The sequence below is a fragment of the Mercenaria mercenaria genome, chromosome 6 (genome assembly GCF_021730395.1).
Source record: "Mercenaria mercenaria strain notata chromosome 6, MADL_Memer_1, whole genome shotgun sequence".
In the NCBI taxonomy this organism is placed as follows: Eukaryota; Metazoa; Mollusca; class Bivalvia; order Venerida; family Veneridae; genus Mercenaria; species Mercenaria mercenaria.
This window is the reverse complement of record NC_069366.1, coordinates 51,423,053-51,567,231: the sequence shown is the minus strand read 5'-3', so window position 1 is coordinate 51,567,231 and position 144,179 is coordinate 51,423,053. Positions and strand designations below refer to the sequence as shown.

Sequence of the window (144,179 nt, the reverse complement as noted above, 5' to 3'; positions counted from 1 at the left end):
TCTACTGTCCCTTGCCCCCTAAGCGCAGCATTTTAACACAGGATTTCTTTTGGGGTTTACTTTCCAGAATTTCACTCATTTGTAGAACTTTATTGAGCAAGATCTATATACCCCTTTCAGAAAAATAAAACTGACGGTAAATCAATTTACCATGCAGAGAAACGCAAGACAAATTTTATTCAATGAAGCATATACTATTTTTATAGTTGAAACGGTGATCTGCATAGTGTCTGTCGCTCTACTTCGTGTGCTTTAAGCTTGTGAGTTACAATAAGAGAGGTATATCGCTTTGGAATCGGTGCAGTGGTAAGAACAGGATGATGTTCTCAATTTAGACAGAAATTAAAATTTGACATTGCAAACTCATCCTATACGGCTCATCGCAAGAGAAAACTGGTTACGGTATTAAAAGCCTTAGTAATTTGAGTAATTGTTTCTATATTGCAGTGAAAATATATGTGTGCATTAAGATTATTATTTGCACTCGAAAAAAAAAAACACAAATCCGACAGGGGTCTTTAACGGGTGTACAATGTATGGAGATTTTTGGAACTTCGTCAAATAGTTCATAGGGCCCTTTTTGACGTTGTCTAAAAATGCCAGTTTATGCCTCGGATGTCAGATATTTTCGTATTTGAGAGCTGCATACCTAGGCATTTCAGAAATATTTTCAAAATTAATTTCGTGTTATAAATGTTGATTCTACGGAAGCGTGAAAGGGCGACCAGGGGCTAATACGTTTCAGTACGTTAATGCTATGGAAAGGATATGCTATGAAAATGTGAATGTAAACATGTTGTAAATGGAAATGGTAGAGCTTATGTTCAGTCACAATGTTCAGCGTAGACATGTATTTTGCAAGTTACTTGCTTAGATATTCAAGCATCTTTCAATATGACAAAAGATTCTTGCACATCTGTCCAACTGACATTTGATTCGTTTTTTATCAAATTTTGTTGCCGTTTTACTACCGCTTATCTGTATTCAAATGGCAAATGCAATATACTAGTCGGAAGGTCGTGACTTTAGGTTTACAATGACACTCCGATCATAAATCTGGTTTGTTTGTAGAAGTCGTAGGGGCTTGTTGTCATGACACGGTTATGTAGAAATCGTAGGGGCTTGTTGTCATGACACGGTTATGGAGCCCAGTTAACAGATTTTTTCGACTTACCTTGCAGATATTGATATTTACTATAGAACAGAACATTCCACGTGCGGTCATACTGTTATTCAACATTATTGGTAATGAACAAATTACTAAATCTTGCATGCAACGATACAATGACTTAATTATACGGGTAATATACCACTAAGATATGCTGCTCTTTATGTATAAAGAGGCAGGGGCCAGTTACGCATTTGGCCCGGGTATGTTTTTTAAATAAAATAGATAGATGTACTTTAAAGGTATATATATTCAACTGGTTATTTATGATGTTTATAAAACTAAGGATTCCTGCGTACGAGTAATTATTGTGTAAAATAAATATGTGCTTGGATCGATTTTCATAGCTCCGTGGATACGGCCGGATCTAAAATCTTACCTGAGGTAACGGAAGACAGACGAAACGGAAACGGTCATCCATCCATCCAGCTTCAGCTCAAATATGCTGAAAAAGTAAACGATTATGAGACAATTTTCTTCCCACCATTATTTTCATCTGGTCAGATGCTTAATAAATATACATGTGTTTTAGGTCAGTCATTTGCAGATAATACGGTACAGGTCGCGCAAGGTGTACATTTTAAGCAACTTTTACCTCAAAATTTAGTTTCCTGTAACCTGAGTTTTAGTCGTTTTTATCACAGAAACAACAGAATCGACAGGCTTAAAATGTTACACAATTAAGTGCTAAGTATATGCAATACATCCACTGAAAATTTGCCTGGAATTTCTCAAAATTGGATTTTTTATTATTTTTTTTCGCACTGGTATCAGCGCAGATTTCTGGATTTTTCAAATCTACTGTCCCTTGCCCCCTAAGCGCAGCATTTTAACACAGGATTTTTTTTTGGGTTTACTTACCAGAATTTCACTTATTTGTAGATCTTTATTGTGCAAGATCTATATACCCCTTTCAGAAAAATAAAACTGACGGTAAATCAATTTACCATGCAGAGAAACGCAAGACAAACTTTATTCAGTGAAGCATATACAATTTTTGTAGTTGGAACTGCAATCAGCACAGCTTTTGTCGTTCTACTTCGTGTGTTTTTAGCTTGTGAATTACAATAAGTGATGTATCGCTTTGGAATAGGTACAGTGGTAAGGACAGGATGATGTTCTCAATTTAGACAGAAATTAAAATTTGACATTGCAAAAGTTAACGCAAATGACCTATTAAACACATTTGGTGCATGCTGCATTATTTCTTTGCGTCACAAAACTCATCCTTATACGGCTAATCGCAAGAGGGAACTGGGTACGGTATTATAAACCTTACTAATTTTAGTATTTGATTCTATATTGCAGTGAAAATATATGTGTGTATTAAGATTATTATTTGCACTCGGAAAAAACACAAATCCCACAGGGTTCTTTAACGGGTGTACAATATATGGAGATTTTTAGAACTTCGTCAAATCGTTCATAGGGCCCTTTTTGACGTTGTCTAAAAATGCCAGTTTATGCCTCGGATGTCAGATATTTTCGTATTTGAGAGCTGCAGACCTAGGCATTTCAGAAATATTTTCAAAATTAATTTCGTGTTATAAATGTTGATTCTACGGAAGCGTGAAAGGGCGACCAAGGGCTAATACGTTTCAGTACGTTTATGCTATTGAAAGGATATGCTATGAAAATGTGAATGTAAACATGTTGTAACTGGAAATGGTGGAGCTTATGTTCAGTCACAATGTTTAGCGTAGAAATGTATTTTGCAAGTAACTTGCTTAGATATTCAAGCATCTTTCAGTATGACAAAAGATTTTTCCACATCTGTCAAACTGACATTTGATTCGTTTTTTTTTTCAATTTTGTTGCCGTCTCACTACCGCTAATCTGTATTCAAATGCCAAATGTAATATACTGGTGGAAAGGTCGTCACTTTAGGTTTACAATGACACCCTGATCATAAACTGGTTTGTTTGTAGAAGTCGTAGGGGTTTGTTGTCATGACACTGTTCAGGACCCCTGTTAACAGATTTTTTCGACTTACCTTGCATACATTGATATTTACTATAGAACAGAACATTCCACGTGCTCTCATACTGTTAGTCAACATTATTGGTAATGCACAAATTACTAAGTCTTACATGTAACGATACAATGACTTGATTATACGGGTACTATACCACTAAGATATGCTGCTCTTTATGTATAAAGTGGCAGGGGCCAGTTACGCATTTGGCCTTGGTACGTTTTTTTAAATGTTTGAATCGATTTTCCTAGCTCCGTGTAGACGGCCGGGTCTAAAATCTTACCTGAGGTAACGGAAGTCAGACGAAATGGAAACGGTCATCCATCCGTCCAGCTTCAGCTCAAATTTGCGGAAAAAGTAAACGGTTATGAGACAATTTTCTTCCAACCATTATTTTCATCTGGCCAGATGCTTAAAAATATACACGTGTTTTAGGTCAGTCATTTGCAGAGAATACGGTATAGGTCGCGCAAGGTGTGCATTTTGGGTCATTTTTACCTCAAAATTTAGTGTCTTGAAATGAAACCTGAGTTTTGGTCGTTTTTATCATAGAAACAACAGAATCGGCAGGCTTAAATTGTTACCTAATGAAGTGCTAAGTATATGCAATACATCCACTCAAAACTTGCCTGGAATTTCTCAAAATTGGATTTTTATAATATTTTTTGCACTGGTATCAGCGCAGATTTGTGGAATTTTCAAATCTACTGTCCCTTGCCCCCTGAGCGTAGCATTTTAATGCAGGAATTTTTGGTGTACTTTCCAGAATTTCACTCATTTGTAGAACTTTATTGCGCAAGATCTATATACCCATTTCAGAAAAATAAAACTGATAAGCCTTAGTAATTTTAGTATTTGTTTCTATATTGCAAGAAATTATATGTTTACTTTAGTTTAGTTTGGTGGACGGATAGCTCAGTGGTTTGCACACTGGCCTTCCAATCCTGAGGTCGGGGGTTCTATCCCCGGCAGCTACTCGGGAATTTTCAGAAACGTTTTTCAGTGTTTCCCACCCAACTAGAGGTGTACTGGTCAGGAACCCAGCAATCCTTGCGTGTATCAGTGCTATACACTGGGCACGGTGAAGAACCAGGCTGTCTATTCGCAACGAGCTAGACTAACTTAGCCGGACAAGCCTGTATTTGATTTCTGATCTCTCTGTCGTGGGGGCTTTGTCTCACTCTGTCCCTCTGGTCAGATCACTCTGTGTCTGTACTAGTAGAGGATGAATTATGCGCCCTGTGCGGCTGCATTTGAACTATGTAAAGCGCCTTTGAACGTGAAATTGATCATGAAAAGGGCGCTATATAAATCTGGTATAATAATAATAATAATGATAATAATAATGTGTGTATATTAACGTAGAATGCGCGTAGACTGCGCCTATTTTGACGTTCTTGGGTTTGGTTTCGACATTTTGTTTAATATAAAATTCCTCATATAATACGTATTTTACATTTTTGATATTTCTGTATTTTTTTCTCTACATACCTCGAAACACGACCATTGACGTCCATTTTTGATGAACCATGATTTCACGTCCGTCAGACTGTTTTCGTTAATCGTTTTATTCAGTCAACAAGTATCGATTTGCCTGTTTCTCATCATATTTTCATTTAAAAATGTCTTTGAAATGGTGTATAATTTGTGGGGATCATTATAACGTTAAAGTCAATATTTACGTTAAATGGACGTCTGAGCAAAATATATGACGTTTAGTTTTGAATAAAAATTTTGCGTTAATCTTGTCTCATGTAAAACCCAACGAAAGAATTTGACAAAAAACTGCCATGATGATGAAAACTTTATTTTCCGTCGATTGAAGGTATAAAATATGGGGTCACCGAATTCATTTTCGCGTAAAATTACATTACGCTACCCCTACTAAAAATCACAACATAGCTTAGTTTGGGTGTTTTTTTCTGATATATCTCTTTTCAAATCTTAGCATTTTACATTCTCGTTCATCAGTTGTTCACTACAGGCGTGAAACGAATCATGGAACGTGAGAAAGAGGGTTTTCTTTTCAAAAGAGGTCTTTATAACTGTAAAATCGGCGACTTTATTGCGAAATGGTTTTAATGCAGAATGTGTAACATACGATAATACGACAACTTTGTTTAAAATACTGATCATGTTATTTTTGAAAATCGCTTTAAATATATTTTCTATATGATAAAGCTTATTTTTTCATATTTTTCTTATTCAAAGTACCAATAAACATGTTTTCCGTTGTAAAACACTGCTAACATGAAGAATATTTGCATATGCAATTGTGTATATTGTTTGGAGTTTTCACACTTGAAACACAAACAGAAAGCATCATTATTGTACAACATCATTGATCAATATTATACAGCAGGTTCAAATATTCTAAAGTTTGTGATTTCAAGGGTTTCACCCTTGACTCAACCGCCCCTCCAAGGAAGTAAAGGTTGTTTGCATCTTGTTTTTCTTAATATTATCCCTAACCCTCCCTAAGTACACACACACGCACGCACGCACGCACATCCCAAGGTCTTACATTCTTACTACTTCGTTTCTTAGGTAGCAGATGGCGGTTTTTTTCTAGTACTTCGGACTTCCGAGCGATGTGGCCAAGTCAGACGGCTTCCGATATTTTACGAGATGCAGACCTGAAAATAAAAAGATACGGTTTTACATCTTACTTGAAGAAGAAATAAAATACATAGTAAACTTCATACAAAGCATAGATTTTTAAATCCACAAGCCACCTGAAAGATAATTTCAGCCCGCGAAAATACATGACATTTCAGCCCAAATTAGCCATATCTCCAACTGGCCTTAAAATGTTAGGGGAAATGATAGAGCCAAATGACCACTTGCATTCTGTACTCAGTTTCAAGTATTACTTGCAGAGCTGGACAAAAATACCTGTCAACCGATTACTTTTTTCACTATTTTCAACTGTGTGAGGCCTATATGACATTTGACAGTTCACGAGACGCTCAATGCTGATAGTGGCATATATGCATTTCAAGCAGTTATATGAAAATGATGCCATCAAGCTTACATTCGCATCTGCCAGAATTTCTGCAACATACCATTCTTAAACTTGTTAATCACAAACTCACATCAACAAATATTTCAAACATCAAAACTGCCTTCACTTCAAGGTCTTATCTCTAATGACAGATTTTGACCCTGGCCAATTCGAATCTGTGGCTGGAAACTACCAACTGCTACCTTAAGGTAGCAGATGGCGGTTTTTTCTAGTACTTCGGACTTCCGAGCGATGTGGCCAAGTCAGACGGCTTCCGATATCTTACGAGATGCAGACCTGAAAATAAAAAGATACCGGTTTACATCTTACTTGAAGAAGAAATAAAATACATAGTAAACTTCATACAAAGCATACATTTTTAAATCTACAAGCCACCTGAAAGATAATTTCAGCCCGCGAAAATACATGACATTTCAGCCCAAATTAGCCATATCTCCAACTGGCCTTAAAATGTTAGGGGAATGGATAGAGACAAATGGCCACTTGCATTCTGTACTCAGTTTCAAGTATTACTTGCAGAGCTGGACAAAAATACCTGTCAACCGATTACTTTTTTCACTATTTTCAACTGTGTGAGGCCTATATGACATTTGACAGTTCACGAGACGCTCAATGCTGATAGTGGCATATATGCATTTCAAGCAGTTATATGAAAATGATGCCATCAAGCTTACATTCGCATCTGCCAGAATTTCTGCAACATTCCATTCTTAAACTTGTTAATCACAAACTCACATCAACAAACATTTCAAACATCAAAACAGCCTTCACTTCAAGGTTTTATCTCTAATGACAGATTTTGACCTGGCCAATTCGAATCTGTGGCTGGAAACTACCAACTGCTACCTTACTTCACCAACATAGTAACATCTGACCATAAGATAAATCGCCATGGGCTTGCCCGGTTAATTGCCCGCTCCACACAAATGTTCACATAATTTGACGGCGGAATTATTTTTACAGGTCAGAGTTAATTCTTCATTATTTTGAAATTTTATACCACAGGCGCTATTTGAAATAAATCATAACTTCTACAAGTTCAGTATTCATGATATAAGAGAGGTTTCGTTGCGTTACAGCGAGTGTCAAACACAACCGCTGTTTTCTTTCTTTCTTTTACCTCATCCGCTTAGCTCAGTAGAAGGAGCGCAGATATGTGAATCGCGAGTTCTGTCCCTGTGTAGGGCGTGACGATTTGATAGAAGGCACTCCTCCACCTCTAATTTATGTGGTGAAGATGGAAGTTATTTGTTGAGAATATAGAATCCAGGAACACTGGTTAGGTTAACTGCCCGCAGTAAAAACATTCTTTCTTTTTTATGTCATTGAATGTTTAGGAGAGTCTTTACTCGCATTTCTGATGTTTCTAATATTAGGAAACAATATCATGTATGGAATATGTTTCTATAATGTATCTATGAATACAAGGATAACATTTTACACACATCTCCGGAGAGATAAAACCTCTTTGCAAAGGACGGTGTTTCTATCTAGCCAAGTTGCCAAATAAATTAACATTTTCAGAGCAACAGCCTCCGTACAAATAATATGTGTTGAAGAAAAGTAATGATTCATTGAAATGAGGCACTATCTATCCAACATACTAAATAATTGCATATTAAATCAGCATGACTATGCAAACAATATGGAATGGCAATTTTGTTACAAACTGTTTTTATCTGTAATTTTGTCACAAGAAAGTTAGAAAACATATGTCCAGTAATACAAATTACACCTAACTAGCATTGAATGTTATGAACATGACAATATATTAATTAATATACAATAAAATAGTATGCCACATTTTCAAAGTAATAACCGTACAAGATCAAACATTAATATATATCCGCATAGTAACATATTTGTTGAGTGTGTTACATGGGAATATGCTAACATCATGGGCAAATATATTTAAGAAAGGTAAGATTTCTCTGAGATTTGTTGCCCACTGTAGATAGGGTGATCAACACACGTGACTTTTGGATACCGAGCACACGGAAAAAAAAGTCCCGATATAGGTGACATTTTGCCGACATCTCCTTACTCTTTGACGGAACATATGATAAAGAGCGTCCAAGACAGCGAAATAGGTGCTTTCCTCCACACGTTCACCTCATGTAATCAGTTCTCAGTATTTTTCTCCAACTGCGAAAGTGTGTACGTTATCTACACAGTTTTTTCACGAAAAGCAGTTGTGCGAAGTGTTTGAGAAAAGAACGAAGAACTGATGACTGACGCTTTGTGCAGGTGAAAACACTCATTTTGCTGTTTTCGACGCACTATCGACTTTCGACTGAACATCTTGTAAATATAAGAATTGTTGGGTATTGGTAAAATTAATGACAAACATAACAAAGTATGATATACTCAAGTACATTACCTGAGACCTTTTTTTACAGGTTTTATCAAGTGGCATCGGAAACCTAAGTACTGGTAACCGCCTCGGTAGCCTAGTGGTACAGCGTCCGCTTCGAGTGCGGGAGGTCGTGGGTTCGATCCCCGGTCGCGTCATATCAAAGACGTAAAAAATGGTACTAGTAGCTTCCTCGCTTGGCGCTCAGCATTAAGAGGGTAGTGCTAGGACTGGTTAGCCCGGTGTCAGCATAATGTGATTGGGTGGGGTATCATGTCACGTGTCTACGGCGTGATATTCCAGAGAGGCAGCACTATAAAGTTGGGCATTGTGCTCACTGCTACAAGTAGACACCGTCGTTTATATGACTGAAAAAATGTTGAAAAAGACGTTAAACCCGAACACACACACACACACACACACACTAAGTACTGGTATTTACACTAATTAGATGACTGAATAAAACGTAATAGCCGTGGCAATTTGGCATCCGCCAGTATAGTCTGTCTATATTCTTCATCAATGGAATGGACATTTTGCTGATATCAAAAATGTGTAAACCAGTGAACATCCTTGTATGCCTTGCTGGCAGCATTTAGTGTTTAGAGTTATGGCTCGGATAAGTAAATTATATATAGGCAGATAATTCTAAACGCGAGCTAGACAAATTTATAGTTCTTTTACAATACACTTCCTTTTAATGTCATAGGTCATTGTGTGAAGATTCCATCTGATACTAATATAGTTTAACAATGGGAAAACAAGTTACATGTAAGTTTAATAAAAGGAGATACATCATCAGTGTAATAGGTATGTGGTTGTTGTACAAAGCACTTAAATTTCATTACTAATACACTCTGTCTTTGTATGAAACATTTTTCTTAAATGTATGAATCTGGAATAGATTCATGTCATCACTTTTAGATACTTATCACTGACCTTGTCACAAAGCAAATAAATGAAGTGCATAAACTCCATAGTTCATCTAAATATTTTCATACTAGATTTGATATACAATTTTTTTCTGAAAAGATATTGGTGCATGATCAGTGAAATATAGAATACATAGAAAAAACAGCAAATCAGATTTTTAGCTTGACGTTTTGCGCCACTATTATACACATTATTCTTATTTTTTGGAGGCGGGAAGGTTAAAACTTCAAAACAGATATTATTTCCGGGCATAGACATTCCGGACGTCTTGGACTATTTCTAGCGGAATTATATTGCCTAATAATGGGTACGTACATTTCTGTGCATACCCAAAATCAAGTTCATGTTCAAGTTTATTCATTTAGTCATGGCATATTACATGCATGAGACTATAACAGTATAACATAACAAATATAACATCAGTGTGGAATGCATATAGTTGGTTGTTATAAAGTTCATAATTGGAATAAGTAAGTTTTACAATAGATGCAAATACTTATATTTACCTTAATGACTAGAAAGGTAACATTTGACAGTAAGTAGAATATACATATTGATACTACTTACAATACTCTGAATGACTAGAGAAAAAGACTATATATAATTGTACAAACAACTGACAGGGATTTAGTCATAATAAGCGTTAACAAGTCTAAAATTATGAGGATATGCCAAAATATGTTTTACACGGAGAATGAGTTGTATAAAATAAGGTTTAACAAAGTGTAACATCTACCTAGCTAAAACACGACATAATGAATTTACAAAACACAGCAAGTTTAATAAGTGAAGGTTTGTCATTGCTATTCATAAGCTTCTCGAATTTGTAGGTGTTTGGATTATTCAAATAATGCTGTTCCAAATATTTAGTTCTGACATTTACAAATAACTGACATTCCATAACGTAATGATATTCGTCACCGAGACAGTTATTCGAACAAAAACTACACAGTCGCTGTTCTCTTTCAATACCTAAGAACCTGCCTTTTTCAATAGGTAATCTATGATTTGTAGTACGAAACTTACAAAGTGATAAGGCTAAATTTGTAGGTAATATATCAAGATACTCTTCAAAGCAATGTTTCTGCTTAAAAATACGGTACACCAAGCATTTTGAAGAGTCATTAACAGTGCTATTCCAGGACTGCAAGAACTGATCATATAACCTTGTTTTTACTAGAGCTTTGAAATGAGATACATTGTCAGCTTTTAGATTTATAAAATATTCAGACAATCCTAGTTCGTTCAAACAATTTCTAACATATACAATCCATGGAGAACTAAAAGTACCTGTATTATGTAAAGTTAACATTGTTCTATACAGGATTCCACAAATCTTGTCATTCTTTGCATTCAATATCTTACTCCAGTAACATAATAATCTTGCTTTAATAAGCAAAGTTATGGGTTTAATACCCAGTTCACCATATAACTAATTCTTTAGATTGCTTGTAAACTATGTATTGATTTTGAACTATATATTGATTCAGAAAAACAGAAGAGGATATTCAGTAATCTTTCATTTAAAATACCCGACTTCTGCGTCTGTCTCCAAATTATATTCTTGTACTTATAACATGTGTAAATGTTGAGTTCTGCTCAACCTGGGACTAGCGGACGTGGACGGTTGGTTGCGCTACCGTCCATAAACAAGCTCAATCAAACCAAACCGGGAACATTTTCGTTTATGTCGTGTTAAGCGATCTGTACTTTTCTGCTTTTTCTATTTTACAGAGATGTTTAGTCTAATTTGATCTTTAAGTAGCACGACACAGATTTTGTAGTTACATTCTAAATATTCAAATTAAGTTCCTTTCGACGTACATTGTTATACCAGCATGCAGTCTGTATTGAGGGGAAGTATTGTCTATGTCTGCATTGCCATGGGCAAAGGCATTGGTACCAGACCAGAAAGAAAATGCCTCTGTATATGTTATACCCTACCCCTAGGTATCATATAAGAACCATGGTCGTGAACGGGAAAATATACTTACCTATTTCATACCTAAAAGACGCAGTTCAGTAAATGTGTACTATTGATATTAAACAAGCGATAATTTATCTTCATTCGTGCACCTGTCACATTGTCTCAATATTCCATATTGCAGAGATGCTGCACATTTTTATGCTTTAGTCAACGTTACAGAAAAAAAAACTTGCGTGAACTCCCCTAATGAACATCCGGTCTAGAGGTGCACATGTTAAGCGAAATGTAAACAAACAAAAACAGAATGCAATATATTCACAGTTTTACGATAAGACTCGAAATGATGAATGAAAGTCATCTTGTATATGATTTTGAACTTGAAATCATACATTGGTATACATCTATTCTGTTTATTTAATTCATTTTGCACATTTATGCTGCATATAAATATTTAAGCGTACACGTGTAGTAAAATGACGACGGACATACATTTTCACATCAGCCAATCAGAGTGTGTCTGTAATCTAGACCGGAACTTCACCAGGGAAGTTCAAGCAAGTTTTTTGTGTACCGTTGAAAAAACTATAAACTACACGTTGTTTTTCTAAGATATTAAGTATTGAAGAAATGTGACAGGTACACAACGAAAGATAAATTACCACTTGTTTAATATCCATAGTACACATTTACTGAACTGCGTCTTTTAGGTATGAAATACGCGATTGAAATGGGTTAGTATATTTTCCCGTTCACGACCATGGTTCTTATATGATACCTAAGGGTAGGGTATAACATATACAGATGCATTTTCTTTCTGGTCTGGTGCCAGTGGGCAAAGGCAGCCTTTTTCTTGCATACCAGACGGGGATTTCTGGTATTTTTACCGGTGCTGGAAAAATCCATCTTGACTCTCGTGCTTTAAATGACGTATTACGAACTAAACATGTTTGAAAGATTGATGTAGTAATTCATATTTTACGGAATAAAAATCCAATACCTTGACAGTTCCTCTTTGTTCCTGATGGTATATTTCTCGATTCAAAACACGTCATTTTATCAAAAAATCATAACGTCACGCTGCAACTTATAAAACAAAACCGGAACTAAACATTGTTTTTTGTCTTTGAAACGTCATGACGTCTTTCCTGTTTTAAGAAATAGTTCTAAAATGAAAGCCGTTCAATTGACTTTATTTTTATCATTATTTCTTGATATCGGTATGCAAGAAAAAGATTCTGTCACTGGTTATTTGTGCATATAGGAATATCCGGCTCTCGGGTAACTGTAGGAACCTCGTTACCGTCTAAACAGTTACCCTTGAGACCGGAAATTCCCATCTGCACCTACAAACAGTGAAAGAATCTTATATTATTCTCACTTTGTGTATTTTTACAGCATCGCGTTAGTGCGACATGAATTAACCATTATGACTGGCTTACCACATAACATGCTTTAAAGGTACATGAAAGTTTACAAAGTATAAATAAAGAAAAGATGTAGCGTGAAGTTTTTTTTACGGTAGTATTTAATTTTATGCGTTGATGTAAGAATAGTTGTAGATAAATGAAAGCTGTTAAGGCGATTTTGATATGATGTTTTTGATTTGGGGTTTATGGCGCACCGAAAAAGTATGTTATATTGCGCCAAACACACTAAAGATTTTGGTTTTAAATGTAGGTATGTAGTCAAAACTTTTATACCTACCGGAATCACACAGATACAGCAAAACCAAGTGTTCAGACTTAAAGTTTATGATTCGCATCTTACAGTCAAGCAACGGTAAGAGAGTGGTTCAAATTTTTGCATACACAAATTGTTCCCGAACCACATGGGACGTGAGTAATCATATCAAAAGCCTTCTTTTGCCAATAGCAATTGTTCAATATATAACAACAGTTTTTTTTTCAAATAATCATCTTTCCTATACATATAAGGTTCCAGCAGATCGCAATAAACATCAATTAGCATATTTTCAGATGTAATAGGAATATTCTAGGCCTTTTCGAACAATAAAAGACTGATTTATGCTGACAAAATGTCGATGTAAAGTATATAAATAATAGTAATTTCCTGTTTTAGCTAGGGTTATATTTTATTCCACATAATTATTTCAGACAATTTCAAAAGCGCTAACGTGTCCTGTAACTATACCATGTATAACGTTTTTAAATAAATTCTAAACGTTTGGGTTCGTCTTAAAATAACTTGTTAGGAGTTTTTAATTATTTAATTACCGAAAATTAAAATTTTAATTGTGTGGTGCTACCTATGAGTCAAACCTAAACATCTGTAATGTATTTTTGGTAAGAATTTTCAGTACTGGAAAACTATCTTCTTTAAAATCAGTATACGATCTAAATAATAGTTGTGTTAGACATGCAAAGAGATGATATTATTCCATTTAGAAACTCTTTAAAAATTTAAAAATTATTTCTTAGTTCTCTAAATTGATCAGATTATGATGTCTTCAGTCATGCATGTTTGCTAAGCCTTTTGCTATTGCTTTACACGCTGAACTTCAAAATTGTTATTATGCACAGCTACTACAGATCAATGTAATTACACCTTTACTAATCCTACCTGTCCTACCTGTTATGTGTAACAACACATTTTGCTTAAAGTAATAATGTAGGATATTTTTTCTGCAAATAGGTTGAAAGAAACTTCTTATACAGTGATGCAATGGTAAATTAACACAGGCGAATACATCCTAATTATTATAGTGAAAATTATTATATTGTTTGTTAACCTGTTAACCATGAGCATGCTAAATTTCTATAATGAACTTGTCCATCATATAATTTGAGCAATACCATTTATTATTCCAAGGGGTGTCCACTGACAATTTACTGACTGAATAGCGAACAGTGCAGACCATGATCAGCCTGCACGGATCTTCGTCTGCACTGGTCGCAAAGGCAGAATCACTTGCCACCAGCTGGCTAAAGGTTAAAGGACGTTAATGATTTGGAGAACTACAAGATACATGAATCTATAAACAGAGCGCTATTGACTACTAGTAACTAAATACAGATATGTTACTTGAATCATATTTTCATTTAAATTATTTCGAAAAATAAAATGGGTGTTAGATTAATTGAAAATTATATTTACAACATCTGAAATAAACCAAAAAACAAGTTTAGAAAAAAGAGATATATTTTGAACAGTTTCATTTTATGAACATTTAAAAGAATGTGAGTATACTGAAAAAGAAAAGGTTAGACCTGTTTACCGGCTTTAGAAAACGCAGCAAGACTTCTAGAACGCAACAAGACTTTTAGAAAACGCAACAAGACTTTGAGAAAACGCAGCAAGACTTTTAGAAAACGCAACAAGACTTTTAGAAAACGCAGCAAGACTTTTAGAAAACGCAGCAAGACTTTTAAAAAACGCAACAAGACTTTTAGAAAACACAACAAGACTTTTAGAAAACACAACAAGACTTGTGAATATAGATGTGAAGAAGTCTGTCACTGACCCAGTCAGAGCTTCTTTAACGAAGGTGCTCTTCACTGGATTGTAAGAGGATTTAGACAATCATACATCCGAATGCGAGACCAAATGAATAAAAAATTCGGTGGTGGTATCTAACCACACGGTCGAGTCGATCAACCTACTCCACTATAATCGTAGTAAAGTGTAAGAAGATATTAACAAAATAACTTCTTTATTACTGTATCAGTATTCTGAACGTTTCTCTGTTTGTAAAAAAGAAATTTAATATATGAGGTTATTTTCTGCTGAATTTGTGTCATTTTATAATGTGGTATGAATTTACAATTATACTCGTATTATAGAATTTTTGAAACTAAAGTAAACAAAAATAAAACACGTGTTTATAATTTACATATATTATACACGAGTTCAAATTGGAAAATATGTTTTTGTCATTTGATTATTGCATAGAAGTTACATATTTATCTTCGCACGTCTATTGGCAACAGACACACATATTCCCATAAACTTAAATCAGCATCTACTGTATCAATTATTAAGTCTACTATCACGCCTACGTAGTAAAACTATATAAAAAAACTTACTTCTGGTATATGAATACTCCAGTCCTTTGTCAAACTCTGGAATAGTCACACCATGGTGGAAAATATAATAGGATGCTCGATCTGGGATGCTGTATTCGGCTCGAGTGGATTTTGCAAGATCGGATCTCACGAGGCGCGCAATTAAGCGCCGAGTGTGATCAGTCTTTGCTAAATCCACGACAGCCGAATACAAAATCCCAGATCGAGCTATTTTTATTATATGCGTCCACCTTTTTGTTTGTTGTTTTGTTATCAAACGAAATTAAATGTTTGTCGATGTTAAAACAGAAAAGTGAAGTGTTGTGTGCGCCTTTTATAGAAGTGTGTCAGGTTACGCATATTAAATAAAAGTAGTCCGGCAACATACAATAACAAGAGGGTCATGATGACCCTGGATCGCTCACCAGAGTAATATGAGCTACATGTTTCAAATGTCAAACTGATGATTTTTAGAATTTTTTTTGAAGATTTTCTGATATACAATCAAGTAACCCCTGGGGCAGGGCCAAGTTTACCCCGGGGGTCATGAATGGAACAAAGTTTGTAGAAGTCTACTAGGCAATGTAACATATCAAATATCTAAGATCTAGGCCTTCTGGTTTATTTTTAGCAAATTTATGAAGATTTCCCTATATACAATCAAGTAACACCTGGGGCTGGGTAAATTTGACCCTGGAGGGTCCAGATTTGAATTTTTTTGTAGAAGTCTACTAGGTAATGTTATACGTCAAATATCTAAGATCTAGGCCTTCTGGTTTATTTTTAGAATTTTTTTGAAGATTTTCCTATGTAAAATCAAGTGACCCCATGGGGCGGGGTCAATTTGACCCCGGGGGTCATGATTTGAATTTTTTTTGTAGAAGTCTACTAGGCAATGCTACACGTCAAATATCTAAGATCTAGGCCTTCTGGTTTATTTTTAGAAAAATTTTGAAGATTTTCCTATGTAAAATCAAGAGACCCCTGGGACGGGGTCAATTTTGACCCCGGGGGTCATGATTTGAACAGATTTTGTAGAAGTCTACTAGGAAATGCTACACGTGAAATATCTAAGCTGTAGGCCTTCTGGTTTATTTTTAGAAATTTTTTGAAGATTTTCCTATGTAAAATCAAGTGACCCGTGGGCCGGGGTCAATTTTGACCCGGGGGGTTATGATTTGAACAAATTTTGTAGAGGTCCACTAGGCAATGCTACATGTCAAATATTTCAGCTGTAGGCCTTCTGGTTTATTTTTAGAATTTTTTTTGAAGATTTTTCTATGTACACTCAAGTAACCCCATTGGGCGGGGTCAATTTGATCCCGGAGGTCATGATTTGGACAAATTTTGTAGAAGTCTACTAGGCAATGCTACGCGTTAAATATCTAAGATCTAGGCATTCTGGTTTATTTTTAGAAATTTTTTGAAGATTTTCCTATGTAAAATCAAGTGACCTCTGGGGCGGGGTCAGTTTTGACCCCGGGGGTCATGATTTGAACAAATTTTGTAGAGGTCCACTAGGCAATGCTACACGTGAAATATCTAAGCTCTAGGCTTTCTGTTTATTTTTAGATTTTTTTTGAAGATTTTCCTATGTAAAATCAAGTGACCCCTGGGGCGGGGTCAATTTTGACCCCGGGGTCATGATTTGAACAACTTTAGTAGAGGTCCTCTAGGCAATGCTACATGTCAAATATCTTAGCTATAGGGCTTCTGGTTTTTAAGAAGAAGAGTTTTTTAAGATTTTCCTATGTAAAATAAAGTGACCCCTAGGGCGGGGTCAATTTTGACCCCGGGGTCATGATTTGAACAAATTTGGTAGAGGTCCACTAGGCAATGCTTCACACCAAATATCTAAGCTCTACAGTTTCTGGTTTTTGAGAAGAAGATTTTTAAAGTTTTTCCTTTCTGTTGCCATGGCAACCAGAGTTCTGCATGGAATTCAATTCTTTGAACAATTTTTAAAGAAGACCATCCAAGGAACATCCCTCTGAAGTTTCATCAAAATTGGCCTGTTGGTTCAGGAGGAGATGTTGTTTAAAGGAAAGTGTGGACGGACGGACGGACGACGGACGGACGACGGACCGACGCCGGACGGTGAGCGATCACAATAGCTCACCCCGAACACTTTGTGCTCTGGTGAGCTAAAAAGGTACAATACGAAACGCCTCTTCATATTGACTTGTGACACGAGCCGTTTTTTTGACAGAGTTTATATAGGTATATAATAAAGGGAAATATTGATGTTATATAACAAACTGTGAAAAATATAGCGTGAAGTTTGACTTTTTTAAGTGCGACTTTTGTTGCTGATATCAGTATTAGTTTTAAACTTTTCATAAGTTGAACTATAATCATATTTTTAATTGTGTATGTAAAAGTTTAGAAATCATTATTGGCGTGAAAACATTTTGATCCCTGTTGCCATTTGTTAGATATGAACCAGTATGAATCACTAGCTTAAATTCCAATTTATATATTTCCCAGACGGTTAATTCTGCCTTACAATTGAAACAATTTTTTATTTCAGTATCTATTACAAACCAACATGCATGTTGATCAATTTAGATTAATGTACTAGGAAATTATGTGAAGTGTCAATGTTGAGCTTTAAGGTAGCTCTGCACGTTAGGATCGAAATTTTTTCTACAATGTAGAATTTGATTAAACCCTGATTTTTCAAAACTTCCAAATATACTAAGGAAATTCAGCAAATAAAAAAGATAGGGTCGTGTGCTTAATTTTTTGCTAGACTGATTTGAAAAATTTCGACCTCACTAAAATTTTCATAATGGGAGTCTATGGGAAAAACGCAATTTTCCTAACATTTTTTTGCGAATAGAAATTTTTCAACAATGTAGATTTTAATGAAACTTCTCACAGTCGTGAATAAACATATGGCCTATAATATGGTGAAATAAAATGTATAGGTCCGTGTGCTTATTTTTGAGATATCTGGCTATGATTGAAGTGAACCGCCTATTTCAAGCTAATTTTAAGACATTATTTTGAATTATTTAACGTGTAAGATGTTTTAATATCATATTTTAACTTTAGAAAGATAGTAACAGTGCCATTTTGATATATTTACTCACGGGTTGCCCTTAACTTATAAACTGATTTTCGTTTCCGTACGCCGAATCCAGGAATTATTCTACGTTTTCCGGATAAATGACGTTACGCCATCACTTCCGGTTTATCAAACGTGCAGAACTACCTTAACAACGTATGAAATAACTTTTAAAATGATATCGTATACAGGGATATAGCTATAGCTGTATAAACTTTTAGAGCTACAAACGCGGAAATGTCAAATACACTATGAATGTCAAAAACGGGTTCCATAATATTACATGTACAACTTTGTAAAATGTAATATAATATAAGCCGTGCCATGGGAGAACCAACATAGTGGCTTTGCGACCCGCATGTATCCAGTCCAGCCTGCGCATCTGTGCAGTCTGGTCAGGATCCATGCTGTTCGCTAACGGTTACTCTAATTGCTATAGGCTTTGAAAGCGAACAGCATGGATCCTGACCAGACTGCGCGAATGCGCAGGCTAGTCTGGATCCATGCTGGTCGCAAAGGCACTATGTTGGTTTTCTCATAGCGCGGCTCATATATAGATTGTGATTAAGATGATAACCAGTATATGTACTATGACAAATTTACGTGTCAGGTAAAATATCAAATTACTTAGACCAGTAACATATCAGCTCGACGTATTTCACACTAGCAGATCGGTTTTATTTTTATCAGGCACTAAATGGCTATAATTGGTATTTGACATTTAAAACCCATCAAAATATAATCTAGATTGCGTCCACACTAGGCAAAGAAATGTGGTTTAAATGTATACATGCAATGTTGGAAGGTAACAAATATTTTGCAATAAGCAATAAAGGTTACAAAGAAGGAGGCTGTCAGAAACAAGAAGGAGTCATCGATGTTTAAACTTCTTTGTTCATCTAAGAATTTCTGTTCATTCCATTTATAGTCCATTTTGAGCATCAGCATGACTCCATATCGCAATTTAATGCTTTTGTTTCATCAACACTCCACTTACTTTTGCCAGCCATAGCATCAGTTGTTTGATACAAAAGAGAAACACATGGTATTCTTCTGCCAAAAGGTAAGATCTGTGGATTTGGGATTGTAAAACCAGTTATAACTCACATTTGCGTTCACACTTGTAAAAAAATGTAGTATTACTTTTTAATACAGTATTAAAACCACCTCACGATGTAGTTTTAATGCTATATTACAGAACCCACTTGACCTTTACATTATTCACGTTTTACACCACATATAGTGTGGACGAAAACGAGTTTAAAAAACAGGTCAAATGGTTTATCGCGGCCAGAAATTTGTACAAACCGGACAGAAGTTGCGAAATTGTCATTTGTGCAGGAAAGAAGCGTTTACCATAATGTCCAGTACTGGACAGGTATAGTGACCATGCACGGACACAGACAATTTTCTCAGAGGGGGTTCGCTCCCCTGCCCCCACCCTCGAAATTTTGAAATTTAGCACTTCATTTTTTTTGCATTCTGGGACAGTTTTATGGACTAACCTGTTAAATTTGGGAAAATGATAAAATCAAGCTTTCTTGAAGGTAAAATTCTTAGTTTCTATGAATTATGTCGGGGTCGTATGTAGCAGCAGCCGCATATACTTTACATGCAGTCCTAATGTTGCCTTTTTCGAAAAACATTTTCTTTCCTTCTTGTCTTCTTTCCTTTTTCAAAGATTTTCCAGAGGGGGTCCGCCCCCCCCCCCCCCTCTGGATCCGCGCATGGTGACATATCATGCTTTCTGTTTATGCAGGTAAACTTGTGTTTGGTTAAATTTCAACAGAGCACAATTGTCTGAACAGTGTACAAACTCATTACTGTTTTTTCAGGCAAGGGTTGAAAAAAAGTGGTAGACAATGAAAGCAGTAACATTTTTATTAAAAAAAAATAAACAATGAGACAAACATTTCCAACATCTTTGGACGGTTCAAAAATCCCATGTTAAACATACGATAAAGCCCGAAACGCGAGAAAATGTTCCGAATGTAAATCGGGTGAAGTAGGCGCTCTATGTATAGAGTTAGATTATGCGTCTAGATACTGTACCAGAGGGGTCGGTCAATTGTGGGTTATTGATTAAACTGGACGAGTCTACTTACTTATTACTTGAGGATGAAAAAAAAAACGTGTTTTTTAAATGTTGCTCTTAAACAAGGGTGGCGGTTGAACTACTAAAAGTACAACAACAGTTATTTCACAACAAATCGTACGGTATGTTTTATAATCAGTAGAAACTAGTCGTATTTACGCTTATGAGACCTGTTTCACCCATAAGTAAAGAATTCACAGGTCCATCATGAAATATTTTCCCCAGCGCGCATATACTTTACCTACTCAATATGATCGCGGCCTACCCGGCCACGATCAATAAACCCAAGTTAATATAGGATTAAAAAACGTAGTCTGAACACGGTATTAAAGAAGAAAAATTCACTTAAAATTTAAACCTCAGCTTCATTTTTATAAACCTGAATTATCATATTAACGTTTGTGACTAATTTAGTTTAGTGTCGATCAACATTGATTTTTTTTTTTAAACAGCAGTTTTGAAATTGACAATTTGATGGTTTGCGATGGCGTAACATAGAAAACTGTTTAAAGGAAACTACTGTAGATTTATATGGAAAGGTTCAAAAGATCAGAACATGTTTGGTTAACACAGTTTGTTTCACAATTTGCCTGTCGTTTTGCTTCGATTAAAATTAATTTCATTAGCAGATATTTTTCATCTACTCTAATATAACCAGTGATTGTGCAGTTGTAGTTGGTACCGAATTAAAAAAAATACCAAGTACAGGCAGATTTATCCAGTAAGGCTGTATATTCTTGCTTCTACACAGAAGAAACATTGATCGTCAGAGTAGTAAAAATGGTATTGACATTCTCTAATTGTACAGCAAAGAGCTGGGATGTCTGTTGATATTAAAGCCTCTGAGGAATACATTTCAGTTAATGAATTGACAAACCGCTTGCTGCAACATAAATATAATTCTCGAAATACGATTTAAATTGAAAGAGACACTTCCCTTTGGCAATTTTAGAATTACCAATGACAAATTATCTAGGAACATGTTGGCCATAAAACTTGTAACTGAAACTTGCCTGTCTGCAATTTTCTCGTTATATACATATACGATTTTTTGCAATAGTGACGTTAAAGCTGAGACGTTTTAAATACTCGTTCATCTGTCTAATTACTGTAACTGACACAGTTTTCTACTTATGACTATGGCGCTGTGAAGGGCAATTTGTCAGATAGTCAACATTCGATTATTCACTAGTAATGTCACCAATATGTAAATTTATGTTCTCTTATGAAATAAATTGTTTTTTTGGTGGGTATCGTCTTGTCTAGCATAACGCCTCACTGCTAATCCGCACCTGTATTTGTATTTATAGTCGTATCAGTTCAAATACTTGTCTGACAAGTTTTAATCCCACGGGATTTTCATGGGCAAATTTAGTGCAGTGACAAGTACATTCTTTATCGGAAATCCGTAGAGGACAGATCGTTTCAGGGTCACACTGGTGAATCATACTGCTGAACCCTGCCACAAAATGTACTGCTGCACCAATCATGTCACGCCGCTTCTGTAATCTATGGTATATTAGAGAACAAACTCTTTACAGTGTGTGTGTATAAACTCAATTTTGCTAGTATGCTTCTGTTGGTACATTTAATCATCATGGAATACGGTTGAATGAAACCGGCTTGATTTTTAACTGCATGTATTCATTTATAAACATTCCGAATGTTACTATCTTTTTGTTTTTGGTACTTAGTTTGTTGTTTTTTGTTAAATTTGGTTTGAATTTAAGCACGAAGATATCATGAATTAGTGCGGGTTTACTACACAAAGCGATAGCATGCAGGTTCGCCAAATTCTGGCATTGTATTTGCAGAAATATGAGGAGATGGTCTAAATGTCATTTATTCTGTAAAAAAAACAAACAAACAAAATTGAAATATTTTTGTAAGACATCGTTTTGTACATCGATTTATAATTCGATGACAGCTCATGAACATTACCCAGTTTTTCGTGTTGTTTTTGTTCTGTTTGGCACATTTATTTTATCTACTAGAAACATTGATGATAGTAAATACTCGGAAAGCAGGGGGTGGAGAGAGCCTTTTCGCTGGTCAGAGCCTCGGATTCTCCCTACCTCCCCCCTCTTATATAAAAATATCATAAAAAATAGAAAAGAGTTAGGGTTGGGGCAGCCGGCTCGCAGCATACGATTAACCTGTCTTTCTGCGTAGTTTTTAGATGAAATTAAAACAAAAAATAATAATTATGATAATAATAATGCGTAAAGATTAAGATAACATGACAAGTATTTGTCATATTACATATAAATTGTCCATTCTGTATTCTGTTTTACTGCATATGTTCATAAATAGTCCGGTATATTTTATGTTTCTTTCGGCATATTGATTGCTTAAGTACATGCATATTTGGAAAGAATTATGATATTTCTGTCTATATATATTTCGAAGGCGTTCTATTGATGCATTGTATTATTGGGATATTGATTGTTATATGAACAGTAGTTAACCACCATCTTTGAAACCAGTTTAAATTGTTTGTTTGGTATTAGTTATATAGTAAAGGAAAGAAATAAGGCGTGTATGCGTATATAAACTTGATTTTATTAGTAAACATACATTATTTGCATTGATCTGATTTCATCAATTTAGAATTATTTTATTGTCGTGACTTAAATGGCGCTTACAAATTGTAATCTTTATTCGGGGTACAGTAAAGAAAGTCTTCTTTATTAAAATGTTTGGCTCAAGTCAATTCTAATTTCATTTTAATTTTTGTCCGTGTTGTGAGCAATATTTAGTGATCCACAAAATATTTTATTCTTGTATACTACGGCAGTATCAAAATAAAAGCTCACTTGTCTAGGTTGACCTTCTCGTAACTGCAACCTCGCGCTCGGTTGGTCATCTCTTATTATTGGTGTTATTGGGCGGGCGCTCTTTAATCGTTAGAGAGGGCCTTGTACCATGTGGTCGGCCATCCACCTGGTCCATGGATTGACTGTGTCTTATATAAACAGGGTTGTTCAACTTATCGGCCATACGATTATTAGTGATCAGTCGAAAGTTGCATTTGTTATATGTACGTGTAGGTCCGTACATATTTTTATAATTTGTGGATCACTTTGCTACAAACCTTTAACACATGGGTTATGTTGAAACAGACATGTAAATCCCCCCTGTTTTCTTACGTTTCCAGTCTGCTGGTTAGCTCAGTCAATCGCTTAGATGGATTATATTATTATTGTAGCAAAGTTTGCTATAACCATTCCCTCGCACCGGTCCGTTTGTTCATATATTACATTGAAACAATTTTTTCAATATTTTAATATTTTTGTGCGTGTTTGCTGAAGACTTTCTTGACTTACATCAGATTTTATTTTGATCTTGGTGTTATGTTTCATTTCGCATTTACTTAATCTAGGAAGAATATTTTTGTTGATATATCATCTCATGTCATAGAGATCTCTGAGAGCATCTTTGCCTCGTTTCTCATTAGTGCGAAGTACTAGAAACTACAATTTCCTATTAGGTCTGGTATGTTCTGCGCTTATTTTCATAGTTTTCTGCACTTTCGCGCTGCTATGTTGCTTCCAGGCATTTTAGCTGGAGCTTTGTCTTTCATATTTTCTCATCATTTTCATATATACCATGCTTATATTTACAATATGCCATAATTTTCATTTGAAAATTTACAATCAAGTCACGGCCTTATCCCACATAATTTTGTTTTGTTTTTGCTATATTACTTGGTACATTCACCTTTGTCTTAGAACCGACGAAATCCCTTATGCAGTCAGACCCGTACTGTAGACAGCCTCCAAAAATATAACCTACTTACTATGGTCACACGTCACCTGTCTTGAGAAAATATATGTTTTCACAAATACCGGCATTTTTCAGTCCCCAAGGGAGGATCTGCAGCCGGGTTTGACTGTATATATATATAAATACCCTAGCACCCACCAATAAATTAAATACTCAACTAATAAGACACAATTATACATATTGCAACTGCAAATTTTCTGGGCCGTCTCGACGGGTCGATATTATGATAGGATTTTTGTTTCAAAGCAACGGAAAAGACCGAAGCCATCGAATCAAGTTTTTACCTTGCTTTCTGTTCGAGCAGTTGCAATTGCATTTGCAAGCTGAGCACTTGTATCGTTTAAGCTGACGAAAGGAATTTCATTTTTGCGACTTTCGAATCCTTCGTCGTTGAATTGTTACTAGTTAAGATTTTTTTCAGTCTGTCGACTTGACTTTTTTATTTTCTGATGAAGACATCATGAATTTTGTACAGAATTTTAAACAATATTTTTTAAAAGTATTTGAAATCATCCAATATGTTTCCGAAAATCCTCTCAGGTTTCTACATGATTTCAGTTAACTATAAAGACAGAATGTAATTTGAACGAAACATTTTCGGCATTTAAAGACCTAAATTTCGTTTGACTTGATTTGATCAAAGCAAAAATACAGAATGATCAAATCTGATTAGATGAAACTGGAATTACAGCAAGAACCTATCAATATTTAATGCATTAAAATTAAGTTTTAACTTAAATAAAACCATTGGTCATTCACAGGAGGCGTAAGAAAACGAGACCTATTATGTATTATGTACTTCACAGATCTTTCAGTCTAAGCAGACTAGCTTTTACAAAAAGCTATCCTTGTTAATTTTATTATATGAGCCGTGCCATGGGAAAACCAACATAGTGGCTTTGCGACCAGCATGGATTATTAGAGAAACCATTAGCGAACAGCATGGATCCTGACCAGACTGCGCGGATGCGCAGGCTGGTCTGGATCCATGCTGGTCGCACACCCACTATGTTGGTTTTCCCATGGCACGGCTCATATGAAAATAATACCAGCAAAATATTGCGAAATAAAGGCGTAACAGTACTGAAGGAAAAAGCGCTAAAACCGCAGATTATTGAGCACTAAATTTTCACCCGTGCTGGTCGCACAGGTATATACTAAGAATTGTCTTTGTTGAAATTTGATAGTGAGTGTATTTTTGACATTTGTTCGATAAATGAGGTGAGATTAAACAGGCCGCAGCAATGAAATTTTATGTGATTTTGCAGTAAACGAACCTGACAGAAAAAATATTTTAGATTTTTATGATCCCTACTTTTCTCTTCATTGTATTTCAGCTTTAAGATAATTTTTCAAAATGAGGTATGAATTTGTACTCTGAAATGGGTGACAGCTCTATAAATTTGTCAATTTTATATAGAATACAGGTATGGATATAAATGGGCTATTTTGATCAAAACTTCATAGACAATGAACATATAATTCCAATTCTGGTGCTAGAAAATGGTAACAAATTAAATCCCCTTAAAATCACATTTCACTGTTATATGTGTCCCCCCCCCCCTTTTTAGTTCCGTTGCAAATTAAAGTAAGGAGAAAAGGAGTTTTACTTTTATACGGGTCAAAAATGGATGTGACAGCTCTGTGCAAAAATGTAGGTATACACGCTTTTGTCGATTTCACTTTAATAAACTCAGTAACGTATCTGCTTACAAGGACAAGGAATTCCACCAGGAATAATTTTATATAAACGACAATCCTCACGTTTTCATATGAACGTCCCTTTCACATTAAATACCAAAGATACTGGTTTGCTACATTCCGGGCATATACATAAGAGACGAGAAGTGCATGAGTTGTAGGAGTACACATATATGCATGTGTGGCGTTCTTGCAACATGTTATATTATATATTTCGAATGAAATCGTAGTAAAAATCTATTTTGACTTGTTTAATGAATGGTCTGTCGCTGTACTAAATTTGGATTTTCTGGATATGATCGGTGTTGTTTCATTGTTATGTTTAAAATCAAATGCATGGCCCTTCTGCACATTTTTCTCAGCAAACGCAAGATGAAACAACCGAACATCCTCATTTATTATCATCACTGCATATGCACATTAAATGAAATAACAGATACAAGAAGCAGACTCTAAAAACGTATACATATATTACGTGTATCAATATTCGGTGAAAAAAGAAACGAAATGTTATTGATTCTGGTACTCAGCTTTCGGTGTTGCAACAGAATAGTATTGCGAAAATGGCAATAATCTTGTCTGTATTGACTGTAGTAGTTCTCTCTTTAATTAAAAATGCTCTTTCTGGAGAATACGTTACCCTTCGTAATGTAATTTGGTCAGTATCTTTCATTAAGTAAATATTACATTGTTTTTCTTGATAGCTGTCTAGGACGGAATCCCGTGATAAATCCTAAAATGTTTATACCGATGTCTTTGAATAAACCATCAACATCAATAGTACTGTTATTTATTGCTACATTGTTTATTAAGTATAAATGGCAACCATAAAACACGAACAGAAGTATTCAATATCAGTATTGTTGAAAATTGCTTTTGAGATGTTAAACTGTTCAGTCTGATGCATTGAATTTATTGTATTGAAAAAGGAAGCTTTACTTGGGAAATATATCGTATGAATTTTAAAAATCACAACTGATTACATCCTCTAGAAAATTAGCGGAACATTGATTGAATTGTTTAGTGGTTTTTTTTGTATGACAATGATATATTAAAGGCTCTGAAAAAGTAATTCCAAATTTGTTTCATGAATGAAGATAGATTATGTACTGTAACAGTTTTCTAGTAGTATAAATGTTTACAGCGGAGAATGTAACTTAATAATAAATCAATATTTTTTGTCGGTTCGGTTTTAACTGAAAGCAGACACGCAAGAAGACTTCAATTCCTATACAATTTTACAATGTATATGACATTGTCACACCGTCATTATTTCGGAATCGTGCATGATAAGCATTATACACATGTGTAATCAATTTGATGGTGGATGTCAAATTTCAAGAGAAATAACCAAATTAGAACTTTTAACTGCTTTTTTAATATAGATGTGAAGTAGAACGATGTTTTGCGTTCGTATTTTTCTTGATGTGATAAGAGACTATTTAGACTTTTGATTATCCTAAAAGTAAGTTTTTACTCAGTCTTTATAATATGACATTAACTCTTAGCCTGCTAAATTTATAAAATGGACTGGTCCATCATTCAATTTGGGCAATACCATTTATTATTCGAAGGGGTGTTCACTAAAAATTTACTGACTGAATAGCGAACAGTGTAGACCATGATCTTGGTCTGCACTGGTCGCAAAGCAGAATCACTTGCCGCCAGCAGGCTAAAGGTTAAAAAATAAACAAAGAAAACCACAGCAAAACAACAAAATGAATATCTTTGCGAAAATCAAGTCCAATGTAGTGTGTCATCCATAAGTACATGTGTTATAATTTCAAGAACTTCATTCGATTTTAAAACTTGATATTAAATTTATCTTTGGGTTTCCATGTTCTATAGTGTGAATGAAAGTACTTTTACTAGCAAAAAACAAAAAAAAAAAACAACACAACAATTACAAGGACAAAAATAACAGGTACAGCAACATTAAAAGAACGAAGAAGGTCATACGATGCTCCAAACGTGCATATGCACAAATAAATTTGAATGAAACAAGGCAGTCTGAAAGACAGCTAAATCCCCCGCCACGGCTATGGATAGTGAAAGGGTAAAATCTTTGATTTTAGCTGTGACCTTGACCTTGAACTGACATGGCTGACTCATGAATTCTGCACAACGTCTTGATGAGGTGATCATTTGACCAAAGTTTCATGAAAATCCTTCAAGGGGTTTAGGAGATACAGAGCTGAAAACTTTGACCTTCAGTTGTTACCTTGACCTTGAGTTGACATGGCTCATGAGTTCTTGATGAGGTGATCATTTGACCCAAGTTTGATGAAAATCCTTCATGGGGTTAAGGAGATACAGAGTGGACACCAAATGGAAGGCTCAAACCTTCGACCCTTAGTTGTGACCTTGACCTTGAGCTGGCATGGTTGACTCATAATTTCTGCAAATCGTTCTGATGAGGTAATCATTTGACCCAAGTTTTATAAAATCCCTTCAAGGGGTTTAGGAGATATAGAGCGGACACGAAATGGAAGGCTCAAACCTTTGACTTTCAGTTGTGACCTTGACCTTGAGCTGACATGGCTGACTTATAAGTTCTGCAAATCGCCTTGATGAGGTGATCGTTTGATCCAAGTTTGATGAACAAAAAATGGAAGGTTCAAACCTTTGACCCTAAGATGTGACCTTGACCTTGAGCCGGTATGACTGACTCATGGGTTCTGCACATCGTCTTCATGAGGTGATCATTTGACCGAAGTTTTATAAAATTCCTTCAAGGGGTTTAAGAGATATAGAGCGGACACAAAATGGAAGGCTCAAACATTTTACCTTAAGTTGTGACCTTGATCTTGAGCCGGCATGGCTGACTCATGGGTTCGGCACATCGTCTTGATGAGGTGATCATTTGACCGAAGTTTTATAAAATTCCTTCAAGGGGTTTAGGAGATATAGAGCGGACACAAAATGGCAGGCTCAAACCTTTGACCTTGAGTTGTGACCTTGACCTTGAACCGACAAGGCTGACTCATGGGTTTTGCACATCGTCTTGATGAGGTGATCATTTGACCCAAGTTTCATGAAAATCCTTCAAGGGGTTTAGGAGATATGGACCGGACACGATTTTGTTGCAGACGGAAGGACGGACGGAAAGACGGACGGAAAGACGGACGGACGGACGGACGGACGGACGGACGCAGACCATTCCGATAATCCCTCCGTCACGGCGGGGGATTAAAAAGTGGCATTGAAATTAATTTTAAATACAAAACTCCGGCCAAATGAATATGTCAGTGAAATTCAAAGTGGTATGTCAAGAAAATTTCAAGGTATTTTCTCTATTTTATATTTCAGTTCTCGTTGGGCTTCCGTGGCCTATGGTGGCTGAGAGTTGAGGTAGACGACTGAAAATCACATACCATCACCACTGTGCGTTCGAAACCTCGCTTTAGATGTAGAATTCGCAATGAGAATATACAAAATGAAAATACGCATTGAATTACCATGCGTCTTTTAATCGCACATGTCGCGGTACACAGGACGTTCGACATGGATATACGAAAACGAATAATCGTACCTTTAGCTGAAATGACAATGCAAGATTTTAAATTTAAAATGTAATATTGTAACAAGGAATGTTGGATGGCTTAAATTTAATAAACACTGACATCTCACGATAAATTATGAATGCTGGACATGCGTGTTTCGAAAACAATACGAATATGTCGCTCGTTTAGAAGTAATCAAATTTTAATATAACCGTCAGATTTCATTTAAGGTATCCGATCCATAAATAAGCAAGTTCTATACAACAGTGCTTTTAATATATCACATATTGATTCTTGGTAAGCTCATAAAATTTTGGTATCACTTGAAAGTGTATTGTCTACTAAAAAAGAAAATATAAATTACATGACAAAATATATTATAGATTTTTTTACTTTATAGTCTTCAATGATACTTCAACAGAATCTAGTTATTACGGTATAAGATTTATCATTTCGCAGTCAAAAGACATGATTTTAATGATTTTTGCATATTATTTATAGTAATCTTATTTACTAATTCTTGTTAAGCAGACAAAACTCTTTCAAATGATATAAAAAACAACAACAACAACAACAAAAAAAAAAAAGAAAAAAAAAAAAAAAAAAAGAAACAACAACAAAAAAGACATAGGGTCGCCGGCATCAAAATTTACCTATTTGTGGATAGGATACCTTAATTTCAGAACATACTGACAATTACTACACGATCATTCCTGTCTAGAAAAACTTGACTTCAGCTTACCAACTACTTAAGAAGATTTATTTATCAATGGACGTTCACAAAACTAAGAAATATATTTTAGATTCCGAATTGAGAACAAGAAGGTGATAAAAAGAAAGCTTTACGACGTCTTAATCTTTCTAGTCATACAAATACTATAAGGTCGTAACCTGGCATAACTCACTACGTAAGATAAAAATATCCAAATATTTGATATATTAGAGGAAGAATTAGACTATGATAGGCAAACTTTCAACACGCACTGATTATTTGTATCAGAAAAACTAAATTATTTGATTTAATACGCATGTTTTTTCTTTGCAATATATGATGTGAATGCCTTCTTAACACACGTAGCTTAGGTAAATTGCTTTAGAATAAAATCTGCCAGTTCTATTGGCAATTTATTTCCAATTTTCAATGCCAACCAATAAAGAACCTTATATTCTAAACTTAACATATTATTCACAAATTGTCGAGATAACACGAGATTTTAATTTTGCATGTTTAAGAAATAATATATATCATTTAGTGATTTGTCATTATAAAACCACTGTTTGGAGTTTAGATGCGAAAGAATGGTATCACGAGCGTGCATCTAAACGACAAACGATGATTTCATTCCAGAACAAATCTTTGACTGCGATATTTTATTTCAATCCTAGCACGTTATTAAGGAATTTAATCTATATTTTTGAAGATATTCACCATATAATTACTTTTGTGTTTTTCTTTTCCAGCGGGCCGCTATGACGTTTGACCTTATGAAGTAATAATTGTGACGTACAGAATGTGTGTGAGTTGCGTATTAAAACACAGTTTCAGTCTTTTTTGTTTAATAGGGAAATAAATCCGGTTCTGATATCACACCTGGGTGATAGCTGTTTAGAGCAAGGTTACAACAAAATTGATCTTATATACTATCAGTGTATTTGATGCAAAACAATACCTGAAATGAGAGACAATATTCCAAGCACATGGCCTAACATCACTGACTTAACATCTTTGTCAAGATTTCCGAGTTTTAAGTAAACAAAATTGTTTAAGCTTTCATGTGCATTCATCTAAGGAAAAGTAAAAAAAAATCCTCATTCAAATAATTGTACTCATTCTGTTTTCATCAGTTTAATGTAATTGTTGAATTCGGGATCAGTCTAAATGTATCTTTAACTTGAATTGTTACTCCTGTCAGGTTCACATCAACTAACAATATGCGCAGGCAAATCGCTTTGTTACTTAGTTGATTTTGTATCATATGAATGGTATACAATATCATCTGAAACAATAACAACACAGAGCCTCTTAAAACGTAATCAATCTTGCATATATAGACTAATTTTGGATAAGTTAGATATATCTTTATAAGTCAGAATTAAAAAAAAATACTGTTAACGTTTGCGACTAAATTGGTTTATTGTTGATAAACATGTCATGTCAATTTAATGTTTTGCGATGACGTCATAAACGTAAGTACAAAAAAGTTACACTTAAGACATCTGACTATTGTTTTGGTTGAAAACTAAAATCCATTTGAACATAGGTGCATAGAATGCAACCAAGCGAAATAATTGCAGGCTTAGTTTGACTTAGTCTGTTAAAATGTAATTTCAGTCCATGTGAATTTCCAATAATAAGCAACATAAAATGAAACTACAGGTCCAGTTTTTATAAAGTCACACATGTGCTTTTCACAGCTATTCATCGACATTCGACTGTACCATATTTGTATCTCTGTATAAGTTTATCAAACATAGAGCTGTATACCTATGTGTAATATCATTTGATGTATCTTGTAAACTATTTTAATTAACTATAACAACTGTGATACTACCTAGATACCCTCGTAATTGGGTCAAAAGGAAATCCAGTGCTGTCATTTTCACAAATACCTAGTTAGTCTAAACATTCTTGCTTTTGCATTTTACATTTACACAGAAAAAAACATTCACCGACAGAGTAGTAAATGATATTGACATTCTGTAATTGTACAGCAAAAAGCTGGGAATGTCTGTTGATATAAAAGTCTCTGAGGAAATACATTAGTTAACTGAATGACAAACCGCTTGCTGCAACATAATTCTCTAATTACAATTTAAATTGAACTAGACACTTCCCTTTCTCTTTTGTTTCGCAAAGCTATAAACCGGCACTGCCATTTTTAGAATTATTGATGAGAAATAATTTAGGAGCATTTTGTGTATAAAATTTGTAACTTTATTGGCAAACTGCTTCTTAATGGTGCGTTCTTCATGATTCCCCAAAAATTCAGTAAGAATCCGGTTTCTTATTTCGTAACTTTTAACTCACAGGTTTAATTGGGAAGGTCATGATAAGACCACAATCAGGTGATAACGGCAATTTGTTTATCAGATTCATTTATTGTGGTGTACTATACAGGAATGCAGTGACATACTGATATTATGAAGTGTGAAAATATTTAATTAAACATTTAATTCTTTGCTCAACATAATCCTTTGAAACAAAATGAAAACGGTCCACCATTTTGCCAGACATTCACATCTGTTTTGGCTCCAAATTACAGACAAAATAAATGACGTAATTCACACTCAGCTAATACTTCTGAAGACACAAATTTGTTTGACAACAGCAATTTCATGGTTAATTAGGAAGGTCAGATTTCTTCACCCCCACATATTTGCCAATAAGTAGGTAAGAGGTTCTGATAACCTGGCTTGCCTGTGTGCAATTTGAAAATTATGCTGAAAATGATGCGAGAACGAAATTGCTCGAAGTGATTGGAAAAGGCATTTTTATGACAAAAGATATAGATTTTCATAAAATTATATCAATGTCACCCTTCTAACTTTCTTCTCAGAATTTAAAGATTTATTCACAATATGTTTTAGGTCCTGCAGCAGATAAAACAGCAAACAATATTATGAAACTACATAACTGAGCTGCACCATGAGAAAAGAAACATAGTGCATTTGCGACCAACATGGATCCAGACCAGCCTGCTCTATTTGCAATAGGCTTTGAAAGCGAACAGCATGGATCCTGACCAGACTGCGCGGATGCGCAGGCTGGTCTGGATCCATGCTGGTCGCAAATGCACTTTGTTGGTTTTGTCATAGTGCGTTTCATATATACTTAATAAAATTGTTTAATATTTTACTTAAATTGTCACACATATTTGCGTTTTAGGCAAAAGTGACGTTAAAACTGAGGCATCAGTCGAGACGCGAGTTCTTAATATTCAATATTCGTTTATCTATCTCATAATTGTAACTGACACATATTACTATTTGATATGACAAGGCCACTTTGTCAGATAGACTACATCCCACTTTTCACGTATATCCCCAAATGACACAGAACGCAACTTATAAAAACACAATTATGATTATGATGCAGACATAACTTTATTTTGTAAATAATATACCGGCAAAATATTTCGAAAAAAAGGTATACTTTAATACTGAAGGAACCAGCGCGTGAGCAACGTGGTCTAGTCGCGTCTATCACTACTGGATGCACATACCATTTAACATGGTTTAAAACCCTGTAAAATATCCATTAAAATAGGAAAAACAGTTAATTAACCCATTAATTCTTGCATCACTTTATTAAACAGATTTCAAAATATTAATTGGTTACATGTTAAAATACCATTAAAACACCCATTTTTAACCATGAATCATGCCATTAAAAATCTAGTTTGGTAGCTAAAATAGTTAATGGCTTTGAAAAAATAGTGAAATTCTGTATTTTTTGAATTTAACAGGATTATTCATGGCCCTTAAATTTGATTTAATACCCATTAAATGTTCAGGTTTTGTACAATTACATTTAAGAGTAATCTTAATGGCTCTTAACAGCAATGTAATGCCCATTAAATCCTATATTCTGTAAAATGTGATTCATATATACTTTCTTTTTGGTTTTTGGCTTGCTCTCCTATTGAATGCTTATAATTCCAGTCTCATATTGTTCTAAAATGGACTTTAATCACAATAGATACATACTACGCACACATCGTCTATAATATATCATGATGTTATATTTAGTTGTATTGAAGTTATTTCCCCTTGATGCAGTTACGCCATTCTTTTTCAAATGTTTGGCAAATTGTGTTCCTACAAAAATCGGATTTATTTCAATGAAAGTCGGATGGAAACGTATTAATTTATTTGATAACATCAATCTACAATATTTTGGTAAGGGTAATTACGTATTGATGCATGCCACTTTTTCTGTTCTTTGTTTTTCTTGTCCAAATAATCAGCATTTGTATAAGAAAATGGGTGGGGTAAGGAATTTACATTATAAAATGTGTTTAGACTAGTTTAGATTTTCAAATTCTTGAGTATAAACGAAGGTTTATAGAGAAGTGAACAGTACACATAATTGTGAAGATTTAGAGTCTGATTTAAATTCATTTGGGGCATGGGCAGATCAATCGCTTCTTTGTTTCAATGAATCAAAGAGTGTGGTATGCTTAATTGGAGATTGGAGAAGCTACTTGTGATGCAATCCCTCAAACATTTGCTCTTAGCTGTACAGTGCATGCATGTGAGCACAAAATACTGAAGTAGAGCTAAATTGTGATTGCCCATTGTTCGCTGACATTGTCATCAACAGTTGCTTTTTGAATGCACCTGATGCCTAATGTCTGTACCAATAAAAACTTGGTCAAAATGTTTGTCAATACTATAATGTTGAATAGTTAAAACTACCCACATGGTCATTTGATCTATTAAACCGGTACATGTAAACCCTTCTCAGTACAATTCAATACAATACAATATCCATTTATTTTCTCATTTCATATGAACATATGACAGAATAAGGATACAGTATAACAAATGTTTATACGAGGCTGTTACATGTGTTTACATTACAAAATAATAAGAAGAAACAAATATTATTCTAGCATTTTACAAAATAGTACATATGTATAGATACTATTACATGTCTAGTAATACGTAGTTTAAATCAATACGGCAAATATTAATATGAAGTTGATTATCTTAAGATGTCTAATTCTGAAGGCAAATTTTCATGGCCCTTAATTTGATATACAATTAAAATATTATAAACCCATTAAAATTCAATCTGACATATTTAATGAGACCATTAATAAATTTTTTAATAATTAACGGCCATTAAAAATATTATTTAAAAAATTATTGGCCCCATTAGTTCTTACTAATAAATGGGGAATTAAGGGGTATTTTTTTAATGGCACATTAATTTCATGCCAATTAAAAATTTTCATGGAGTTTTAAGGAGTCTGTTAACTTATTTTAATGGTTTATTTTAAGCAGCTTTTCATGGCCATCAAAGTCATTTTTAATGTATGGCATTAAAAATATGGTCAAGAAAATCCCATTAAATAGTAAGAAGTAATAAGTGAATTTTAATGGTGACCTGTTAAAACTCTGTTAGAAATCTTTGAAAAAATTAAGGCCAATTTCATGACCCGTTTAATGGCATGTGCATCCAGTAGTGTATGAACACTAATTTTTCACTCGGGCTGGTTACACAGGTATACATTAAAATAGGTTTTGTTTGAATTTGATTGTTGATGTATGTCAGGATACTGGTTATATGACCCAGGGAAGTGCCTACGCCTTTAGTATCTTGAACAAAGGTTTGGGTCCAACCGCTAAGATGACTATGTCTTAGACTAGCTGACAAACGATGTAGAATGTCCTTTGTTAAAACGTAAAGCTGGCGAGACCAAATATCTCAGATATAGAATTTTCCTCTGGCTATCTTGCCTAAATGATTCGTGTACCAATGATTCGTAAATGATTTTAATTATGAGCTAGTCAGTTTCAGGGATCAGGCAAATCAATAAATATTTCAAACTAACAATTTCCATTTAGCTCAAACTCCTATAGGCTGGAGACTTTATACTTGACTGGTCTTCTTGTTGAAGTTCCTGTCAAACAATGTCTTTGAATCAACAACATACGAGTCCTATCGCATAGATGCTCGGCCTCTGTCCTCTCAAACTCTATAAGATTGCCCTAACTCCTGGACGCTCAGCGCCTATATATGCTATCATATGTAGCATTCAACTACCATATAGGTATATCCCCAAAGCCTTGGCTGTACTTCGCCTGTAATGCTGAACCGTCTATAAGCTGGAACTCTCTTACTATCTCAGTAGATTACCAAACTCTGGGTCTTTGTCTCAGCTTCCCGATGCTCAGCCTATATATGCTATTGTATATAGCATTCAACTACCCTTAAGGTAAAACTCCTATGCGCTGGCCCTATAGCTCAAAACCTTATTGAAATTCTGCAACTCTTCTTTAGTCTAAGAACTTCCAAAGTCTTCTTTTTAATAATTTATCCGCCCTGACAGGGTAACTGCAATAGTCTCCTTCTCAAGGTACTGGGATAAATTATTAGTTGAATCCTCGATGTGTCTTCTTCAACCGCTGGATACCGAATGAGCTCTCTGTCATCCATCTACCTATTTATACCCCAGCAGACGTGCTATTTTTAGAACTTGTTTCTGATTGGTCAAAATTTAAACATAACGTTTTACAACGAGTACTTGCTCTATCAAATATCTGGTTCCCTTTAACTTTTGTATATGGCATAATGTGCGAAGATGGGACCCAGCTATCCATATAATGAACCCAAATCAAGCATAAATGACCCAAATTCTATTATTAACAGCAATTCAACAATAATTATAGCAATGATAGCATGGAAAGGGAGTCAAGCACTATCTGTGTTTAATGTGTTACGTTATCAATACATTAAACATACAAATTATTCTGGCAATGTATTTGTGACATTTTGGTAGGGAAATAATAGGCAATGTTGTGTTTGGTGAGATAAAAGTCCATATTAGTAGGAGTAGTAATACGAGGTCACAACAATGTAATTTTATGTGATTTTGCAGTAAACGAATGTGACATAACATTTATATAACCCCTACTTTTCATTATATTTTAGTTTCAAGATAATCTCTTAAAATGAGATAACAATTGGTACTCAAAAATGGGTGACAGCTTTATGAACATTGTAAACAGGAAATAATATTCAGGTCTGTTGACACTTATAGGAAACATGAGCAAAAATTGAGACTTGTCCAGTATGGGTATAAATCTTCAAAGATAATGTACATATCATTGTAATTCTACTGCAAAAATACAACAAAAATCACATTTCACTGTTGTGTATTTTATCCCTTTTAGTTGCAACGGAGGTGTGATGGGGTACATTAAATATTATGTGTATAATTTGCTTGCGAATCAAAGTAAATAGGTAAGGATTTTTTTAGACGAGTTAGACATGGAAGTGACGGCTGTGTAAAAATTGTCCATTTATATAGAATAGAAAATATAGGGAATAATATTTAGGTATGCACATCTTTGTCACTTTCACTTAGCCTGGGAATCCAGTCTGACAATTTCTAACTTTTTTTCTACCTGCAAATTGACAATATCAGAAACTCGATGAATGCCAATTAACACTAATTAGCGCAAATTAAGTCGGATCAATGCATAGATATTATGTATTATTTCTTCTGACAAAGCACAAATATTATCAACGGCTTCCCTGGCTAACTTTCACTTAAATAAAGTCAGTAACGTATCTGCTTACTAATAACGTGTGTATTGAATTTAAATTTACAAAGGTGTGCAATTTCGGAGTAATATTTAAATAGTTGTTGGTTCCTCTTGTATAGTGTCCAGTGTTATAGCAGAACCGTGGGTAGTCTTACTAGCTAGCATTTGCTGTGTATATATATTAAGATCTGACAGTCATTAAAATTAATATCATGTCTTTTCGTTAATAAAAAGGTTTCGACTTTCTGTAAAAATGATTGCTCTAACTTCGAATAAAAAGCTCAAAAAACACAGTGTTTTTGTCATCGACCGTTTTCTATCTCTCCAGAGATGCATAATGTCAGACGCCAATAATATTTTGACAAGGAATTCCACCAGGAATGATTTTATATAAACAATAATTCTCATGTCTCTAATGAACGCCCTTTTCACATTAAATTCCAAAGATACTGTTAGCCTGTTGATTGATTGCAACATTTCAGGGCATATACATGAGAGACGAAAAGTGTATGAGTTGTAAGAGTATATATAAATATGTGTGTAGAGCGTTTTTGCAACATTTTCTACTTCTAATGAAATCATAACTGATAATCTACAAGTATCTATTTACATGTTTCATGATCCTAAGTTTGTTTTATGGCATATGTTGGTTTCATCGTTATTTTGAAAACTAAATGCAAGACCCTACTCTTTTTCTCAACCGTTGACCGACAGCCAGCTCAAGATAAACCAACGGAACACCCTCATTTATCATCATCACCACATATGGAATCAGAGAAAGCACCTAAATGAAATGACTGATTCAAGAAGTAGACTCAAAAACGTAAACATATATTACATTTATCAATATTTGGCGAAAACATGTACAAAATGGAATTGTTTGTGGTGCTTAGCTTTCGGTTTGGCTAAAATATTTTATTGTGAGAATGACAATGATGTTGTCTTGTATAATAAGGTAATTTTATTCTAAAAGCCGTCGTAATTTTGTAAGTATATTTCATTAAATAAATATTACATGGTTTTCCATAGCTGTTATATTATATATGTCTATGCCGGTGTCTTATAGACATAAGAACATAAAACACGACAATGAGTTTTTAGTATCAGTAGCGATGATGTATCAGATAGTTCAGTTTGATCCATAAAATTCATTGTACAAAAAAAAAGTTTCACTTCGGCAAAATGTCTTTTAAAAATGAAAGATCACGACTTAATACATCATCTAGAAATCCTGCGGAACATTAATTCAATTGCTTAGTGTTTTTTGTTGTGGCAATGACGTATAAAATGCTCCGAAAAAGTAATTCCAAATTTGTTTTAGGAGTCAAGATTGATTGCATACAATTTTCTAGATTTTTTACAGTTTACAGCGGAAATGTAATTTAATAATAAATCAACTGCTTGTATCGGTTCGGTTTAAATTGAAGGCAAACACGCGAGAAGACTTCAATTCCTATACAATTAAACAATGTATATGCCATTGTCACACCGTCATTATTTCGAAATTGTGCTTGATTCGCATTCTACCCATGTGTCATCAGTTTGGTGTTGGGTGTCGAATTTCAGAACAAAATATCAAATAGGATATCAAAAAGAATCTCCAACGCTACTGATAATGAATACTTCTTGTCGTGTTTTATGATTTTCCTTCATATTTTATAGGTAGAATAGCAATTTATAATAATATTATGGATGTAACGGCATAGAAATATATAATATAACAGCTATGGAAGAACAAAATATCCAAATAAGAACTTTTTACTTCTGTTTTACTATGGATTGAAGTATAACCATTTTGTGCTTCCATGTTTCCTATTGATCTAGATTATCTAGAAAATCAGTTCTAGATTTTGTTTAGTTTTTTAATATCAAATTCAGTTAAAAAAAGGAAGCAAAAATTAACACTAAAAAACCTGACAAAAATGACAAGAAAAGCCACTTTCAAAGAACGCGGCAAACTATACTATGCTCCACCCGGAAATGTAAACACGTGCAAGTGCACACGGACTGTTCGCCTTTGCACAAATAAAAGATATTTGTAATATGTGGCACTAGAATTGATTATACATTTGTAAATACAAAAGGTCCGGTAAAATGAATATGTAAGCCAAAAAGCAAGTGACAAGTACATGTGGTATAATTTCAAGAATTTACATTATCTGGGCGCTTTCTTGATCAATGGTGGCTTAAGGCCGCCTACTTCAAATCATTTATCCACCACAACTGTGCGTCCGAAACCTAGATTGAGATGTAAAATTCGCAATGAAAATATTCAAAATGAAAATACGGATTGTATTGCCATACGGGTTTTTGCAGCCTTTTGTGAACACAAACAGTTCGACATGAATATATAACAATGAAGTATCATACCTTAAAGCTGATATGACAATATCAGATTTTATTTTTAAAAGGTCATATTGTAACAAGGACTTTCGGATGAAATGAATTTAATATACATTGCATATCTAACATTAACTTACAAATGTTGGACATGTGTGTTTCGGAAACAATACAAATATATCGCCCGTTTTGTTGTAACTGAATTTAGATATAACTGAGACCATGGATTCAGGTGCATTTTAGAGAAACATGCTGATGATAATTATTACACGATCAATTGTGTCTAGAATAACATGACCCCAGCTTACTGAATACTTGCTTGTTTTTACTTTAGAAGATTGATTTATCAAAGAACGTTCACAAAACTAAGAAATATTGTTTAGTTGCGGAAGATAAGAAGGCAGCAATGAAAAGGTGATAAAAAAAGCTTTACGACATCCTAATCTATTTCTGGTCAGATAAAACACTATGAGGTCATGTCCTGGCATAACTCACAACCTACCATAAAAATATCCATACATATAATATATTAATGCATGAATAAGTTTATCATAGGCAAACATTATTTTTTTTACATTTTGATTACTTTGATTAAAAAAACTGTTATTTGATTTATACGCATATTTCTTTACATTATATGATGTGAATCCCTTCTTGACATATGTTGCTTAGGTCGGTTGCTTTAGAATAAAATCTGCCAGTTCTCTTGGTGATAAATTTCAATGCCAACTAATAACGAAACTTATTTTCTAAACTTTTCATTTTTTCACAAATATGAATATATCTCGTTTAGCGATTTGTCTTTAACCCCTACCCTGCTAAGTTCTGTAATGAAATTGTCCATCTTTCAATTTAGACAGTACCATTAACTGTTACAAAAGGGTGCATACTAAAAAGATACTAACTGAATGGAATGACGAACAGTGCAGATCATGATCAGACTGCACGAATGTGCAGGCTGATCAGGATCTACACAGGCCGCAAAGGCAGAATCAATCGTGCCCAGCAGTCTAAAAGTTGAATAAAATAATTGTTTAAAGTTTAGATGCGAAGGAAAAATATGACGTTTGACGCAATAAGTGTGACGTACAAACTCTGTGCGTGTTACGTAATAACAAACAGTTTCAGTCTTTTTTGTTTGATAGGAAAATAAACCAGGTCGTATTTGAATGTCTGATATCAATCGTTGGATAATAGCTTATTATGGTATGGTTATATTCAATAAACCAAACAAAATGGTTCGAATATACTATTAGTGTATTTGATACACCCCCCCTCCCCGCTCCCCCTTGAAATGAGACATAAGGCTTAAAATTAGTAATTTAGTCTGACATCTGTGAAAGCTTTCCGACTTTTAAGTAATCAAAATTGTTTCACTTAGTAACCCCATTTCTTCGTTTAAAGTTTGTGCTCATTCAGTTTCTCACTATAATGCAATAACGTTCCTTGATTAATTAAATAAACGAACTCATTCTATTAGAATATTGAAACAGACTCCTCGTTTTATCTAGTTAACCTTTAGCCTGCTGGCGGCAAGAGATTCTGCCTTTGCGACCAGTGCAGACCAAGATCAGCCTCATGGTCTGCACTGTTCGCTATTCAGTCACTCAGTAAATTTCAAGTGAACAGACCTTTGAATAATAAATGGTACTGCCCAAATTGAATGATGGTCCAGTCCATTTTAGAAATGAAGCAGGCTAAAGGTTAAACATTACTTCTGACAATAGGTATTTAACTTCCTTTTTAATTAGATTTGTATTGTTCGCTCGCACATATATGTCTGTAGTTGTTAAATTCGGAATCAGTATAGTTGTATGTTGAATTTGTAATCAGAATCAGTCTAATTGTATATTGAATTTGGAATCAGTCTAAATGTATTCCAAAAAGCTTTAATTTCTTTACCTTGAATCGTTATTTCCGTCAGGGTCTCATGAAACAACGATATACTTATATTAGGTCAATCGCTTTGTTATTAAGTTAATATCGTGTCATGTAAATGCATTATGATATCATCTGAACCACAGAGGCTCTTCAAACAGTTTGCAAATACTCATAATCGATATTGTCCCGATCAAGGGATTTAGAATATCTACATAAATAACTTGACATTTATACAAAAAAGGCAAAAATTCTATCCACTGTACTTATTGCACTGTTATTTTCACACGACTCTCTGATAGAAACTGATCACACATCCTGCCAGCGGTAAATAAAATGTTAGTCTGTCATTATAAGTCATTTATATAAAGCACAGATAGAATCCTTTGATATAGAACTATCATTTTGCAACTTAGTTAATTAATTTGTTGTATCTTTCAAATGCAGCCTTAAAAAGTGCATGATAAAGACAAATCAAGAAACTGTCTTATATTTAATTAACATGAAGTTATAATATTGTTCTCTTGGGAAGGACAGGATAACATGGTATTTACTCGCTGAAAATTTCCTAGTTATCGATGTATTATGGTGTGTACTCTTTTAGTCCTTTTGAAGCTCAAAAGTCCTTGAAGCAAAAACTGATATTTTATTTTCTATTGCTAATTAGTTATCTTATCCTGTCAATGGTTTTATTGACTAAAAGAGCTACAGACACTTACAACACTATGATTAATTCCAGATATAGGATAATATCACTACAATGCGATAACATGAACGCCTACTACATTGTAAGATTCAATTTCATATACATATGTATAATGTTTGCTGCTGTGTGTTGCATTCACTATATGAGCCATGCCATGAGAAAACCAACATAGTGGGTTTGCGACCAGCATGGATCCAGACCAGCCTGCGCATTCGCGCAGTCTGGTCAGGATGCATGCTGTTCGCTTTCGAAGCCTATTGCTATTAGAGAAACTGTTAGCGAACGGCATGGATCCTGACCAGACTGCGCGGATGCGCAGGCTGGTCTGGATCCATGCTGGTCGCAAAGCCACTATGTTGGTTTTCCCATGGCATTGCTCATATATCTGAGGAGTCGTGTGCATGTCAGTTGTACTTAACAGTTAACTTACAGGTAACATGATCATGTACACGTTCTAATTTCTGCTTAGCAAATTTTTTTTTTTTTTAATATTTATTTTGTAGAAGGATTATAAAATTGAAGTTACTTCTACAGATTGCATTAAAATTTTACTAACTGAAGTAACCTTTGATAATAAACATTTACACAAGCATATAATTTTACGTGATTTCCTATATTACTTTAAGAACAGTAGATAATGTGAAACTTAATTTTCGTCAGCGATGTGTTTCATTCTTTTACAGCATGCCAGATGTTTTTGACTGTCCACAAATTAACATAAATGCGTTATCCCTCCGTTAAATGAAATATCAAATATTGTCAATAAATAATAGAAGTGTAGTAAATCGTGTTCGAACTAAAATGTATCTATTTTAAATAAACGACGGATGTCCTAAGCGTGACATAACTTAAGGTATCCGATGCACAAATAGATAACATTTCGCTGCTTGGTGATCCCATGTTTTTGCATGCATCATTTCAAAGAGTTGTGTCTGCTGAACAATAATTAGTAAATAAAATGACCATATATAATATGCACGAATCACTACAGTCATGTTTTTTTACTGCGAAATGATAAATCGTATACAACATGTACTGTAATAACTGGATTTCTGTTGAAGTATCACTGAAAACCATAAAGTAAAAAAATAGAAATTCTATAACTTATTTTTTGTAGTGTAATCTATGTTTTCTTTTTCAGTAGACAATGTACTTTCAAATGATATATAATTTATATGAGCTTACCAGGCATCAATATTTGATATATTTTAATAGCACTGTAAAACTTGCTTATTTGTAGACCGGATACCTTAATATGAAAATATAAGAATGATGATTTTGATTCTTTCTTGCAAGTCCTAAAGTGATATGATTTTTTCTCTCTTAATTTTCAAAAGTATTAACTCCAAGGAGGTTTAGTACTTTTCCAAGGTCTATGAAGTAGAAACGCATAATACAGTCCTGTAGAACGACGAAAAGCTGAAATGATCTTGCCATTACCGAATCAAGCTTACAAAAGAGGAGCTAAAGTACAAATACCTCTAAACCAAAAACGTGAAGAGAATATACTCTCTTTTAGTTTCTTATGATTACGATGTTATGTCCGTATTCTACCGCTTACTAAGTGATCAATGCTCTCATTTCTGTCAGATCAGAAAACGTTCGACCTCAAAACAAAGAAATGGGAAATTCTTACCAAGATATTGAGTAATCGTAGTTTAGAATTTGATGAAAATGTAATAATTTATTTATCTTTATTTAGACAACTCATCTTTTTATAACATATCCGTTTAGACATCGCGCATAAATTCAACACGGAATGACACCACATTTTTTATTTTAAAAAGCGGTTCAGAGCGCAAATAGTATTATCTATGCTCCAAAATGGTAAAAGCAACGAAAATCAGGTTATCCACCTGGTCTTCTATATATCTGAGCCGCGCCATGAGAAAACCAACATAGTGCGTTTGCGACCATCATGGATACAGACCATCCTGCGCATCCGCGTACACGCCACTGTTCTGTTCTGACATAAAACATGTAAAAACTACAAAGAATGGATAAATTCTCCGTCGACGTCGTAAAACCCATAAATGGCCACGGAATGCGCAGGAATGTCAGCATTGTATGTACATCATTTCCTTTAGAATTATCCGTTATAAGGCCTGAATACGTTTTTAACAGCACGTTCAAGCGAGTATATCTCTGTTAAGACATGTTTACTCTTCTGTACAACAAGCGACAAAAACAGCTGTTTTATGCAAGAATAGTGAAGTTAATAGTTTAATCCATGCATTTGGTTTTCCTAAAGTTGGAACCAGGCGAAATGCAAGGCTTGTGGTAGCAATATTGCAACTGCCAATATTTGGCTATACATTCTGCCGTCTTTGTATTAAATTGTGCATTCCAAGCACAAAACCTTCTTATGGATAGGCCGCATTAACGGCACTGTAAAACAATAAATTTCCATCATTGTAACTACCCCCAAAGGATGAAATCTTTTTCTTTGTATATGAAATTCACAGAATCGCCGAACTACTTGCTTTCAAAAAGCATTAGGGAATTCTGAACCGGAAAATCTGGTATATTATATAAAGAAAGTAATATATTTACGAAAATCGATGAATATCTGTTAATGTCGCATCTTTCTGTATGTCCATATCTTATTATTCGCCCACGATAAAACATTATTTCCATTTTAAGGAGACCAATCAAGATTATTATAAAGTGAGTGCGCTCTCTCGGGACATTTTCCACAAATTAATTTTGTCCAGTCAGTGGTTTAATGACAAAATGAAAACTGCAGAAACGTATGTCCCAGTTAATTTTAATTATATGGTAATATCTTGCGTTTTAACATGAATGCTAACTGCATTTGATTTGATACTGCTTGTTAACTAACAGATAACTATCCACCGTCTTACACTTACCTTACTCGTATAACCCACATCACATTAATACAACTCCCTCGTATACCGTTCACATAAAGGGCAAATATTGACGTCTTTGACAAGCTTTGTTGTGGAATGGTAGTGAAATTTAAAGTGTTTAACACAAAATTTTCTTGACCACCCCCCCCCCCCCCCCTCCCCCACCAAAAAAAACCCAACAAAAAACGCCTTTTCTGCGGCGAACCGTAAATGTATTTTACTATCATTAGGTTGCTGTGAAGGTAAAAATTAGACCTTGCATTTTATGTATACCTGTGACATGATTTATATTTCACTATGCTGTTCCAATTTTACTAAAGTTTCAAATATGAAAAAATGTTTCGGAAAACAAATTAAATGCAAACTGAATACAGAAAATAAGATCCACCATGTACAGTAAAGAAATAAATGTTCTCCACGAAAATAAATAAAGTGAAAATGCGTATAATACTACCGCACGACTTTTTTTCTCATTCGCAGGAGAAAAGACAGATGAGCCGCGCCATGAGAAAACCAACATAGTGGGTTTGCGACCAGCATGGATCCAGACCAGCCTGCGCATCCGCGCAGTCTGGTCAGGATCCATGCTGTTCGCTAACAGTTTCTCCAATTCCAATAGGCTTTAAAAGCGAACAGCATGGAGCCTGACCAGACTGCGCGGATGCGCAGGCTGGTCTGGATCCATGCTGGTCGCACACCCACTATGTTGGTTTTCCCATGGCGCGGCTCAGATTACAAGATATTACAAGGAAACACCATGGATACAGCTAAAGTAACAAATGCTATGGTAACATTTCTAATTTGATATCGGAATTGTAGGAAGAAATAATTCTCAGTAAAGTATTTATGTTTGACGTGTGTGTATGTGTGTCATGGAAAGACGAATACGTCATCCATTTTGTAATGCCTAAATGTAAAAATGACTTAGGTAATGGGTGGCTCTTTTTGCTCAAGTAAAGTCTGTCAAGTATAAATTGACTCCTTGCTTTTTGTTGGCGTAAGAAGGTTGATTTATCGGAGAAAGTCTACCGAATTAAGAAGTACTGCTTTAGTTTCGGAATTGAGGACAGAAAAAAGGTGGCAATGAAACAGAAATAAATAGAAAGCTTTACGACGTCCGAATCTGTGTTTATAATCAGACAAGATTATACGAGTTTGTCTCCTTGCATAACACATAATATAAAGTAAGATTTCCACAGATTCAAAAGTGTTAATTAAAAGGGAGATATCTGACAAAAAGTTAGGCAGACGATAAATGATATACATTTTATAAAAAATATGTTTTCTAATGTTAATTCTTTTTATATTTTATTACAATCTAACAAAAACACGAAATTCGTTTTAATATTAGTCATTATTCTTACGATTCATAGTACATTTTTGACATATCTCATGCATTTAAAACAATTTATATTGTCGATAAAATGACTTCTTTTTGTTTTATTATTTAATACAATATTACAAATACACAATGCTCATATTTCATGAAAACGTCTCCGAAATTATAACAACGACAACAACAAAAAAGTACCTGGCAATTTATATCAGTACTTCAATAACACGCAGACCATACCGGTGCTTCGTCCTTTTAAGTTTACCGGAGACCCCTGGTGGTTTTCGCTTTGTCCCTTGACTTATATATGTGTGAAAATAATAACAATAACATTATCAAATTCTAAAGACTAACTTATTCCTTTCCTTTTAAAATGCAACAACATTTTCTAATTTAATCAAGTAAATGAGCACATTCTATCAGATCAATCATTTTGTTTGGTAAATAGTGACTCGTGACGATAAAAATTTAACTCTTCTGATTTTTATATTTTGCTTCAAAATACGTACCGCTACCATTAAGTAAATCAGCTCCCCTTCGTCGCAAAAATAAAAAATGAAACAAACACGCAAACACAGGGAGTCATTGATGCAGATCAGTCATAAAAGTCATTGTTACAAACCATTCCTAGTACATGTTATCCTATACAGGCAGTCGTTATTTTGTATATTCTAACGTGCCAGTTTAACAAAGAATAAAGCCAAGCCTTGCATTTTCTGTAATAAAGGGTTTACTACTCGACAGATGACGTCAACTATGATGTCAAATTACAAAATGACACCGGTTCATTACAAGTTGGATAAACAAAGTTCAACGTCGTTAAATTACAATGAATTCCGCGAATTCCTTGAAAATCCGTGTTTTGTCAACCGTGGCAAAAGTTCATATTTTTAATATTTTGGTTATGTTCTGTCTATATGTTGTGTAGACTCAATTATCAAGTCATTCTGCTTTATAATTAGCCACACCGCATCGTTAGTGTTTAAGCCCTTTTATAACCGATGTCTGACAGGGCATGCTCAATAATAAGCCCAGTTGGACAATATGTCTTTTCTTAAATGTGTGTATATGTTATTGTTCTGCTTTCTGAAAAACAACCAAGAACATGCATATCTATATAATCCTGGTAAAAATCTGGTATAATAATGATAATTTTTAGTTTGCTTTGTATATAATTTTCATGGGTATTTCTGCTGATATTTACATGAACTTTGTGACCATTTCGTGTGTACAGGATTCTCCTTGTAGGGATAATTTTCATTTTCACTTTGGCTTTGGAACATGATGAGAAATAAGAGTAATATTTGGTGCACCATTAATCGGTTTGAACCACCAGTGGTATCCTGCCACTCCAGAACACTGCCCTTCTTTGTTCCTTTATATGTTTGTATCGTTATCTTTGTCCTTATTTTATCTTAAAAGTGATCGTTGAAATTTTCCATTTTCTTAACGTAAAGTCGTGTGCAAGAATCAGACCTCTAGCTTTTTTTTGTCAACATTTAGGTATCAGTTGCTTTTACTATAGCTCAAAGTCAAACGTAATTGTCAAATATTTTTTGTTTAAAATACATTCATTGTATGCATGTACAAAAAATGTATTTTTATCAAAATAACTTAGCAAAACATGACAAGTAATTAACTATACAAAGACAAACTCATTCTCCAGTTCAAAGATCGCGTTTACACTTCAAGGTAAAACGACTTAAGTGAATTTCCGTGCCTGACCTATTCAGTAGTTGGATCTACTTTCTAAAAACTATATTTTTCTTGATCGATACTAAGATACTAATGACCTTCTATGTGAAATTGATTACAAAGTATACTATTTTTTAACGTGTTGCGTGATTTGAAGTCTATAAACGTCTCTCTTCGCACAAAACATCTTGAATAATCATGAGTAGATCTTGTTAAGCTGAGATTGCTATTGATTTATCAAAGACTGTGTTATCTATAGAATCTGCAACATCATGGACATTGTTCAGAATTTTCAACGTGGATGTATTATCATATGAAGGAAGCAATGCCTGATTTATAGCACTTGAAAGTTTCACATATGTTATAAGTTTCATCTTAATTCAGCACGGGTTTCAGACAAGATTTAATGCAATATATTCCCTCGATATGCAGTGTCTATTTACACGTAAATGGCCACTCTGAAATAGAATATACTTTAACGTATACCCGTAACAATTTCACATATTCACCGTGCCGGTTAGTAAAATCAACGGATTAAAAAAATCCTTTGCCAAATAAATGGACTGGGGTGTAAATACACATTCGATAGAACATGTTTATGATTTAGTCATTTTAAGCACAAGCAAATGAAACCGCATGTGCACTTTGACAGTGCATGATTATGCATCAATACAGCATATTATGTATATATATATTTTCTGTCCTGACATCAGTGTTGCAGAATAGTATCTTTTCAATAATTATATTAAATTAAATTTAATTTATGTAAGTATTTTATTGTAAAGAATTTTGGTGAATAGAGAAAACTAAAGTTGTCTCCTTGGTTACCAGATTTAAAACAAATCGCTGTTTTACTTGTTTTATTCCAGGAGGTATTGTATTCTCACAACAGTTACTGTTTCTTTTTTGACTGTATTCTAGCCAGAAAATATTTTGTCAAGCATATTATATCGTGCTGATGTCGATCTTGTTATGCTATTAAATGGACCATTATAAATTTTGTTAAACATAGACGGCAGTGGGGACACTGTATATAATTAATCAAGGGATTAGCATGTCGTCAACAGACAAAATGTCTTATGTTCCCACCTCACCCCCTTTGTGTCTTTGACATAACTGTAATCAGAACCAATCAGCTAGAAAAGAAAGTGTATAATTGTTTCCATTTAAATGAGTTTGTAGTAATCAAAAAGCGCGTCTTTGCTTGTAGATTACTTCCATAGACAAACTAAAAATGTTTCCGGCACCTGTTATTTTGTTATAAGCTGTAAATTTCATTCTGGAGACCCCGGCGGCATTTTATTACTCTGAGTGTTTTATTATTACTAATCATTTGGGGTAATGAAATGCATTCAACGTACCAGTGTTTTGGAGTTTTGCTCAACTCGGTGTTAGTGCATGTTGCCCTTTTAAATATCTCTCATTAACAGACTCTTTGTAGTACTAATCAACGACAATTTAAAGGTGCGTTTAATGCAGAGGTATTGGATTTGTTTAATGGACAAAAACATAGATTATCAACGACTTTGCCATGCGTATGCCAAGGTACAAAAATCATAAAGTTCATATTCACTTCCTATATAAGTACACGCATACATTGCATATGACATAACATGTCTCCGATGGATTCTTACCAGCAATGGGTAATACTGATCCAAATAAAAAACGGTCATATTGGATATAATCAGCATATCGAAGACCTAATGCATGTTCTTGTTTAGTAATGTAGAACATTCTGATATAAATAAGGCAATGTCAAAGTTTGTAACTGACTGATTGGTGTACAATAAGAAACACAAGACCGCAAAAATATCTTATAAATTTAAAAATAATTTGAAAATGATACACAAACTTGTCTCAGAAGGTTACTAGTATATCATTTTGCCTTTCTAAAGCAGTAACAGTAATTTTTCGATTTTTACCTAATCTTTTTTACTAAAAACATCATTACGATTAAATAGTAGACTGGCTCCCGTTCCCCTGTTTGTTGTGTCTTATTCCTCTTATTATTTTTTATTTTCTGTATAAATAGAGGGAGTAACCCCAGCAGGTTGTTTTCTTACAGACATCAGATGAAGATGTGCTATTTTATAGACTCAAGATTTCTTTACAAAAAAGTTATGTAAATAGATTATTGTTCGCAAATAAATACAAGGAATGAATTATCTTCCCTTGATAAAAAGAGGAGTGGTGGTCTAGTGGATATGTTTAGTGGTCTAGTGGATAAGGTGTCGGCCGCTCAATCCAGCGGTGGTGGGTTCGAGCCCGACTGAGGTCACGATCATGTCTTCTTATATGACACCAGTACTTGTTTTCCAGGAAGCGGATTCAAGAGTGGTTCTAATAAGCTTGAAGGTTTCATCACAATCGAGCAAAAACAAATTACTATAAACTAAAACCATAAAACATAGAAAGAACAAACATATGAACTCGTTAAACTCGTAAAGCTTTCTATTTACATTTATTTGCATTGCGACTAAATTTACTTTTTTTTTTAAAGTATTCAGTATTGTATATATGCAGGTGGTATTTCAGGTGAGTAGCACCAATTCTGCCCAGGAGTACATGACAGTAAAACAGTGATTTTTCGGTCACAATTGAATAGCCGTTTTCAATGTGAACAGTTTGCAATGAGGCGTTGAGCTTATATATCACAGGTTCTGTCCCTTTAAGTTGTTTCACCGGTAAAAGAGATGAAATTTTCGCAATTTCATGAGGGCATGTGCTCCCCTAGCAATATACTGAATAGCTATTGAAAAAAATGTAGTTACATGTAAATAAATGTATTATGTGTATACTGAAACCATTCGTCCTTCACCTCTGATTCATTTGCGGAAGTTGGCAGTTACTTGCGGAGAACAGGTTTTTACTGGTACAGAATCCAGGAACTCTGGTTAGGATAACTTCCCGCCGTTACATAACTGAAATACTGTTGAAAAACGGCGTTAAGCCCAAAACAAACAAAAAAATTTTGCGTATAGTAAGAAGGATCGTGACCAGGGCCCACACTGGGCTGAAAAAAGTTGGAGCCACCTTTTTTCTCGGGAACAGTTGGGAGGGTGCTGGAGAGGTTTCTCTTCCCGCGGCGCGTTGAAAATTTTTGTTACTTCCCATTTATTCTAGCTATATAGGGGGACTTTTGAATGAAAGTGGGTATACCTCTAAAGCAAGTTTTGTCACTTTCATCGCAGATTCGCCAAATGGCTCGAGTGGCGAACGACAGCGTGGGCCCTGGTGACACTAACTCGAGGCTGAATACTGTTTTGCTTTTTGGCGTTCTTTGACTCTATAGGATATATTCCTGTGAATTTAATTATACATAAATGTGGCAAAATCGTTTACATAAGGTAATAAAACACTTACAAACCTTTCTGGATACATCAATATAGGCATCGTATCAGGAAGAGCAGTCGTTCAAGATTTAATTTAATTTAATTAATATTGGTAATCAATTTCACTTCAAAGCTAGTGCGGGTAATGGATAAATGAACTATTTATTTTCACACAGAGGTTATTTTAAGAGACTGAACATTTTCATGCACAGTTTCAGAAGCAGAAAGAGCGGCTTAGCAATTAACTTGATTGAAACACGAAACAAACGTGAAGATGATTGTAATATGCTGGCAGAAATTAGTTTGGATTTTTTTCTTCTATTTTGTTTTCGATTCTAGTAAACAAATTTAGGTTGCTAATACTGTGATACTGCTGGAAGGCACCAAGCTATTCATTTTAATTTACTACTACCGTCTTCCTGTTTGGCGTTTGTGCTGTGATCATTTGTTTAAGTAAGGGGTATGCTGTGTAGCCAACGTCAGCGACGTCTTCATAACGCCAACTTTGTTTACAAGTTTTTCGTAATCAATTTAATCATGTTTTTTTCAATCTTTTGACAATATACTGAACAAATTCTGTTATTAAAGTTCGATGCATCACATAAAGAATAAGAATATTCATTTTCAGCTAGATATCTTTCTAGGTTAAGTAAAAAATACATTAAATTGAAGCATGAAGACACTGGATTTCTTTTGCCATTTATTTCACCAGAAATTCTAAATCAGCCTATTTAAAGGTGTATTATGCCTAAGCAAGTTATTAAAATTAATGCTAATGGATGACTGAAATATCTTTCAATATAGGTCAAATAAAACTATTTTTCCCCTGCAGTAATACAAAAGTTTATGTTTGTACTTGCCCAAGTTCTTGCACTACTTAATGTTTTGCTGAGGTATTTTAGATGTTTTTGTGATGTGATTTTTGTGAAATACCATGTATACACGCCATAAACAAAAAGTTGTTTATTTCAATTTCTAATGACCGACTGGCTTTAAATCTTATGGAAGTATCACTTAAACATCATAACATATTTTCACGATGTTGATGTAATTTTTTCTCCGCAGAGAGTTTTGTAATGTTATTTGCCTCGATAGCCTAGAGGTGGTGCGTCTGCTGCAATTGCGGGAGGTCGTGGATTCGATCCCCGGCCACCTCATACCAAAGACGTAAAAACGGTACCAGTAGTTCCCTTGCTTTGCGCTCAGCATCAAAAAAGGAACTCTCATACCCTCGAGGCGATGGATTCCATCAGAAATGAAGTGTCGAGAGTGATTAATATAAGTTTTAGAACTTGTTTTACAATCGACCTAAATTAAATTAGTATAAACAATTTGCAGTTATTGATGTTTTTATATTTAAGACGTCAAAACGTCGACTGGGTCGCTAGCGTGTTGCTATGGTTATCAAATAACCTGTAGTTTTGTACTGTGTTATGATATTACAATTGCTAGCGAACATCTACTGGTTATTACGATACTAATTATACTAAATGGAACATATCGAGAACAAAGTTATAGAACCAGTCTACGTATTTGTTGAACAACCCTGGTAGTTCAGAAGCTCTGCTAAGTCGGATGATTCGTGGAGTATTTCATTTCATGTTTTTTCAAAATGATAAGAAGTGAAGACTTCTTTGTATTAAACATTTCATGCGTCTTAATTCTTGTATCGATCTAGAAACATTTCACGTTACGTTTCAGATAATAAGCAAAACTGGAATTCTTTATTGATACTCGTCTTCAAAACGTCGAGATGTCGACTCAGATTAAACTAGCTTTGTTCAAATTTAATTGGGAAAACATACTTTCAGAATAACATGATCCGTAACTGGCAATGTAACGTTAGTAAGTTCGTGGGGATTACATTCTTAAACAATCACGAAGCTTAACCATACACAGCCTGTTTCTTGCCATGTTTTCATTCTTTCATCTGTTTGTGCGATTTTGAATTGCAAAAAATCAATTACTTCTAGGCAGGGCAGCTTAAACATTTCTTACAATTTTTTTTTTTCTTAATTTTATCTACGTAATAACGGTACGTGTTTGTCGATCTCGAGAAAACACATTTTAGTTCCTCGTCATCATACCTGTTCAAACAAGCTGTACGAGTTGTCACATAGACACGTGTTTTGCGCCGGTAACACGCTATCAGTCATCTTTGCGTTTTTACAACTCACCGTTAGTTCTCTAATATAGGTGAATTTAAGTTTTCCGCCTATAGATATTTATAGCAACTTCTCAATATTGCTTAACTACAACTGACAATGTTGCATGATATAAAGTTTTGTAAAGGTCTTGCGGGTTATCGTGAGTAAAATGAAACGAACCAAGTAAACATATTTTTTCAAAGCTAAAGATAGGATCTGCAGACTCGTCAATATTGAATAGAAATCTGTTTGTCATATCAATAAGATATGAAAGTAATTACATTTCCTGCTAATTTTAGCACCTTACTGATGGATCCACGTGCTTTTACAATCAGTAAAAAATCTTGCTTTAATAAGACCCTGGAAAAATAAGATTTCTTTACAGTACTATCTAGGCTTATATATTATGACAAAATACTTCTCTTGCCAATTATCTCTTATATGATTTGTCTATAAATCAATCCTTATAAATGCATCAAAAGCTATTAGAGATAAATGCTTTATGACAGGTTGTTGTCTGTGTTTTAGAAACAGCGCTTCAAGAAGAGAGACTGGAAACATGTATCATATTTCCGCTTGTGAGTATACAAAACCAATAAATTTGTATCCTCCATCGGACAGGATAAACGTTTCCCCCATAAAAAAATCTCTACTTACAAAAAGCACTTACATTTTTAAAATAAATATTAGTTTGGTAACACTGTCCATGAAAAATGGCCGAAGCAAGCCAATTAAACTGCAATTGAATTTCATTCTCGATGAATGTTACCTATTATACCATGTTTTCTCGCAATATCCTAATTAGATTATAATTATCGAAATCCACTTTTCTATATAGTAACAACGTCTTTGATCAAAGTTAGCAAAACGTCCAACAAAAACATTGGCTTCTATGAAAGTTACGTATTTACTAGGCTTGGACTACTTACTTTATTCCTAACTGAAGTTAGGAGAACACGACTAAAACCACGCCTCTCTGCAAGCTTTAGAAATTTCAAATATGTTTGCTAAAAATAATGCGACTGCTTAGAAGTAGAAGGGCGTAAGTCTGTAGAAATTATGTAGTGCTCATGACCTTATACTTCAGAGAATTCGAATACCTTACTGAAGTTATTCAGCAGAACCAGTAAAAAGGCGCATATCTCTTGGCTTCATCTGGCAATTGCAATGAAACTTACAGGGCCACATTTCCTGTTCTACTACGTTTTAGGTGTGGCTCCGGAAGAACGGAAAAAGGAATAAAGTTGCTATGTAGAATATATACAGGGAAGAACAAAGGGGCTTCCAAGCAATCTGTCTTAATCTTGCTGGGCCTTATTTTCCTGTTGTAATTAACAATTCTACTTTGTTTTATTGAAATCTTCCAAAGCGTGTGTGAGATATCACTTCGTACAGATATAAAATGGAATCAAAATCTACAAGAGGTATTATATATACAAGTACATAGAGTCATAAATATTGTCTTCCTCTAGAAATCCGACTTAATCTTGCCGGGCTGCACTGTCCTATTTATTGAAGTCCTTCAAACCTTGTTTTTGAGATATGAATAGGGAAAATTGAATAGTAATACTACATGTGAAGTGCTGTACACGTTTTTATTTCTGTCTGACTTTATTTATTTGCAAAATATAAATCGTATTTCATAGAACAATAGAATCTCGGATAACTGCTGTTTTGCGATAACTCGGTAGAACCTTGTTAACCCTAAGCAATTACTTTCAAGCCAAATGGTTCCATCAACGCCTTCAGGCAGTGAAATATGCAATAATATGCAATACAGTACGCAACCATACAATACGATATGATGCAATAATATTTAAATGTTTAATACAATACATTTTTACAGCCGAACTACCAAAAAAGGATTGAAACTTCCAATGAAGGAATGTTTCCTCATTCAAAGTATTTGAAGGGAAGTAGATATTGACTAGATATCGCATTATCTCCTTTTAAGTAATCAAATTACCTAAGATGTGGAGAACAGACAGTCGGGATATTCCATTAGTTTCTTGCATTTATACCAAATGATGTTTTATTTGCTAAGCTACAAGAAATAATGTTGTCTCCTATACTTTTCAGTGTAAAAGTATGCTGCGAAAGTGTTATCATTATTAAATTCTGTTTGTGGTTTACTTAGTTGTTATAATAGAAAGTTTGGTGTACTGTGTCGCTGCCAGAGCGCGAATTTGGGGTTTTATGTTGCTGCTAGAGGGCGTGAGGGACGTCGCACATTTCATTAACTCTCATGGACAGACTCGATCAAACCGAGATTGCTTCATTGTGTTTATGATTCTAAAGATGTTCACAGATTTTATTACACAAGAGGTTGTAGAACAAATATATTATACAGCTCATATATATCAATTATGTATACATTCATGTGAATATATACATAATTACTTCCTTATTCATGGTACCAGTTTGCAAAAGACAGACGGCAAACAGTTAATCTAACATGTATTCTCATCTAACCGACAGAAGACAGATGCTTAGAATTGACAATGGTTTCTTCAGTAAAATCATATCAGTATATATGTTCAAAATATACCCGCGGAAACTTGGTTGCATACGTAAGCATATATACATGTGTTTCAATAAGGATTTTCGTTTCCGTTTAGATGTCTGTATAATCTTTTCTGTTTTTAGATAACTTTTTGGTTTGTTTCAGCATTGAATGCAGACATAGTTCGATCTCAAGACGTTCTGCATAGTGACAATGAATATCTGTTGATATCCTGATTGTGCCCTAAAATACGTCAGTAGTGTTGTCATTGTGATTTCAAATTTATTTGAAAAAAGCATTTCTTTACTGGCACCAGGCTTTGTAATAACTGTGTTCGGGTCTCGCAACTTTCCTGTCAGTTATATCTTGACAACATGATTGTTTTCAATATGGTGACAGTTTAACCTTTTGTTTGACAAAATCAGACGACATCACGAAAATGCAACTAATGAAGTTCAGAAAATGTAAGCATTAAATGGATGAACTGTTAGCTTTGTTGGAAGAATTGATTATGTATGTAATTATATTAAACCAAAAGTGACATACAGTTTCACATAAATATTGACGTCTAATTGTAAATATACGTGTGTTTTCAGTTCACGACCTTGTTTATAGTGTGTCTATAATAATAATAATAATAATAATAATAATAATAACGATAATAATAATAATGATAATTATAATAATCATCATTATAAAACACTTCATTTTTTTAAGTGTTAGTACATAATACTGTACTTATACATGTATTAGATGGGTACTATTTCAAACCTTAGACACTGACATGGTAATTCTATGTTTACATAGATACATGTACTTTGAACTCACTGTTTATATTTTATAAAATGAATTTAAGTCTATTATAGCTTTAATTGATACGTAGTTTATAGATTTTTTTTTTAAAAGGCTACTTTTACATCGTATCGGTGTCAGGTTAGGTCTTTGTTATGGTCTTATTGCATTGTTTACGTGATGAATAAAGTCTTAAGTTAATTTGTCGATAAAAATATTCTGATACTTGCAGCAGACTCGCGCCATACCGTTGTTTTCAACTTGTTCAGTAACTTCAGCACACAATCCGCATTGATTTGGTGTCCTTTAATGCCCGGCTTTACTATTTGCTCATAATTAATATGTCAGCGCCCTAATAGTAGACAGGAAACAAGTGCAATTAAAGTCAAATGAAAAGAATATTGAAATTGTTAAAAAAAATACATCAATATATTTCTGTGTGAAACAATTTATTTGCTGTTCAAGTTACTTATTAATACCTGTTGCAAAACTTCCGATGCAATTGATTTTCATCCTTGCCACTGCTGCTTGTCTGTGCCTAACCGTTATCAGTTTTCAACAGGCTCTGGCGTATTTCCTTTAATTATTCCATCAATCCCATTGTGTCATTGATCAGAGCGCTCCTTGTGTTCTCTGGAATTCTTTCTATGTCGCATTAGATGTAGTGTTATAAATTGTATTTCGAATTTAGCCACAATTGTGATATGTGATTGTTATTCAACAAGTCTACAAAAACAAGGATAACATCGACGCAGATATTTCTCGGATATAGCCAAAAGGTTAGAGTTGGAGTAAATAAAGGTTATGACACCCTGGTGATTCAACTTTTCATTAAAGTGTATGTAACTATAACGGTAGAACAAGAATTGCACCATAATGGAGGAAAATCGGGATAGAGTAGAAATGATCAATTTGGTAACACCACAGCATCATAAAGAAGTTGCCATGGATGGGCCTCACGAGAATCAAGCATTGGCCTTGCCGTCGCCATCAAATTCTTACGGTAGTACTCTCGGAGGTAGCACTCTAAGTATAAACCCAGAAGCATCGACCGCAAACCTGTTGAAAATAGATCTTGAGAAGAAATTAAATCGTCATACCGGTGAAGAACGTGAGATGTGGGACAACAGGGCGGAATTTCTCTTGTCTTTAATAGGCTACGCTGTTGGCCTCGGGAATGTTTGGCGATTTCCTTACCTAACTCAAAAGAATGGTGGAGGTAAGACTTTTTTTCAACAAAAAATCATTTCATTGTCATTCAAAGATATTGTAGTGTCCCGACTTTTATCGACTGGTCTATAACTCCCCCTGTCAGACTGACACCTTCTGACTCTGTCCGTTCTGTAACTTTGTTTCATATACAATGTATCCAGTTTTATCTCAATAGTTAACCCTAAAATATTAAGAAATTATTTCATTTGTGTGTAACATCTACCTAATTCAGTGAGTTACGGCTACGAATGTGTATATAAAAGCCCAGTGTTTAAAAATTTCAGACAACATATCAATAGTGCTACTCATATAGGAAAATATAAATGCAAATAGAAAAAAATACTAATACTGTAATCTATATCATCCTTATAAAACTTTCAGCTTTTATTATATAAACTTTGTTATATCTTTTTGAAATTTCGATTCTCTATTCGTTAATTTTTTCTCGTTGTATATATCGGTATCGTTTTTAATTTCGTACCATTTAACACAAATAAATGGTGTGTAGAGAACAAATTCGTCGTCATCTAACCTCCAAAGAACCAAATAATCAAAGATACAAATAAGTATATGTGATAAAATTGCCGTTTGTGGTGCATACAATACGTTTTCTTGTTCAAAATGCCAAGAATGGCCATAAAGGTCTAACCGGTCTTTCCAAAGAAAACTTACCGTTCCATTTCCCAATTTGCTGGAAGCTTAATTATTTTTCTATTTGGAGCAACACTTTATAGTTATACTGTATGATGTTTCGTTTTGTACCTAATATCTATTTTTACACCGAATTATTATCAAAAATGTTATGACAAATGACAATGGACTTTTTTCCTAGTTAAACATGTTGTTGTTAACTGGAAAGCTATTACAGATTCGGGAACCAGGATTTGTGCCTCATGTGTTCAGTTTTATAAACATAATGAATTCGTTTGAAATGTGTCTTCTAACTTTGGGATTTCAAATGGCTTTGTTAAGTTAAAGGTCTGTGGTTTGATAATATTTGTTCAGTAGAGTAACATGTGATAAATCTTGACACATTGATATTTTAAACTTTTTTTTTCTGTGTTTGAAACCCTATTATACTAAAACTAATCCTTTGCTTTGATTTAAAATACTCATCACTTTACATGGAGTAATGTGAAGTCCTCAAAGCATATCAAGTCCTGTCAGAAAATGCATAATTTCAAATATTTACAATTTCAGGTATGAAAACCCATCAGAACAGAATTTGTTATTTAAACCGATGCAATATGGATACTGTTACTTACGCAAATGAAAGGGACCTTTAAAATGATGTTTATTATCCATATTTTATGAAGAAACATAAAAATGATCTATGAAATAACTTCTGCAAAAAGGATTTTTTTTTTTGTGTACAGACTGTGGACAGTATATTTTTCTTTCATGTAGAAAAGCAGTCTGTGAAATGTCTGTTGAAAGAGCAGATTTTAGTCAGAATCGTTCGTTGAATTTGACTTTCAGGAGTGTTACAATTTTGTTTATATACATGTATGCTATATCAGTAGTTTTATATTCGACTCGAGTGAATTGTACCTGGCCTATATCACGCGTGTTATCTGGCCTTGTAGAATCCACGAGAGTCGAATACAGCCCAAGAAGAAGTTGCATCTGGTCATATACCTCTACCTATTTTGTTTTTATTTGCCCCTAAAAAGAGTATAAGCTCCTCTGAAACAAAGAACTATTTATTAACCGAGGTATGAAAATTAATGGAAGTTGTCAAGACACAGACACACATACTGAATCGTATTTTCACCTAGTACGATACAGATTTCAATTTCTGTCTGTTCGTATTTATTTATGAGAAGAATCCACTTTCTGTAGAATACATAGAGTTAAATGCATTTATTGTTTTAGGATAAGCAATATCATACATAGGCCAGTTATCTTTCAACAAACTAAGATTGAACAACGGAGCATAAAAATAAGGAACAATGCTAAATGATTCAAATGGAAATGATTAACTTGCAAAAATTGCATAAAAATGGTAGCTTTGTCATTTGTGCATCATGCTAAGAAAAATGTGTAACTTTTGATACAGAACAAGTGTCCTCAAGTAAATAAAACTAAATTGATCCAGAGTAAGAGTTTCAGCGAAATACAGTTTTTGGACAATGTGGAATGGTAGTGGGGATCGACTGGGTTCAAATCTGCAGTAAAATCGCGAGAAATCAATCTATGTTTCATGTGGCATGAGTATTTTGATATTTAGAATACCTTAGAACATAGCACCAAACCCTGATTTCGCTTATCAAAGCCACAAATGCTCCAAGACGTATTTTCTAATTAAGCCTCAATTATTTAAAGGAAATCGTTATGTACCTAATTGGTTCCGACAACGATTAATGTCTGGGACACGAGAAGAAAATTTAAGAATCTATTGTCTGCTGAAGACCTGATGCTTTTGTAACAAATTTATTGTCTGTCCTCAGTCAACTTCAATTTTGGCGACATGAATAAGGAAAGAATGAGGCTAATACCCACTTTAGCCAAATAAAGACAACGTGCTGACGTATTTAAACTTTGCTTGTTGTGATAAAATTACATAGCAAAGCTAAAGCACAGGCAAATTATGCAAAACATTACTATTCAATTCTTTTTTTCACGGTTCCTAATCGTATCAGTCACGGCTTACAAGATTATAAAGACATTTCAATTGATCGTCTATCAATAATAAGTACTGGTGAGAGAGAAATGTTAATGCAAATGTTTCTGAAGTTATTTTTTGAAGAAAGTTTTCCTTCACATTGCCTTTTCTTCAGTGTATCGTCTGATTTATTGTTTCTGAGCGTCAACAGCACTTTTTATTAATATCAGATTCAGGTATTTAACCTGTGGATCAGACCTTCTTTTAGATATGGCGTTTTAATTGGTCACTGGACGCATTTACTTTAAATTTACACGGAATAGACTTAAATGTCAGTCTATGTAAAGAAAAAATAACGAACGTAAGAATGTTCATGTTAAGAAAGGTTGTACGCACCCACTTTTGACAGATTGGAATGGAGTTCGTCCATTTGTGCAACTTGAATATTTTCCATTAATTTGACATACCTGTACAAAAAAGCTGTAAAATGTCTGTAAAAGACCTGTATTTTGAAATTACAGCTGTAAAAGACCTGTAAGTGGAAATGATCAGAAATACAGTTCAAATTTACAGGTGTAAAGCGTGAAGGTCTAAGAAATACAGCTGTGAATAATTACAGTTGAAAGTAACAGCTGTAAAATGATCATGTCTCTATGGTGGCTGATTTCTGCCATCTCGTTCTGGCGTGTTGGCGCGTTTGCAGAGCGCCAAGACGCCAACACGCCAGGACGACAATTATACGCGCCAAGACGACAAAATCCATATTTGTCGTTTTGGCGCGTTCATTTGTCGTCTTGGCGTGTTGGCGCGTTGGCGTTTGCAGGGTGCCAAGACGCCAACACGCCAGGACGACAATTATACGCGCCAAGACGACAAAATCCATATTTGTCGTTTTGGCGCGTTCATTTGTCGTCTTGGCGTGTTGGAGTCTTGGCGCCCCCGCCCCCGCCAACACGCCAAGACGACAAATGAACGCGCCAAAACGACAAATATGGATTTTGTCGTCTTGGCGCGTTCATTTGTCGTCTTGGTGTGTTGGCGTCTTGGCGCCCCCGCCAACGCGCCAACACGCCAAGACGACAAATGAACGCGCCAAAACGACAAATATGGATTTTGTCGTCTTGGCGCATATTATTGTCGTCCTGGCGTGTTGGCGTGTTGGCGCCCTGCAAACGCCAACGCGCCAACACGCCAAGACGACAAATGAACGCGCCAAAACGACAAATATGGATTTTGTCGTCTTGGCGCGTATAATTGTCGTCCTGGCGTGTTGGCGTCTTGGCGCCCTGCAAACGCGCTAAGACGCCAGAACGCCAACTTCCCAATTTAGCGTGTTGGCGCCCCCGCCAGAACGACAACTGCCATGTTTGTCGTCTTGGCGCGAATACTTGTCGTCCTGGCGTCCTGGCGTTCTGGCGCCCTGCAAACGCGCCAACACGCCAGAACGAGATGGCAGAAATCAGCCACCATATGTCTCAGAATTACAGCTGTAACATTTTTGGAGGGAATCATAAGTATTGTTAGTCATCTTCAATGCAGTTTGGCGGGATATAACTGAAGTTCATCACAGTTTCTAAAATATTGGAATTTTAAGCGGTACGAAGTAAGTGCAAATGTTTATTACCTGATGCAGTTGAAAAAGGACATGTATAAGTATAAACATTAACTAATTATACTCTATTTGAAGCTGATACGTTTAGAAGAAATAATTGCAATATTGCAATATTGTCATATGTTTTCATGAGTCGACAAAAGTTTACAAACAATATCTGATTCATACTCGTAGTTTCTACTTTGTATCCTTACTCTTGAAATTTCCAATTGCTATACTGTAAACACATTACATATTGTTGTTTACTTACTCGATCATTAATTTTGCCATTTTTGTAGTTATTGCTACACTTTCTAAAGAATTAAAATTCACGCGAACCTTTATGTACTTCTCCTTTTGTCCCTTGAAATAGCGCACTCTTTTGCAACACCTAATATATTTCTGAAGCTATAACTTGCATGTATATTTACAGCTGTAACATTTTCATTTATACAGCTGTATATAATTCGAACTGTTTTACAGTCCTTTTGCAGCTGTAAATTGAAATCTACCGCTGTAAAATCAATGTTGTTATATAAAATCAACAGGTGTAAATCTGAAATAATCATGACTGTAATTTTGTACAAAAATACAAGACTTTTACAGTTGTACAATTTCGTACAGGAAACGGTGTTATGGCCCTGTATTAAAGACATGTCCTGAGAGTGGGTTCCTTACCTTGACTGATGACGAAATATTGTTGAATTCTTTGTCTATAGGATTCAAATCCTGTTAAAAGAAATAATGTTACAGAAAAATGATAGAGGTTGGTATAATGTAGATGAGGTACGTGGTGAAAATACTGGCTGAAAAGGAGCAAATACTTGACCAACAATGCATTAACGCAATTTATAACGTGATGCAAATTCGCAGAAATAAAATTTCAAATAAGAAGGGCAAGGACAGAACGTTGAAATCAAAAGGAAAACAGATATTTGTACTATCAATCAATTAATAACCCAATGTTCTACTACAATCTTTGCATAAAAATCTAATAACGATTCTTCATGTTACTAGATAAACATAATTGTCTTCAAAATAATGACACTGAAAACAAAACATCACTGCATTAATATTCTTTCGGGACTGGTTTCAAGGCAGATTTTACACACCCCACACTAAAATACCAGCGACAGTAGGTTTTTGTTTCCCAATGTTGTTGTAATGTAATTTGATCGGTAATTGCATAACATGTGTTTGCTTATTTTGTTCAGAATTGTTCTTCGACTTTTTAATGTTAAAGTAAAATTTATTTCAAACAATTGTTCTTAATGAACTTGGCAGAACATTGCCAGAAAAAAATCAGTTTTTGATTAGAGTCCGTTTGGTTTGAGGGTTCTAAACACGCAACTATAGGTCATTTACCGTACAAAAATAGCAAACACCGACGCATCAATGCTATTTTAGAAACATGTTTTCGTTTACACGCAATTTTTTATGTACGTGATGAAACGCTAGCGGAAAATAATTACCAGTTCGAACTTCTTTACCGGATCCACTCCTTAAGAAGCAATTATTTTATTGAGGACATGCATTATAACAAAAGAGAGAGAGTGCATTATAACGGGGGAGGGGGAGGGGGGGGGGAAGAGAGAGACATTCAAATGTCTGGAGACAAAGCAATAAACAGTTTTTCACTAGAATATATTTTAGCTCTATATTTTTTATTAAATTTCCACAAACTGTAAGGCTTTAACAGCATAAATTCATGACAAAGAAGTGCTTTACTTAACCAGTTTTACAGTTACAGTTATTTCCTACTTGACTCCTTAATTTAGGAGGGCACTGTAAGTTTGTCGTTTACAATGTTCTACTATCAACTGAAAAAAATATAGTTTTATAAAAAGTAGAATTTCATTACATTAAATCATTGTACATATTCTGTCTATTATCTATATGACCTAACACTTTAACTCGAAGCCTCTTCATGGTTTGCTTTTTTGTCTTCTGTGCATCCTTTAAATTAGATGATTTTATGTATTTAACTATTTTGTAAATGTCGCATGTCCTGCAAAGTAAATAGATGTTACTTTAGTTTATACCAAATTTTAGTTCTATTGAGAAGAAAGATTTAAGTCTATTTTAATCACTCTAGAGGTGGTTATATAAGCCGCCTAACCCGGAGGTCGTAGGGTCACGACCTTACCTTCTCATATGACACCAGTACTGGCTTTTCCAGGAAATGCACTCGAGAGTGACTCAGAGCTAAGATATTTAATATAAAGCATTCTATAGTTTCCTTCCTAAAGAAAAAATAGTATGGGTGTCATTTGAAGAGAAGCAGTCATTTCTTCAGTGGGGTTTTAACCCGTACTGAACGGTAATTACCGCATCTACTAGGTTGCTGTTTTGAGTAGTAATTTAATCATTTCGTTTTCTTTTTTTCTGATTTACCGGAAATTAAGTAACTACCCCTTCAGATGTCTTCGTAGTTGATATTAAATTTCACTCAAAAGATCGTACGGGAAATAGGTAAATGAGAATTATTTTCTCACGCAGCCTTGTGCAAGATATTTAACATTATCATGCACTGTTTCAGAAGCAATAAAACAACTTTGATTTCTAGTACAGTGATCAAGTTCAAGTAACAACTTTACTGGAAGACTAAAGAACATATAGTAATTAAGGTAATTTGATGGTAGAAACGAACCTGGCATTTGTTCTTCTCTGATTAGTTTTCACAAGTCCTGGTTGGTGTAACTGCTGAAAAGAGTTTTAGTACCATCTTCCTGTAAATTGTCTGTGCGTGCTGTACCGAGTTCAAACGCCCCGTGAAATTAAATGCTTTTAAATCGACAGAACATTTACATACCTAGAGATATCGATCACACGAAGAAATGATTTCTGACGAATCTCGGTAATAGATTCCTGAGTAAAGTCACTGATTTGAGGCAAAATAACATTACATTATCGAAAATGAGTTAAATATTGAATAGTGTTTTTAACAATGTGAAATGCCAACCTCCCTTTTTTTTTTAAAGACTGGAAATAAGACAGAATTCATCTTGAAATCCTTGACTCTTCGCTCAGAAATGCATTACGTAGGCTCGTCGGAAATCATTTCATCATGTGACGTGATTGATAAATATAATACTTCACTAGAATTTGTTGCCGACAACCAAATAATATAAGCTGTACATCCGTCTGTAGGAATGTTATAACTTTTCCATGCAATAACAGATAAGGGACATACGTCCGTTTGATTAAAGCTTTATGCTACACAATATTTGCTATGAATGGCCAAATAAAATTCCCTCTACTGGTCCTATAATTTCCAAGCTCTTAAATGGAAGCAGATTTGTCTTCATATCATTTTAACATGCATAAAATGGATAACATTTATAAGACCTCCTATGCCACTATGTGGATGAGTAACTCAGACTGAAATGAACAGAAACTGTTGCATTTTTGCATTTTCTGTAATTATTATTAGCAAGTGACATTATATCACTATTTATTACGAACTCATAAAGTTCCAGTAGCACCTGAAACGACAATATTGCTGCATATTAATATTCAAATTTCATATTAACTGTAAGACGTGATTTGTGACATCAGTTTCATTGTCCTTTAATGACGATAATTTCAATTTGAGCAAAATTGTAGCATTTATATAATGATTATATGTTATGAATAATAATACTGCGCGATATTTCCGCTGCAAAGCTCATGTTTCTTTCTCGACACAAATCTAATAACCTATAATCATTTATCTGAATGCAGATAATAATCAAAATTGGAATTCTATGATTTTTGGTTATTTTTAAAGAATTAAATGACATTTTTCGGGCGTGTTGACGGATATAAACCATATTGGGACTACTTGCAAATCTATGAAGCGCGCTACCTGTGCTTGGATGATTTTTCAGAAAGTCCGAAGTGGTTCATAACCGCGTAAATGCAAACAAGAACAGCATACAGTCCTTATATTGTGACGAAGCCTTTTTTTTGAAAAAAAAAATTGTTTCTTTTCCATGAGAATCAGGAAATCAAATCAAATGGCATGCTTACATAATCTGATGTCCCACTCTAAATTGTAATTCGACGGTAAAAGTACGACTTCTGATTCTTATCTATAACATCCTTAAATCTAGTAAAAAAAACACACAACTGCGTCGATGCAATTTTGATCTTCACCGTCAGAGCTATAAGTATAGTCTTTTTAAAATAATTGGAGTGTCCGGTTTAGAAAGAATTTCCCGAACAACGCCTTTTCGTTCTTGAATGACGCCAGATCGCACCTGCAATATCGTAGAAAGTGCCAACACGAATTTTTATTCGAAAAAAAACCCATCCTTGTTCTTTTTTCTTCCTATACAAAACCATTTAGTGAATACTGAAATTCATTTTTATATCATTATGATGTTTACGTAAATTGCATGAAGAGTTAACCCTCTACATATGCGGTAAGAGTCAAGAGGACTTCCAGCTTACAGAATGCGAGAAAAAATATGCCTTTGTACGTCATTTCTTAATACAACCGCATAAATATTTAGGAAATTCTGATATTTATATAACATATCATACATTTAAAAAAGTAGAGTCATACAATGAATATAATTTTATTTATTTATTATCCTTTGCAAAAGACATAAAATACGCATGCATAAATATATTTTGTGGTAAAAATGTGGTTATATAAATTGTTTTTTTAAACTGTAATTTTCAAGACTGATGTAAGAGATTATTGAAAAAAAAAACTTCTGCAATTTGATATCGCTGCGGTCAAAATTATTTGTATCTCTTCCTGTCACAAACACCACTCCCTTGACAATAAGTCAAGGCACTAGACTGGTTTCTGGTTCATGTGTGTGATATAATCAATACAAGGCATATGCAATGGAAATGTCATTTATTTTATATGACGAAACTATAGAAAATATACACTGGGCATATGTCTGCATTATAAGCAACACACATAGGTGGGGTCCAAACCGCCACCGCAATGTAAAACCTTGATAAGTATAACATGTTATCCTACAATCAAGTAAATATAAGACTAGACCAATGTACGCTCTTTAAAGAATGACATGTTATCCTACAATCAAGTAAATATAAGACTAGACTAGACTAAATGTAAGCTCTTTAAAGTATGGCATGTTATCCTACAATCGAATAAATATAAGACTAGATTAAATGTAAGCTCTTTAAAGTATGGCATGTTATCCTACAATCGAGTAAATATAAGACTAGACTAAATGTAAGCTCTTTAAAGCATGGCATGTTATCCTACAATCTAGCAGAATATAAGACTAGACTAAAAACAATATTCTTTACATTTTACAAATTTAGAAGGTGGTGGTTGGGGAGGAGGAAGGAATCACAAATTCTTGTCCAAAATTAAATTGATGTAGCAATGCTTCCGTTATCAACAGTGGGTGGTCACGTGACCTACCGGCGCTAATTATGAATCCCAACGAATAGATAGAATGATCGTTATCGTCCGAGGTGCCACTCGTCTAGACCGGGTCCTGCGCAGGGTGACTAGAGTGACTCAAATAAATTTCACTACGTTCAAATCACAGTTGAAAGTTGTATAACATAGAAAGATGCTTTAGAAAGGATAAATGAATTAAACTTTTTCGTGTACTTGACAAGTACTCATTAGATTTACCCTTTTACTTAATTCTGCGGGAAGACGAAGGTGTGCACAATAGTTAGTGAAAATGTTTGCGTGAAACAGTTACTACCTATAAACTTAAATACGTATATAGCTGTTTTAGTGATATCTTAAAATGGTGTGTGGTCATAATAGTACGGTAAAACGTTTTAATGGATTGAGATTATTTTATCAAAACATCCGCATGATATTGACACTATGACTGGCTAAACACATTCCAAAGTATAGCAAAGCTCTCCAGGTAATGTTTTAGGTATTGGTAAAATGCTAAATTTCGTCAGAGGACTTGTTCAAAGTATATTTCTAAAGACTTGGTCAAAGATATTCTAAAAACATGTCAAGGTGTATTTAGAAATAATATATTAATATCTTTTTTATGCAAGAATATGAAAAGGTAAGTATCGTAAAAATGCATAAATTCAGATTGCAGCTGTTTGAACCCGTTTAACCTACTAAAAACCAACATCGGTGTTTAATTGATGCAGTTCTGCCTTATATTGGCAAAATATTGATTTAAGATGCTGGAAACGATTTTTTGTGACATTTATTATCAAAAACTTTATCATTTATCGCATGAATAGTTGATATGTTCAACATCTTGCAAATCACTGAAAGTACTTTCTTGAAATTTAAGGTAGACCAGCAGTTTAAAACTTAATTACTTACATCATATAAATTGACTTATTTCACAACACGTTTTTGGTAAGTTTGAAAACTACATTCTTGCATAAAATACTACTTTTTTCATTGGATCCGCCCATGTATAAACGGGAGAAACATCGTGTATTAACAAGGCGATTCACGCTCTGTTATAAATACATGATTTTTATTTTTGAAATGCTTTGCCAGGGACGAAGAATTTTTTCTGCGCAGATGGACACCTGGTATCTGCGTCTTGTTTCTTCCATAATAACCTCTTTTTGTAGAATAAAATATACAATTTAATCCATATTATGTATTGCTGTATCAATTACCAATCCCAAACGAACTGCAAACTTCCCTACAGTTTCGCCAATGTGTTTTAATCGCTACTCCGTCTTCTGTTTACTCCTTTACGAATTCAGCTTCTGTTCAATTTTTGTTGATAACCGTGAATGTATTGAATCTCGTGTAACGTGTGCGGTTGTTTGTATTAAAGAATCATATCAACGACTTTGGAAAGTAATACTATCATTCGGTATGTTTTTATTAAATTTCTCACGGAATTCATATGAATCATGAAAGCTGGTCAAATCGTTCGTATTCATCCGTCCTCAAAATATCTGTTCGTACTCAAATAACTATTGATAACTATTATTATTTTTGACATTTTTTTGCGATGATGAAATCGAAACTACAATGGTGAAAGTGGAAACCACGATGATGAAATTCGAGATCACAAATCACGCTGACTATTATTGAAACTGCGATGGTGAAAGTGGAAACTACGAAGAAGAAAGTCAAAATTACAGTGAGGAAAATCGAAATCACCATGGAGAAAAATACACTAAAATATGCAGCAATGAGAAATCTGTCGGACTGTTTGTTTGCGCATTAGCATTTGCTTACTTCGAATACTGCAGAACTTGGAATCAACAGCGGACATGCAAGTTGACTTTTTTCCTCATTACGCTTCATTTATTTAAAAGGAAATGATTATGTGTTATCTTTCTAGCCGATTGATGCCAACCAAAATTAATGCAAAAGATAAGAGAGGATAATGGAAGCAGCTTTTATCTATTGACAAGCAGATGATTTCAAGATAAATTAATTTCTGTCGTCTGTCGCCTGTACTGTTGGCGCCATGAATTAGGAAAGAATTAGGCAAATAACTACTGGGGCCAAATTAAGTAAAAGCTTTGTTTGCTGAAAAGAAATTCTATACTGGCTAGACTTTGTTAAATCAAATGGCGTAGCCATTATTAACTGACAATACTGAAATACGAAATACACAAAGTTACACGAAAACATATTTACATGCAAATTAGGTGTTGAGTTTCTTAGTTATATCACGGATTTATCGACGTAATTTACTAGTAGTTCGTACACATGCATTTTAACCGTCTATACATGATAAATAATGGTGAAAAAGAATTGCTATTGCAAATGTCCAGAAATTTTCTTTCAATTTGTCCTCGTCAGGTGGGAGTAGTTTTTATTGAGATCACTTTGGTGGTTATCAGAGTAAGAACATAGGAAGTATATGTACATAACAATTGCATGTGTCTACTTTAGAATTCATTCTTTTCCCAGTCAAGTAATTCATTTCACTTACGAAATGTACGTGAATGAGTTTGTCAATTTATTGTACTAAATAACACATAATTTTCACTTTCCTGTCGTTTATAAAATAATAAATGAAGTAATGACTTCCCTACATGAAAATTTTCAGTGTACTAGTATGCCATCTAGAGTTTTTTAGTTAATGTGACTAACAGAAGAATACGTTTTTATTTTGCTACTACTCTAAAGCATAGCATGTTTTACAGTGAAACACGTCATTGGACTGTTAAAGCAATGTTATGTACAAATTAACTTTAGAGAATAAACTGCATGACTCCGACTGGGTATAAAAAACAAACAAAAATAAGCATCATCATCAGTATCATCATCATCGTCATCATTAGCATTAATTGTGGCTTTCTATTTTTTGTCATTGCGTTCAAAATGTTCACAATTTTTTTTTTCACTTAATAATTCACAAAGGATCTTCATATATCATTGCTGTAAGACCGGTCATATATGTATTGGTTCCATTACCAAATGTACAATTTGGAAACAACACACTGACTAGACTAGTGCAACACAAAAAAGGACAGCGAAGTTCCGTAATGGTACAGTTACAGATCAGTAACAGAAAAAGTGAAGTATAGTTCAGAAATAGTTCAACAAAGGTAATATATTTAGTACTGCATCAGTAACAATGAAATCAAGATTCCGAAGCAAAAACTGAAACAGTACATTTTTGAATTATAAAAGTACAGTATAATGTAATATTGTAACATTACAGTATAGTATAGCATTTTAACAGTACAATACAGTACGATGTTTTAACAGTACATTACAGTATATCGTATAATACAAATAGCACAATTTAGTACTAAAAATTAAAGTTTAGTATTATAACAGTTCAGTCAGTGCTGTTCAGTACTGTAATAGAACAGATTATTATTATTGTAACAGTACAGTACAGTGTTACATAGTAACGGTGCAATCAAGTGTAATATTTTAACATTGCAATACAGTTTATTGTAATAAAACAGTACAGTGTCATATTCTAACTGTACATCACAGTGTAACATTATAACAGTACAATACAATAATTAACAAAACAATAACATGGTCGAAACAGTATCAGCAACAATGATGTAACGGAAACGTGAACAGTATACTTGCATTATAGTAACAGAAACACTAAGACGAGTAACTGTGTCCGAAAAAAATATAATTTTAGGACAAAAAAAAACAGTGTTGTATTGTACAGAAAAGTAATACAACGAAGCAAAACATTTCAGTAACACGTATTTAACAATATCATAGAAACCAGATACATAAAAACAGAACTTTTGTAGTTACAACAGCGCATCCATTGAAACAAACGCAATGCATCAAGTCGTGTTACTTAGCAAGACAAGAAAATGTAAATTTGGTTAAGCAAGAAAATAATTCAATTGACACAATTTACAGAAGTATGTTTCTTTCGCAAACCTTAGGTAATGCGATTATTGGAAAGAAACTATTCTCATAAAGGCAAAAGGTACTCTCTACACCAGACTTTAAGAAATTAAAAATGAATTAAGCACTCCTCAAAAGCAAGTCCGTCTGCAAATAATTGCATTGTATTGGATTTCACTCTGTAATGTGTAGATGCTTTCCCATGATTTATGAAAATCAGACTTTAGAATATTCTTCACTCGTAAATACAAGATCTAACGTTATCACTTTCAGCTTGTATTAAAAAAAATTGTAGTGAGTTGTATTCCTATTTTTTCTCCCAATCAGCGATTAGCATTTGCACCATCTGGCCATCCCTTTTATTTCCGTACCGGAAACATTATATGTAGTTCAGTAGTAAGTCAATTTTAAAGATAAACAGTCTTATAAAGGTTGGCACACATTGCCAGACCCATTTCAAAAATGTTTTACTAATCTTACGTTCATAAATCACCTTTAAACCACAAAACGCCATGAAAAGTAGAGGACATGTTAATTTTATTTTCTAATCCGACATGTCAGCAGTATGGAATATCTACCATACTGACAGATAAAGTATATGGAACATATTTGGAATAAGAATTGTATACTTTCTATAAATGCAATGTCAAGTACCCGGGTGGTTCATTAAATGCATAGACTGATGTGGTAAATTCAAAGTTAGCCGATAAAGACTAATAAAGCTTGTATGTTTAATTTGAAACATAGTGTCTCTGCCACGTATGTATCGAATCAAAAATTGTTATCGTGCAGAATGGTTGTTATATGATTATTTGTTTATGCAAGGGGAATACTGTGCGGCCGAGCTCAACGACGTCTCCATAACGTCAATTTTGTTTACAATATTTTTCGTAATTAATTTCATCATGTTTCCTTACTGAACAACTTCAGTCTATGATTAGAACTCGGGGTATCATATGAGGAATACGAATATTCATTTTCAAGAAGATATCTCTCTTGGTTAATGTAAAACATACATTTATCTGAAGTATGTAGATATTTGATTTCTTTTACCTTTGATTTCATTGGGAGTCATGAAACAAACTATTTATATGTGTATTATACCTTATCTCGTTATTAAAATAAATGCTTTTCGATAATTGAGCTTGCTTTTTGATGTTTTTTATATTAAGACTTCAAAACATCACCTGGGCCGCTGGCACGTTGCTATGGTTATCAAATAACCTCTAGTTCTGTACTGCATGGCGTCAATCTATTCTAATTACTGTAGTAGCAAGCAAACTTGTTACAGGTTATAACGGTAGCCGTTATACTAAATTTGCGCATTAAGGGGACAAACTGTACGTATTTATTGAAGAACCCAATGAAACGAAAACAGAGACTGGCTGACATGAAAACAGGAAAATGCCAGCCACTTTAATTGTGGAAAAAATGAGGATTTTCCCGCCATTATCTGACTAGCCCGGAAATGCTGCTTGATTACCAAGTTTTGCTCGAATGTCTTGAATATTAGCTGAATCTCAAAAGTCTGACTTTGAATCATCACTGACTTCTTTTAGAAGGACCAGATAAATAATTGATTTCTTACGAGTTTACAATAAGACAGGAAAAAGAGGTGTAATACTCATTGAATCAACACCAACAAACGTAAAGCACCCAAAATAAGGTAAAAAGAAAAGTTAAGCTTTTAATGGCGTAAGTATAGATTCTAGAATTCAAATGATACTTTTTCAAGATTGTTTAACCCTTTCAATTATGCTAAACGTTCTCGTATAAATGCTTGTATAAAGAAACGTTATAAATCTTTCTGGAAAGAAAAGAAAACAACAGTATCCTCAATCAAATAACTCAGTGTGTTTCTATTCTTTCGAGATTGCATTGTCACGATGAATCCTTCTTTAAGCTTAGAAACGTTAACTGATATTGCTAAACAAGATTTTTTTTTTTATATTTTAAGGCCAGATTGACATTTCTGAACAATGCCGAATGACGCTGCATGTTCTTAAATTACAACCAGTTGTGATAAACAACTTTAATATGTTCATTCTTTAGCATTTAACGTTTTGCAAATTCTAGTTAATTTCGTATAATGTTTGACAGAAATAGACATTTATAAAACCATTTGTCACGCCATACGTTCTACAGTAAGAAGCTACAGTTTTTGAAATTGCTCATCTTGGTCTGAGCTTTAAAGCAAAGAAGTCATATATTTATAGGGAATAACACTACTTCTTTAACAATAGTGCACACGTAATTTCAACACTAGTACTACTATTTATCACACAGATTCCTTAGACCTATTAACATAGCGCCTTAGCACACATAAATATGAGAATGGTAGAGTTCTAACCGAATCGTCTAGTAAGGACATTTAACACTCTGTGTAAAGTGCTTTGAGTCCAATATCTCAAATGTCACAGTTAGAAAGGGTTTAATCAGTTTTAAACATAGGCAATCTCTTTTTGATTATAACTTTGAGGTTAAGAGGTTAAGATAGTAAGAATTTTATCTTACGGGAAAGAAAAGATTCATTTTTGTCCAATGACAGTGTATCGTGTAAAAATGAACATATATGAGCCGCACCATGAGAAACCAACATAGTGCATTTGCGACGAGCATAGATCCAGACCAGCCTGCGCATCCGCGCAGTCTTGTCAAGATCAGTGCTGTTCGCTTTCAAAGCCTATTGCAATTCGAGAAACTGTTAGCGAACAGCATGGACGCAAATGCACTATGTTGGTTTTCTCATTGTGCGGCTCATATCGTATGCATGAATACATTTAAACGTTAACTGATTCGATAAAACCACTTACCATATGTATCGTTTAGCTATCGTAAAGCGTATCATAAATCGTCATAAACTGATAATAATATTGATTGAATCTGTTAAAGTTATTTTCATTTTGCAGCCTAATCGACATTCTTATAAAATGTTATCATAGCCATACAATGCATGAAATGTAATATTAGCCATACAAATACTGAAATGTAATCGTAGCCGCACAATGACATATGTATTCATAACCATACTGTGACTGAAATACGGTGACTGAAATGTTATCATAGCCACACAATGATTGAAATGTAATAGTAGCCATACAGCGAAAGAAATGAATTGTTTGATATAGAGTGTCATTGAAAAGAGAAAGGTTTTATGGCGAATTTGATAAAGGTGAAAGTACGTTTATAATTGTAAACAAGAAATATCTTTAAAAATGATGGTCGGCGAATTGTAATAAGGAAAGAAGTTTATGAATTTTTCATCTAACATTCATCTTTCATCTAACATTTTTCAAATTGCAAAACTAAACACCGCACTTTAACAATTTAAATGGTTCTCTTTTAAGTTTTCGCAAAGGTTTCGTAGGGTTGCAATTTTGTTTCGTTTATCCTTAGACGAATAATTACAGCAGTAGTTTGATGAAGATACATGAAGCGGTTCATGAGAAGAGGTCATTAAACGTGTTTATATTTTTAGCTAAATTGGTCCCTATCCCCATTTGTAACAAAATAGCAGGAGACCATACGATATTGTTACACATCGAGTTTGATAAAAATCCATTACATTTTAGAGGTTAATGCGAAGAAAGGCATATCTACTTTTAGCTATAGTGGTCCCTAATAGGGCCCAAGTTCCTATATAAATAAATTTGGAAGAGGACCTTATATTGATGCTCCAGACCAAGTATGACAAAGATCCACCAAGCTGTTCATGAGACGCTGTATAAAGGCATTTCTAGTTTTAGCTCTAGCAGCCCCTAAAAGGGGTTAAATGTCCCAGCCGACAAAGTTTATTCATATATAATAAATCAGTTAAATAATTTATAACAAATATATCAAAGCAAACAAGTACTCATTTTAATATGCAATCTGAATAAGTCACAAAAGCAAGAAACCTTTTCATATACAGACGACAATTGTAGCAAGGAAAATCTTTTAAAAAGCACTTCTCTACATAAAAGACTCTTATCACACCCTTATTCATGCGATACGCAGACCGTATTCAGCTCTTTCTTAAAAAATAATTTGATATATGTTGGTATTTGAACAGGTTTTTTATCATATTTATTAAACTTACTTATCATTTTGAGATATATCAATATTCTTGCTAAATATACTGAGCCAAAGTTAGCTTTAAAACTGTGAACAGCGTCGTTTAGGATTAACGCTTTGTCTACATTTCACTCAGCGTAGCACAATCAACAGAGTGAAAGAAATTGACACTCTCGTCCAATCAGGCAGAGTGTTACATAAAACTTCCATTTTGATAAATTATCTATAATGCGTTATCAAGTAGTTTGATTTGCAAACTGAAGTCACGTGGCATAGGTAACGAAAACCAATTTAGACGGCGTCGCCGAAAAAGGTAGTTCTGCACGTTCGATTAATTTTTTTCTACAATGTAGGATTAGGTTAAACCCTGATTTTACAAATCTTCAGAATATACTGTCGTATATGCTTGACTTTTTTCTAGCCCGATTAAAAAATTTGGATCTCAGACAAGTTTTTCTAGTGGGAAAGTCACAATTTTGACAACATTTTCGTGCTACAGTGTAGATTTTACTGAAACTTCTCATAGTTGTAGATAAAACTAATACATGCATCTATAATATGGTGAATTGAAATGTAAAGATCCGTGTGCTTGTTTTTGAGATATTTGCATAATTCAAAAGACCCTCACATTTCAAGCTGAATGTAATACATTATTTGGGATGAAATAACGTATCAAACGTTTTAATATCATGTTTTATCTTTAAGAGGATAGTAACGTTGCCGTTTTAATAGGTTTACTTACGGACTGCTAATTATTCATAAAAGGATTTTCAAGGATGACATTGCGCAATTACTTCCTGTTTACCAAACGTGCAGAACTACCTTTAGTTACGTTTTAAAGCTTTACAGAAGTATCCATCGTGATACTCAATCTGACTAAAGTTCTTCTCGATCTTCCTAAAAGTTAGATCTGAAGACAGCCTATTCAAATTCACCTTCTGTATAATCGGATTTCCAATATTGCTATTTTTATTTCCACCAATCTATTTTTATTTGAACCAATCAGACGGCTCTTTTCAACAAGCGTTTGGCTAAAAGGGACTGGTGTCAGAATTTGGCGAAAATAATTTTTCTTTTAAATAAAAGTTTCGTCATATTAAGAACATAAGAACATAAGATTTTGTTTAAAAAGTGAAATCAAGAGAAAATCATGCCCGAGTCGGGAATCGAACCCGGGCCGCTGTGGCAATAATATTTTCCTGCGTACTTGACCAATACACCAAAGAAGAACACGTAATTATCGATGGTTGAATATAAAGCAGTTTACCTTCGGTATCCCTTACAAACGTTTTTCAATTATGAATGGGAAAAATAGGAAAAACAACTAATTCTAGTGCGTTTATATAAGCTTACTTATTAGAATTATAAACCCGTACGTGATAATCACATATCAAAAACTGTAATCCAAGGTTAAATATAGATTTTTCTAAACTTCTACTTTCACTTTTAAAATGTTAAAAGCAAGGCTCTGATTGGTGAAGGAATGTCTCAATAGCCTGTCCTCAGATCCAAGGTGCGCAGCATTAATTGGAGATGATTTTAATCAGATTGTCGTGATACTATACAAGTACTGTCTAGGTGAGGTCAATATTACGATTTATAGACCTGGAAAAATTGATATTGACCGAGCGTTTAGTCGTTGAATCTTCATATTGACAAAACCTCAAAGGCAACAATAGTTTAATTATAAATTTCAATGACTCGAAGGCTACTTTAGAAAAGGGCAATTCATGTAGACACATAAGAGCGTTTGTTCACCTCGTCCCATTGATTTTGTCTTCGATTGTGTACGACGTCACCTTGCTATAACGTCACTACTGGCAGTCAATACGTGTTTTTGTCTCCGCCTTCGAACTAGTACGGATAGTTATTATAAATCATGTGACCAATGGAAAGGACTATAAATAAAGATTTAACGATAATTTCTATTATGTTATTTCAGCTTGTAAATAAAAAATATATTCAGATATTTGCCATGACATGAAAATATAAAAGTAGTCAAAGTGGAAACATCCAACGCAATACAATACAATAAAATAAAATAAAACACATTATAGCGGCTTGCATTTGTACAACGTGACTGTTTACGTATTGGATACATTATATTCTGTATACAAATCAAAACAAGACAAAACAAAGCAGTGCAGTGCAGTGCAGTGAAGCGTAGCGTTGCGCAACACAGCACAGCACAGCACAGCACAGCACAGCACAGCAATCACAGCACAGCACAGCACAATACAGTACAGTACAGTACAGTACAATACAGTAACAAATAAAAGTACAGTACAGTACAGTACAGTACAGTTTCTATACGTTATGGTAAAATACTATATATTTGTAACTGCATATATGTAGACATTCTTTCCAGAGTTAAGAAAGTCTATAAACTTCCTATGATGAAATCTAAAAATAACTGCAAGTTTTGTTAAGGTAGTAGATTATGGCTGTTACATCTGTAATCATATTAAGTTGGCGATAACAGACAGACTTGGGGAAATTTAATTAATTTCCAAATTATGCTTTATTTACTTAGCTGTTCCGTGTAACTGGTATCAATATAAGTGTCACGGTGTAATTGTTATCTATAATGGCTTATATTGTCTATGGTTATACCTATTTGAATGTTTAAAAAATCATATGAACTGAAACAATGTGCCTGTAAAAACAGCAAAATACACAATCCTTGCATATCAGTGATATGCCAGTTGATATGAGTATTTACCTAATCCCATCCTTATCTATGGCGCTACTTTTGAAGACAGCAGACGACAGCGAATTAATCAGCTAATCACCTAGGATTTTTCAGAATTTTCTTTACATGAATTAAGGAGTATATCTGATAATTCGCAACTGGAAAAATTTGGTTGCGTTGCGAAGCTAACGAATGTTCAGAAATGCGGTAATTACCTGACTACGAATGGTATGCATTTGATTGGTATATCCTAAGGACTACCGGGGCATTTTATGCAATCTCGCTAGGCATACGTATGTTTCTCGCAACACAGAAAATGACGTCAGACGACCTTCCGAAGTAAAGATAATGAAAATAAACAGGCTAAACTTGAAAACGAAAGCCGAATTTACATCTATAGTCAGGGGTCATGTGCAGGGGTCACACCGTCTAAATGTATGCGCGTTGACTTCTTTTCTTTTTTTTTGCTTATGGGGAGCCAATTTTCAGCACTTTCTGTAACTTTGTCAAATCGTTCAAATGGACATTTTTGATCTCGTCTGAAAGTGTCATTATATGCCTCGGATGTAAGACATTTCCGTATTTGAAGTTACAGACCTAGACATTTCCGAAATATTTTAAAAATGAATTTCGTGTAATAAATGTTGATTCTACGGAAGTATGAAAGGACCATCAGACGCTTATACGTTTTACGACGTTACGGTAGCGGAAAGGATATAGCCCATTGTAGAAAAGCCATTTCATTTTAAAATTTGCTCAGATTACAGAGAACAGTTCTTCTGACAAGTGTAATATAAAATAGAAATAAAACCCCCAATTTTGAGCAGTCGACCAAATAAATAAAAATAAAACGCCCGAAAGGATACATTTTTTTATATTTTTTTGTACACCATAGAAAAAAAGCTTGCAAGCTTAAATTGCATACACACTCAGCAATGCACTTTTCTGAACTGGTTTATATCTCATCATCTCAGTAGATTGTTGTTTTCTTTATGTGTAGCTTGTATGCATGCCATTTTGTTTAATAAAAGAGACTCGATTGACATGTCGGGTATAGACTTACAAAATCATCAAGGATATGTATTATTTACGTTTTTGTATCTATCTATTTTGTAGTAAAGATAGACTTGTGGAAACATTTTTCATAATCAACTATACAGATACCACAGTTGACATATAAGAACATTGCATAATGTTTATTATATAAACATGAATAAAACTGCTATTAAAATGGGAATATGCAATGACTAATTTAGGTCTGCATCCTGCATACATGCAATTGGCTGGAGACACAAAATCTTAAAAGACAGGCATTGTCATACTAGAAAGCAAAAATTACGAATTGATAAATATTATGCACACTGGCTTTTGGAATCTGATTCGTCATACGCAGTAATTTAACCAACAAAATCAATATTGTTGTAGCTTTGGTTAAGTTTCAGCGGCTTGAATATTATTTGTCAGTGCCACCTATATTGTACGACAAGCCGAAACAATCTGAATTTTGGTTCAACTAAAATGTGTACAAAAAACAACCTTGTCGGCTGGTGTTCAAACAACAGTTTCGGAGAGAAGACTCTTCACTGAGATGGGACTTGGATTTAGTAAGTTATGAGTCCGAAAAACATTTATTACTGGGTATGTCATTATATGTTCCTCAGTGTCAAAGGCACATGCGGCATATAATGTTTGAATGTTTGTCCCATACATACTTTCAAAGGGTCGTCTTACAGATTTTATTGGTATACTTCAAGTGGACATGAGAATATTGCTGGGAGTTTCATATTTGATAATTATCTTTTGAGTTATGGATCCTAGGAAATATTGAGATAATCTTTTCATATGGGCAATATCTCCACTCGGTTAGATTGCCCGTCACAAATATTAAACAATCTGACCGTCCAATTATTTTGACTAGTTTGGTTTTTTTCTCACATGTATTATTCTGTCAAGCATTTGCAGGGGACATGTGTCATTATACATTAAAATTGCACTTTGTTTTGAACAGAACTACTAAAATTGTGGTATTACTTATTTTTTCTTCTCTGACCCCCAAGACTTCAAAGTAAAAAAAATGTGTTTGGAAGTTGATACTCACTTTTGCTCTTCCATTTTGCCATTTCTTTGGTTTCTTTCCTTTTTATCAATTGTGGTATTTTTTTGACAGTCCCACATGGATTTGATCATTGTCCAATTATAATATACAGACAACAAATCTCGTACATGTGATACGCCAGATTTTTCAACATCTGGACAGCGTTGATAGTGAAGGTCATTTTTCTTAGTGTTACGTGATTATTCCTAATATTGAGCTTTAGCTGTTGTAATTTCTACTCAGATCCAATTTGTTTACAATACTTGTTATCTCTGCCAACTTATTTCAAAGATTATTGTCTGTTAATTTGTATATTTTTCTATTTAAGTTCACACAATTTACATTCATGCAGGTCGCCATTTTTCATGCGTCTGCTGATCTTGATAAAAAACCCTCTACCATACAGTTAAACTTTTATTTTTGGCAGTATCAATTATGGACCGTCGGCGGGTAAAATGAAAATAAAAGTACTGAAAATGACTTTTATCTTTATTTTGTTTTTTCAAAAAATAGGGGCGGCGCTCCCGTAAACCAGAAAATAAAAAAAAGATCTGGGCTTATATTCGCATGTGTCTGAAAACGACATTGGGATGTATTTTGATGATGTGTTACAGAAATGCAGCAATAAGGGTATACGTGTTTACAGCTGACTTGCTTGAATATCCAACACCCAATTTTCTATATAGCAACTGTATATATGTAAAGCATGTCTTGTAGTCAATGTATAATTGAAAATCTGTAATGTATACGAATGTAGTCCTGAAGTGACTGAATTTTATATGAAACAAAAACATTTTATACCGGTGTATGGCCATCAGGAAAAGAAAAAAAAGAATAGAAAAGTTTTTACATTGTCGTTTTCCTTTTAAAGAGATTACATTATGGCCAGGAACATCGTTAACCTTGTCCTTTAGGAGTCTTTACGAAACACCATCTGTATTTTTATGGATCACAAGGCTTTGTGTGCGCTTCAACGGAGGGAAAAAAAGATACAGCCATGCATATGTTATGTCTACTGTTTGAGCAACATAAACCGAACAGAGTTTTGAGTAGCGGCTTTATTTTCCATAATCCATATCTTTCCCTATGTACAATTCGGGCAAAATCACAATTTCGAAAGAAAGCCCTTTTCTCAGACATTTTACTTTTTTGGCATGAAAATGTTATTGATATGCCTACTAAGATATCCCGACAGTTTTATAATAATGCATTCATAAGTAATGTCAAAATTAATATTTGTTGGCAAAACTGGCTGTAATTTACACTGGAAAGCACTAATCACATTATCTACAACACTTTAAAATGTTCCTTGTACCTCTCTCCGAGTTCTTTGCAATTATTTATAACACTTATATTTAAAAAAAAGTGAGAGAAAACTGCCGTTATAACTAAAACGTGGTTTATTGTGTGCTAGATATTATCTTTTATTCTAACACGACCAGCAAATAACCTACATACATGTAGAGCATAATCTATCTCGGGTTATTCTGCAATAAACCACACGCGTGCAATGACGTCATCCGATCCAGGTGCGTAGCACAGTCGTAAAAAGTAGTTACCATTTTTTCGAACACTGTTGATACTAGTATGCCATTTTAGAATCGAAATAATAAGTTCCCAAGTGTGATTTATCATAGAATAACCTGAGTTTTTCGTTCTTATGATAAACCACGTTCGGGAACTTATTATTTCTTAATTTATCGAAGATTAAACATAATCATAATTATAAGCAAATACATGTAAAAAGTAAGAAAGAGTAAATAATTATTCAAATAAGAATGATTGGGTAAAAGGTATAACGTTATCATTGATTCGGTATATTTAGAAACATAGGGAAAGATAATATATTTACTAGCATAACACGGAAAAGGTATCGAAACATTTACAGGTGGTCATTCACATTAAAGCATCATTTTATGTCATTTTTCACTTTTGGATTCATATTTAAGGAACTAAAATGTCCATTAAATAGATTTGGTTCCCTTTTGAGTTTTGAATAATTTGCAATTTTTTCCCTACTTCGTGTAAGTATAAAGGTGTGTATTTCTTTTTACTTCAGTATAATTTCTAGTTTTACACTTGCGTATATTAACAATATTAACAAAAAGAAAACTTTTTTTACTGCGCGTAGCTTCTGCATTCATTTATTTCTAAACTATATTTGTTGCAAAAACAATTTAGTCAAAGGAAGGTAAAACTAAGTATTCAACCTTGTATTTGTAATAAAATCCATCTAGATATATGTAATTGTTAATCGAATCTTTATCAAATGTAATAGGAGTTATATTTATATCTTTCCTTAGGCAAAGTATGGTTATCAAATTTATACTTATGTTTAAATTCCTCTACCTTTGTTGTATCACCTAGGAAAATGAAATTTTAAACATATCTCTAGTGAAAACCTCACTTATATAAAGCATGAATAAGCATTAGTGTAAATATTTCACACAAATCAGTCAAAACTTTAGAGTTTCGTGTTGGCATTATCAATACCATAGACCATAGCCATAAACTGCACACAGTTGAATTTTCTGATAACGCTTCCATTATCTAAAAGGAAGTGATTATGAATTTTTCCAGCTCATTGATAACGACCACAATTAATTTCTTGGACACAAGGGGAAAACCGGAGTAGCTTTTGTCTGCTGACAAGCTGATGATTGGAAGATAGGTTCATTTTATGTCGTCTGTCGCCTGTAATTTTGGCGAAATAAATGAGGCAAGAACTAGGCAATTACTTACTGGGGCAAATACACATGAAAAGCTTTGTTCTGAAAACCAACTGGGACTACTTCAATTTGATATCTGTCCTCTGTGTTTTTACTTTGGACACTTAGTGGTGTTTCTTTTGATCATCTCTCTTCTGCAAAGACGCCGAGAGAATGAGCTTATAATTCTTTTAGTCTTGCTTTTTAGGTTAGGTTAATTAACAAGAGTATGTCCTTTTTGCGTTTTACTTCATGTGCATTCTGTTATCATTGCGCATGTAAGGGATTCGTTTGGGGTGATAAGTCTTATTTATTCTATCCTTTACCTTTGAAACATAGTGGGAATTTAGAATGCGGTTTTGCGCACTAATGACCTTTTTAAACTTTTTCATTAACGGTGTTTTTGCCACAGACAATTACAAGATGTCGCCCACTTGTGTTTGTTCATTTCGTCCACGCCATCTATATACTTTATTTTGTCTATAGATATTTTATCATGAACATATGAATCCATACATCGATATAGGGTTCCTGTTTGAGGAGGCATCATTACTCCTGATGGATCTTTATCTTCTTTGTTCGCATGTTTCATTACCTTGTATCAACAGACTCAATTAATCCAAATGTAATAAACATTTTGTTTGGTTGCATTATACGCATTTCTGTCCTCCTTGTATAAATTATATGTTTTTACTTTTTGTATGCATTTTGTGCATATATTAATCATGTGCACATCCATACATATACTGCTTTATTGTTCCCGGTAGCGGATGCTGCATTCTTCGAATGTATCTTTTCCTGTTGGATATGTATCGTTTTTTTAAACTTAAATTTTTGACGTATTTGCATCACATATATTCTTTGAAGCAGTTGTCATAAATATGACATAACACCGAATTGACATATTTAAGACATGTTGCTGTAAATGTGGATTCGTCGCCTTAACAGTCGATTAAATATTGTTGAAAACGTTGTCTTGAAGCTCCAGATGTTGTTCAACGTAGTCATGATACTGAGCGGCAATGAATTGCAATTGTTGCATGAATTGATATACTGGACAAACAGCTAACCCAATATTTGCTATTATACCAATATATACCAATAATCAAAAGTTACTATAAGTATATCTACTTTCTTAAAGTTTTATATACGCTTAGAACACGGACACACATACATTCATTTTTAATTTTACTTTATTTAATTAAAAGGAAATGATTATTTTATTTCAAGCCGATTGATTCTAGCCAGAAATAATATGTCAGAGATAAGAGTAGACAATGTAGGCAGGTTTTGTCCATTGACGAGCAGATGATTTCATGATAACTTAATTTCTCTCGTCTGCCTCTTGTAATGTTGGCACCTAGAATTTGGAAAGATTTAGGCAAATAACTACCGAGGCCAATTTATGTACAAAGCTACAAAGCTTTGTTTGCTGAAAATAACATCTGCGTTGGCCAGACTTTGTTGATTAGGATCCAATGCGTAGCCAAATTGAAACACACAAAGTGGTATAAAAATATATTTACATGTATATAGAAATAAATGGGTGGAAGTTCTCAATTATATATTGTACAAAAAAGTAATAAAAAGGAAGCAAAATATTTCAGTAATACGTAAAACAATATCACAGGCACCAGAAACATGAATACAGAAAATTTACAATGCACATTCAGTTAAAAAAAAGCATTCTGCATGAGACCGTATTTCTTGGCAAGACACAAATGTAAATCTGAAGCAGGCAAGAAACTTTAATTAACGCAGTTCTTCAGAAGTATGTCTTCTTCGTCACTCTGCGGGAATAGGATTACTGGAAAGAACGTAGTCTCATAAAGACAAAAGGTACTCGCTGAGACAGACTTTAAGAGATTAAATATGAACTAAGTATTCCTCAAAAGCCAGTCCGTCTGTACATATTTGACTTGCTTGGATTTCTATCTATTCTTCGCCATGATTTATGAAATATATTAAGCATATGTATTTACTAAGATATAACGAGTGTCACCCTAGGGGAGTGAATTGGGTTTCGCAAGTTGAACAGCACGGTTAGGTTTTTACGAAGTTTGGCTCTCACAAGGAGTAGGTGATGAGAAACATTTTAGCAAATCTTAAACAAAGGATTATGGATATTTTTGTACAAGATTTAAGCTCTGATATAAATGACTTTAGCAGAGCAATTTTTTGTAGAACTTTTCATTTAAAATCAGCAAATGTCTAGACCTGTTAAATGTGCAGAAATACAGGTTTTCTTTTTGCGATTTAGGCTATCCTCTCATAGATTGGCCGTTGAAACGGGCAGGTGGAGAAAGACAGTAAGCAACCCTTTTGAGGAACGTAAATGTACATCTTGTAATGTGCTGGAGGACGAATTTCATTTTGTCGTTGAGTGCTCAGTTTTTTTCTCATTTACGTAGGCAGTATATAAGGAAATACTATTGGCAAAATTCGTGTAATTTTAAGTTTTTGCAATTGTTAAAAAGTGAAAACGTAACAGAAATCCGAAATCTCTTGATTTACATCTATAAAGCTTTTCAATTGAGAAACAGGTAGTCGGATGAATATTAGTGTTAGAAACAACATAGATACTTACACTGAGGAAATTTTATTGAAGACCCTTGTCATTGTTACAATATAATCTTTTCTGTCACTTACTGCATTGTGAAAGGCAAAACATTTTCATGTTAATTTGTCTCTCCCACAAAAAGCAGTTTCTGCGATTTTGATACTTAGTGAGTTTGGATGTTTGTATGTACAGGGTATTTTATCGGAAATGTTTTGCCATGATTTTGATTTTGATATAAACTGGATACATAAACTGTATTTATCATGCTATGCACACTGATCTTGTAAGATTTCATGCATAATAAAGATTCTTCTTCTTCGTTATGGAAAACAGACAACAAAAGTATCCTGCTTTAAAGCATCTATGATATTTTTATTAGATATAATTATGCTTGCGTATATCAAAACTGTTTTTTTTTCTTCAGAGATTCAATAACCTTCAGCCTCGTCTTAAAATTGCTGCAATTGCCATTTGCATATTGGTAACAGCAGAGACATCTGAGTAAATGAAAATGACCTTCACCTACGAAAACTGTTTACCTATTTTCAAAAAGTAAAAGAAAATAAATTCTGGAAGTCTTAAATTTTGGTAAAAGTTTAGTTTAGAAACAACTGTTCGTTTGTTTCTATATCCTTCGGTTTTGGTCTGATCTGTTAATAAAGCACATGAGAACAATACAATTGCATGCAGCCGACAGATCCGTTTTACAACACAAATGAATCTATGATCGCTTTATTTGGAAAATTTTCACCATGTATATATATATTCATGTCCTCATGACTGATAGTGTACCTTGTAATCTAACCGTTGGCAAGTTTTGTACGGATGAATTGAATATTAGCTGGATCTTAAAATGTTGACTTTGAGTTGCCACTGATTACTTTTGGAAGGACCAGATTCATATTTACAGTGAAAACATAATACTCGTTGAATCAACACCAACAAATATATTGCACCCAAAATAAATTAAAAGTAAGTTAAGATTTAATGGCATATGTATACATTCAAGAATTCGTGCACAAATGCTACCTTTTCAAAATGATGTAAAACCTGCAAGCCATTATTGAAAGTTTTTGTAAAAGATTCCTGTATAAAGAAACGTTATAAATCTTTTCGGAAAAACGTTTGTGCAAAACAATATTCTCAATCAAATAAGTCAGTGTGTTTCTATTCTTTTGAGCTTTCGAGATTGCTTTGTCACGACGAATCCTTTTTTTGAAACTAAGAAACGAAACTGATTAGATTGAATTTACGCACAAGTTTTTATATTTTGCGGCCAGATTGACATTTCTGAACAATGCCGATGACAGTGCATATTCTTTAATTATAACCAATGGTGATAAACAAGTTAAATATGATCATCTTAAGCATTTTAAATTTTGCAAGTTCTAGTCAGAAATAGACATTTGTAAAACTACTTGTCACGGAATACGCTCTACAATTAGAAGTAAAATAAAAGTAGATACAGGTTTTGAAATTGATCAGCTTGGTTTGAGTTTTTTTAAAGCAAAGAAGTGTTTAAGGATAACATGGTGTAATAGCCATATTTCATATCTTGTAACTGGATGGTAACATTTAAATGAAATTTGGTCACTTTAAAGACATTCAAAATTAAAAACGTTTCACCAAGAGAATTTTCGAATTTTTTAATTTTTGGGGGAGATAATCGGTATTGTAGTTAACATTGATGCCTATGGGAAATATAGAATTTATTTAATTATGAGACTCTGAGCTTGAGTTTCCAGAAAATTTTGCGGTAGAAAGCTGCATTGTATGCTTCTGATACAAATATCAAAATGAAATCTAAAATTCCCAGTAGAGAAAAGGAGAAAATTATTATTTTCTAGTTTTCAGGGAAGATAACTCATATCACCAAAATTATCAGGGGAGGTAATCTAAAGGAATCTGTCACTATATAACTTGTCAATAATGCACCTTACTTCTATCGTTTGACATTTTCAGAGCATACATTATCAAGTTGTATGTACGCTTTTGGTGAAATTGAGGCACATTACGGGTAGTCATCCTTAAGTTATATTTATAGGTAATAACACCACATTACTGACAGTGCAGTTCAGTTTAGAACGGTACAGTACAGTACAATTCAAATTCCTTTCATTATGCTTAAATATATAATTGTCATCACATATAAGAAGACATTCTTTCAAGACTTAAAAAAGTCTAGAAACTTTCCATGATGTAATCTATAAATTGCTGCAAGTTTTTAAAAGATAGTAGATGCGGCTGTTAGATTTTCTCGTCTTTTCTGTAATTATACTATTATCTTAGATGGCGAGAACAGACAGACTTGGGGAAATTTGATTAGTTTCCTGCATTTACCAAATTATATTTCATTTACTTAGCTACAAGAAAGAATGTTGTTCCATATATGTTTCTGTGTAACTGGTATCAATATGTGTGGCACAATGGTATTGCTTTCTAACACAGCTTATACTGTCTATGGTTATACTTAATTGCTAAAGAAGAAGTTATGCCAAAGTGTAGAATTGCGTATGAACTGGAACAACGTGCATGTATAAACAGCAAAATATACAATCCATGCTTATCAGTCATATGAGTATTTACCTAATCCCTTCCTTATCTACGGCGCCATTTTTGAAGACAGCAGACGACAGCGAATTAATCAGCTAATCACCTAGGATTTTCCAGAATTTCTTTTACATCAATTAAGGAGTACATCTGATAATACGCAACTGCAAAATCTTGGTTGCGTTGCTAAGCAAATAAATGTTCAGATATTTAGTAATTACCTGACTACAGATGACCTGCATTTGATTGGAATATTGCTTATAGTAGCCAAACCATTTCGTTTTAAAATCTGATGAAAATAATGGAAAACAGTTTCTCTTATAGGCGTATTAGCAATACCTTATAAATATGCTTTCGTGATGAAGTAGGATAATGTTCCTAATAGAAATGTCCTAAATTTTCTGCTTTTCATTGCGTGAGCCGGATTCTACGACGACACCATTTCACTCGTCGAATGTATGATAACTGTAATCAGACACTGTCCATGCTTATATTCGCATGTGTTTGAAAACAAAATTTATTAGTTTATTTTGAAGATCGATTTCAGGAATATGAAGGTATGTGACTACAGTTCATTTGCGTGATATTAAACACCCATTTTTCAGTTTTAGCATCTCATTTCAACATTGTCTGGTGGCAAATTAGTCAATGTCTAATGTATACAAATGTAGTCCTGAAGTGACTAAATTATATGAAACAATGAACATTTCATACCGATGTATAGCCACCAGGAAAAGACAAATTTGTACATTGTCCTTTTAAAGAGATTGAATTGTGGTCAAGACTTCTCGTTAAACTTGTCCTTTAGGAGTCTTTACGGAACATCATCGATATTATTATGGATTTTATTCGTGCGCTTCAACGGGGTGGGAAAAAGATAAAGCGGTGCTTCTATTATGTCTACTGTTTGATCCACATAAATCGATCAGAGTTTTGATTTGCGGCTTTGCCTTGCACAATCTATATTTTTCCTTTGTAAAATTGAGGCAAAATCACAATTTCGGAAAAAATCCTTTATTTAGACATTTTATTATTTTGCCTGGAAATGTGTTGTTATGCTTACTAAGATATATTGAAAGTTTTATAATAATGCATTCACAAGTTATGTGTCAAAATGGCTGTAATTTAAAAACAAAATTAAAATAAAATACCTTATCAAAATCGTTTTTACGATAAATTAAAAACTAATCAACATATTTGAAAATCTAAAATGTTTCTATTACAAAATGTATCACACAATGATTTATAATAGCAATGGTATTATCTTACATTTAAGCAGAAATCGGGTTAAACCGTGATAAAGAAAACAGTGGGTTAAACTGTATCGTAAAATGGACATTATCTTTTATCAATGGAAGATTAAACATAACCTTGTAAATAAATGCTTAAGAAAAAAAGAATTGATAGCTAATTAGTTAAACGAAAATGATGATTTTGCAAGAATTAGGTAAAAACATATAACTTTGTCATTTATGCAATATGTTTAGATACAAAAGAAAACAGAAAATTGATAACCTTATAGGTAGTTAGTCACATTTAAGTGACATTTTATTTTACTTTTTCATATAAGGAACTAAAATGTTTAGTTTGAGTAAGATCTCTTTTAATTCTTACATATTTTTGCAACTACCACCTCACTCCATGAAGCTGAATATTGCTGTGTATTTCAAAATAATTTCTAGTTTGAAATTTGTGTTTGACAGATATTAAGATATTCTGATAATATGAACCAAACGGCCAGTTTAAAACCTTTAAGAAAGCTTTCTCAATTTATCTTTTATCCAAACTATCTTGGTTGCGTAAGTTAGGCAAATGAAGGTAAAACAATTTTTCAAGCTTGTATTTGTAATCAATAACAACTAAATATTTAATTATTGATGCAGATCTTTATGAAATATAATACAAAAGAGATTATATTTTTAAACCTTTTGTTAGCCAAAGTAGGTTTATCAAATTCATACTTACGACAAAATTTCTCTATTTTGGTTGTTGAACTAGGATAGGAAAATCAAATTTTAAAAATTGCCACCATCGAAAATCTAAGTTGCATTAAGCTTCAAGTAAGCACTAATAAATTTAAATGTTTCACGCAAATCTAAATCTGCTTTGCCGTTAAAAAATCAATTTGTCCAGAATACATTTGTAAAAGTAACATCATTGGCGGGAATTGTCGCGAAAGGTGACTTGGTAAGATTTCTTGATTGAAATATTTTAGATCATTGGACAAAAATTCTTGTCTGCTTATCAACACAATCACGCTTCAGTTATTTGAAAGGAAGTGATTATGAATTTTTCTAGCTCATTGGTAACGATCACAAATGATGTCTGGGACACGAGGAAAATCTAAGGAGCCTTTGTCTGAATGTCAAGCTGATGATTGGATAAATTCATTTTATTTCGTCTGTCGCCCGCAATTTTGCGCCATAAATGAGGCAAGAATAGGCTACTTACTTTCTAGGGCTAATTTAAGTAAAAAGCTTTGTTCTTAAAACCAACTAAGACTACGCTAATTTGATATCTGTCTTCTGGTCTGTTTTGTCGGGCCATTAGGTGTGTTTCTCTTGATCATCTGTCTTCTGCAAAGGTACTTAGTGCATGACGCTTTCTTTATTCATTAATTTACAAGGGCTTTTCGTGTTTTAGTTCAGATGCATTCAATTACCATAGCGTATGTAAGGGATTCACCTAGCAGTGAAAACTACGAGCATATTATTGAAGAACTGGGCAAATGATACGTCTGGGTTACACATGCCTTACAAATGTTGTGTTTTGATTAAAAGTTTCCTTTTAGGTCAGAGACCACCAATTCAAAAAAGTACAGGGAACTTACTGGGAATGAGGTAAGTGTATACCTGGGAATAAGGTAAGGTTTGTGCGTTCTGATTGGTCAGTCATGTAAACAAACCCAGGAAGTGATTATTTTTTTCAAAATTGATATTTTTTCACTGCATTTACAGTATTTTATTATACATTTTGACAAAATTTGCTACATTTTATGTGTATTGAAAAAAAGTTTTATCAAACGAATTTCTCCCGCCATGTCAATGATGTAAACAGGGGGTCATCTCATTCACACGAAAATTACTTAAATAAAGTATCACTATTCATATGTTTTTCGTCCGATATTTTGATAGAACTAAGATAGTTCTTGAAAAACTTGTAATTAGATATACATGTTTCGATGTTTGGAAGGCCGTACACGCCATAGTGTTACAATGTAAGTCTATGGGTAAACAATTGGTGGTCTCTAACCTATAAGTATATCTACTGATACTGGAAAGGAAACGACAAAGAGCTAAGTGGTTTATTGTATAGAACAGAGCAGCAAGTGCCTACTTCAGAAATAATTCTTTCGCTAGTCAGAGATTTCACTGCAGGAAAGAGCTTAAATGAGACTTCCTATTTCTGTGTATCTACTATATTGACCAATGCATTATGTTTATTTTCTAGGTATTTATATAAAAAAAACCGTGAATTCGTTTTACAGGGAATACAATTTTTGATTTATGCAAATCAGCAATTTCGACATTTATGCGACTAACAACGCTTTAATCACAAATAAGAGGTGTTTCACGGCACACATCCGAAATAAAGTCAATACGCGTTTTGGAAGTCGTAAAGAAGGTTGCTTATTTTTCTTTCATGCAGTTTAACTGTATCATTAATCTGATACACGGAAATAAAAACAATTAAATAACCACGATTTGCTGAAGTCTGCCTCTTTTTCCACCGCAGATGAAATTATACTAAAAAGAAATTTTTCTGTAAAAGGCAAAATCTACTCTCTTTAAAACACATTATGTTTAAATTTAAAATGAACAAAGCGCTCCGTCCGTATGCAAAGAGTGAATTACATTGGATTTCGAGCATAGAATACTTATCAGAAATACGCTTGAAAAAAATCAATTTTGCCGTTTCTGCGATATTTGGGATTTTGATCTGCGGATTTGGGTTTTGATTTTTAAACACTTTTTAAAAGGATTTGGTATATTGCACACTGGTAGGTGTACTGTGCTGAGCTCGAACGGTCTTTGAGAATGAAATCCTCTAAAGTATTTTAAGTAAAACTTGCTGATTGCCGCGCTAAAAGTTTCAAAACAAATCAAAACTCTGATTGATTTATATGGACCAAACAGAAGCTACTTGAAGTAAGCTTCAAATCATTCAAATCACTGCATCACAGGTTTTCTTTTGGTGTTACATTATATATTGTTACGCATTCCCCCTTCCCCGCCCCCCGCCCTCTTTCCCCCAATATTTGCATCTACAGACCTTGCAGTTTCCTCCCTATGTTTGTTTTCTTCTTTTCACATAAAAGAATGGATAAAAATTCAATACCTTAACTATTGCGATGTTATGTTTTAAAACGTTGTATAAAAATATTATTACCCGAGTGTTTTAAGACGCCACATGTTTAATGTTCAGTCTTTTAATTATAACGGTTTGACGCCACGCTTTCTTTTGATTGTGTCTCTCGAAACAGGCGGTAGACTCCGTGAAGCCCACTGACCTGAACTGTTTAAGCCTGTTTTCTCGAGCGCGTTATGGAGCTTCACTTGTACGTGTATGAATGAATTTGTTGTAAGTCGGTACTTGGGCCGTGAGGGATGATGTTTATTTCATTACCTGTCATAAACAGTCTCAATCAAATTGAGTTTGCTTTTATATTGCTTGGTTGAGCTCTTTTTTTCTAAAGCATATTTTGATAGATGTTATTTGTCCGTCAATTACCCTTTCTATTATGCGACTGTAAATCAATGGTTAATAATGCAACAAAAGCTATTAGAGACAAATGCTTTATGATATTTGTGGTTGTCTGTATTTGACAAGGACCACTTCAACATAATAGAAGAGAGATGAGAATAGGTTATTTCTGCTTTAGAATAAGGACGTTCAGATGTTTACAGTGAAGTTGTGTGATGCGAAGCGATAATGTACAGTGCAATAAAAAAGTATTCTGCAATACAATGCAATGTAATACAATACAAAACTGAACAGTAAAATAAGTACATACATATTTATAGTCTCACTTTCATCTTGGAATATATTTCAATACATCAAAGAATAAATGAAAATATTCTTTGCAGAATTAAGAAAGTCTTCAAACTTTTAATCAAGGAACATTTTCATTGTGTTTGAAAGATAGTAGATTTTGTATTTTGCAAGGTCTCGTCATTCAAGTAGATAGACATTGACAGACTTCGATGAATTCGGAAGTGGAGAAATTTAACAACGTTCCTATATTCACCGCATTATTAGGGAATTGCTGGTTTACTTGCCTTACCTCTAGAAAGAATATTGTCAGATATATCTATCTGTATGACTGGTATCATCAACAAGAGTACAGCTGAGTCACTGATCTCTAAATAGCTTCTATCTGTTGCTGTCCTATTGCTTAAGGAAGAAAATTATGCAAACGTGTAGCAGATGGAACAATATAATTACACCACGCCGCTATATTTGCCTAAATTCATTTCGCCAAAATTGCTAGCGACGTACCAAAGAAAATTAAAATATTTCCTTGCAAAATCATAGTAGACAGATAATGCAATAAACTTTCCTTTAGTTAAATAAAGGAGTAGTTAAAACGTATGTTAGGTTGAATTGTAATAAGAAGCAATAAAATATAGCGTCTTAAATTATAGTTATATATTGCAGCTAATTCATATGTTCCATTAAAAGATAAATAAGTAATGTTTTGTCGCCCTGTTGTCAGACATTTTTGTTATAAAGGATAACTTGTAATGGGACATTATGAAACTCAGCTTACAGATCACTAATGACACATCTAGGCCATCGCACTAATTTCTATGCAAGTTATCAGAAGAGATTGTTTTTTCTACTTGTTAGCGTTGATCAATTAGTTTGATCAGGGAAACCGTACTGGAAATAAATCGATCTTTTTGAAGTGTCCATAATACGGCCAAGCAGTCACTTCAAGAAATAAAATGAAAAGTAAGAAATAATATTCAAATCGTTAAGCAAATAACCATCCTCATATTTCTGTATGAAACTGGATACAAAACAATTAGAATTTATTTTGTGCTATTAGAGTTATATTAATATGATTATACCTGTTGCAAACGTTTCAGTTGATTTTCACCGTTGTCACTGTTGCTTCAAATGGAACATCTGCGCCTAACAACTGTTGCTTCAAATGGAACATCTGCGCCTAACAGCTATCCGTTTCCTAGCATGTTTCTGTTAATTTGTCACAATTTTATTCGTGTCATTGATGAGAAACCTCCCTACCCTTTTCTTGAATTTCTTTCTTCGTCAAAAAAGATGTAGTTTCGCTGCGATGTGAAATGTGAATTTGATGCAAGTGGACTTTCAAACTATCAAGCTAGGAAACTCGACAACAAAGATAATTCCCTGATACACTTAAATCAAGAATTAAAGTAGATGAAGGTTGTGACGACTGAATTATTTGTCATCAAGGCAGTAGATATAACTGAATTTCCCAGAACAGTTGCACAAAAATGGAAGAAAATCAAACTAGTGTACAAACTGCAAATCTAGTATTACCGCATCCAAAGGTGGTACACGTGGACATAAAAGACGACGGACCTCATAGAATCAAGAATTGACCTTGCCCTTACGGCAGTACTCTCAGATCTCAGAGGCAGTTCTCTAAGTATAAGCCCCGCGACTTCTAAAAAAACATGTTGAAAATAGTTCTTGATAAGGGATTAAATCATCTTACCAGTGATGAACGTGAGGTGTTGGAAAATATTGTCGAAATGTCGAAGTAAACGCCAGATCCCGATTCTGTTTACACAAACCACGAATTTTAAGTACCCCTTTATAGCACTTGTCCTATTTCTAAATATTGTGTTTGTTGTTTTACCGGAAAAGCGATCGTCTTAAGTTCATTTTAAAGTGAATTCACAGATGAATGTACTGTCTCAAATACTGTTTTTAGTGTTATGTTTATCCCTCCATTTATTTAGTTTTATCTTACGCGGTACAAAATGATGGGTGTTTTCGTTTTTTCGTTTGTGTGGTGTGTGTATGTTTGGAAAAGGTATTATCTATTTGCCTCTTGTTAAAGATATTTCATTGGATTTTCCAGTTATATCTTTGTTTAATTATATGACAAATGAGCACCCGATTCCCGTAGACCCCCAGGGATTTATTTCCGTCTCTCTATCACTTTGCATGGTAACGTTCTGTGCTTCCAAATGCATTAAGATTTTTGTCATACGCAATTAATCACCACTGGCAGCTGTAAGGAACACAAGAACTAGAACTTTTGCGTTTTAATGGCATAAGTATACACACCATATAGGTTAAGGAATTGAATTTACACTTTTCTCTCGTGACAGAACCCCGTAAATAGAAACATTATAAATCTTTTAACAATTGTTTGCGCAAAAATATTTTAATGATGTGTTTCTGCTCGATATTGCACAGTCATGATGAATCCTTCCTTAAACTTCGAAACATAAATGATAAGATTAAATTTCCTAACTAATGTCATTGCCGGTGACGCTGCAGATTCTAAGGTAGTTTCCTAAAAAGTTTAACATTAAGAGGTATTTATAGAATTGTCTGTCACTAAACACGTTCTGAAATTATATAAAGTTTTGCGATTTAAATTGAAATATTAATTTTACTCAAAAATAGTAATGTTTATACTTCAAGGAAGTCACACAAAACGTTTAAAGAATTATGATTATGTAGATCGCACCTTGTCACAAAAAAATATGAACTACTTTAAGAAAGTATAAAACCCTTTAACTTTGGATTTTTCACGCGATTGACAAACACACTTTTCATCGTTTTAATTATCCTTGTTTCTATCGTCTAATTTTTGATCAAATGGTCAAATTTAACACTTGAATTCAGTTTAAGACTAGTTCAGGTCAAAATTATCTTGGTCTCTTAGAGCCAGTTTCTTCACTGATCACAGCTATGAGAATATTAATCCTTGCCTTGATTGTAAGAATTAAAGTTGATTAATGTACTACGTTAATACGCTTAAAACGGAGACACATATAATACTGTGCAAATGGGTGTCAGAGTGGTAATCTTAAAATGTACGGAACATAGGAATGATAAGTGTATACATGTACACGCTTTTGGAGTATAATTCATATATTAATCGTCGCATTTCTCATTTTAGGTGCTTTCCTTTGTACCCGTACCATGTAGCTGTACAATCATGTACAGTTTATTTTCAATGACAACTGGTGATCAACACAAAACATGTACATGCTTTGGAAACGTAATTGGTTACATCAATGATTGCATTTCCCATTTTAGGTGCTGTCCTTGGTACCTGTAACATTATTTAAATATTATGTACAGTTTATTTTCGGTGACGACTGGTGATCAACGCAATACATGTACATGCTTTGAATACTCGCATTTCTCATTTTAGGTGTTTTTCCTTTGTACCTGTAACATTATTTAAATATTATGTACAGTGACGACTGGTGATCAACACAACATGTACATGCTTTGGAAACGTAATTGCGCATTTCTCATTTTCCCTGCTTTCCTTTGCACCTGTACCATTATGTACAGTTTATTTTCAGTGACAACTGGTGATCAACGCAATACATGTACATGCTTTGGAAACGTAATTGTTACATCAATGATCTCATTTCTCATTTTAGGTGCTTTTCTGATTCCATATGCGGTGATGATAATAATTGAGGGCGTTCCTCTGTTTTATCTTGAGCTGGCTGTCGGGCAACGGCTGAGAAAAGGGGCCGTAGGGTCTTGGAATCAGGTAAAATATTTCTGTATTTAAACCTAAGAAAATAAAAGTACATCAATATATGAACAGAAAATGTACATAAAACAAAATTTAGTATACAGACTGACCATTATGGTTCATGTCATGTACATTTTTTTGTACTTCGTTGATAATGTAAATGCTCCACCCAAACCGACATATAACATTTTCCTGTTTATTATGCAGGGGTGGGGTTGGGTGTGTGTGTGTGTGTGTGTTGGGGTGGGGGGTTCAGATAGAACTCGTTTGTAATTATTGTGCAAAAGGCGTTAAGATAAAAATGTTCGTATTTTCATGCAAAGAGCGCTCATATAAAAAGTTAGGATATAATCAACCTTGGTGAAATTTCTTGTCAATAGACATTTACAATATGAAATCTGTATCTTCGGAGAGATGGAAATCGGTCGCCGATTAATATACTTAGTGGTTATTGTGCTTTTTATTGTAAGACAGGGAATTCATTTTGTACAGAAGATCGGAGTGTATAAACGTGGAGGCATGGTATTGCTTTGACTTTACCGTGTGTCAGATCTTTATCAGATCTTTATAATGTCACTTTCCTCTGTCATAGATACATATATACAGCAGAATCCACCCACGCTTTTTCAGTTGTATCTGAAAAACATGACCTTCACAGTGCGATTGTAACAGACCAGAAATTAAAATATATTTGAACGTGATAACGTACTTCTATGCATAATTATTATAATTGATATAGTCATGTTCGGGGAAAATACTAACTTGTGTGTTTCTCATCTAAAACGTGCATTTTGACAAATGGGTACTATGCATTTTGAAACATTGGTATGTTGTCTTCAGACGTGTAAAAGTCACTGTTTCTAAATGTTTCTTATAGCCGAGACACTGCATTTCTATGGAAGTTATATTTTTTTCATGCACAAAGGTCCCTAGTAAACATCTGGCTTAGACGATAACAGATATTCCGACTGCTTGATGTGAAAAGGCAACCAGACATCGTTTCAAGTACACGTGCACGTAAAAATGTGTATAATGTGCAATGCGAACCTTTAGGATTTAAGTAAACAAAACAAAATGTACCTCTGTATGATTTCACATTTAAATGACTGTGAATACTGCACATTCTTTAGTTTGTTCGTTTACATTTTGCTTCCGTGTTACAATGTAGGGACTTATCTGTCGCCTAAGACACATATATTACACGGAATTCTTCTGCAATGTGTAAGTGTTTGAGAAGGGGCTAATGCACGATTCAAAATATACATTTTTGATATAATCATGATCATGGTTTGTACTATTCATACGGGTCGGTTATGACATTTCTGGAGCCAGACGTCATAGCTGAGGTGATGTAGACGCGCCATATACAGTATGCATGCTTTCTTTAGTTACTGTTATTAATTCCGATTGATTTTCTGTTTGATCAACTGTTTCAGTTGATACAGCAATCGACACGAGTTCAAACAATGTCCATCTGATGGCTATAACTGGTGCATTTTCCTACATTTGAATATCTTGCAAACCATTTATGTAATTTCGTAAAGCTTATCTGCTGCAGGACCTTATACATATTGTGAATGAACCTTTAATAAACGTTTCCTAAAACTACGGGTGAATCTTTGGGTTAGGCATTTACAAAGAAAAATAAATCGATAGAAATGGGAGTCTGTTTCCTTTACCAAATGAGCCGCACCATGAGAAAACCATACTGTTCGCTAACGGTTTCTCTAATTGCAATAAGGTTTGAAAGCGAACATTACGGATCCTGACCAGACTGCGCGGATGCGCAGGCTAGTCTGGATCCATGCAGGTCGCAAATACACTACCGGTATGTTGGTTTTCTCATGGTGCGGCTCAAATAACATTTTTAAACCAATTCTGGTACCAGATTTTAGGATTATTGTCAATTGATTAAGTAACTGCAGGGAGACAAGTTCCAGTTAATCATTCTAGAGACATAATATTCCGTACTCATTTTGTCAGTAATTATAAAACTGTTAGTCAGGTTGATAACAGTATTTGTTTCCTTAGAAATACCGCCTACTGAAGTACTGAGTTCTGTGTTTAAATGTGAAACAATTTTGATAAAGAATCAGGTATGGAGGTAATTATGAATACTATATTTAACAATAAATCCTATACCTTTAGAAAATTCATTTTGAGAACGATCAGATTTAGAACCGTTCTGTCACATTTTAATTACCTTCAAACCTGAAGCGACACAAGAGTCCTATTTCAATTGTTCCGCATGTTTAAGAGAAACATATTTCATTGAATGCCTTAAAGGAGATATAATAAAGTTTCTGTTTATAGTTTTCTATTTCTCGGAATCTGGTCTTGAGCAGTCATGAAAACAAACGTTTTCAAAAGGTTCAGTCGTCAAGAAACTATTGATTCGACCATTTCAGTCTTACAGATCAACAGATATATTTAGAAGTTAAGAGACACAAGAATATTACTATCAACAACCATGACACGAAAATATAAATGAAGGTCTCTTACCCAATCACTATTGCCATTAGCATATGATTTAGGGGAAAATACCACTAACGTTCAACTCGCGAAATGACAGGTGACAGTACTGGTGATGAGTGGTTTATATATATCCAGGATTTTCATAATTCTTATTTTCTAACCATTTTGCATATAGATGATTTGTGGAAATCAGGATCATTCGTTTATGTATCAAAGGCCTTTGGGAAACGAAATTTCTGATTCAATTTGAAATGTAATCCGGGAACTGTAAATAACAGCAATCAGTGTGTTTATTCATTAGAAGCAAGTATCCTCTCGGAGAGTGTTATTTCAATAGATATTGCTCTTTAGCGAACGTCATGATGGTGTAGAGGCAAAGGATTTCTTTCTTTTTTTTAAACATTAATGCCGAGGAGCAAGAATACATAGCCTAACTGGTTATATGTACAAGTCAGTTTCATAATATAACTATATAGCAAGGGGTTTTCAAAAAATCATGAGACAAATTGCTATGTATTAAATTTTGAGATGGACTTGTAGCTATAGTTTAACAACTGCGCAAGCATAAGCTATTTTAGAATACATGAATAATATCTGCAAAGCAAGAGAAAATTGTAAAAGAAAGAAACTATGTCACTGACAATTTTCCGATCTTTTAAACTTTTCCATATAATTCTACAATAATTTTAAACCCGCCCGCTTAGCTCAGTAGGTAAGAGCGTTGGTCTACGGATCGCGGGGTCGTGAGTTAGATCCTCGGGCGGGGTGTATGTTCTCCGTGACTATTTGATAAACGACATTGTGTCTGAAATCATTAGTCCTCCACCTCTGATTCATGTGGGGAAGTTGGCAGTTACTTGCGGAGAACAGGTTTGTACTGGTACAGAATCCAGGAAGACTGGTTAGGTTAACTGCCCGCCGTTACATGACTGAAATACTGTTGAAAAACGGCGTTAAACCCAAAACAAACAAACAAACAAAACAATAATTTTCTGTACTTCGTTCTGTAAGAAAAATTATATCTTTAGAACATGAACGCTAACTATTAAAGGTGGATAATCAGATTTTGGCCATGTAACGGATTTGTTCGAAACTTTAGCATCTGATCATTTACACTCATTTATGTTCACTTAACACTTAATACAAATTAGATTTTCACTGGAGGTATTTTTAAAATTTTATTTTCCTATCCTGGTTGCCAAACCAAGATAGAGTTATCTTATCATAAGTATAAATTTGATAAACATACTTTGCCTAAGGAAATGTATAAATATTAGACATATTGTAATATATTTGTAAAATATTTGCATTAAAAATTATGTATTTAGATGGAATTCATTAGAAACGCAAGTTTGAAAAATTATTTTTACCTCCCTTTGCCTATCTTGGTTGCGCAACTATGATAGATTGGAAATAAATGAATTCAGAAGCTACATACAGCTTTAAAACTTGCATTTTGGTTCAGATTGTTCAATAGTTGATATGTCTATCAAATGCAAATGTAAAACTAGACATTGTATCGAAATAAAAAGAAATACCCAGCTTTTTATATGCTTTCATATTAAAGGGGAGTAATTACAAAATTTTATAAAAATAATATAATGTTATTAATCAAGCAATTTCATATTGGCCTTGTTATTTGTCCAAGGGTTGTCGTATTGGCCCGAGGCCGTAGGCCGAGGGCCAATACGACTGCCCGAGGACAAATAACTAAGCCAATATGAAATCGCTTGATTAATGATAATATTATTATTCAACTTTCGACTGTTGGCGGTAACAGTACAAAACTCAGTGAGTCACCTTATGGCTGCTATGAGTGTTCAGGAGAAAAATATTGACAAGTTGTTTAGACCAAAGAGCTATAAAAATATGTTTAGACTTATTTTAGAAATTATAATCTTTTTAGCCGATAAAACAGAAAGAGTTGTATCTTGTATGTAGGTACTTGGAATAATTTTGAGAGATATTTTTGATGTGACATAATCAAGAGTAACCAGAACGTACCTTATTTTTTGAATTCCTATTTATTTTCTTTAGTGAGTTATCTTATCATTTGAACTGTGATAAAACTGCTTTAAAAGTCATTTCCTTTTAGGCTGCAGGCAACGAGACACAAAATTGTACACATATGTGTTGATCAAGATAATACAACCAATCAAGCACACATTATACACTCCCATGCCTCGTTTAATTCTTATCCGAAATTGTTTGCAGTTCACAACTGACACTCTAGTTCGCCAATTTATTCATCCATTTTTCAGCATTTGAATCGCTATTTATCATTGCACAAATAGTCTCATCCTTTTAATTGGTCTGAGTTTCCGTGTTTTCTCATTATTTTCATTGACAACTGCGTTGAGTTTCTGACAGGAGACACTTGCATTTTACACAGTACCGAATAAGCGAAAGTATCGTTGTAATCTATGAAGACGTACACCCCGCTCAGTTATACTTGGTTATTACATGAACATGTTAGATGCTTTTTTGTCAAAATGTGAAAGAAATAATGTTATCTATAACTCTGATGTAAAACAAAATGGCGTCATTTAAAAATCTAACGGAAGTGACTTCTCCGTATTGGCCCTCTCTTTTGAACCAATCAAAATGCTTGAATTCCGTATTGGCCCTGTTTTTCTCGTATTGGCCCTGTTTTTCTCATATTGGCTCAGTTATGTTTTGTATTAGCTCTGTCTGTTTCATATGATGTTTGCAATTGGTCTAATACAGTGTGTAATATTGTAAAGTTGAATAATAATAAAATATACATTTCAAATAGGAATCTAACTCTATGTAATCGGTCTTTTTGTTCCTTAAATAATTCTCTACCAGAATATACAAAAAGTAAAAAACGTCATTAAATGTTGATTAAATGTGATTGACCACCTTTAAGGTATCCGATCCACAAATAAGCAAGTTCTGTATAACAATGTTATTACGATAGATCAAAATTAATATTGATGCCTGGTAACCTCATATAATTTTGGTATCGTTTGAACGTGTATTGTCTACAGAAAAAGAGAATATAAATTACATGATAAAAATTATGTTACAGAACTTTTATTTTATTATTTTATAGTTTTCAATGATGCTTCAACAGAAATCCAGTTATTACAGTGTAGGATTTATAATTTCGCAGTCAAAAACATGACTGTAGTGATCCGTTCATATTATCTATGGCAGACAGAACTCTTTCAGATGATACAAAAAAACATGGGGTCACCAAGCAACGGAATGTTATCTATTTGTGAATCGGATCCCTTAATTCTTAGAGGTGATCTCCGTATCTACATTAATTACGAAACAGGAAAATCCTCCTTTAGCTTTATAACGGCATTTGTATTTTTACTTCCAGCTTTGTTTGCCTGATTTGATAATTGAAATATGATTCCAGCAATCTGTCATTCAGTGTGATTGATATCAGTTAAGAAATAGTTTATGCGCTATTATTTTGTAGCTTCTTGGAAATGTACAGAATAGCATTGCGAAGAATTCTTTTGAAATGTTGTTTAATTAACATAAAACTGTCTACAAGTTCATGAGGCCTTCAAGACGCCCTTATTTAGATTGGTATACACTCTGAAAATTTTCAAATTGATCAGCTCATATTTATACACAGATTTATGAATTATTAAAAAAAATCATTTTTTCTTTTAAGTATAAACAGAATGATATTATTTCTGTTTACATTAACAGAGTAACACACTCAACCTCATATTGTCATGTTTGTTTATATAATCTGAATGAAATAAAGAAATTGAAATTAGAAATGAGTCACCCTTAAAACTAAAAATCGCGCAAATTTCATTTCTGGCATTGCTATGCATTGGTATGTTTCCCGTGAATGTAACCGAGCATTGAGAAATTAAGTTTACATTCCGGGTGAACACTACCAAATTTAATCATCAAGTACTCAACAGCAGATGCTTAAAACGCCTTTACAGTGATTTTCAGACTTTAACTGGTATAATGCATTCGTTTTCCATTGAAAATACCAAAAGCTCTAGTGTTGTTCTAAATGAAATATTAAATCATAATTTGATAACGTATTTATAAAGAACTTTCAACTCGGATTCCTTTTCCTATGTAGATTTTACGATACATCAACTGAAAGATCAAACTTATTGTTATATAAAAGGGAGGTAATAGTAAAGTGTCTCATTTCAAAATAATAAAATGCAATGTCAGTTTGATTTGATAACTGATTTTCTTCGTAGTAGAATGGAAATCTGTGCTGTTACATACTGATTTTGTAATTTTATAAAGTTTAAGATTTAACTAAAAATGTTATAAGTACAAAACACATAAACACATATAGAAAGATGCATAATCTGAAACGATTATTTAAAACTAAAATGTTGCAAGTCAGAGTACTGTCAGAAAAATGAAGTCAATTTGTGTAAAGTATTTTTAGTAATAATTAGTATTTGGACATTGCAGATATTTGACTATTAGTATTGGCGTAATATCTAGCGCGATCTAGGGCAGACATTCCGATCCTTTCATAGTAGCTAAATTGAAAACTAGCGTATTATATTAAGTGTGTTTTTAGGCAATCATTCTTATTCCTATCGTAGTAAAGGTGTTTTTGAGTGAGATTTAAAACAATCCTTTCATAGTATTAAAACGTTCCGAGATAAATCGAAAACATTCGTGTAATATCTACGCATTATCTTGGACAATCATTTCTTAGTCAAGGCGTTTCTGAGTTAAATTGAAAACATTCGTGTAATATTTATGCTGTTCTTGGATAATTGATTCACTCCTTTCACGGTAAAGACGTTTTTGAGTTAAACTGAAAACATACGTGTCCTTGAACAATTATTTCAAAGTCATTTTGGAGTTAAACTGAAAACACAATTGTAAAATAGCTGCGTGTCTTTGACAATATTTCAATCCTTATTAAATTATGTTCCCACACAGTGGTAGCGTGAGTACAATTGATTTACAGTCGTGTTCTGTGTGTCTGTCTGCAAAAGCTTGTCCGCACTCTAAATCGAAACATTTCTCACTGATCTTCATCAAACTCAAAAAATTGTCCTCCAATAAGTGCTTGGCAGTTTCGATTAACTGCCAAATCGTCCCAGGCACTTCGAATTTATGGCCCTTGAATTTACAAAAAACACTCAAGATTTCTGCGCAGTTTTACCCCCTTACTAGTAGTATAGGCGTCCTTTTGGTGTCAAGAAAGCGCATGCACATGTGGATTAAGTAAACAGTATATAAAGACTGACTTACTATTTAGATGATTAGGCAGTTGTGGGAGACATGCGCTTTTCTCAAAAGCATCTCTAGTTGTAAAAGAGATTTTTAAGTTAAATTGAAAATGTGCGTGTAATACATTTTATGCGTATTCTTGCCATATATTGAAGGAAATACTCAAGTAAACCATACAGATCATAGAAAATGTATTTTGTTCTCGTTTCAGCATCATAATTAAAAATGCCTTCTGATGTAGAACTCACATAATTCATAAAAAATCTACTGAAATTCATTTGAAAAACAAGGAAGAATTTAATGTAATCTGGATGCAAATGAAAGCATTTATAAGAAATCAGCGGAAAGGCAGGGATTTAAAGTTACATTATCTAACTGTCAAGAAAAGGTTTATGACATTAAGTCATCGATTTTAGGCATCAGACATGCAGATAAATTAACTTGCACAATAAAGCACCAGCTTTTGTCTCACCTTTTGTCATTTCCTGATTGAATTTTTCCCTTTATTAACTTTGTTGCTTCCTTGTTAATTCATTACGACGCTGTTTTAATTTATACTGAAACGCTTTAATAACGCAACACTAACGTAACATTGGTGATTCCGCGCAATTAAAATCTTAGGTTTCAGTTCTAATATTTTTAAAAATTTTACCTGAGTTAAAGACCTGTCATTGCACATTTCAAAAATGAAGGTCATAAAAAATCGTAAATTCGTTCAGGTGACACTTCCTGTTTGGAAATATTCAAAACATATGATGAAGGCTGATTCCTTGAGGATGACGCTATTAAATAGAAATTTTGGAATATCCTTGGAATGAAATGTTGATCGTTTTAAACTATCGTGATTTTTCAGTGGGATTACAAAATTACTGAAGCCTGGTCGAAAGAAGACTTTAAGAAATAAATTTCCTAATGCATGAACTTGCTGCAAAATGTAGTGTTATCAACAGTGCTTTTATCTTATGTTCTTAAAATTTTAATCCATGCTACACCAACTGGTAGACGTCTCTTTAAACATGCAGCAAATGTTCCAGCGACATGAAGACTTGAAATGAGACATTCTTGTTTACGAAAAGTTTGCACCAATTTTTTATATGTTGATGAAATATTTCTTAATGCTAAGAAGTTTCAGTCATTCGGAGATGTAGCTCAGTCATACTCAACATGGAATGCATTATCATAGATACAATTTGATTAAAAGTACAAGTGTATTTATAAAACTCGCAAAAAAGACTCGACTCGAACTGGCAGACTGTTCATAAATTTGATTACTCGTGGCAGAAAAGGTCGCTGGTTTCGTGTTGGAGCATTCCGGAAACTAAATACTTTATTTACATGTTGTGGGTAGATTGATATGTGGTATTTTCTTATTTCAGGTATCTCCATATTTGGGTGGAATAGGTTTAGCCTCCGCTGTCGTGGCCTTCAACGTAGCTTTATATTACAATACAATAATGGCGTGGTGTATTTTGTATCTTGTCCAGAGCTTTCAAGACCCACTACCATGGTCAACATGTCCGTCTGTTCAACATGGCAATATAACAGTCGTTGACGACGAATGTCAGGTATGGTACTTGTATTAGTTTATTCTAATTTGTTACGGCTCGATTGTGATGAAAGCTTCAAGCTTATTTGAACCACTCTCGAGTTTGCTTCCTGGAAAAGAAAAACAGTCCTTGTGTCATTTGAAAAGGCGTGACCATAACCCCAGTGAGACACAAACCTCCGTCCCGGGGTGACCGGCCGGCACTCAGACAACTAAACAATTAGACGAACGCTCCCTTTTATAGTATAGTACTGAACTGAAGGTTTTAATGGTTTGTTTTCAGTGCCATTAATAGTAATGTTAGAAATATGTAGTTCTTTCAAATAAATTTAAAAAATGGTTGTAGATATTAGACAGCATGAGGGAGGAGGTGGGGTGGGGGTGAGGGACCTTCAAGGACGAGTGGTTAAGGTCGCTGACTTATAATCATTTTGCCACACCGGTTCGGCCGTAGAACTCAACATGTGAGGAAGCCATCCAGCTGATTTTTAGAAATTCGGTAGTTCTACTGAGGTGTCAGCACGTGATGAAATAATACCTGGGAACTTCAATGAAAAGTATGACCTATTATCGTGTCAGCGTGACGTAAAACCCACAAGTTTATTTATTTCAATATGTGCTTTTTTTCAACAACTACATGTGTTTTATTTTTAAAATATTATTTTATTTCCAAGAGGAGCGGCCCCACCACCTACTTTTGGTACCGGGAAACATTGCAAATATCACCTAACATAGAGTCCAAACCGGGATTCAATCTCAAAATGGCTGCAGCCTTATTGGCTTCCTGGATTCTTGTCTACTTATGTATGATAAAGGGGATTAAAAGTTCCGGAAAGGTATGTATGTATGTATATATGAATGTATGTATGTATGAGGAATTCGGTTGGCAGCGTGAAACCATTTATATATATATATATTAAAATTGGAAGTTAAATTAGTTATTTATTCTGGTTGACAAACAAACACATGAATCTTTGATTAATAAGCTACTAACAGATATGTATACAAGTAACCTATATTTTTATATACTATAATATGCACAACGAAACCATCGAGTTTATATATAAGCCTTGTAATATCTACATTTTAAAAAGTCGTAAAATCAAGATAAAGAGGCAAAAACGCTCTTTAAAAAATTGGGTTTTGATAACTAAGGTTATGCTATATTTTTCACAGGTTGTATATGTGACAGCAACATTTCCTTATCTTGTTCTGGTTATATTTTTCTTCCGTGGTGTGACACTTCCAGGGTTTGATAAAGGACTGGAGTATCTGTTTGTTCCGGAAGTATGTTTTCATTCTTTTGTACTGAAGATGTTTACAGAAAATTAATAACATGTTATCTTTATTTTTAAAACAACTATAATGGCTTAAATATTACAGCTTCTCTTTAAATAGCATTTGTTTAGTACAGCACATTCTTGGTAATGTCTTTAGATTGAAGACAGAATAATATATTAAATTCATAATTTATAATTGATCAAGTTTTAAGACGTACACCAAGAACCATTGACCGGTTTGGGCAGTTTTGGATAACTATTAACGAAGGTCTTTTATTTTCAAAATTATTTATAGGAACAGTCATTTTTTTTCCTTTTCAAAAGATAGTTGTGGACTTGATCGAAGTGAGTTATTTTGAAAAGTTGGGTTACATACGTTGTGCTAAAATTTACGTTAAAAAATCAAGACGACTCTGTTTTTGTGACTTTTTAAAAAACGGAACTTTTGTCGCAAATTGAGTGCTAATTTACGAAGAGTACTTGGGGTAAAATTCATGATATTTGTAGAAACGTGTGTTGACCCAGGAGAATAGTTGTGTTTGTACGCTACACAAGTTCTCTAACATTTTGTGTGTAGCTTTAATTAAGCTATTCTTATCAGATGTCATCAGAAAATATTTTTGACATGCATTAGCCAAACAATGACTTCCTTCGCATCAGAACTTGTTCCGGATGTTTGTAGACAGTGTACTCATTTTGAAGTAAATAAATTTTTGCCAATTCGTAAGAGATACTGTTGCGTATAGGACTTTTAAAATAAATCTTAAAGTTCTGATTCTGTAACAAATAGACAACTGTTTAAAAATGTTTCCACCTTTGACGATTATAGTGGAGTCGGTTGACAGACCCGGCCGTGTGGTTAGATGCCGCCACCCAGATTTTCTACTCATTTGGTCTAGCGTTTGGATGTCTTATTGCTTTGTCCTCCTACAATCCAGTGAGGAGCAACTTCGTTAAAGAAGCTCTAATTGTGTCAGTGACTGACTTTTTCACATCTATATTCACAGCTGTTGTTGTATTTTCTATCCTAGGTAAACAATGTCTAACGCTTCTTTTTACTTGTACTCTCATTGTTTCATATTGACATAATATGCAGCTGCTTAAAATATGTTTGTTATTGTGTTTTGTAGAGGATTTTATCATTTTCTGTTAATTTGGCAATCACATTTTGAAATCTTGTAATTTTAAGTTTGATTTAGCTAAATATGCTGCTTTTAGCTAAACAATTCTTTGTTTCTAAATCCTTATATCTCTTGAAATGGTTTGCGTCATTTAAAACATTAGCTTTAAGTACACTTTCGTTTATTACGTCGATATCATTTTTCTTGGGAATTGTTTATTTCATCGATATTCCTCTCTCGGGAAACACTTTTGAATGTTTCTGAATTTCAGGTTTTAAAGCAACAATGGCTTACGAGGAATGCCTGTCTAAACATCTGTACAACGAGACATCACAATTAGATCAATTTGTAGAACAAGGAAATAGGTCGTGCGTTTTCAAAGAGTTTCTAGAAGGAGTAAGTGGGGTTTTCTGAGAATTTCTAACAAACAAGCACTACATATCGCTTGCTTTCAACATTAATTGTATACGTTGATTTTACAAAAATAGTTTTCATTGAAATTAGTAGAACAAATGAAATGACTGATAAAATTGCATTTTTAAAGATTAAACGAAGGGCACAAGTTAGACATTTGAAAATTGTATTTATTGATCAGAGTAACAGCATAAAATATATACGACGTATTGTAACCGAAAAGAAACGTTTAATTCTCATGCTAGCACTAATTTTTAGTTATTGTGTAACATAATATAATATTATAACTCTAGATATTTCTATTATATAGATATCGCAGCAGTTTATTTATGTCTCATATGTGGACATAATAACATGGCATAAAAAACACGTATTACAAATAAAAGCACATACATTCACAAATTGAATTATACAAATACAAATATATGACATTTATATAGCGCAAAAATTATAAAATATTCTATTGCGCTTTGCAATTACATAATACATAAGAGATTACACATAATATTATAAGAGACAAACAAAAAGGAATTAAATCTTATGTTAATGAAACTAAGACTTATCACAAAAACAAAAAAACATTTTGTATTTTACATGTATTTATAGAACATAAAGGTTCCATAGACTATCAAACATCCCAACAGTTGGAAAAACAGTGTAGAAGCGAATTGTATTACTTGAATTATAGCAGAGTATATAATTCAAAGGTGGTGGGATAGCTAAAATGTATTTACAATTAGAAATACCACTATACTGTCATACTACAGTAAACTATATAAATAGTTACTATTGCAATCTGGTCGATGCTCATTAACGCTCTTAAAATCGTATTGTACAATATAAATTACGTGTGTTCTTTGTTATTTCAATGTTATTCATTGATAATTTAACCTGCAGTTTTTCTGTTATATAATACACTATCAGGTGTAAAGTACAATTGGATAAATCTTTAAGAAGTCACATTCTATTTCAAGGCACTAAGCATACGTATTGAACATTAGAAATCAAGAATTAAAAAAAACAGCCCCAAAATAATATGTAGTCAATAGTTTTCAGTTTTATGAATATTGCGCTTATAAAATGCTTTGTTGATAACTATGAGCTATTTTTAAAACATTTAATTCCAAAATATTGATTCCCAGACTGAAGCTTATAAACAACAAATGGGAAGCATTTATCCGTTAGATCTAAGTTCAAATATGTGAGTCTTCACATGTATCGTGATGACAGAACTAACATTTATTATATTGAGTGAAGCAGTTAAATACGTCATGTAATAAAATATGTAACTATTTAAATCTGCTTCTGGGATATGACTTACTTGAATTGAAGTTACATAATGTATTTTATCGGCTTCTGGAACACACTACTGGATGCACATACCATTAAACATGCTTTAAAACCCTGTAAAATATCCATTAAAATAGGAAAAACCGTTAATTAACCCCATTAATTCTTGTATCACTTTATTTAACAGGTTTCACTATATTAATGGGTTACATGTTAAAATACCATTAAAACACCCATTTTTAACCATGAATCATGCCATTAAAACTTTAGTTTGGTAGCTAAAATAGTTAATGGCTTTGAAAAAATAGTGAAATTCTGTATTCTTTTAATTTAACAGGATTATTCATGGCCCTTAAATTTGATTTAATACCCATTAAATGTTCAGGCTGTGTACGATTTCATTTAAGAGTAAACTTAATGGCCCTTAACAGCAATGTAATGCCCATTAAATCCTAAATTCTGTAAAATGTGATTCGTATGTATTTTCTTTTTGGTTTTTGGCTTGCTCTCGTATTGAATGCTTATAATTCCAGTCTCATATTGTTCTAAAATGGACTTAAATCACAATAAATACATACTACGCACACATCGTCTATAATATATCATGATGTTATATTTAGTTGCATTGAAGTTATTTCCCCTTGATGCAGTTACGCCATTTTTTTTCAAATGTTTCACAAATTGTGTTCCTACAAAAATCGGATTTATTTCAATGAAAGTCGGATGGAAACGTATTAATTTATTTGATAACATCAACCTACAATATTTTGGTAAGGGCAAATACGTATTGATGCATGCCACTTTTTCTGCTTTTTGTTTTTCTTGTCCAAATGATCAGCATTTGTATAAGAAAATAGGTTGGTAAGGAATTTACATTATAAAATGTGTTCAGACTAGTTTAGATTTTCAAATTCTTGAGTAGAAACTAAGGTTTATAGAGAACTGAACAGTACACATAATTTTGGAGATTTACAGTCTGATTTAAATTCATTTGGGGCATGGGCAGATCTATCGCTTCTTTGTTTCAATGAATCAAAGAGTGTAGTACGCTTAATTGGAGATGGGAGAAGCTACTTGTGATGCAATCCCTCAAACATTTGCTCTTAGCTGTACAGTGCATGCATGTGAGCACAAAATACTGAAGTAGAGCTAAATTGTGATTGCCCATTGTGCGCTGACATTGTCATCAACAGTTGCTTTTTTAATACACCTGATGCCTAATGTCTGTACCAATAAAAACTTGGTCAGAATGTTTGTCAATATTATAATGTTGAATAGTTAAAACTACTCACATGGTCACTTAATCTATTAAACCGGTACCTGTAAACCCTTCTCAGTACAACTCAATACAATACAATATCCATTTATTTTCTCATTTCATATGAACATATGACAGAATAAGGATACAATATAACAAATGTTTGTAGAGGCTGTTACATCACATGTGTTTACATTACAAAATAATAAGAGAAAAAAGAAGAAACAAATATTCTTCTAGCATTTTACAAAACAGTACATATGTATAGATACTATTACATGTGTAGTAATATGTAGTTTAAATCAATACGGCAAATATTAATATGAAGTTGATTATCTTAAGATGTCTAATTCTGGGGGCAAATTTCCATGGCCCTTAATTTGATATACAATTTAAATATTATAAACCCATTAAAATTGAATCTTACATATTTAATGCGACCATTAATCAATTTTTAATAATAAACTGCCATTAACAGAGTATTAAAATTAATGGTCCCATTAGTTCTTACTAATTAATGGTGAATTAATGGGTAATTTTTTAATGACACATTAATTTCATGCCAGTTAAAATTTTTCATGGAGTTTTAAGGAGCCTGTTAACTTATTTTAATGGTTTATTTTAAGCAGCTTTTCATGGCCATCAAAGTCATTTTTAATGTATGGCATTAAAACTATGGTTATGAAAATTCCATTAAATAGTAAGAAGTAATGGGTGAATTTTAATGGTGACCTGTTAAAACTCTGTTAAAAACCTTTGAAAAAATTAAGGCCAATTTCATGACCCGTTTAATGGCATGTGCATCCAGTAGTGACAGGGCTTCATTTTTTTTTCATGCAATATATTATATTTTTATTTCAGTCTGCTTCTGGAACAGGACTTGCTTTTATTGTGTTCACTGAGGCCATCAATCAGTTCCCGATAGCACAGTTTTGGTCTGTCCTCTTCTTTCTGATGTTGTTGACACTTGGTCTAGATAGCATGTTTGGCACCCTTGAAGGCGCTCTGACATCAGTCAATGACATGATGATGTTTCCGGGATTAAGGAAAGAAATTTTAGTTGGTAAGTTTTGTGTTCACAATGATAACTTTTGCACAAAATGCCACAATTATTTGCCACAATGATATAAGTATTCAAAAACAAGTCACATGCTCGATGAAGATCATGTGAACCATCTGAATAATATACGTATCGTGCGATATAAAAGTCCTTGAACAGAATCTTAAATCAAGATGTATGTTTTAGACAAAAACGTAACTGAACAAAACATATAACTCAGAGACATCAACGCTGTTGATGATAAAAATCAATCAGTTTTCTGTGTACCACAATGTACGACTTTCGAATTGATTTAATGCCATTACGCTTAAGGGCTGTTGCTATTAAATCACAAAGCCATATTATTTAAACATATAATCCATGTATAATAGTCAATAAAACCTATAAGACGATCCATGCATTATAGTAATTATATTAATTGTTCTTTCTTTATTTACAGGGGTGACCTGTTTAGTGTCCTTTCTGATATCATTAGCCTTTGCTTCTACGACCGGCGCCTATGTGTTTGATCTATACGATTCATTTTGTGCAAACATACCTCTTCTGGTTATAGCATTTATGGAGTGTGTAGCTATATCATACAAATACGGTCTTAAAGAGTATGTATATCTTTTAATAATGTTCGTTTTATATTTATTCCATTTTTGAACTAAACAAATTGTAATCAACTATAAGCTTGAAGAAAGTGCATGACAAACTCTTAACAATCTGTTTCAAGTTCTCTGCTTACTTTATCCTGAAGTAGTTTGGTTGTATTTATTAAAACATTAGTTAATATTTGGCTTCAGGAGTAGACTGTAAGTTAATTCAGTCCATGTTTTAATCTTTTGAAACATTATAACTTATATGGGCAATGTTCGTCCCTTCATTAATACTTTTGGTCTGCTTATTTTGACTTTGTTTATGAAAATTTTCCTCATGGTATAGGTTAAGTGATGATATAGAAATGATGATCGGCCATAGACCGCACTATTTCTGGATGATATGTTGGAGATATATCGGACCACTTGCAATGCTGGGTATTTTTGTGGCAAGCCTTATTGAAATAGTCAACAAAGGGACACCTTATGAAATATGGGACTCGTTAAAGGTTTCGTTTTTAACATATTCTTCATAGCCAGTCTGACTACTTTTACATTCATATTGTTTGGGATTCAACTTTATTACTTTAATAATATGAAATGGTTTAGTTTTTAACATATTTCATGATGCAGTTCATGTATGAATGAATATTATTTTAAAGTAACGTAACCTTTTCGAGCGTTTCAGTTATTTAATAATTGCAATTTTTTTGCTATTTATAGCAAATATTTCAAAGTTAGCAATGTTAAGCTCTAGCATTTTCGCAGAGCTTCCTTGATCTCCTTACACGTTTAAAGAAACAAGATATAAAAAGAAGAAGTAAATGTTTAAGGGTTTTTTAAGTAGGTTTATACAACTGCATATGATAATATTTTGTAAGAAACACTTCATGAAATTTGTATATATTAGAATGGGAGGTGTATGTAGATGCTTTGAATGAATGTATTTATTTTAAAAAAATGTTGTCAAGTTAAAACAATACATTCCATTTCAATTTTAAGCTTATGTTTACTTATTTCTCGATATGTTTTACACATAATAATGAGAATAATTGGCTTTACGCATCCATTTTCACAGGGAACAACGGTGTTAGTTCAGTGGCCGTGGTGGTGTCAGCTAATAGCAGCTTTGCTTATACTTATGTCAACGCTATGGATCCCTGGTGTAGCTATATGCAAATATTTCAATTTTGTGCAATGGAAAGAAGAAGTTCCTGCGTTTTTTCCCAGCGATGAACTTAGAGAAGAACGCAACATAAAAGCAAAAGAATCTAACTGGTTCGAGAAACATATATTAGGATTTAAAACATAAAACTTTAAGCAAATTCATATATATTTAATATCATATATGTAAAGTTATGCATTTTGTAAACAACGTTTTGTATACATGTATATCAGCTTAATTGTTAAATTTAGTTGTCGTAAAAAGCAACTTTTCAGTCAAACGTTATTTTGTTACTAAAACCATGGGTAGAAATAGAACAGAAGTTGCACTTGAAGGGGTGTTATAATTGTCAAACATTCGTAACAAGATAAAAACCAGCGAGATATCAATGATCATGTTTGCTTACACAGACAGACAAGTTATGTGAGAATTTAAAGTAACTCATGTCCCACACTGTTCATTGCAGTCAGACTGGTTTAGAATGTCATATGTTAATAGTCTTTTTTAGAATTGCTGTTTTATTATTACCAAGCTCGTCAAAGGTTGTGATAACAATGGTATGTAAATATAACAGAAGATAGTGTATGTTTGTACTGCTGTAAATAAACGTGACAATTATAGTGGGTTATACTTGTTATTTGCATTATTCTTCTTGGTTGCATTCTTTGCTTCCAAGGGATCTTTTTACAGATTTTATTACTCACTAAATCAACTTGTTTTTACACGACCCGATTTTCAATTTTAAAAAATGCTCTAAAAAGTGAGTCCTTGGTATAACAATGAGAAAAGTAATATTTTTGTGACCGTTTAAATATTTTTTTACCGATTCTGAGTGACTGGAATGCTAAAGATTGTTTTCCGTTTAGCAAAGAAGACTGACCTTTTATTTTACAACAAAATCACTGTTTGTACGTAACAATTATTATGTAAGAGCATCAAACGTCATGACGTCTCGCTGGATAAGAAGATCACGCAAAACAGGGAAATGTTGCCGTCATAGATGTAGAAAGTTATGTTTGATCTTGTGGTAGAATCAAAATAACAAATTGTCTTGAATAAAGGCTTTATTTAGCGTTTAAATGCATCCTCATTTGAGCCGCGCCATGGGGAAATCAACATAGTGGCTTTGCGACCAGCATGGATCCATGCTGTTCGCTTTCATAGCCTATAGCGCAATCACAGAAACCGTTAGCGAACAGCATGGATCCTGACCAGACTGCGCGGATGCGCAGGCTGGTCTGGATCCATGTGGTCGCAAAGCCATTATGTGGTTTTCTCATGGCAGGGCTCATTTCAAAATTTTATATAGTTATTGCATTCAAAATAACTGTTTGATATATCATTTTTTAATTGAAAGTATCCAGCCATTGATGCATTCACCATACATTTTTTATGATCTTTAGTAATTATGCATAGCAATTATGAAAATATTATTAAAATATTTAGTTAGTCATACGTAATTAACAGCACGAAAAGTCATTCTATACTCCGGCTGCAAGATGAAGGTTTGCATAGTTGATACATTAATGCACTTACACACCATATAGCTCAGCTTCATAACTACCAGTATGCGATTAGGTTCACGGTTTGAATTACCACAGCAAAGACTGACGGGATGGGAGACCGTCTATTTTTGCTACTGTCCTTTAGGACAATTAGAACAGTTGAAACTACTCTAAGCAAGCGCTAAGAAAATGACGTCATGTACACGCTAAAGCAGCATGGGCACTAAAATCATTTCCCGATTATAGGATTAAGAAGGCCAAGGAAAGTTCAAAGAAGAAATCAAAGTTTTTCTCTAAGTCTTGTCGAATTTGATAGTAAGTATCTCCGAGCACAGACATCATATGTATCCTGTCTGAACGTGATTAAGTTTCGAAGGACATCTTGTCTATCAAAACGTTGCAAACTAAGGCCTGAAATGAGTACAGTCATATTTTAAATCAATATTTAAGGTATTATTTGTAAAATATGCAAATAAGACAATACTCAGACTCATACAAACGCATGGTTTTACAGTTAACATTATTCAACCTCTAATTTTTGCTCGTATAAAGATAAACTTAAAGATTTTGAATCAAAATAACCAATTGTCCGATCACATCGGTTGGATCATCCAATAATACAGATTTATCGGTTTGCAAATCATACCAATATGTCCGTCACTACGAGTTTTCGTCATGCCTTGCAATACTTTCCCTCAGTTATTTTTGTAAGAATTGGCCACATCTATGTCTTAAGTGCAGCTTGCTTTCTGATCTGACCGAAATACGAATATTGATTATTAAGTTAGAGGTAATCTGTTAGAACTTACATATTCATTCCACAACCGTGATGACAGAACAAATCTCGTTACTGTTTTGTTTAGAGTAATTTGTATTTCTATCTCAATTTGTGTTTTCTTGATTTGATAGTAACAATGTTTCGTCATTCTATTCAAGAATTGCCGCTTCAGTGCTGTGTTATCCGTTATCTTACAGGTTCTTTGAACTTCACTTAAGAGGATAGGAACACTATTGAACAACTTAGACAAAAGTGATTGTTGTATAAGTGCAGATTGAAGATTAAGTGTTGATACTAGGAAACTCTGTCTGTCTACTAGTATTCGAAACAGACATATTATTACTCATATATGTTTGCTTGTTCACATATATTATTTGTATATGCCATAGTTTCATACGAGTTAGATGGTTAACGTATGTCGTCGTTATACAAACACATGTCACGTGCACAGATATTGCTATAACATACGATCGTCTGAAATATATGTGTCTGAGAATTGACAAAATCTATTACTCTTTGCCTTATCTCATAGTAGTTTCTGTTTTTGAAAAAGTTGCACTTTAGTTTTGTTGTACTTTTGTGTTGCAAAGGTCCATTCATGTGTGAAGAGTCATCGCTCTAATATATTGAAGAGTTTAAATGTTTTGATCGATCAAAATACTAGTTGTACAATTATGCTTGGAGAGAAACTTGAAAGGTCATTGCTGTCGTTTGGGGGAACCTGCTTTCTTTTAAATCCTTGATAAACAAAGACAAATATGAAATAAATTATTTTGCCAAGAAACCCTCATATACACATTTATAAATTTACAAAACGTCAACTTCGATTGCTTGCAAACGACACCATTATTCTTTTCACTGCGGCAAAAACAACAGAAACACAGGAGTTCGCTTTAAACAATTATAAAGTTTAAAACATTGACTCGATTTTTGAATACTATTCTTGCAGATTCGTACTTGGGACGGCATTCAAATGTATATTTTCACCTTTCATTTATCCCTTCTACGGGCTGAAATAACGAGTGGTGTGAGTATTTATTAGTGTAGACCCAAGATGAATAAAAACAGCCACTATCGAGATCGACAAAACAAAACATCATGGATAGGTAACATAGCGAAATTTCAGATTCAGTGTAATACTATAGACTGTTCAACGAAGACATCACCTCCGTTATAACATACATAAAATGATTAAGGACAATGACAAACAAAACTTCAATGATATCAGTGACTAATAATGACTGACGGAAATGTAATGCACAACCTGCTAACCTAGTCATCGATAATAATGCCACTCGTCTGCTGAAATCAAAGTAGTTTTACAAATTCTTCGTCGGTTTAATATAATAAAACAGACTAACGCATGTAAAACAAATAAGATTTTGAACGGGTCAGTGTCGTTATATTTTCTGGTCCTTTGGAACCATGGGATCTTTTTCAAAACTTTTTAAATAGAATTCCGCTAAAGCTTATTCCTGGTGATGAGGTGAGAGAGTGAGTGGTGATGGATTTTATATTTTCGCTTTGGTTTCAGGAATCAGTTTTTGGACTTTTCGCAATTTGACCGGAAAACGCCTTTCTTAGATTTAGCAAAAATAATCTCAACACAGATTCGAAGAAATAAAGCATGTGTGATCATGTATTTGAATGTATCTCAAAATCCGTATACAACATCTGTCATTTATAAGACCTTTTTCTGTATCTTGCACTATCCTCCCACTAATATTCTTCTTGAGGCTTCAGATCACAACATAAATTCGCTTCACTTATTTACATCAAAGACGTTTTCTACCTTATACTAAAATGGTTTAAATATTTTTATGTTACTTGTGATTTATATCAGAAGACAGTTTCATTGTATTTTTGTGTTGCAAAAATAGATTTGGACGTCGTAATGCTCTCATTTTAGAGCTTTTTATTGCGGCCTTCTTAGTTCATATTCCAAAACTAAAGCAATTTATCTAAGCTTAGTATACCCTCTGCAACGAATCAATATTCCAGTGCCAGTATCACATAGAAGGTCACTAAATTTGAGCCAAGCAATAATAGAGAACATAACTTGAATTTACTGCTCGCGTTATTTTTGTCAGCTTGTTTATCCAACAGTCATTTCAAGCTGAGCCATCTTTTATTGGAGTTATTACGACATGAATGCATTTACTACCAAAAGGGGCACATGACTGCATTGCTACACAAAACACACATGGTCTAAATCTGTAATTTCCTATTAGATATGTATTTAATATTACTTTTTTAGCTAATACTTGTTACAGCATGGACCTTTTAGACAGTAATCATGAAGCATTGCCTTTGTTATTCAAACTTTATGAAAGGTTTTACGACTTTTTGTATGGATTTTCTGTTTCATAGCGATTGTTTTTATTAATTTTTATGGCGGACATTTACTTTTCAATGTACACAGAGAAACATACATTCTATATTCTGGACGGGAAATATTTTTGTAACTATTGCATCTACACATTGAAATAAACCATGCGACTGGTATCTGAATAGCCAAATCTACACTTGTCCTCAATCGCAATGGACAGTTTTATTATAGTATTATACCTCCAACTGTTTTGTTTGTTGTAATGAACTCAAGGTTCAATACGCTATTAAAATAGAACAGTGTGGGTTTTTTTGTTCGCTCTATTTATAGAATTTGTCAGTTAATGAGTTTTTATAGTAAAACACACAATTAAGGGTGCCTATTCGTATTTACTTGTTTAATACAAATCTTATTTTTTACAAAATTTTACAGAATATATGCAGGTATATATAATAAAAACATATATCAATGTCGAAAGATTTAGCAGTAATTTACAAGCTTGTATTAAACCCAATGTCCTGCTGTTGTCGTTGATGGTTTTAAGTGAAACAAAGTCATTTCTCAACATTGACTAATCAAATTAAAAAAAAAAAAAAAAAAAAACTGTAAGTGTTTATCGTGATATTTCTTTAATTTCGTCTCATGGTATGACAAAAATCCTATTCACATAACGCGTGTAATATATTCTGATCATATGATTTAATGAATTAAAAAAAAAATAAACCTTTAATATTCTGTATGTAGTAAAACCTCCGTGATGATACTAAATAAAAAAACAAGTCAATAACGTAATTATTTATCAAAATATATAATGATTTCAAGTTGTCTTGAAATTATAGCACACGTGTACTTCTGGTTTCAACTCTGCCTCGAGATTGTTTATAATTCATTGGAGTATTCGTTTTTAGAACATTTTATTTTACACGCTCAAACCTATTATTAATTCCATTCCTCAGAAAACAAAACCTTACTTCTTGTCGCTTGTCCTAAACTGCAATAGTTGCTCTTGCTCTTTCTATGTATGGTGTACGAGGGAGATTACACTGCAATAGTTGCTTTCTGTGAACGGCATACGGGGGAGTTGTAAAAAATGTGGCCTAGACATTGCTCTGTCTGTGTACGTTATGCGAGAGACTTGTATAAATGTGCTCTAGACTACAATACTTGCTCTGTCTGTGTGCAGTTTATGGATGACTTGTATCAATGTGACCTAAACTGTAATACTTGCTCTGCCTGTGTGCAGTTTATGGATGACTTGTATCAATGTGACCTAAACTGTAATACTTGCTCTTTCTGTGTGCAGTTTATGGATGACTTGTATCAATGTGACCTAAACTGTAATACTTGCTCTGTCTGTGTGCAGTTTATGGATGACTTGTATCAATGTGACCTAAACTGTAATACTTGCTCTTTCTGTGTGCAGTTTATGGATGACTTGTATCAATGTGACCTAAACTGTAATACTTGCTTTGCCTGTGTGCAGTTTATGGATGACTTGTATCAATGTGACCTAAACTGTAATACTTGCTTTGCCTGTGTGCAGTTTATGGATGACTTGTATCAATGTGACCTAAACTGTAATACTTGCTCTGTCTGTGTGCAGTTTATGGATGACTTGTATCAATGTGACCTAAACTGTAATACTTGCTCTTTCTGTGTACGGTTTACGAGTGACTTGGATAAATGTATCCTAGACTACAATACTTGATCTTTCAGTTAATGGTATATGAGTGTCATAGACTACAGTATTTGCTCATTCTATGTAAGGTAAACGAGACAGTTGTATAACTGAGTCCTTGGTTACAATAGTTGCTCATTCTGTGTATAGTATACGAGGGTTCAACGTAGTAATCTGTCGATCCCCAGTAAATTTTGACGATACATCTTTCACGGTAGTATCTGTTAGCAGACAAGCTGAATTCAATGCACCTAAAAGGCCAAATGCAATATTTGAGAAGTTGGCGTTCGTGTAAAACCCTAGATATTACCATATAAGTAACATAAGCATTGGCGTACGTTTCTGCAGTTTGTCCAGATCAATAAACCATTGACTGGAAAAATTTAATTAGTGACAAATATTAAACATCTCTTGAGAGAACGAACTCGCTTAATAGAAAAGTTTATAGTTCTACATGAAATGATAAATGTTTTAACGTGGATGAATTACAAAAAAGAGACAATTACCAGTTATTGTGAAGGTATGAAATGAAATTTTAAATTGTAACATATTTCCATAAATCTTCATAACCATATGTCCGTCTTGATTAAACAAATAAAGAAAACAAAACAATATTTCGAATACAAACTTCCAAAATATTTGTTAAATTCAACTTACAAAACAGAAACTGTCTTGGAGGTCATTACAATAATAGATATTTCATGCTCAGCTTATGTCCGTGTACAAAGCTGTTTTATGATTTAATTACTTGATTAGGTCATTTGACTTTATAACTAATTAGATTCAACCCTATATCTAGTGTATGGAAGAGCATTAGTATCAAGCGCACCTGTGTAGGTACACGTCAATTCCACCCTATCCCAAGTGTATGAAAGAGCATTAGTGTCAGGCGCACCTGTGTAGGTACACATCAATTCCACCCTATCCCTAGTGTATGGAAGAGCATTAGTGTCAGGCGCACCTGTGTAGGTACGCATCAATTCCACCCTATCCCTAGTGTATGGAAGAGCATTAGTGTCAGGCGTACCTGTGTAGGTACACATCAAATCCACCCTATCCCTAGTGTATGGAAGAGCATTAGTGTCAGGCGCACCTGTGTAGGTACACATCCAAATAATCCATACATTTTACCCATCAGGTTGGGACTTGAACATATACTACCATATATCAATATATGAGTTATCATAGCTTCTACAGCTACTTCACATTTCAAACTGTATCCAGGATATATACAAACATTAATATATATAGTATGTTCCGGCAGTAGGGGCTGGAACTAGATCGAAAATCTTCCAGATATGGTTAAAATTTTAGTTAAATATTCAAACACTACACGGTTACTTTTATAACCATTCCTTAAAATCTAGAGAGAACAAGGTACCCAATCTTTGTCTCAAAGGCTAACCATGATCCTTAACTACATTTTCATTTAGGGGTATGTTTTTCAATGTCTTTAAATTGTCATGAGGGCTCAAACTTGGTCAAAAACCTGCCCTGTCATCTACAGGTATGTGATCCTTAATGTCTATCTGAGGGCTACATAAATAACACATAATCTTGGACAGGACTGGTATATCTACCTATACTATGGTATAATGTAATTCTAAATATAGACTAAAGACCTTGAAATTTCAGGATACGTAACACGAAATTTCGACTTATCAACATGAAATTTCTAGATGCGTAACTCGAAATTTTGTCTACGTAAGTTATGTGACTCGAAATTTCGAGTTGCTAACTCTCAAAGTCTCGACTTAGTAACTGTAAATTACATTGTATTCACGAGAAATTACGTTTCTCGAATATTTAAAATTAGTTAGGCAGCATTTCGAGTAATTATCTCGTAATTTCGAATTTATAATCCACACTTTTGACCCAAATGTTCCTCCGTGAATTACAGTAGGTTTCACCTGCATATTTTAGTTAATTAAGATTCAACTTTTTCATAAAATTCTAAAGTAACTTTCTTCAGATTTTGTGTTAGGACTTCTCCCAAACTTCGTTATCGGGGGGGGGGGGGGGGGGGGGGGGTAACTTTTCTGATCTTACCGAAATGCGAACATTGATTTTTCATTTAGAGGTAAAGTCTACGGACTGACGTTATTTATCACACCATGGTAATGACCAGAAACGAAAAGAGAACAAATTTTATTACGTTTTGGTAAGTGTAATTTGTATTTTCCGATTTCCAATTTCGTTATAAGCTATGATTTCAGCAGTTTGTGTTTCTATCTGATCAATGTATCTATAGCCTTATGTTATACATTGTTATTTTGTAGGAGACAATTTGTTTCTGCAGATTTTTTAAAGTACCGAAAACCTAACTCCTCCACAGTTATAACTGACCTAAGAGTTGAAGTAAACCATCTTAAATTCCTTACACGTTTACAAACTATTCTAACACCTTTATGTACATATGATTTGTATGTTGTCTTCATTATTTTAATCGATGTTTTTGACATTTTTAATTATCTAATTAATAAATATTTCTCTTTGAAAATTGTACAAAATAAACTTTTACATAACACCTACTTGCTGTTTGGAAGGACATTTTAACTTTGCCATGAACATACATTTTAAAAGGATTAAGTGGGGCCGGTAAAATGTATATTTTTTTATCCAACTTTTTTCATTAACAAGGTTTTTACTTACCTTGAGTTTTCTTTGAATAAAAGACAACACCATTGAAACTGTACATCGTTAAAAATAAACTCTGACAGAATGGGGACTTTTCAATTTCTCAGAATAAATTATTTTGATCACTTTTGAGGTATTCGTCAAAGCAGTTCTGATGGGGTATTTTCCATTGTAAAGTTCAATCAGTTTGACTTAAAATTACTGTATTTCTGAATCAGTTGTTTAAAGTTTTCGGTAAAATTAGCATAAGACAACACTTTCACGAAAAAATTAAGATTCCTGAGAAACATAAGATTTTGTGATTTCGACCGATTTTAACAATTAGAAAAATATATTTGTGGCCTTAAAGTTGACATTATCAAAGGTATTGTGAACAAAAACAATATATTAACACCCTCAAACACTTACAGAATGTTTTACAAATTATGTCTGGATCTTGTAAATAAAGCAGTAATTAACGAAATACCCCGAAACGTAGTAGGTGGTTTTAATAGTATTCCTGTCACTTGACTAAAAAACTTGAAAGAGTTGTGCATGTCTGCCGTCAGTTTAAGACAGAGTACAACACTGCCTGGGAAAAATGCAGACAAAATTTGCTATTCTGAATCCATACCAGACGCATCCTATCTTCCTCTAGAGAACAAAACGCAAAGAAAATGCATGTTCTTGATATATATCACACAGCTTAGATTTAACTTGACGTTGTGAGCCACTGGCTCCTACTTCTGCTCTGTATATATGACTAAATGTAATTGCGCGTTTGTTTATCTGAAATCAAATCGACAAAAGGGAACTGATTTATACAGATACGTATTACAATGTAGCGTCATACACTAAGTGAAATTAATTGAAATCATTCATGTCTTTCAATGTGAAATTGAAATTTCTCCTTTTCTGTCATTTCATTTGCTAGTACTATGAACAGAAGTGATTTGTATGAAATATTAATATGAGCCGTGCCATGAGAAAACCAACATAGTGGGTTTGCGACCAGTATGGATCCAGACCAGCCTGCGCATCCGCGCAGTCTGGTCAGGATCCATGCTGTTCGCTAATGGTTTCGCTAATTACAATAGTCTTTGAAAGCGAACAGCATGGATCCTGACCAGACTGCGCGGATGCGCAGGCTGGTCTGGATCCATGCTGGTCGCCAAGCCACTGTGTTGGTTTTCCCATGGCACGGCTCATATATTATATGCATTTTTGTCAACCTGATTCTCGATAACCTTTAGCCTGCTGGCGGCAAGTGATTCTGCTTTTGCGACCAGTGCAGACCAAGATCATTCTGCACATCCGTGCCTGCTGGCTGGTCATGGTCTGCACTGTCCGCTATTCAGTCAGTATTTTCAGTAAAAACCCCTTCAAATGATAAACGATATTGCCCAAATTGAATAATGGAGCAGTCCATTTTAGAAATTTAGCAGGCTTAAGGTTAATTACGATCATGATTTTTCTTGAACCTTGGTTTATGAGCTCCGATGTTGCTGCTTATTTTATGATGATATTTTGTATTACTGATCTGATATATATTACAAATAACAAAACGATTTGCTATAGACTTTTAGATAACAAGCGATTCCAAATTCGACATTTACAGAAATATTTGTGGTAGCAAAAAGAAAATACATAAGAGGTTAAATTCTTATACTCAAGAGCAAAAAATACTAAGTTAAATGATTTATCTATTCAATTAATCTGAAAGAAATTATTCTGTTTTTCTATTTAAGATCTAGGCATAATTAAGTTATACTAAAAGTGGAACAAGTAAAACTATTTAATTACATGTATTATTTTATTTGACTAGAAAAATACCAGACAACTTTATTTTAAAGCAACATGTTGTTAACACTTTCTTCAATACTTTAAGAGCAAAAATTAACTAAGTTAAATGATTTACCTTTCAATTAATCTGAAAGAAATGATTCTTTTTTTATTTTAAATCTTGGCATAATTACGTTATACAAAAAGTGGAACAGGTAAGTTTATTTAATTAAATGAACAATAACTCATGCACCATCGTGAAAACATATACCCCATCAAGTTTGATAGGAAACGCCGACATTGTTCTCTTTTCATTGAAATAATGTTACTGAATGTTACCTGATGTTTTGTATTATACATCCTTTTAAATACTTGGACATTATTCCCTTGTTCTTACATGCATATTTTATCTGGCTAGAAATATACTAGACCACTTGATTTTAAAGCAGCATTTAGAGTAGTGGAACCTATGCTCGCGGTATTTTGTACATATATAATCTTTTTAAGAAGCAAGAAAAAAATATTATTTCGATTTGCCTATGCAAAAACATAAAGTTATCCTCCTTTTATCGAAACATATTGTTGATGTGCGTCATCACGTGACTTAGTCGTCTCGTGAACTATCGACACGGCATACGTGAAAAGGTGAAAATTCGCCCTGAAGGGAACCTATGCTGGTGGTATGTAATACCGATTAAACTAAGGGTGGAAAAAAAATTCAGCACGCTAAAAATGAACAAACAAGCATATGCGAATATAATATTTAGAACATTACTCATTTATTATGTGAAAAACAAAAGAAATGGGGATAAAATTTAGTATGTGCCTCTATGTGTATATTTCCCTTACAGAAATGGAGTCACTATTAGAACAAAGCTTAAAAACGTATAATAATGTTGTTTAAAAACAGAATGTTCAAGTATTAAAGATTAAAACAACGACAGTGATTAACTCGCTAATGTTTTCTACACTTATTTTGTGTGTAGGAAATTTACTTCTCCCTACATCTCAGAAATAACCATTTGGACTTTGTCAAAATACTAAGATCAACGTCGATCTTTTCATGGTTCGAAAGGCACTCGTAGTGTAGCCAGGCGTCACATTCATCACATCTTGCTCTTAAATGTATCTTATATCTGAACGTAATGCATGATTTCTAAAAAACTAACTTTAGTTGAGTGATTTTGACATATTTGTGTGAGATTTGTGCGACGGATACAGATTGCGTAAAATGTATCGGCTGCTGTATACGTCACGTGAGCGGCACGCGCGGCTATCGCTACGTTTGTTGTAAAGGCATTTCACCACTGGTCGGTGTTGAACATAGCATGATGAAATATTTTTATCAGTGCTTCTGCAGAGAGCATATTTATCGAAATACCGCGAGCATAGGAATACCGCGAGCATAGGTTCCACCACTCTAGTTGTAAACGCTTTCTTCAATACATCAAGAGCAAAAATTAACTAAGTTAAATGATTTATCTATTCAATTAATCTGAAAGAAATGATTCTGTTTTATTTTTATTTTAAATCTAGGCATGATTACATTATACAAAATGTAGAACAAGTAAGTTTTTTGAATATTAAAATGAACAATAAATCATTCTTACTCTAATGACAAGGGCGTCGTTATTTAATCGGAGAGCTTTTATACAAGACATATTCTTATCACATAAACTACGGCGTGGGAGTTTGATAAAGCTATGTAATAAATTCGGTAATACACTAGTGTAATAAAGATGCAAAGGAGGCATATGCGGGGGCGAATCACTTTATTCATGTATTCATACGCGCTGTCAAAAAAGTAAATAAAGATGGCGGACCGTCCGTTAACCGTGGGTGATTTCGTTCAGACTGATGGTAAAGGTGGTGGCCAGATCACTGAGAAAGTACAAAGAGGTTTTGGGACATTTTTCATGGTCAGGCTATGCAATACTGAATTTGAGTTTGAAATAGAACCATAGAGAATGAAACGTGTGGACAGTCCGGCGCCGGACAGAGTGACTGTGCAGACGACAACTACTCAGCCTAATGTCAAAGATAACACCTCAAGATTCGAGCACGTAAACAGTGAAGATATGAACACATTTATAGATCAGCAACCAAATAAAAATACTCTGACCAAAACAATGAATGATCTTAAATTGCTGAATTCTTTTTTAAATGAACCCGCGGTTGGAGAGACAAGGTTGCTCCACGAAATTCCTGTCGGTGGACTCGCACCACTACTAAGCCGTTTTCTCCTGAGTGTGAAAAAGTCAAATGGCAAGGACTATGAACCAGGTAGCCTCAGAGGAATGGTATCAAGCTTCGACCGACAGCTACGCAGGTATTCATTATAACCCCACCCAAGTTATCAGATCCGCCGTGCACAACTATTCTAAGTTTCTACGTATACAGATATAGAATCTACAGTAGATCTACAGTATCTAAATAAATCATAAAATGTTAAAACATGATAATGATAAAACACTGGAATATAATATATTGAAATACTTAAAATAGCAAATATTCTACTCATTTCATAAACCAAGTTTCTTATCTGCACATAATTATCTGTAAAAATACAGCTGTAATATTTGGTCCATTATTTCACATTTTCAGGTAAAATTATGGAGAGTACGTTGCCACTGGACTTGGGTTTGCTCAGGTACGAGAAGTTCTTAAGAGCAAACAAAAGCAACTTAAGCGAGATGGCAAAGGAAACCTACCACGCAAGAGTGAGGCCATCTCTGATGAAGAATTATCTGTCTTATGGGAGAGCAAGCAAATGGGTGCAAGCACTCCCGACAGTATGTTACAAACTCTTTGGTTTTATAATACTATGCATTTTGGCTTAAGGGGATGTGCTGAACATCGTGATATGTGTTTGGGTGACATTAATTTGAAAGAAGATGAAAATGGCAATGAATATCATGAATTTACAGACAGACAAACTAAAACCAGAACAGGCGAAAATCCCGAAAATTCTCGAAAATGAGATGTTCGTACAGTTAAGCCTAAAATATGGTGTAATGTTGTAAATCCGGAGAGATGCCCTGTCAAAATATATACAAAATATATGCCAAGAAACGTTCCAGTGGTTACTTTGAACCAACCCATCCTTTCTACATAGCTGCAACAACAAAACCCTTACCTTGTGACGAAGACACCTGGTTCAAACGTAATCCTGTTGATATCAACAAATTGCAATCAGTGATGAAACGTATGGTTCAGAGCTCAGGAATTAACACTGATAAACGGCTGTCAAATCACAGTGCACGCAAATATATGCCAAATACCTTGTTCAAAAACTAAACAATAATAATGTTCCAGCAAATCACATAATTCAAATTTCTGGTCACAAAAATATATCTTCTATTAATAACTGCAGTCACATCAATGAAAATCACCACAAAGAAATATCCAAAATCCTGTATTCATCCAACGGCACTGGACATCCAAATTCTGATACTGATAAAGCATATCTTACAAACTACACAGCATATCCTCTTAATCAGGTAACATATATTCGTCACCTAGTGTGGCAACATCGGTACATTCAAATTCCAACTCAAATATCAATCTGATGGGTGGATTTCAAAGTCTGTTTGCTGGTCCAGTCCATGATGGTGCGTTTAATGTGTACATTAACCACGCCAACAACGTTTCTCCATCTAATCCACGAAGAAAACGTCTAAGAATTATTGAAAGCGATAGCGATTCACAGTGACATGTATTTTAAATCGCACGCGCTGTGTAAAACTTAGATTGTGACGTCATTTGCCAAACCACATGTATTTGTATTTGTTAAAAAGACTGATTGTCAATAATTCAAAAGTGTTAAATATTGAATTGTAGCACATGATATATTGTGATAGTTTAAGAGGTGTTTTCAAAGGAAGAAAAATAAACGTATTGGAGTTTACTGTTGCACTATTTTCTTGGCTCATTAAGTAGAAACCGCATTACCCCTTTGGCTTTCATTTGCCAAAGGGGAAGTGTGTTCATTCATGACACACTTTTACTGCGCATTTGGTTTATGTGATACTAAAAAGAGCCTCTCATTTTATCATTTTAATTCAACTCGTTTAATAAATTCAATATGGAAAGACACTCATGTAAGATTCTCTATGTATGCTATTTAAATTATCTTTCCCTCAACTGTGGTAATCCGTTTTCTGTATTTCTTTAACATTAACGGAGCAATAACATTAATGTGCAGTGCGACATATTCATAAAAATTTGCGTGATGTTCGCGAAGAAACACTTGACCGTTCTACAATAATTATTTATTTTACATAAGTAAAAGTTACTTTATCGGACGGTCATTGCTGTTATACGAGCTTTCAGACTTGAATTCTGATAGCATTTGCAGATTCAATAAGCACGAATAATGAAACCCGGTGATGTTTTATTGTTTTATTTATTTGTTGGTTTCGCAACATTTGTCCATCTGAATTACAAGTCCATGGTGTGAATCGAGAAGAAAAACCAATTACGACATTTGACAAATGTAAATAAATCTTAAAATTATGCCACATATTCTTAATGGTTGTATGATTAAATATTTTTTCGGCTGTGCAAATGTTCACAATATTTAATGTCGCACAATAAAGATAAATGTCAATGTTATTCTATAATGAAGGCCTAACATTTTTGTCCACTGTGCCAGACAATCATATTTGCAACTTTATGCAAATGATAATAAGGTTTATTTGATTTTGTAAACCCTGATTTAGGTAAATCAACGGTGGAAATTAAACCAAACCAACAAAGCGAGATTTCGTTTCTGTTCTTATTTCTTTTCCATAAATAGTTAACTATTTCTGGAAACAGTTTTATCATAGGTCACGAAGAACATTTCCTCGTCCGGAGAACAACTGTGCAAGCTTTTGAAAGAAAGTTTTGTGCCCGCTTAGCTATTTAGCCAAACTCGTTGCACAACGTTCGGCGAATCCATCTTTTGTTTGGAATGTTTCTTGTAACTTACAGGTCAGCATACTTGTCAAATGTATACGATGCGATGAAGGGAATCAAGAGTTTTGATTTTTAAACTCGAAATCAAAGTCTATGTAATTTATCGCCAATACGTATGGTTAACAATGATGAGAATTTAATTAAGACTCTCAATTTTAGACGTAAATAGTAAAACAGGACACCCATTTGTTTCTTATTGTAACTAGTTATTTAGAAGGCAGGACATTAAATTTAGTAAATAGCAAATCTTCTTCGATTTTTACAAACATATTGCCTTCATGTTTTAACGTATAAAACACGAAAAATCAATATCATTTCAGGTTTGATATCCTTAAGTATTTGCAGAAGCAGGCAGTGTAATGACTCTAATCGTACCTCTTCGAGACAATTACAGTCGTAGGCATTTCCTGTTCTGTACTGTACAAAACAATAATGCCACTAATATATTCGAACTGCAAAACAAATACGTTCTAAAATACATACAGCAATGTTCCAGATGTGTTTAACAAACATTTAAACTGCAAAAGATATTCAATGATAAGCCTGTCACTATTGTAATTTATTTTGTTACGTACGAATGCGTAAACCTACTTTTCGGTTTCAGTCTACTAGTTCTTGCATAAAACGAGAAAATGGAGAAATGTGTATCAGTTGGGGAACAGATCTGAACAGGTTCGTTCGCAGTTTAGAACAAATAGAAATAACTTTGTTCAAAAGTCGCGGCGGTATCATTTTTCATTCGAAAGGCAATATCTGTCCGTAGTAACTGCCGATTCAGTATACCATGTATTGGGCCTTCGTGTAACTATATTTTATTACCATATAAATGGAATTAAATCTGATACACGCTTCTGAATCTTTATTATATGTAATATTCTATTGGACAAATAAATTAATAGTATGAACCATTGCACCGATCTCCCCTTATGTGACAGTATTTTGCAATAAGTGTCCATTATAAATTTGTAACTGCCCATACCGAAAGTAATAGATAATTTAAGAATGAAGTGTTGACAGAAAATATTATGGACAAATACATGTATTTTAAACCTGGCACATTGAACGGTTAGAAAATTAATCTGTACAGCCTCAAACAAATAAGATCTACTCTATAGGCTGCAACTTTCAATGTGTTGTTTCAAATTTTGGCAGAAATACAACAAGCAAAATATTCTAAAACAAGCATCTTACTACCGGAAAACGTTTACAGTTAATCAGTTATAAATTTATGATAACAAAATGCACCTTATCAAATATTTATTTTGGTACTTATTGTGCAGTCATTATCAACAAAATTAAAATTTTGACTTTATATGAAGCTGAATTCTAAATATGTTACTTAAATTAAAAGAGTCAACCTCATGTAAACGGCCACGGTTTATACAGGAATCGTCCTGCATTTTGGTAATAGAAATTATGATCAACCGTTACAGGTATCTTCAAAAGTATACTACCAATTGAGACCCGGATGTATAACATGTTTATGTTCAAGAAAGTTTTGAAAATTCCCCCTAACACACATACACATACACACAAATCCCAAACGCTATTTTCAAGTACAAGCCGTTGAAACTTTTATATTTTAATAAGAAACTAGAGCTGCTTTTAAAAAAAGTGCATGGCTCCCACAACTGGCAATCATCTGAATAGTTCTGTATCTAAGTCAACACGTATCACTGGTATTTGTGCACAGAGTGATTTTTGGTAATTCAAGGCCCATAATTCTGATTTGGCCAGTTATCGAACTTGGCCGAGGACTTATTGGCAAACACAATTTGTTTAAGTTTGGTGAAGATCGGATGAGAACTGTTCAACTCAGAGTGCAGAAAAGAGTAAAAAGACCAATCTTCGGTAATTTAAGGACCATAATTTTGAAGTGCCTGAGGCGATTTTGACTCGTTATCGAACTTGACCGAGGACTTATTAGTAAACACAATTTGTTCAAGTTTGGTGAAGATCGGATGAGAACTGTTCAACTTAGAGCGCGGACAAGATTTGTGACAGACACACACACACACACAGACACACACAGAGAAAGAAGTAAATCAATATATCTCCCACACTTTATTCTGTTAAAGAGAGGGTGTTTGTGTTTGGTTTCGAACCTGGGAGGGGCCTTCGTTGCCGAGTGGTTAAGGTCGCTTACTTTAAATCACTTGCCCATCATCGATGTGGGTTCGAGTCTCACTCAGGGCGCTGAATTCTTCATGTGAGGAAGCCATCAAGCTGGCTTACGGAAGTTCGTTGGTTCTACCCAGTTACCCGCCCGCAATGAAATAATGCATGGAAGGGCACCTGGGGAATACATCCAACATCAAAGCTGAAACATCGCTATATGACCTACTAGTATAGAACTTTGTGTCGGTGCGACGTTAAACCCAACAAAAGCAAAAATGAACCTAGGAACAATGGAAATAGAAAATTTTATATGCCAGTAAATGCAGGAACTTTTAACGTAAAAGGTCTTTTCATTTCAATTTGACTAAGCCGTTTTCAGTGTCTAAAACTTATGTTCAGTATGAAACTTCAGTGTCTGAAACAATGACACAGCCTTTGCTGAGACAAAATGATTATTTCAACCCTGTGTTCTGGAAATCTTTTCTAGAAATTGGGGTTGCTTTGAAGCTCAAGTTTTAAACTAGAATAATACTGGTATACAGTGTACGCTGAGATGAAAACTACGGGCAGCTTAGATATAAGACATACTCTTTTTATAGTCATGATTTGTTTCAAATATTACAATACTTCGCAATAAATATTAGAGATTAGACATCTCACTTGATTTTAAAATGACAATTTTCTGACAGTGAATTCTATTATCCTCTGTATAACTGACATACGTCTAAGTGAGCCGCGCCATGAGAAAACCAACATAGTGCATTTGCGACCAGCATGGATCCAGACCAGCCTTCGCATCCGCGCAGTCTGGTCAGGATCCATGCTGTTCGCTAACGGTTTCTCTAATTGCAGTAGGGTTTGAAAGCGAACAGCATGGATCCTGACCAGACCTCGCGGATTCGCAGGCTGGTCTGGATCCATGCTGGTCACAAATGCACTATGTTGGTTTTCTCATGGCGCTGCTCAAGTGTTCTTCTACTTAATAAATAATGGATTTATTCAGTTATGTTATATACCTTATCTTTCAATCTTAACTTTTCAGTTGCCGTTGTCAGGGGAAAAGCACTAGCTAGATTATCAACAAGTTCGTAAACAAATTCATTTTTGGATTTTTATCTAGTTTTGATCATCAGATTCTATCAGATAGTAAAATTTATTCGGAGAAATGAATTGACGTCAATTGTTTTTTACAAAAAAAAATCACTTTTGTAGAATAGAATAGTTATTTCATGAATAGAAGAGTTATTGACCAGACAAGAAACATACAATGTTAACTTTTGACTTCTAAGTGTGACTTTGACCTTGAAGCTAGAGGTCTTGGGCTTGTGTCTGACACGTCATCTCAATATAGGGAACGTTTATGCCATGCAATTTTAAAATCTCTTCATCGATGGAAGAGTTGTGGAACGGATAAGAAACACACCATGTAAACCGTTAACCTCATGCATGACACGTTTTCTCGTTATGGGGAATATTCATGCCAAGTAATTTCGAAATGCCTTGATGAATGACAGAGCTACGAACTGGACATGAAACAAACCCTATTAACCTTTGACGTGACTTCTAAGTGTAAACTTGATCTTTGAGCTAGGGGTCTGGGTCTTGCGCGTAACACATTGCCTCATTAGGTAAACATTTATGCCAAGTTGTTTCAAAATTCCTTCATGGATAACAGATTTATATACCGGACACGAAAAAGATCCTATTAACCTAAAACGTCTAAGTATGACCTTTACCTTGGAGCAAGGGATCTGGGCCTTGCGCATGACACATTGTCTGATTATGGTTACCATTTATGCCAAGATATTTCAAAATCCCTTCATGGATGGCAGAAATATGGACCTGACACAAATACAGACCCTGTTAACATTTGAACTCTAAGTCTGACCTTGACCTTGGAGCTAGGGGTCTGGGTCTTACCCATGACACGTCGTCTCATTAATGCCCCAGTCACACATACAGCGCAGAAAGCTACGTCTAGCCACGGATAAAAACGTAGTAATCCGTATCGACCCGTATTGAAACGTACCTGAGACGTACCTTAATGTAGTAAGCCGTATCAGTTCGTACCAATTCGTACGGCTCAGGTACGGATCGATACGGGTTACTACGTTTCTATCCGTAGCTCGACGTAGCTATTTGCGCCGTATGTGTGACTGTGGTATTAGATAAACATCTATGCTAAGTTATTTCAAAACCTCTTGATGAATGGCAAATATACGAACCGGACACAGACCCTATTAACATTTGACTTCCAAGTGTGACCTTGACCTTGTAGCTAGGGGTCTTAGTATTACACTTTTAACGTCGTCTCTTTAAGGTTAATATTTATACCAAACTATTTCAAAATTCCTTTATGGATGGCAGAGTTACAGCCCGGACAAGAATTTACAAAATTACGGACGGACGGACAGACGGACAATGCCATTTTAATATATCGGGGCATCATACTGTAGTGTAAATAAAATGTTATTTGCTGAAACATCGTTCAATGTAAGGATGTTATTGATAAATAAAACCTAAAATTAACAACTGCTTTTGTAAAATTCTTGAAATAGATATATACTTTATAACTTAATAATAACATAGTACATAAACAAAACTAGAAAAGTAGATCCCTCGGAAGCACCGAGGACAAGGCTAATATAGAATATTGCAGACTCGATTTAATTGAGACCGCATTAGCTCTAGTTGGTTTAATTTGTACACCAGTCAGCAGTGTACATGTATTTAGATAATTTACAGCCATGCTTTGCACGCAATGTCACGGATCAGAGGGATAGACTGGCTATATTCATTACTACAACCCGGTAAACTGTAGGGAATCTAAAGTGGTAGTATATTCATGGCAAGTTTTATAAGCAGAAGTTTTAAGACAGAACTTCAGTATCATTCTGGTACTCAGTTAGGTTAGAAACGCATGTCCGATACAAGCAAAATGAATAAGTTAGGTTAGGACCGAGGCAATTAACGTTGAAGTATTTATGTCGAAGAATAGAAGTTCTGTTAATAATTGAAAAAATGTTAGTGAACTATGTTAGAGAATTATGGAGAAAGACATTGATATATATATTATCTTAGAACTTAGTACAATATTGAATAGTACTTACAGAAAGGAACAGTTGTTGTTGTTACTGTAGTTTAGTAGCGTGAACTTTAGACCCTGTTACACAGAATGAAAAAAGACTATTATCAAAAGTCACGACTTTTAACTATGAGTTACAAAAATATCAAAATTTCCAAACAGCTACCGTGCCGTGGACGTTCATTGTAAAACCTTCCATATGACCACATAAATGCAATATATCTGGCGCAATTTTCTTCTGCTTTTCTCGGGTCAATAAACCACCGGAGAAAAAATAATTGATGGCTGATATTAAACATCTCGGGAGAGAACAGATTGCGAATATCTTAGTAACAGACTTAATTGTTCTGCATCAAATAGAAAGAAAGGTTTTACGGATTTTATTATAGTTGATGAATTATAGAGAGGAACCATCCAATAGTTTTGTTACAGTAGCTAGTCAACTTCTAAAAGTATGGAAACAAATGTAATACATAACAAATCGTCAAGAATCCTTTAAAACAGTGTGTTCTTGAAAATAAGTTACGTAAACAATATTTCAAGTTTACCAAATGCTTGTAGAAGCAAACTGTCGATTCTGAGAATTTAATACATACAGTACATTTTGTCTTAGGGATAAACGTGTTCTATGTTGTGCAATTTAATTATGTCAATGTCTTTATGAAGAACTATTAATGTTTAAATAGCATTATGACATTCCAAGAAGTAAGTATACACAGCCAACATTGGAGTATCTGTCTTTTTTCTGTACAATTGCTACCACAAATCTTGTACAAAATGAAGTAGGTTCCGCCCGTGTTTTCTTTTAAATGAAATGGACGAAATGTTTTATTTTGATATTTTATTTAGAATAAGTACACGTAGTATGCCACTGAGCCTAAAAGAAATGTGCTGTAAGCCTAACCTATTTATAGAATTTTAAAAGATTTACCTTCAGTGTTTTTGTAGACATTATCCACACATGCGGCCAAACACAAACATTGATTATTTAGTAAGAAATAGTGTGCGTGCTGATATATTAATCACAACATTGTAATGAAAAGAGACGAAAACAGAATAGATCTCGTTACGGTTTGTTTAGGGTCATTTGTATTTCTTCTTCATTCTGTTTGCCTGATTTGATAATTCAGCAATTCTTCTATTTCTCTGTAGTCCTGTTTAATAAATTGTTTTATACACTGTTGAAATAGCGTGAAGATCAGAGAAAATAGCAAGTTTATTATTCAGCAAAGAAAAACTTATTTCTGTATTTTATTTAGATTTAAGATGATAGGAAACATGTTTATTAAAGACAGACAAGAGTTATACCCATGTTTGTTTTTCTGGAAACGACTTATTTGCATTTAGATCCACATTCATTCTAAATTACTAGCGTGAAAGAAACAGAAATGTATATGCACCTAATATGATACTGCGATATCTATTACATTTCTATTGGACATTTCTCAGTAATGGACAGCATTCCTGATCATTGGCAAGTAAAACAGGCATTTCCAAAACTTACGGGCAAGCAAAGGAATAATTGGAATTGATGACTCTAGATAAATGAGAAAAAGCTATATTCATCTATTTGAGAATTCATAACATATCTTAACATTATAATTGCCCTTCTTTTGCCTCTTTACATTTCCTATGGATATGATAATATTATTTACTTTTGTAGATTACATTAGGACTCATTTCTTGAAAATACATATGAGCCGTGCCATGAGAAAACCAACATAGTGGGTTTGCGACCAGCATGGATCCAGACCAGCCTGCGCATCCGCGCAGTCTGGTCAGGCTCCATGCTGTTCGCTTTTAAAGCCTATTGGAATTGGAGAAACTGTTAGCGAACAGCATGGATCCTGACCAGACTGCGTGGATGCGCAGGCTGGTCTGGATCCATGCTGGTCGCAAAGCCACTATGTTGCTTTTCTCATGGCACGGCTCATATATAATGTAGCTTTAACCTTGTTTCGATACCTCAGCTCGTCCACACAACGATATAATTTGACATATTTAGCTCATTCATAAAACAGGGCATTTAGATGATGAAAAGTTAAATCAATCCGCTTTCCTTAAAAACAAGTAACATATTGTGTTCTATCGAGTAGTAGAGAAGAAGTTGTAGGAGCCATGGCTGACACTTTCAAAAGAAATAGATTTTGCCCAAATTTTATAAAAGTACAGAAATATTGTTGTGTCCCCACGTATCTGCACATGGGTGGGGTAACCGTCAAATAAACAGACCAAGGGCGGGGGTCTACATTCAGGGGACTAAGTCCTCAAGAAACAATACTATAGTGTTAAATGTTATGAGGATTACAATATGTTGACTAAACTAGGGTCTGGCCGCGACCCTAAAGGCTGGTAGCGCCTAAGAAAAGGCTGGTAACGCCAAAGTTTTTTTCTGAGAAAAACAGCCAAATACACTGTATTATTGAAAAATAAAAAGTACCTTGAAGTTTCAAACTATGAATAATTCGTGTAGGTTTTAGAAGTGTGAATGAAAAAATGTATAAGAGCAAACTGATAAGCAGCCTGACTATACGAGAGACGGAGGCAAAGTGATGATTCTTGCGTTCTAAGAATTAATATGCGAGATGCAAATGAGGTTGTAATATCAAATCTAAATAAGGTCAAAGTCGGAAATACCAGGACAGGTCCGTATACTTCGGACAACAATGATGTCATTCTGAGCCCGAACATTTTCTTGTATGTTAATAAGGCGGAGTTTTCACTCAAACAAGTGAAAACAGCCTAAGTCGGACAAAATGCAAAATTAGAATAATATAGAACGCTGCAAATCATCAAAACATGCCAAGTATTACATATCAAATACTTGAAAATAAATACCTATTTCTACAGTGAAGAAAGCGATTTCGGTCCGCCTACAAGGAGATTAGTCACCTGGTGCATACACACAAACAATTCCTAGATGGTTTACAACTGTCAAAATTTCAATTGACATAAACTTTTATCAATGTTTACACAGTCAACAATGGACATTGTTCATCGATTTGATTTAATAAAGAAGGCACGTAATTGTTGATTGAATTGTTGAATAATTCAGGCTGACATTGCGTACTTTATAAAGAATCACTGCGACAGCTACAAATTTTCGATAACTGAAACAACCACGTGACTTAATATTTTAGAATGTATGATTTAGTAAGCAACAATTTATAATGTGACTGTTTATTTGCAATACATAGAAATGTTACTGAACAATGAACTGTGATTTAAGAGTAGCTGACAGATAGCCTAACAATTTTGAAAACAAAATGTAAAATTACTGAAAGGCCGTAAAAGCAACACAAGACAATTGCATGAAACGAGGAAGTGAGGCCTCATGCCTCACAATATATATTCTTTTAACCTTAAAAACTGTTCAAAAATGGTTAATTGCAAATTTTTAAGTGACAAAATACAATATAGAAGTGACATTAACAGTACAATATATGTCAATTGTTTTCCACACAAGTAACCTATATATTACGATAGCAATATACTGCCAGTCAAATTGTATCTTTTCTCTGGTAAATTGTAACGGAATAAAGTATTTCGGGAACACTGAATAATGGCTATAGTGGTGAAGTTTTCCATGCAGAGGAAAAAGTATACATTTTTTACGTATACACGCTTCAATATACACTCCAATAAGCGTCTGTGATGCCAAAAGTCAAAAAACTGAAACTTGAATAATAATACACATGATCATGCAAGTAATGTTTGCTCTGTTTGTTTGTTTTTTTGATTTAAAACCATTTCCTAAGAGTAATTCAGTTATATAACGCAGGCCGGTGTCCCCGGATTCTGTACCATTACAAACCTGTTCTCCGCTAGTAACTACCACGTAACTGCCCCAACATGAATCAGAGGTGGGAACTGATGATATAGACGAAGCGTCCGTAATCAAATCATCAAAGAGAACATACACCTTGCACGAGGGTCGAATGTGACACCATGCGATCCGTAGATGCGCTCTCCCTATTATGCTATGCGGGCGGCCAAAAATTAAAATTCGTACTCTGTTATGAAATAATGTTGTTGTTTTTTAAGTATTGGGTGTATTTGTACTGTGAAACGTAATGCTTCACAAATTACCCGCATACGTTTTAGTTACACAAGTAAATCCATATTAGTCGAGAGAGGAGCGAATTTATATTGCCGATTACCCATTACTTTCATATTTTCTGAATTTGGAAATTACTAATTCCGTTTAAAAAGAATCTATAGCTTGCCAGCTTCTCAGTATTTGCTGAATAAAGCATAATTAGACAACCGAAAGGTATGTGATCACAACACAAAATGACGTGGTGGTGAATTGTATTATCGAGTCATTTTTGTCATAACTTGTTTGGTTTATGACACCATGTTTTGTCATTGTTGATAAATAACAGCCAGCCATAAAATGAACAGTGAACACAAACGACATGTTATGGACTGGTTCTATTAAAAAAAACGTATGTTCCATCCTTTTGTCAAGTTCACAAATTTACGTACAAGTCAAAGAATAACTGACCAGCTTTCACTTTCATAATATTTTTTGTAAACTCTTTCATTTTAAATTGTTTTTCAGCAAACTGCCACGTAAAGTATGTAGGTGGGGGCCAGAAATTTTCGTAGGTACAATACTTTCAAAATAAAAGATGTTCCCATGAAAAAAAAATCTTTTTAAATATACATGTATATGATTTCATTGTTTCCGTTGCAAACGTTCTTTTGGAATGCACAATTATAGTTGCGATAATCAATCATATCTTTTTTTTTAGGATAAAACAGTAAAAATCGTATCAAAATGGAGCTGAGACATTGGCCTTTTGTTAGAAAATTAGCTAAGTATACCTAATTTAATTTGAAGTTCAAACAATTTCCATAAAGTAACAAAATACTATTTTAGAAACCAATGAGAGACTTCAAGATCAGACCAACTGTTTGGTGCATATAAATTGATTTTCTGGCAATTTTTTGTCATTGTGTAAGATTCGCATCAATATTCATAATTATACAAATGAGTCAGATGACATAAATGCCGCTAATAAAAGGCAGATGTCTCGGTACCATTTTGATATCATTTTTATTGTTTTATCACCAAAACTGACAAAGATATGACCGGTTATCATATATATGGTTGTCATTTAAAAAGTGAACGGCTGCAATTGAAACAGCTAAATCAAAAGAGTTTTTTCATCGGAAAATTTTCTGATTTGATAGGGTTTATCAAACAATATTTCAGTTGTGCAACAGTGGCAGTGTTCTTGAAGACTGCATATAGAAACACATATTTGTTATATACATGTGTAAATTTTGTGAATTTTCGGCTTGTATTTCGCAAGTAATTAGAACAAGCAGGAAATAAAGTCCTTATTGTATATAGTATTGCACTGTAAATCCGGTATTGTGCATGTTGCCGGACAAATTTTATTTCTTTATATTCATGACCTGACACAATTCAAAATATAGAGTACACAAAAAGCCCTACTTAGTTCTATGAAGATTTCGTTCGCTACGAAAGAGTGGAGGTAGTACCTGGGTCATAATATCAGTAGCTAGGTCTGGAAAAAATGTATTCGGCTCTTATGGATTTTACGCGCGCCTCTTGTGATCAGACTTGGCCAGATCCGCCCGAGCCGAATACACCATGCCAGATCAAGCTACTGTTAAGGTAAATAAGTTTACGCTTCCAATGTGTGCAAGAACGAAATCAGATATATAAACTTGATTATCTATGCCAGCCTGGTAGTGTTAAAGTTCTTACCATTGATGCATGCGTACACAATTAAGCAGCATTAGCGGCCGCAAAGTAAGATTTACAAAATATTATATGTACATTGCAAAATGTTCATAACGCAGCTTCATAAATAGCTGCTGTTCGCTAGATTTTGAAATAAGCGTAGTATATATTCATAACTGTAATAGATCAGTAGTGTTGCTTGAATCTCAGCAAAAGCCTTGCCTAAGGTAAATCATACCTATGAAAATAATGTCAGACTGCCACAACCCTAGGAAGTAGGCCTTTCTCTGAAGCCACAAGCGAAATTGTCATGTTTTGAAATACTCCAATGGTTAGTTAGATTTGTTTCTTAATTATAAAGAAAATATAAACCCTCTTTCAGAATTATAAAAAACTAGAATGCTATGGTAAAATGGCCACTTAGCGGTTTGCCTTGATACTATTTTTGTCACTGAAGATCGCTTTCAACGTTAAGTTTATGGTAGATCTGCCTTTTACGTACATTTTTCTGTGATAAAACAATTTCTTTTAAACATTTTGTTTCTAAAGTTAATTGTGTATTTAAAACAATAGAAATGTGGTGAAAAGACATTAATCAGCAATAAAGCATATTGAAGGCGGCATCCTGTATGCTAAATAGATTTTGCATTTTTCCATAATCTATTTTTAGTAGATTATTACAGTTTAACTACTTAACTTTCTCTAATCACAACACTGCAGCGGTAATGTTTTCCACACCGTACTTCTATTAGAAAGCTGTAAAACATGTAGTAATTTTGACCTCAGAAGGTTCGAGAACGCTTGTGGCACTTCTAGTTAGAGTGCTTAGAGCTCAAAATTGGTCAAATCGTTCAGATAATTCTACAAACAAACCGCTTTGCATGATTATAGTTTGACACAACGCCTTTAATATTTGATCGAGATCCCAACCTCAAAATTAATATGACGGCCAAAATTCAAGATGGAAAGTAAGGTTATTTCTTGTTTTTGTATTGATAATTATTGCAAGCTTGTCGGACTACATACCCAAATATCATTTTTTGTATAAAATGTGCGCATTTATAATGGTAAAATGGGCGGAAAATTGTCATTGTTTTTTATCAGCACATTGAATCTACTTTTTTCCAGACGATTCAGCAAGCAAGTATTATCAAAACTGTTTTATAGTCTAACTTGATTAATGTTTTATTGGTTTTACCTGTAATACAGATGAATTTTTGGCATTATTATGGAATAAAGGCAAGGATAGGTGGGTGGGGTAAATAGACCCTCTGTAAATTCACTCAACATGTACATTACTTGTATGTCATTTCAAACATAATACGAATGAATTCATGATTATGTGAACTGCATTATATGACACCATTTCGTAAACACATCATTGAAAAATCAATATGTAGCATACCTTACTCAAGTTACATTACCTTTTCATTAAACTTGTTTTATTATTTAAAATTATTAAAAAGATTTTAAATTTAGGCAGATTTCAAATACAAATCACTATGAATTTTGCTGCAAAACATGAACAAAACTTTTTAATGGCATAATTATATTTGTTTAATATTGGTTTAGTTTGGGTAAAGACTATACGTAACTTATTTTACATATTTTACGTTACCATTTCACTACACTTATTCTAATGTATTATTATATTTATAAGATGTTTCAAAAATAAGTTACTGTACATTTGGTTAATACTGTAGGTATGAAATATACAAACGTACTTGTCAAGTATTGCTGTTTCTTCATCTAACAACACTTTTAAATACGTTACCTTTATATCTCGTTTTATTTTGAAAAATATGTAGGAAAAATATTGATTTACCGATATCATTATATTAAAGAATGACTAAATAGTAAGGCGAAATTTATAAGCTGCCAGCCAATGCAAACGTTTCTAATAGTCATAGAATTATGTACAAGGTGTGATCCAAAATTGTATGGACTTTTTTTTCATAAAATTATATACTTTCACTTTTTTTCTGTTGTCTGCATGAGAATAGAATTTAGCAGTTCCGTCAAATTATTTTTTTCTCGTAAGAGTAACAATTAAAAGCTGAGGTGGGGCAACCAAAAACAGGTGTAGCTCAACTGGAATTCAAACGCACAAATATATAAGGTATCTGCTGGAGCACATTTGTGTACGTAAGTTCACTGACTGGTTATGTAAATATGTAATACATACAGAATTTCCACATTATACGCTTGTTTTTACTGAAATTATAAAACGATACATAATTTTGTACAGAGATTATCAAAACTATAAAAAATAAGATGTCAAAACTCTTTGAAAACACATAACATGACAGAAATAACAATGGCACTACGACACTTTTCCATGTGTTTCCAAACCTTGCCTATTTCTGATTTTAATAGCGCTGTCAATATTAGGTACACACGCTTTAAATTTTGTAAATAAATGAAACAAATTTTGCATATTTTAGAAAAGAGTTTTTTTGTATATTCCGTTTTGGAGCTATGACGAAAGTCTACGTCATTCTGGATCAACCCTCGTTTTGTCAAAATATCAGTCAAACACACATCACTATCATTAGTCAAGTCATGATATCAGAAATGTATGTTAACTATTTATTCTATTCGTCCAGAACACTTAGTTATAACTACTGACAATTTCAAGATCTGACCAAAACCTTAAGCATAATGATACAGTACTGTGCTTCAAGGTCAATGTCTTAGGTGAGAACACTAA

General features: G+C 33.9%; 1 protein-coding gene and 1 long non-coding RNA gene across 2 annotated transcripts; one reads left to right on the top strand and one right to left on the bottom strand.

Annotated features, from left to right (window-relative positions):
- Positions 1–5,677: 5,677 nt before the first annotated feature.
- Positions 5,678–6,889, bottom strand: LOC128558129 (uncharacterized). Its single transcript, XR_008371535.1, has 3 exons — positions 6,704–6,889; positions 6,039–6,444; positions 5,678–5,779 (listed from the first exon to the last, which is right to left on the bottom strand). It is a non-coding gene; the product is annotated as an uncharacterized LOC128558129 (long non-coding RNA).
- A 51,104-nt stretch (positions 6,890–57,993) lies between these two features.
- LOC123550135 (sodium-dependent neutral amino acid transporter B(0)AT3-like) lies at positions 57,994–115,198 on the top strand. Its single transcript, XM_045338574.2, has 11 exons — positions 57,994–58,650; positions 97,396–97,511; positions 106,562–106,750; positions 107,406–107,567; positions 107,908–108,018; positions 108,841–109,042; positions 109,404–109,528; positions 112,956–113,157; positions 113,594–113,753; positions 114,082–114,244; positions 114,814–115,198. The coding sequence occupies exons 1-11, from the start codon at positions 58,308–58,310 to the stop codon at positions 115,045–115,047; spliced, it is 2,007 nt and encodes a 668-aa protein (XP_045194509.2). The 5' UTR covers positions 57,994–58,307; the 3' UTR covers positions 115,048–115,198.
- Positions 115,199–144,179: the final 28,981 nt, after the last annotated feature.

Excerpts from the sequence above, each read along its gene's own strand:
- LOC123550135 (XM_045338574.2), top strand. The coding sequence starts at position 58,308 with ATGGAGGAAAATCGGGATAGAGTAGAAATGATCAATTTGGTAACACCA. Across the intron at positions 58,651-97,395 it reads AACTCAAAAGAATGGTGGAG|GTGCTTTTCTGATTCCATAT; the intron begins GTAAGACTTTTT and ends TTCTCATTTTAG. Across the intron at positions 114,245-114,813 it reads AAATATGGGACTCGTTAAAG|GGAACAACGGTGTTAGTTCA; the intron begins GTTTCGTTTTTA and ends CCATTTTCACAG.